The sequence below is a fragment of the Hippopotamus amphibius genome, chromosome 13, assembly GCF_030028045.1.
Source record: "Hippopotamus amphibius kiboko isolate mHipAmp2 chromosome 13, mHipAmp2.hap2, whole genome shotgun sequence".
NCBI classification, from domain to species: domain Eukaryota; kingdom Metazoa; phylum Chordata; class Mammalia; order Artiodactyla; family Hippopotamidae; genus Hippopotamus; species Hippopotamus amphibius.
Window position 1 is genome coordinate 48,394,454 of NC_080198.1, and position 144,179 is coordinate 48,538,632.

Genomic DNA, 144,179 nt, shown 5'->3' on the forward strand with positions numbered 1-144,179 from the left:
AATGAACATTTTCAAGGGGCTGGCTTAAAAGGAGTAGTAGACAAAGAAAAATACTGCCATGCATAGAAAAACGTGGGGTCAGGTGAGTAACCTGAGAACCTGAGTAAATGGGGCCAGTGGAAGAAATCTAATGACGACCCATCGTTTTTCTTGGAAATAGGTGTTGTCCTTTTCCAGGGTGTATATTCAGTAAGTACTTCAGTATATCCTGACTTCCATGAAGACACGGAAGATGTTTAATAGTTGTTTAAACTTAATGATGAGATGATTAAAAACAGATCTGCCACTTTTTCATTTTTAAAAAGGAACTATGAAATAAATTGCTATTATCTTGTTAAAATTTAAAGATACATGTAAGTTTCTATTACCCACAGGAAGACTGAGGACTATTTAAAACTCCTGATTGGAAGCTAAGGAAAAAACATATTCCAAGGGTCAAAAACACCAGGTGTTGTACAAAGCACACAACAGAATGGCAACTGAGAAAAATCTAAGAGATCATTATAGGATGTCATTAAACTAGTTTTAATTTTTTGCCCAAGTTGTTTGTAAGGGTTTTTTGTTTTGTGATAAATCTGTGGAGCGCACCTGCTCACTCAGTTTCCTGGGGATGCTATTTTGGGCCATGCCGAACTTTCTGTTATTCTCAGATTTATACCAGCCTACGCCCTGCTGGTCAGTATTTGCTAAAGTTATCAGAGCATGAGAAAGCTACTTTTCCTTACAAGTTTTTCATCCCTTGAGGACACAGATCCCACTTTCTCCTACTCCCTGCAGACTCAGATTCCAGAGTAGACTGTCTTTCAGCCTTCATTTTTAATGATGATTGCACACTTTTGTCCTTCTTAATACCTCATAGGTATCTCAGGGATATTGTAGGAAGAAAGGGGCTATTAGGGAGCATTGGGGCTAATAGGTGGACCTGATATTATATAAGAATTCTCTACCAAAGAATTTTCCAAACTATGTTCCTAGGAATGTTCTAGTTGATGCTAATAGGTGTGCCACAGTTCTAGATCACTTTATTTAAATCTAAGTTTCCATTTGAGCACATAACACTTTTTCACAGCTACCTGGGCCTGGAGGTAGGCTGGGGCTGACAGTAGGTTTCCTTCCTGGATCTCCAGAGTAGCCAGTGATCTGGACCAGCTTTTGGACTTCCGTGGTGCTTTTTTTTTTTTTTTGCTTGCCTTTTAGCTCTACTCAACACCAGGCTATTTACATGTGTTGTGATCTCCTCACCGATTTTATTTTTCTTTTTTAAATAGCAAAGAGGACAAACTCCAATAAGCTCCTACCATCTCACTAGTTGCTTTCAATATGTAATACAGATGCTGGACTCTCCATCCTGATGGGAGTGTGTGTGTGTGTGTGTGTGTGTGTGTGTGTGTGTGTGAGATGTAGAGTTGAGGGCAGGGGAAGTGGTCTGTGAAATCAATCCTACTGGTAGTCAGCTGGACATCTACATATGGGCTTTCTTTGCAGCCCTACTGCCCACGTTAGAGGTACCTCAGACGTCTGCTAGTGATGGGAGGGTGAAAGAAGTTCTACTTTCACCCCCTGGAGCCCTGGGGAAGGTTCAATCAGTTCTTCATTTCAACTTCACCATGATGGAATCCAATCCTACAGCATTGGTGGTGAAGTGTAGGGCACGGCGCCCGTGGTTTAGCTAGATGTGTGCCACTCTTCCTTAGCTGAAGGCAGGGGGAGGTGAGAGGGTGCAAGGCTGTTCCCTCACACTGTGAAGAATATCCCCAGGCCCCCTTTTTCTTCTTCATATTAGCACTTGCCCCTCCTTTCCTGTCCCCTCACCAGGGTCTGTCTCCTGAGGTCTTCATCTCATCCCTACTCCACAACTGTGGTCCTCCTTCCAGCCATTTCTTGAGTCGTTCTTGCCATTTCCGCAGACAGGCAGGAGAGACAAGTTGATGGTTCCTAAAATCTGTGTGTGTGTGTGTGTGCGTGCGTGCACGTGTCCGTGGCACTCTGTGCTCTAAGGAACATCTTGCTTTTTCTCTGATATCTGGATGACCCCAGAACTTTAAGCAACACTAGACGTCTTGCATTTGGAGGGTTAACCGCCTGCCAATACTTGATGTTTGCAAAAACTCATGGGCCACATTGTGCAGAAAGTTTTTTTCCTCCTTTCTAACGCTGGCTCAAATTACAGAGTCCCCGTTCCAGTTATCTATTTTTGTATAACAAATCACTCCCAAACTTAGTGACTTAAAAAAACATCTTTATCTTGCTCATAAATCTTCCACTTGGGCAGGGCTCAGCCGGATGACTGCTGCTCTGCGATGTCTGGGTTGTTCTCAGCTGCAGAAATGTGTGGTCTCACACTGGGTCCCTTCAGCATTGTGGCCTCCGAGTAGATAAACTTCCATGGTGGCTCAGGATTCCAAGGGGGAGGGTTCCAAGAGATCAAGGCAGAAGTTTCAGGGGCTTTTTTTTTTTTTTTTTTTTTTTTTTTTATTATTATTTTATTTTTTTGGGGGGGTACACCAGGTTCAATCAACTGTTTTTATACACATATCCCCATATTCCCTCCCTTCCTTGACGCCCCCTCCTCGATTCCCCCCCACCCTCCCTGCCCCAGTCCTCTAAGGCATCTTCCATCCTCGAGTTGGACTCCCTTTGTTATACAACAACTTCCCACTGACTATTTTACAGTTGGTAGTATATATATGTCTGTACTACTCTCCCGCTTCTTCTCAGTTTCCCCTTCACCCCCCGCCCCCTCCCATACCTCGAGTTCTCCAGTCCATTCCCTGTATCTGCTTCCCTGTTCTTGTCACTGAGTTCATCAGTACCATTTTTAGATTCCGTATATGTGAGTTAGCATACAATATTTGTCTTTCTCTTTCTGACTTACTTCACTCTGTATGACAGATTGTAGTTCTATCCACCTCATTACATATAGCTCCATCTCATCCCTTTTTATAGCTGAGTAATATTCCATTGTATATATATGCCACATCTTCTGTATCCATTCATTTGTTGATGGGCATTTAGGTTGCTTCCATGTCCTGGCTATTGTAAAGAGTGCTGCAATAAACATTATGGTACAAGTTTCTTTTGGGATTATGGTTTTCTTTGGGTATATGCCCAGGAGTGGGATTACTGGATCATATGGTAGTTCTATTTGTAGTTTTTTAAGGAACCTCCAAATTGTTTTCCATAGTGGCTGTACCAACTTACAGTCCCACCAACAGTGCAGGAGAGTTCCCTTTTCTCCACACCCTCTCCAACATTTGTTGTTTCCAGACTTTGTGATGATGGCCATTCTGATTGGTGTGAGGTGATACCTCATTGTGGCTTTGACTTGCATTTCTCTGATGATGAGTGATGTTGAGCATCTTTTCATGTGTTTGTTGGCCATCTGTATGTCTTCTTTGGAGAAATGTCTATTTAGGTCTTCTGCCCATTTGTGGATTGGGTTATTTGCTTTTTTGGTATGAAGCTGCATGAGCTGCTTGTATATTTTGGAGGTTAATCCTTTGTCCGTTGTTTCATAGGCAATTATTTTTTCCCATTCTGAGGGTTGCCTTTTAGTCTTGTTTATGGTTTCTTTTGCTGTGCAAAAGCTTTTAAGTTTCATGAGGTCCCATTCGTTTATTCTTGATTTTATTTCCATGATTCTGGGAGGTGGGTCAAAAAGGATGTTGCTTTGATGTATGTCAAAGAGTGTTCTGCCTATGTTTTCCTCTAGGAGTTTGATAGTGTCTGGCCTTATATGTAGGTCTTTAATCCATTTGGAGTTTATTTTTGTGTATGGTGTTAGGAAGTGTTCTAATTTCATTCTTTTACATGTTGCTGTCCAATTTTCCCAGCACCACTTATTGAAGAGGCTGTCTTTTTTCCATTGTATACTCGTGCCTCCTTTGTCAAAGATAAGGTGCCCATATGTGTTTGGGCTTACTTCTGAGTTCTCTATTCTGTTCCATTGATCTTCCTTTCTATTTTTGTGCCAGTACCATACTGTCTTGATCACTATGGCCTTGTAGTATAGTTTGAAGTCAGGAAGCCTGATTCCACCAACTCCATTTTTCCTTCTCAAGATTGCTTTGGCTATTCGGGGTCTTTTGCGTTTCCATACAAATCGTAAGATTTCTTGCTCTAGTTCTGTGAAAAATGCCATTGGTAATCTGATCGGGATTGCATTAAATCTGTAAATTGCTTTGGGTAGTACAGTCATTTTCACGATGTTGATTCTTCCAATCCAGGAACATGGTATATCCCTCCATCTGTTTATGTCATCTTTGATTTCTTTCATCAATGTCTTAAAGTTTTCTGTATACAGATCTTTTGCCTCCTTAGGCAGGTTTATTCCTAGGTATTTTATTCTTTTGGTTGCAATGGTGAATGGGAGAGTTTCCTTAATTTCTCTTTCTGCTCTTCCATTGTTAGTGTATAGGAATGCAAGAGATTTCTGTGCATTAATTTTGTATCCTGCTACTTTACTAAACTCATCAATGAGTGCTAGCAGTTTTCTGGTAGAGTCTTTAGGGTTTTCTATATATAGTATCATGTCATCTGCAAAGAGTGATAATTTTACTTCTTCTTTTCCAATTTGGATTCCTTTAATTTCTTTTTCTTCTCTGATTGCTGTGGCTAACACTTCCAAAACTATGTTGAATAACAGTGGTGAGAGTGGACACCCTTGTCTTGTTCCTGTTCTTAGAGGGAATTCTTCCAGTTTTTCTCCATTGAGAACAGTGTTGGCTTTTGGTTTGTCATATATGGCTTTTATGATGTTGAGGTAATTTCCTTCTATGCCCATTTTCTGGAGAGCTTTTATCATAAATGGATGTTGAACTTTGTCAAAAGCTTTTTCTGCATCTATTGAAATGATCATATGGTTTTTATCCTTCAATTTGTTGATATGATGTATCACGTTGATTGATTTGCGTATATTGAAGAATCCTTGCATCCCAGGGATAAACCCCACTTGATCGTGGTGTATGATTTTTTTAATGTGCTGTTGCAGTCTGTTAGCTAGTATTTTGTTGAGGATTTTTGCATCTATATTCATCAGTGATATTGGTCTGTAGTTTTCTTTTTTTGTGACATCTTTGCCTGGTTTTGGTATCAGGGTGATGGTAGCCTCATAGAATGAGTTTGGGAGTGCTCCGCCTTCTGCAATATTTTGGAAGAGTTTGAGAAGGATAGGTGTTAACTCTTCTCGAAATGTTTGATAGAATTCGCCTGTGAATCCATCTGGTCCTGGGCTTTTGTGTGTTGGGAGATTTTTAATCACTGCCTCAATTTCTGTACTTGTGATTGGTCTGTTCATGGTTTCTATTTCTTCCTGGTTCAGTCTTGGAAGATTGTATTTTTCTAAGAATGTATCCATTTCTTCCAGGTTATCCAATTGATTGGCATATAGTTGCTTGTAGTAGTCTCTCATGATGTTTTGTATTTCTGAGGTGTCCGTTGTGACTTCTCCTTTTTCATTTCTAATTCTGTTGATTTGCATCTTCTCCCTTTTTTTCTTGATGAGTCTGGCTAATGGTTTATCAATTTTGTTAATCTTCTCAAAGAACCAGCTTTTAGTTTTATTTATTTTTCTTATGGTTTCTTTCCTTTCTTTTTCATTTATTTCTGCTCTGATCTTTACGATTTCTTTCCTTCTGCTCACTTTGGGGTTTCTTTGTTCTTCTTTCTCTAGTTGTTTGAGGTGTAAGGTTAGGTTGTTTATTCGATCATTTTCTTGTTTCTTAAGGTAGGACTGTATTGCTATAAACTTCCCTCTTAGAACTGCTTTTGCTGCGTCCCATAGGTTTTGGGTTGTTGTGTTTTCGTTGTCATTTGTTTCTAGATACTTTTTGATTTCCTCTTTGATTTCTGTAGTGATTCCTTGGTTGTTTAAGAGTGAATTGTTTAGCCTCCATGTGTTTGTATTTTTTGCAGTTTTTTTCCTGTAATTGATATCTAGTCTCATGGCGTTGTGGTCTGAGAAGATGCTTGATATGGTTTCAATTTTCTTGAATTTGCTGAGGTTTGATTTGTGACCCAAGATGTGATCTATCCTGGAAAATGTTCCGTGTGCACTTGAGAAGAAAGTGTAGTCTGTCGTTTTTGGATGGAATGTCCTATAAATATCAATCAGGTCGAGATGGTCTAATGTGTCATTTAAAGCTTGTGTGTCTTTATTTATTTTCTGTTTGGATGATCTGTCCATTGATGTAAGTGGGGTGTTCAAGTCTCCCACTATAATTGTGTTACTGTCGATGTCCCCTTTTATAGCTGTTAGCATTTGCCTTATGTATTGAGGTGCTCCTATATTGGGGGCATAGATATTTACCATTGTGATATGTTCTTCTTGGATGGATCCCTTGATCATTATGTAGTGCCCTTCCTTGTCTCTTGTAATAGTCTTTACTTTCAAGTCTAATTTGTCTGATATGAGTATTGCTACTCCAGCTTTCTTTTGACTTCCATTTGCATGGAATATCTTTTTCCATCCCTTCACTTTCAGTCTATATGTATCCCTTGGTCTGAAGTGGGTTTCTTGTAGGCAGCATATAGAAGGGTCTTGTTTTTGGATCCATTCAGCCAGTCTGTGTCTTTTGGTTGGAGCATTTAATCCATTTACATTTAAAGTGATTATTGACATGTGTGTTCCAATGACCATTTTCTTAATTGTTTTGGGTTTGTATTTGTAGGTGTTTTCCTTTTCTTGTGTTTCCTACTTAGAGAAGTTCCTTTAGCACTTGTTGTAAGGCTGGTTTGGTGGTGCTGAATTCTCTTAACTTTTGCTTGTCTGGAAAGCTTTTGATTTCTCCCTCAAATCTGAATGAGATTCTTGCTGGGTAGAGTATTCTTGGCTGTAGGTTTCTCTCTTTCAGGACTTTCAGTATATCCTGCCATTCCCTTCTGGCCTGCAGAGTTTCTGTAGAAAGGTCAGCTGTTATCCTGATGGGTTTTCCCTTATATGTTGTTTGTTGCTTTTCTCTTGCTGCTTTTAATATTTTTTCTTTGTGTTGAATTGTCGTTAGTTTGATTAATATGTGTCTTGGTGTATTTCTCCTTGGGTTTATTCTGTATGGGACTCTCTGTGCTTCTTGGACTTGGTTCATTATTTCCTTTCCCATGTTGGGGAAGTTTTCCACTAGAACCTCTTCAAATATTTTCACAGACCCTTTCTTGTTTTCTTCTTCTTCTGGGATGCCTATAATTCGAATGTTGGTACGTTTAAGGTTATCATTGAGGTCTCTGAGGCTGTCTTCTAGTCTTTTTATTTTTTTATCTTTTTCCTGCTCTGTGGCGTTTATTTCTTCCATTCTATCTTCCAACTCACTTATTCGTTCTTCTGCCTCAGTCATTCTGCTGGTTAGAGCATCTAGAGTATTTTTAATTTCAGTTATTTTGTTATCCATTGCTGTTTGTTTTTCTGAGTTCTTATGAACTGTTTCTTGTACTTTCTCTAATTTGTTATCGAGATTTTGTATCATTTTTACTATCATTACTCTAAATTCTTTTTCAGGCATTTTTCCTATTTCCTCCTCATTTATTTGGTCTTGTGGGTTTTTTTCCTGCTCCTTTGCCTGCATGGTGTTTCTTTGTTTCCTCATGGTTGTCCAAGCTTTTGGGGTTGCTTGTCCTGGTGATAGAGGTGTTTATAGAAGACTGTCCAAGCCTCAGACTAATGTCCAAGTATTGGATTAGATGAATATTCAGTCTAGGAAACACATACATGTATAAGACACACAATTATTGAATCCGTTAGGACATAAGGCTCTAGAAAGACCTGACAGAACCCCAGTGTGCTATCAGATATTCAAAGAGAAACCCAGCAGAAATTGACAACTGAAACAGAACAAATCAGAGACAAAAGCAAAAGCAAACAAACAACAAATAACACCCTACACATACAAACATCAATCCAGGGAGATTTTGTAAGCTAGGATCAAATATAGAAATGAGCTGGAGTACCACCAGAGAGAATGGAGATTCTCAGAATGTAATTAGACAACTGTACTAAGAATTAAGATAAAGACAAAAGCCTAATATTAATACCAAGGCAGTGCATCATCTGGAGAATAGAGCAAGGAGTCTGAGCAGACCGATAGTGTTGCTTATAAGTATGTTAAGATAAAATACACTTAAAATGGCTGGAAGAAAGGGGAACAGAAGAGCGTAATGTGGTTGGAAATATGCAAAGAAAAAGAAAGGAATAGAAGTGTATAAAAGAAAGGGATGAAAGGAAAGTATGAAAGATATTTTGTCCGTACTACCAAAAACTTAGCTAGATATAGAAGTATTTTAAAAGGCAAAAAAAAAAAAAAAAAAAAAAAAAAAGAGTAAAAAATATCCTTATAAAATTATGTTGTAAAACTTGTAGATCCCTTAGGGCTAAGATCGTATTTAATAAATCAAAAAAAAAAAAAAAAAAAAAAGAGAAAGAAAAAAAAAAAAAAATCCAGAACTGATCCCCGAATGGACCAGTTCAATAGGTATTGATACTACTATTTCTGTTTCCTTAGCGTCTCAGCTGTAAGTGTCCTTTTCCTTGCCTTGGGTTTTTTTTTTTTGCGTTTTTCTGTGACCAGCAGAGGTTCCTTTATTGTTCGTCTGTAAGCCTCGGTGTGTGGGGAGGGAGAGGGTAAAATAGTGGCTCCTTCTCCTGGGAGGGAGTGAGCAGTGGCGCACTGTTGCTTCAGTCAGGCTTGGAGGTGCCTGTTGCAGAGGGCGCTGGTGGCTCAGGCGTACACAGAAAGTCTTAGAGTTGGGCCTCTCTCGGGGTTTTTTCTTTTTGATGCTGGTTTTTTTTTTTTTTTTTTCTCTCGGCAGCCTCCCTGCTGCTGGCGTTGCAAGGAGTTTTAATCTAGCCCCGCCCGAGCGCCTGAGGGTGCTTGTTATCCCTGAGCGCCTTATGTGGCCCCGCAGGGCGTCTCTCCGCTGCCTGTTGCAGAGGCGCTGAAAGAGAGAGAGAGGCTATGCGCGCGGCTCCTCCCCCCCGCCCGGGAGCCTGCAGCCTCCAGCCGCCATCATGGCCGGGCAGCTCTCAGGGATCGGCACTCCTCTCCGCGGACCTCCTCCCTCCTGTCCTCTCGGTCCGTCACCCTACCGGCAACAATGTTTCTCCCCCTGAACCAGCTCTCCGGTTCCCACGCTCCCGCTCCTGGACCCTCCGTTCAGCCGCGGATCGATGTCTCGGTCCGGGAACGCTGAGCTGCGCTACGGACCCTCCGTATGTTTCTCACTCCCTCCCGTCTGCCACAGCTCCGCCGCTTCACCCTCTTTGAGCCCTCGTAGATGCCTCCCTACCGGCTATGTCAGGTTCTCCGCAGCCCTTTCCGGTGTCCGAGGCCGTCTGCTGGTGTTCAGCTGGTTCTCTGTGGGAATGACTGTGTCCTTCCGTGTATTCCCAATGCATCTGTGGAGAGGGATGCACTCCACGTCTCTCTACTTCGCCGCCATCTTTTTCTCCCTCAGGGGCTTTTTTGACCTAGCCACGGATGTCCTGCAGAATCATTTCTGCTGTATTCTATTGGCCACATAAGACCAGCCCTGACTCAGTGTGGGAGGGGCCTACACAAAGTCAAGAATATCAGGAAGCAGGGATCATTGGAGAATCACCTTGGAGCCTGGTTTCCATAGCCTCCTTCTGTCCAACTTCGAGAGGAAAACTCATTTTTTCAAATGCAAATTAAATTTGCATAGGATATGACAAAACTGTACCCAAAATATTCAGTGAATATTCCACCAGAAAGAAGAGATCAGGACACATGTTTTCTACGCTCTTTCCAGCCATTGTGTTGTCTTTATTAAATGGGATATTGAATTAGAGGCGAAATTCACTCTGTACACTCAGTTTTGCATGTTGTATCAGAGAGGGAGGAAATTCTGGATGCTGGCTTTAAAATGGGAGTAAGGCATCCAAACTACTGTGAAACCAGCAGCCATCCTGTCTCAGCTCCCAACTTCACACTGAGCAGTAACAAAAGAAATAAATGGAGACTAATGATGCTTTGGTTTGGGAAATAATGCTCACACGCACAGGATGCATCCACTTAAGTCTTTTAAAAACCAATTGTTCTAATGATTTTATTGCTCCCTAACAAAATAAACCAAACTGACATTGATTCCAAGGTCACTGTGAATTGAAGTTTAACCACATTCATGACTGATAAGATGCAAGTTGGAATGCTAGGAGGAGGCTTGAGGAGGAAGGCATCACAGTATATTGCATTCTTGTAAACATCAGTACAAATACAGAATAACAGAGATTCCTCTAGTTGATGCCAAATAGGCCCCAATTTCCTCTGCTTTCAGAGGGATGAAACATTAAGGATTATTTTCCATTTTATATCTGCTGGACATAAGATTCTGCCCTAAAGAAGAATGGATTCAGATTTGGCTACTTGTCTCCTAAGATGCTGTTTTTAGTTCTCCTCCATGTTTCTGGTTCCCTGCAAGGTGGGCTCCACCTCCAAAAGGGAGTCTTACAGAATGGCAGGAGTGGAAAGCGCCCCCAAACAGAGGATGTCAAATGAAGACGAAGCTCTCATGGAGACTTCCTCCCACATTCACTTCCCCAGCTCCATCTCCTTGGGGAAAGGACTTCATAATTGAAGGGGCTGTATAATCATCAATAAATAAGGGCTCTTTGCCCCACTCTACCCCCCTGGGCCCGTTGTTTCCTTCCATGCCTCGTTTCCTGCCTGTCACCTTTGTCGGTAACTAGAGTAGCAGGAGGGACTACCTGGCGGCAATTTCGGGGCAGATCTGGTCTTTGCAGTTGGTGCCAATCAACTTAGCCCTCACATCTAACGCACGCCACCAGGACTTGTTCAGGGGACAGAGAGACAGCTCGATCGTGAAGTGAGGGGGGCTTGTGGAGGGTCCCGGGAGCTAGGAAGTAGGGCTTCCTGATGCTTTGTAGAGAGACGGCCGGGGTCTCAAATGTGATGACGCCGATTGGTCGGTACCGGGGACAAAGGTCTGGAACCAGAATCACACGTGGCTAGGTGGGTCTGAGCCTCACACTGGGGCCGCCCTGCAGACTGGAGCATCCTCCGGCAGGCTAACTCGCACCACACGGATGGGGAGGGAGTTGAGTCCTGGGGGACAGTGGTGGTTACCGCCTGCTGAGCACTGCGCTTGGCTCTGACGGCCGACTCTCTCAGCCTCACCCCACCGCTGGGCAGCCTGGATGTACTGTGGGATGCTGCCCTGTGGCTGTTCCCCCACAGTCTCAGGTCCTTGAGTCTCGTCTCGCTGTTTCCTAGGTGGCCGGCCAGCGCGGCAGCTCCTCTGGGTTAACACGGTGTGAGATGAGGCATCACCGCAGAGCTTGCCGACTGCGAAAGGAGGAGGAGCCAGCCATCAGATGTTTTCCAGAACATCGAAGGGGACCAGACCTCTCTTCTTTCCACTGAGGACTCTGATAAAGCCGTCTTGTTCTTCCTCAGAAGTCACACAGATCTGAAAAAAAGGACGAAAAAAAGAAACCTGTCAATGGGAAAGAAGCTAGAACTCATGGCTTGAATCACTGTTGGCTGAAGTCAGTGGAACACCAAATTGGAAAAGGGAGATTGGTTTAGGGAAATCGTGGCTCGGTGAGAAAAATATTTGATAAGATATAGGCAGCACCCTGGGTTTGGAACTAGGTCCAGGCATTGAGTATTTTCTCATGAATGAGCATCAGTAACGTGGGATTAATGATTCTGTGTCCCCCTGAAGAGTCCCTATGAGGACAGAATGAGATATCGCTTATCACAGAGCCTAGCAGGTGGCATGCAATGAGTCCTCAATACTTTATTTTAAAATCCAAAATAATAGCTACTAGTTAGCAGGCTCCTGTCGTATGCCTGGAAATTTATACATATAATATCAGGAAGTCAAAGGAAGCTATTTCATTCTTTATCCCAAGCAAATAGATGCTAACATCTTGCATATTCCAGAGTAAGACCACCTATGCTGGACTTAAAAAGGAGGTGGTTAAAATCCATTTGGGTATTTTGTCATCCACCACTAACAGGCCATTGAAAGGCATATGAGGGTGGATGTGGTCAGCTGTAAATAAGAAGCAGTTCTGAAGGGGTGTGTGTTGTGAGTTTCTCCTGCTAAACCTGCTTCCAAGGGTGGGGAGTTTTGTCTTTGGTTGGATTCCATAGAAACAGAGCCTGAGACAAGAATCCCTGTGCAAATGACTTGCTGTGGGAGTGCTCTCGGGAGGTGGGACATGAGGGAAGCAGGATGGGGCAGGAGAAGAAGCAGGGCAAGGGTGTGGTCTCAGCTGGAGAGGAACCTCAGCCTGATCCCACGACGAGCTCTGGAGCATTAACCGTATCATAGGATTGACCCACTTTGAAGCAAGGGGTCTGGCATTTCGGACCCCGTGTTAGTCCTCGGTCACTAGCTGACCTGCGGAGTGGGAGGCATAACCTCTCTGGGGAGGCAGCTCTTGTTCCACCAAAGGGGATTTGCTGGATGCCCCTTGATCCAAGGGGCAGCTGTGAGCTGTTAGTGGTTGACATGGCAACGGGAGGATGGGTGCACCCACCTCGTGATGGGGATGTAGGCTGGGCCCCAACAGAAACCAACAGAGCAGGTTCTTCTTTTACACAGAATAAGGAACTTTATGATTAAGTATTAGGATACTTAAAGAGCTTGGTGTGTGACTCCTGAGGCTTGGGGCACACAACAGATGGGTATCTGATTCGTGTTTCAGAAATCTACTACCTGCCAGTAAAGTGCTCCTCTTGGCTCAGTTCCATTTTAGTCCTATCTGGGTATAGTCCTTCAGTCTAACCCACTTCCGGGAGTACATGTGTTAATAGCACCCAAGGTTTCCCCCTGCATTGCCCCTAAGCTCATTAACATTTAAATATGCTGCCACTTACAGCAGAAGAACGGTCATTTTATTTAAAAAGATTTCTTGCCCAGCACTCTTGGACTCAGTCTTCCCCTCAAAATACCTGTGAAAAGATAGGAAGTTGGAGGTGGGGAAGAAATGTTAAGATACTGAATGCCCAAACTGACAGCCATTCCAGAAAATGAATTTCCATAAGACCTTTGGAGCTGAGCTCAACTGGTGACAGAAGCATGTTGTGCTGCTGGACCCAGGATAAATCTACCAGCCTAAAAGATGACGCAGAAACAAACAAACAAACAAACAAAAAAGATGACGCAGAGACTGTTGATATCAATCAACTGCCCTCTTCTCACGCAGCAGGGTCCGAACTTTTGCCCTGTTGTCTATCCTTACCCTGCAGGACTCAGTTAAATCCTAATTAGTCCAAGTCTGTTTCTCTCCTCCTTGCTAGTGATTCTTAGTGGTTCCCGTGGGACTCAGTTCCAGCCAATGAAACAGGATGGAATATCTGCTCAGACACTTCTGGGAAGGTTTGTGTTCCTCTTAAAAGAGATGCACTAAGAAGAAAATCTCTTTCTTCTTCTGGCAAGGATTCCTGGAGTGGCTGCAGCCATCTGTGACCACTAGGGAAGGTGGCTAACACTTCAAGGATAGTAGAACAGAGGGGTGGAGGAATCTAGATCCCTGATCATGGGATCAAGCTGCTGAGTTACACATCTAAGAACTGCCCTGTATTCAGACATCTTACTATATGAGTAAAATATATATTTTGAGGTTGACTCAATTAGAATTTTGTGACTTAAGATACGTACTCTATATGTTAGGATAGTACTACTACTATCCTAACAAATTACCAGAAACTTAGTCCTGTGTCTGGTGGGCTTGGCCAGTTTTCTCTGCACTGGGTTTCACAAGGCCAGTATCAGGGAGTCAGTAAGGCCCCATCCCTTTCTTTCTCTTCCGTTTCTCTAGGAGAGAATCCAATTCCAGGCTCATCTAGGCTATCGCCGAATTCAGTTACTTGCAGTTGTAGGACTGAGGTCCCTGTCTCCTTGCTGGCTGTCAGCCGAGGGTCATTTTCAGCTTCTAGAGGCCACCTGAATTGCCTGACTTGTGGCCCCTTCCTACATCTTCAAATCCAGCAAGGGAGGGTTGAGTCCTTCTCACACTGATCTCTCTGTGACCTACCCTTCTGCCTCATCTCTCTTCTGCCCTCTTTTGCTGCCTCTCTCTGTTTCCAGCCAGCTACATTTCACTCCTTTTAAGGGCACAAGTGATTAGATTTGGGCAATGTAGACAATGCAGGCTATCTCCCTGTCACAGGGTCCGTAACCTGAGACATAATCACATCTGCAAATTTGCTTTTGCATAGGAAACAAATCCAAACAAATCTGGGTTTGTTTCCTATGGTGGTTTTAACAAATTAGCACAAATTTTGTAGATGAAAACAACACAAATGTATTATCTTGCAGTTCTGGAAATCAGAGTCTCCAAATAAGGGTGTCATCAGCTCTGCGTTCCTTCCAGAGGCTGTAAGAGAGAATCTGTTTCCTTGCCTTCAGCTTCTAGAGGCCACCTGCATCCCTTGGCTCATGGTCCCTTCCTTCACCTTCAAAGCCAGCAGCACAGCACCTTCAAATCTCTCTCTTCCTATTTCCATCGTCACATCTCCTCTGACTCTGACCCTCCTGTTTGCCTCTTATAAGGACGCCTGTGATTACAATAGGTTTACCTGCATAACCTACATCTCAAGATCCTTCACGTAAAGAAAACCTGCTGCAGAGGAAAGCGGGCTGATTGAGAAGAAAACAGGATAAGGATATAAACACTAAATTAAGATCAATGTTAAAAGTGATGAAAGCCTGAATCAAAATTTAAGAAAATTAAAGAGAAGTGGGGGACTATCTTGAAACGTTCTCCTAGGAAGAAGTGAAGTTATAAAGTGGGAAGCAAAAAAGAAATTAAACCCATAAGGGAAATACAGTAAAACAGAGATGATTCAACTGAAGAATTATTAAGTTCCTGAAGGAAGAAGCATTAAGATCAAAAGGCAAATGACAAACTGGGGGAAACATTGGCCACATATGGTAGATCAGGTGCTTATCTTTTAAAAGATAAAAAACTTTTTCAGTAGGATAAGAAAATAAGAAAGTACATAAACAGATTATTCATAAAAGAAATACAAATGCTCAATAAATATGTGTTAAAATTTCAACCTCCCTAACCATCCAGGAAGTGCAGATTAACATGAAATATTATTCACATATCAAAATGACATATTTTTTATGATATACAAATATGTAAGAAATAGTAAAGTTCAGTTCTGGCAAGGATGTGGTAACCTGAATATTCTCATAAACAGCTGATGTGGGTGTAAATTCATACAAACTTTTGGGAGGCAATCTGGCTGTATGTATCAAGCTGTAAAAATTCTTTATCTGTTTTCCTGTAAATTCTGAAGCATATCCTAAAGAAGTAATCAGAATTATATATTAAAAAAAACCACCTTAGGTTTAGAGGTGTTAACTGCAGATATCCATAATAGTTTTTTTTTAATTAATTAATTTATTTGGCTGTGTTGGGTCTTAGTTGCAGCATGTGGGATCTTCCGTTGCCGAGCTTGGGCTTCTCTCTAGTTGTGGTGTGCGGGCTCTAGAGCCCGCGGGCTTAGTTGCCCCGCGGCATGTGGGGTCTTAGTTCCCTGACCAGGGATCGAACCCGTGTCCCCTGGATTGACAGGTGGATTCTTAACCACTAGACCACCAGGAAAGTCCCCATAATAGTTTTTTTTTTTTTTTTTAAACTCTGAATATCCAATCACAGAGGAATACTTAATACCTTCTTGTACACCTACACTAGGGGTTGGCAAACTTCTTCTGTAAAGGATTAAATAGTAAACATTTGCAGGCCATGGGGTCTCCACTGCAACGACTCAACTCAGCTGTTGCAGTGTGAAAGCAGCCACAGGCAACATGTAGATGAATGAGTGCAGCAATGCTCTAATAAACTTTTTTAAGACAGGGCCAGATTGATCAGAGGATAGTTTCCCAACCTCTGATCTATGTGATGATATGTTATACAACTGCTAAAACCTATGTTTTGGTAAACATTTAGTAACTAAGTTAAAAAAAGTTGAGAAACTAAATAGAATATGATATCAAAATAAGAATCAGAAGAAAAGTTTGGTGGGAAATAACACGGAAGTAATTGCGTTGATAGTCGCTTGATGGCTGAACTCCCTGTGATCTTCACTTTCTTCTTTGTAATTTTTGAGGGTATTTTCCAAATTTTCTCCCCAATAAATACATTTTAGTTTTATAATCTAAAAATGATTTATCCATTTTTCTTTAAAGCTTTCATAGAACACAAGAATCAATTAAAATACTTCTCTAAGGATGACAGAACTATGGATGAATTAAAAAATAGTTTTATGGTGTTTGAGTTGATTTAATAAGGATAGTTTTTAAATTTCAAAATGAAGAAAACATACTCATGTCAATGCAAACTCTAGGTGTGTTCACAACAAAAAAGATAACTGAATTCTATTTGCAGCCAAAGTTCTGTGAAAAAATAATGTAATAACTGTGAGACAAATTTACCCCAGAAATTGTGATTTAATCAGAGATGCATTACATTTGTTTTCAGAATCAAATTTCTTCTATTTCTCTGCTAATGACCATTTGTCTCTTTATATTTTTAGAGTTATAAAATATCATGCTATTTTCAGATGTTCACTAGGTCATTTTAGGTGGCACTGGCCACTGTAGATGGATTTCCCATTTAGGCGTTTCTCTGGATGGTGATGGCAGCAAGGGTAGTGGCCTGCTTGAGTGCCCATGGTGGTCGGGCACTGTGCTGGTGCTTTATACACGGGTGACACACGTAGCTCTCACCTCCATGCCAAGAGACAGACGCTACTGTGCCCATTTTACAGACGAGAACGTTGACACTCAGAGGTGACTTTGCCGAAATCACACAGGATATAGAACCGTTTCTGTATGATACTGGAATCTGTGTTTTTGTTACTACATTAGACTCCCCTCAATCAACAAGCATGTTTTGAACATTCACACCTACGATAATTTAAGACACTAAAGTGGAGACAAATTTTAAATTTTTTCTCAATAATAATTTTTTAAATGTAACTTTCTTTCAGGGGGCTGATATTTTCCAAAAATTGGTAGCCACCTTGATGACAAAGACTGAAAACAGAGAATTTGTGTATGGGTAAAGAGACCACAGTGCCTTTTGTTGACCCACATGTAACCAGAAATAAAAATGCCTTCAGTTGCCACTGAATTACTATAGGACTTAAAAGTGAGAAATGGAAATGAAGGTCATTCTCAAATTTTAGCTTTGGCCGGAACACCTGGGAAGTCTGTAAAAAGACTGATTCCCTGCCTTTGCCCTGACAGTTTCTGCTTCAGCAGGTCTGGGGTGGAGTTAGACATCTGCATTGTCAGCAAGCAACCAGGGGATTCTGATTCAGGTGGTACAAAAACCACACCTTGGATACAGCAGGCTAGACAAATACCAGGGTCACAGCACGTTCCTAAACAATTATGGGCAGATCCATGTGGCTCCAGGTTCAGGCTGAAACGCTGTGCTGTGTCTTGACTGTGTCTAATGAAAGATCCTGGGTTGTTTGTGTCACCCCCCACCCTGGCAGGGTGTCAGTTCAACCATGAGAGTGGAAAACACAGATGTGAGCTCATTCCCAGAAAAAGATTTTTTTGGGGGGAATATGGCCAAGGGATTGGTAGAAGTCACTGAGCAGCTGTTCTGCTTCTGGAAACTGATGAACTTATGCAAATTTTAACTTGCCTTCTGGTTTCACTGATTTGTATTTTAATAACGTAAAACATGTTTAATCCCACACGGGGAAGCACAAGATTATTCCGAGAAAAAAAATCAAACAAGATAGCAAAATTATGTAATAACGCTTTGCCAATAAAGATGAACATCCTTCCCGAACGTATTTCATTCAAAAGACTTTCCAAATTTTGTAACAGGAAGGCTGCAGTTGGGTAATCTTGGAGAAGTGTGAAACACCGACATGGAATCCAGCTGGGAAATGTCCCGTTTGCTTTGTGGGGTGTGTATGGCATTAGGGATGGGGTCTCAGTCTGATGAGGGTGATTCCATTGCCTGGAATTAAGCATGACTTAGCAGGGCTTCTGTATGAGCAAGAATTTGTTCCCAAGGGCCCTTCTGGCTCTAGAACACTTGCTTTCCTGGGAACCAAACTATGCAAAGGGCACTTTATATTCCGAGTTGTTCCACACTGTCCAGGGCACACAGCTCAGTGGAAGGCACTGACTTGGAGCATGCAGACCCATCTTTAAGTTCCAGCCTGACCACGTACCAAGTTTCTGTCCTTTGAGCAAGGTGCATCACCTCTATGAAGCTTTGTTTCCTCATTTATAGCGCCATGTATAGAACCTCAGATAAAACATAGATATATCAGCTCTATAAACAATACACAATCTATATGTTTGGTTCCCAGGGAAGGCAGGTGAGCTTCCCAACATTTTGGTTTTGCATGTTTAGATTCTCCTACACTAAGATCGTTGGACTAAGAATCAAAGTGAATCCTTTGCTTGTGACTCCACTCATTCGATTTATATGTTTTGCTATTTGTCAAAATGACTGTTACTCTACTGTGGTCACACTTGGCATGTGTTTGTGTGCTTTACTCACCTGATTCTCTTTCAGTGTTATCTGCCCCTGTTCCTTACACCCAATGAAGGTTCTAACACATCTAAAAATCTTCTCATTTTGCTGTACTCTCTGAACAAAGTTGGCTGGAAAGAAGCCAATCCTGTCTTGAATTTTCCCCTGAAAGGAAAAAGGAGGCATGCATCCACAATTGTAGCATTCATTGTGATTAGAGTTACCAAATGATTTTTCTTAAAGAAAAAGAAATACTTACTTTCCACCAGTCTTCATTGGAGTCCTCTAGAAGAGTAATCATGTCTCCTGGCCTAAAAATCAAGAATGAATGCGTTGGATGGGGAAGTAGAGAGGGCAAAAGAGAAAAAGATGGTACTTAAAGTCAGAAGTGATAGCTTTTCACGTACACGAACAATCCTAAAATAAACACAACTTTTACCTATTCTTCCCACCCACGGAAATAGCTTTGTTAGATACCAAAAGCAAGTGCAATTTCTGTGCTGTATTTTAAAAATAATCTTTAGGTTTATTTTTATACATGATCATCTTTGCATTGAAAAAAACTCTAAAATTTGGAAGTCTAAAATATGAAAACTGGAGTTTTCTCATAGTCTGCCCCGTAATCCTCCTCCCATTGCCCAGAGGTGACCACGGTGAGTGACTTCCTGTGCTTCCTTCCGGACCCTTTGCCATGCACTGACATTTATATAGAGATGTGTAGATGTATTCTGCTGTTTCTTTTGTTTACTAATGACATCTAGAATGAGCTACTACATCACTAGCTATGTCTTCTCAGCACCTTCTTGAAACCACTTTGACTTAATTCCACTTCCCTTGTCTGCCACCTTTTATGTTGGTATAATCTGGAATACTGTTTTAGCCTTGTGTGTGTGTCTGTTAAATCCTTCATCAAGAATTACTTGGGTTTAACTAAAGACTTACATAATGTTTTTGCTATTGGTATTGTTGTAGATTTGGTGGTTATCTGTCGCTTCTTGTTTGAGTTTCACATCCCTGTGTGTGTAAGTTGTGTGGATGTGTCTTTTAATTCCTTCTACTCCACACCTACTAGCGCTTTTACAATCTGAAGACTCATATTATTTCTCAACTTGGGAAAATCTTATCTACTTTTTTCACTGTTTGATCCCATTCATTTTTCTCTCTTCTTTCTTCCTGGAGTTTCCAGTCAACACATGTTGGATTTTCTGGATCAATCATCTACATCTTTTTGTCTTTCTTACACATTTTCTATCTCTAAAAAAACCTGTATTCTATAATTTTTCTCAGTTTAATCTCCCCAACTGCTATTTCGTGTTTGGGCTTGTGTCTTCTAATATTTATTATAATACTGAGAATTTAAAAAAAATAGAATTTCCAAGGGGTCTATATCATTTTCTGAAAGTTTCCTTTTAACATTTGTCACTTTATGTGATGGATGGAATAGTATGATGAATCTTTCTGAGGATATTATAACATATTTAAAACAGTATTTCTTCTCTTTATTGAATGATTTGTTTCCACTAGGATTAGTTAGCCTGTTCTTTATCTTATTACTTTACTTCTCCTTCATGTCAAGGGATTTTCTCGTTTCTTGGCTGTTTCTTTATATTTACAACTGAAAACAGAGGGTGTGAATCGCTGGGCAAATTTCTCTGCTATCACATACATCTGTAGCTGCATCTGCAACACGTGAGGGCCAATTTCAGGCTCTGCTTAAGAGAGCAGGGTGTGTCAACTGATGCGTCTCATCTTTGGATGCTTGAGAGTGTAGCAGACAAGCAGTCTGGAGCCTCCTACCACCACCCCAGTGGCTAAAACAAGGGCGGCTTTCTTAACCCTGGGGAGGGAGAAGGTTAGTTTTCCTTCTCTTCTGCTCTCTAGAAGCTCTGGAGGTCCAGAATTATCTCAACACAATTCTTTTTCTTTCTCAGTCTTTTGTGCCCACCTAAGAGCCCTCCTTGGGCACGGGTTCCCTTTCCTAGAGTACAGGTAATGACTTAATTCTAGAGTCAAACACCATTGCTGCCTAGCTCTCATTCTAAGTAGTAAGTGTTATGAACACTGTTGGGACTCTCTATCAGTTATATGTTGCTATGATAGTGCTGTGTAACAAACAGCCCCCAAACCTCAAAGTCTCACTAACATTCTTGGGTGTTGGCTGCTGGCTGGGATGACTGGGGTGATTTTGCCGTATTCCATGTTTCTCATACCCCAGAAGGCCAGTTTGGACATTCATGGCATTGCCAGGGCAGCAAATGAAAACATGAAAAACACACAAGGCCTCTAAGGCCTAGGCTCAGAACTGACACATTGTCATTTCTGCCTCATTTTATTGGGCAAAGCAACTCAGCAGTGAGAGGAACTGTAAAGTCTCATGGCAAAGGGCATGGATACAGGGTTGGTGAAGAATTGGGGCTGTTAATACAATTCAGCCACCAAGACATCCTCATGTTCTTTAATGAACTTATTGTGAATTCAATGTCTCTTTTGCGTTTTACATTTAAAGTTCTTTTTTTCCTGAGCATTCTTTGGTCTCTGGTCATATTCCTTGTCCTCTATTTGCTGCAGTGTCCCAGGAAATTCCTAAGATTTGGGGGTCTCTGATAGTGTTACTTCTTATTTTCTAGTATTATTTTGGATGTATTCTTTACAAAATATATTTTTTGACATTTTAAGGAATTGGATCAAGAAGGGAAGTAGATTTGTGTGCTCCTTTTGCTATTCTGGTTCAATCTCCTCTGCTGTCATTTTCAATTCTCAGTTAATATCTATCTTCGTAGGGGATTCCAAACATAACAGGCTTGTTGCACCTGAAGCATTAAACACAACTGGCATTTTGGTATTTCAACAGTCACAGTTTCATGCTGATGTCACAGAAAGCGAGAAGGCTGAAAATCACTCTTTTCCCAGGTGAGGGATTTAATTAAGCAGCAAGGATGAAAGTCAATGTAGAAAAATCCTTCTAGCTCCAGCAGATTTTATTTAACCTACTAACCTAAGAAACCATGTGTTAGTATCAACTACAGTGACTTTGCTGATGGTTTGGTAGAAATTATGAGCAGGGAATCAAGGTTAGAAGAGGCAACTTTTCCTAAGGGTGTAAAACGGTGCTGCCTGAATCCAGCTTCTATTTTTATGGTCTAGAGAGTCACTCTTTACCATGCCCAGAGGTGGACAGTTCCTGAGTCCATGACCTATGCTAACTAAACCACACATTAGAATAAGGCACTCACTGAAATACAAGCTATAGTTTTATGAGAAAGACCAGACATCCTGACATCCTGACAGCGTGATGGGGGTTCTGTCTTTTCCCATAAAAGAGCTCTATCAGCATCTGAAAATTGCTTGGTGAGTGATTCATTCTTCCCTTTATCCTTTGTTGTTTCGTTTACCCACTCATTCAACAAATATTCCAGAATACTGACTCTGAAAGAGTGATTTTACTAGGCATTGTGTATACTCTAGTGAGTAAAGCCCTCACTGGAGCTAATAATCTAATGAGAATGGTGGATAATAAATAAGCAAATGCAAAATTAAACATTTAATAAATAATAAATATAGAACGTGTATATATAACTTATAAATATATATGAAGGAAATAAACCGGATGCAGTCATAAAGAATAAGAGTGGACTCCTACTGATATGACTTAAATACTCTAATTAATCATCAGGCAAAGACAGCTAACGTCTCCTTTTCACTCTGGGGAGGGCCTTGCTCTAGGGTACACTTGAATCCAAGACAACAGCTGTCTACTATCTGGGTCAGCACACGTGTGGCTTATGGGATTTCTACTGCCCTCCTGCCTCTGCCTGGCACTCTTCTCTTCTCTTCCCAGCATTCTTCCCACTGAGCCTGCCTTAGATCCTTCCCTACCCTGGGCTCCAGGCATCAATCTCAGTAGGCACTCAAGGTAAAATCACTCTGTGTAACGTAAGATTTTATTTTTTAAAATATGTCTCAACCCAGTTTTGAAACTCTGGCTAGAGATTGGTCAGTTCCCCTTAAACATCTGATTAAAGCAATACCCACACCACTTCCTGTATGGGGCTCGGATGCTCTGCGGCACTATGTGCCAGCCCCATCCCTAAGTGCCCTCAGGCCAGGTACCAAACAGCTAGGGGCAGCCTCTATGCCCTATTGACAGGAGTAGGAGCCTGTGAAATTATTCAAGTTAGGTAACCCACAAAGAGCCTGGGAAACCTCACTAACCCCAGCTGCGGACCATGCGTGAGCTGCCCCTACAGATCCAGCTGCTGTAACCGACTCCCTGGTTGGCCTGTGTGGCCTCGTGTGGCAGCCCTTCACTCCCAACTGTGAGTTCTCTTCTAACCTGTTCTCAACTTAGTTCTCTTCTCCTACCTGTGGTGCTGGAGTGCCATGTCCTGCCATCAAAGAACTAAGTCAACACCTGCTCTACCTAGGGAGAGCCTTGCCATTGATCCTGGAGGAATGGAGGCCTAATGCTTAAAATTCTCCTTCCCTTGTCTGGTTCTAGGAGGGACACTGCCAGTGCATGGCTCTGCCTCCAGCTGTTTCATGCTTCTGTGGCTGACCAGACCCCTCTGCATGAAACAATTATTTCTTATTTCATGTTATCACACTCCAGGCATGTTAGAAGAAAGTCCTGCTCTAGTCTAACAGCTATTTTCTTTCCTTTAGGTGACTTTATGTTCCTGATTCATTATATAGAGATTTTTAAATTTAACTATATTTCCAAATCTTGGAGACCAACTCATTAGGTTGGTTACTCCAGCAAAAGGTTACTTTTGCTTAATTCAATCAGTCAGGGCATCCTAAGTTCAGGTAAAAATTCTGCTGTATTGTAACCCAGAATTATATACATTGATAAAAAGTACAATGCACTTCAGAAACCATACAAGCATGAGCTTCCTACTTGGAGCAGATAGATCAGAACACTGCAGCTGGCCTTTTCTTTTTGTTTGTTCAGTAACATTGGTCTTAAACCTAGAGGAAGACTTTTAGGTTGGTTATGTCACGATTCATGGAACATCTTGAGATGATGAGAGAACTGTGGGTTATCAACAGGAGGAGGAATAAAATAACAAAGCTAACTAGAGAATCACGGCTCAGTGGTGAGGGGGCAGAGTTTATTTGTTAAATGTGTGTGTGTGTGTGTGTGTGTGTGTGTGTGTGCACGTGCGAGCATGTGAGCTTGATGGCTGCTACCTGGTGTCACTTCCAGCAGTCCTCTGCTTCCCTCATTTCTCGATTTTCCACTTGGACACAGAAACCCATCTCACCCTCGACCAGGTAAACTGGTGTCAGGGACTCAGAGGGCCCAGTGTACACGGAGCATGTGACTGATGCAAGCAAGCTGTCCGTCTACAGGGAACTCTTCTGCAAGGTGTTATGAAGATGGTTGAGTCTTTCATGGGTGGGAGCTCCCGGAGGGTGGATTGCGAGCTGTCCCAAGGCTCCCCACTCAGCCTCTCTCCAGTCCCCACATAGAGCACAGATTCCTAGGGGTGGAGATACTGACATCCTTCCAGCGAGGTCACTGCTTCCGAGAAATACTTTCTCCACTGTCTGGATCAAGGGGAGACCTCAGCCTGGCCCTCCTATGGGGAGTGCATGGACGAGGCGGGATGCTCTGGGCCTTCTTTGCTTTCATAATGTTTTGGAGGTACTGACTATGTAGGACAACAAAGGAAATCTGTCTTTATCCCCCCATCTCTGTCTACTGAGCCAAAGGGAATTATATGACAGTCAAGTATTTCTTCAGTGCTTATGACACATGAGGTCATGGGTGTGTACCCGGGGTACGAAGATGAAAAGATTAAGCATCAGTTTTCTAATCTGTCAGGTGAAGACAATAATAGTACCTGCCTCAGTTTTTTTGAGGATTAAATGGGTTAATACTTGTGAAGCACGTTTACACAAGCCCACAAGAGATGGTTGCTATTATGGTTAAGACATAGTTACTGCCATCAAGATGCTGGTGACCTCAAAGGGGAAAGACATGTAAACTGGCAACTGACAGTTGCTAACTGAGGAGAAATATGCTTGAGCGGCACAAACCTGTGTGGAATTGACCCCAAACAAAAATCCCAAACATACATGCCTCTTTGAGACTCAGCTACCTCAATTATATTTACATAATTACATACTATGCCTTACATCTATATCTATATAGCCATCTCTCTATATAGTGAACTATATTTACTTTGCAAAATTGCTATGTGAGGGCTTCCCTGGTGGCGCAGTGGTTAAGAATCTGCCTGCCAATGCAGGGGACATGGGTTCGGTCCCTGCGCCAGGAAGATACCACATGCCGCGGAGCAACTAAGTCCATGCGCCACAACTATTGAGCCTGCGCTTTAGAGCCCGTGAGCCACAGCTATTGAGCCCATGTGCCACAACTACTGAAGCCCACACACCTAGAACCTGTGCTCCACAACAAGAGAAACCACAGAATGAGGAGCCCGCGCACCACAATGAAGAGTAGCCCCCACTCACCACAACTAAAGAAAGCCCACGCACAGCAAAAAGACCTAACACAGCCAATAAATAAATAGATAAATAAATAAATTTATTTAAAAAATTGCTATGTGTATTAAATAAGAATGCATACGTGGAAGTCTTCAGCACTGTGACTGATATACAAAAAAGGCTTAAAAATTCGAATTTCCTCCTAAAAATGTAATTTTTTCACTGGGAAATGAAGAGATTTAGTAATGACTACTTTTAAATGAGTGTCCCCTTAGGTTCCGGCAGGGACAGTTCCTTAATGTAATAGCCTTTGACCTCTTAAGTGGCTTCAGACACTGATATTTGATGTGATTCACAGTTCTGGAAAAGTGTTTCCCTCTCTCTATACCCCCACCTCCATCTCTCTTGCCCCCTGACTCCAAGTAGCGACAAAAAAGGTGTGGTAGCGCCCAGGGTGGAGTGAGGATTCTACGCCGCAGGTGGGTGATTGCAGGGGAGATGCTGGAAGCGTTGAGGGGTTGCCACAGAGCTGGAGGGGACGGCAATGTTCACTGAATGAAGGGGCATGACCAGCAGCATTTTCACGCAAGTAAGAATGTCAAGAGAGACTTTACCACTTATAGGCAGGTTTTTTTTTTTTAACCTTTTTAATGGAATATAATCACTTTACCCTGTTGTGCCAGTTTCTGCTGTACAACAAAGTGAATCAGCTGTATTTATACATGTATCTCCATATCCCCTCCTTCCTGACTCCTTCCCACTTTCCCTATCCCACCCCTCTAAGTCATCACCCATCATCGAGTTGATCTCCCTGTGTTATGCAGCAGCTTCCCAAGAGCTATCTATTTTACATTTGGTAGTGTATATATGTCAATGCTACTCTCTCGCTTTGTCCCAGCTTCCCTTTTGCCCCACCCCCCCACCCCTTGTCCTCAAGCCCATTTATAGGCAGGGTTTGATTCCAACACTAACTCCACAAGGTCATGCTGCCTCTTGGACCACCCAAACTTCCTGAAAACTCCTTAGAATTGCCCATTTTACTCTGCAACTATTTGGGGATTTTTTTTTTATTTCTTACACTTTCCCATTCATTTGGCAAAAAGAACCCCCAAATCAAGCTTGCATCAACCACCTGTCACTTGGCCCAAAGAGATCTCCTGGAGGAACCAAGCCAAGGGGAACAAAAAAGGAGCCAGCCAAACTGCTCCATTAGTTTTAGACCTACTGCTTAAGTTTTCGCTAGACCCATTTCTCAATTTCCATAACCCTGGTCCAGAGCCTTTTATAGTCTGAGCACATGGATAGGTAACAAGGAACTCCTGAACCTTGCAGTTTGATTTTGTCTTAAGCCTGGCATCCACAGGACTGCCTGTACCTTCTCAAGTCCAGAGACCAGCTCAGAGAAAAAGCATTCGGCTCGAGGGCCATTTGGATGGGATTTGGTAAATGTTCCTGAACTGTCACGGATCACGCTCTCCAGAACCTAATTGAAAAAGGCATCTGAGTGAGAGGGAGGCTACTAAACACATTAGCGACATTCAGCAAGATCTGGGTTTCTTGACATAGTGCAGCATCAGAGCATAATATGCATCAGAGACTTTGCTCAAATAGCCTTAATTGCATTTTGATGTCCTGGTGACTGTGAAGATTATTTTTAAATCAAATTGGTGCATTAGAATTACATTTAGTTTTAATTAAGTTGATGCATTTGCCAAGCAGTAATGTACTTAGAGAATGGAAATGAGACACCAAGAGAGTCTTATTTTATCTTACCCTGTCTCAGGAGCTCTCCTTTTCTTATTTTATGGAGGGTTTATAAAACCTTACAGAGTGAAGGACATTACCAACTAAAAAGCCCCAACGCAGACCAGTGTACTGAGCACTGGCTGAGGAACAGGAAACCTGCATTCTGGTTTTGGGTTGGCCACTGGCCCACTGTGCATCTTTGGAAAAGTCAGAGAAGCCACAGTTGTTCTCAAATCTGGCAGACACTCAGAATCCAGAGGAATATTTAACCACGCAGATTTCCAAGTGGGATATGACTCTAGATCTGGGTGCAGTCCAGGAGTCTCTATTTCAACAACATCCTTCAGGAGATTCTCATGGATTGTAATACGTGGCTTAACCATCCTAACCATAATTTTTTCCTTTGTAAGACACTACTTGCTTAAATAACCCCACAGATTTGTTAAAAGAATGCAAGGGGCTGTCAGGGACAATTTGGAAGACTTTGAAATGGGCAAAACCAGTGACTGATGTGCTGTCCCGTCTGGTGCACCTTTCCAGGTCACATCCCACTTTCAGCGTCTCTGAGCTACTTACTGCACATCTCTGCAATAGTGCAAAGGATCCTTAGCCATAGAAATGCAAGTGACCTGTGTCCAGCAGAATGCAGTCAATTACTACCCTGTGACTACTGACCAGTTTTGCATCTACTTGTAAATTCACATCAGCACTCCTAATTGCCTACTTCTGGGTGCTGTGTGATTTCTCCTTTGAACCAGATGTGACATCTACTGGTTCTCTCACCCATTCATGATTCAAATTAAATTTCTGCCACATGCCCATTCTACATGTGTATAACAGCTGTGATTTTATCTTCATTTTTAAAAATTACCCTTGACCAGGAGTGACTTTTCATGAACCCCTTCTATAGATCACAAGGTTCCTATTCTTTCGAAGCAGACTTAACAATCTGAATAGATTTATAAGGAGTGATGTGAGTGGCCAAAATGAGAGAAATTAATGCATTATCTGAATCTGCTGATTAATAGAAACTGTCAAGCTTATCAGAGAGGAAACCTACCACAGTCAATGCAGGATGGAAAGTCTGGGGTAGGAGAAAGACAAGCGGACCGAGAGTCTGCCTCCCTGGGTAACCGCTCCAAGCCTCCACTTTCTACCTGTGAGTTCTCGGACTTGGTTCTCCCTCCTTCCCTTCAAAAGGGTAAAGGACCATAAATTGTCTCATTGGAATATGAGCTAAACAGTTAGGTGTCCATTGGCTAAGCTTCACTGAATTTTAAGACAGTCTTTCCAGAATGAAGGCTGGATGAAGGATGAATGTAGGAATCTAAATATGCCTCTGCCATGAATTTCCACCACTTCTTTTGTAATGGCGTTTGCAATTGGCTCACATTTGGCACCTCTCAAAATAATTCTCGTTCTATAGTTTAACCTATTCTTCTGTTATGCGTTCCTCACTGGAAAGAGAGAAGAGAATGACTGCTCACTCTCCAAGCTGCACCCATGTCCCCTCTATCTGGAACAGATGCCTGCGATGCCTCCTCCTTGCCAAGCCTTCCCTGGCCTCCCAAGGCTGCTCCAATGCCCCTTTTCTTTTTGAAGATTAAATGAAATGATGTATTGTAAAGAGCCTGATACATAGTAGATGCTCCCTAAATATGTTTCCTTCCTCTCTTCCTTTTAAGTTTTAGATTACAATCCTGTTCTGCAGTAGGATGATGTGGTCAGAAGCAACGATTCTTCCTAGCGGATGCTTCAATACATTCTTGAGGTGCAGTAGCAGCATCCTGGACTACATCCCCCGCCCCGCCCCCCCACAAGACCTCACACTGGAGGTACTTTCTTGTCTAGGGCCCTTAATCTTATGGCCACTGGAGCTCTTTGAGAACAGGGCCTGTGAACTGTTTCCCCTGCAGAGTACACGCTCACTCGTCACGTGATGAGTGGTGGGTAGAGGAAACATATCCTGCAAACAGCCACACAAAGGTTAAAATCCCTTTTAACCTGATTTCAAGTGGAGCTCTCAATAAATCAGGAAGAGATGAATTCAGGTCATTCCATCTCCAGAGGTTCCTGTGAATATTGGCTAATGAGACAACTGGTTGCCTGGTTTTGTTCAGACTCACCCATGGAAAAATCTGGGACTCACTGCTTCCAAGAAAGAGTCTGGCAATACAAGACTCTAAATCAGGAATCTAATTTGCAGTTGCAAAAGAAGACATGTTTTTCTTTTAAGATCCCCAAATTTAGGTGTTTTGACACACACACAGAGTGGCAATTTGTATCTTCCTTAAAATTTAATAATATTCAAACAGCAGTCTCCTCTTTCGGCTCATAAGAATTTTTTTCCCTCTCTTTTTCTCCCCTTTATGAAACATGGCCATTATCATATAAATCTGTTTGGGGAGAAATAATAAAAATGAAAATGACTTAGATGTGGAAAACCAAAATGGATTCTTCGGAATAGGTATATATGGTCACTAAAATACGTATTTGAACATTTGAGTCTTTTATTTATCCTTGATCTTATATTTCAGAGTCGCTACCATGTTTTAGGGGTTTGTGCTTACTCAGAGTTTTTTACATCTGCTGATAATTTACATGATATGTCAACTTGGCAAAGCCACTACAGTATTCTTATTGATTTTAAAAAGATTCATTGGTGTGAATAATAAGTGATAACTCCAAGAATGTTCTGCAGACTTCTGAACCCAGAAGCAGTGAGGGTAGTGAGACTGGTTACACTGTAAATGTGGAGGGCAGGATTTATTTTCATCAAAAGGCTGAGCATGGGTTATCAAGCTTATGCTAATACGTGTGTGTAAAAACGCATGCGTATTTGAGTGTGTGCATGTATGTGTGTGAGTTTGTGTCTATCCGACTGGGAGTGTGATGTGTCACACACACATACTCAAGCACTTGGCCAGGAGAATGACTGACACATGGCCTCTGTGAATTCACAAGGGGGTGTAAGGTCATAACGATGCCAGTCCTGATTATAATGGGGTTCTCTAGTTTGTATTTCAAGTAGCATTTTAAAAAGCTTTGCTCATGAATTAAGCTGGCATTCCATAAAGTGTAATTTTCAGGACTCTTCAAGAACTTGATAATAAGGGTTATTGGTGGGAACGGTCTAAGACCCTTAATGACAGAAGGTTATCTACTGTACATGCTCACTACACGCAGAGAGAGGAACCCGCATGGCTCTTTAACGTTACCAGACCCCAAATCATCAGCAGTGGCCTGGAGAGCCCTTGCGTGATGGCACCCCATCTCGTGTATCGGTGGTGAAATTCCATACCTAGAGCGTGTCACGTCAGCAACTGCAAAACCTGCTCAGAAGGTGAGGGGCAGGATGCCACAGTGTCCTTATCGCCAGAACAGTTAGATAAAGTCTCCTTGGATGTGCTCAAAGGCTAGACAGAGCCTTAAACAGTGTTTCCTCTACTATACAATCTTCAGGGTAACTGATCGGAAGACCAGGAAATAAAACATATTGTGAAAAGATACAAGTTATGAAGGGAAGGTGTCTAAAATATATCACACACCTCACTTTGTACTGGGCATGAAATCTCACTTTTTTTTTTTTTACATTATCTCATTAAATAGTCCGCCTCCCTAGGAAGGAGAAAACGGATGCTGCAAGAGATTAAACAGTTTGCTCAAACTGATGTAGCTAGTGTGTGTCAGAGCTGGAAGGTAGACCCAGCTGTGACTCTCAGACACTGCTCCTTTCTGCTCTGGGCCCTTGTTCTCTCATACTCTCTGCCCATGACAAGGGGAAAATTATCATGGTCTGTGAGCTTCAGAGATTTGGGGAGATAACAGCAGATGAATTTATGAAGGAAGTTTGCACTGAAACTGTAGCAGAGCTGACTGTGTGAAGCCTCTGCCTTTAGACAGTGTTTGGAGACTAGGGATAGGACCACAGCAATTCTGAGAGGAATACTCACTGTGCTAAGAATAAGGAGGTAGCACTCTGGGCGCCTCCTTTCTGAGGCTCACTCCTCCATGCCCAAATCGTGTTCGGCTCAACGGGGCTTCTTCCAAATTGTCTCAAACTCTTTTCTCTTTGTGAACATGACTATGGGCTACTTCTGCTCTCTTTCCTACAATTTCTTCTTGACAAATCATATTCATCCTGGGCTCAAAGCTCATCTCCAGGAAACAGGTCCTGGTTAAACCCTCTGCACTGGGTTTGCTTCCTCCTTTATAGTTTCCATTATATTATCATGGACTCTATTTGCCCACTAATTGTATATGCCAGGCACAACATTAGTTCATTCATTTAATCCCCACCATCTTCATTCATTCATTCATTTATTCATTCATGAAATAGTAAGCATGTACTCTGTCTTGAGAATGGTACTACACTCCAGGGACATAAGGCTCAGCAAATACAGATTCATTCTCTGGGCGTTACAGGGAGACAGAAGTTAACCAAATAATTCAAGAAATATATAAATACATGATGAGATAAGGACTCTGAAGAAAAGAAATATGGTGTCACGGAAGTATGCAACAGAGGATCTCACCCAGGTTTCCGGCATCAAGAAAGGCTGCACCAAGGAAGAGCAACCTAAGCTGAGATCTAGTGGGTGCATGATGGTCAACTGGAAGAAAGGGTGTGTGTGCGTGTGTGTGTGTGTGTGTGTGTGTGTGTGTGTGATGGTGGTAGTAGGTGGGTAGGAGGGTAAGGGGAGAGGAGGAGCAGACTGCAGGAAGAAAAATTCCTTGGAAGGTGGTAGTGTGGTCCTTTTCAGGAACAAAAGATGGAGCAGAGAGGTGAGGGGAACAGTGGTATAATACAAAGCAGAGAAGTCACCAGGGATGAGACCGTGTGGCTCCCAGAGGTCCCTGTAAATATTCTGGTCTTGACCCAAGGAAGTGGGAGGACATCAGAGAGTTTTAAACAAAGATTTGAATGTCATGCGCAGATCTAAGGCAGGCACAATGATTATCTCCTTCCACAAGTGTAGAAGCAGAGGCTCAGATGGCTTGTGGAACTTTCTCAGGCTTCATGGGGGTCACACAGCTAATCGGTGGCTTGGTTAGGGCTTACGTCCAGGTCAAGAGATGCCCACACTCTTTATTCTTAAACACTCAGTGAATTTATGTTATATGTCATTCTCTCTCTCTCATTTCTTAAGTCTGAAAAGGAAGCATCTACCTCTGGGGTATGAACAGAACTAACTGGAACTAACGTTATTAAGCTCCTACTATGTTATTTAATCACAGCCATCCTACAAGGGCAGGGCTTATTATCCCTATTTTCAAGATGAGAAAACAGAGGTTCAGAAAGTTAGGTAAGATGTCCTATTGTCAGAAAATTGAGGAGCCGGGATATGAATCCATTCTATCTTAGTTTAGATGACCCCCGGTACACTGTGCTGTCACCATCGTGTCCTCTCCACACAAAATAAATGGGAAGGGAGGAGTCGGGGTAAGACTAGAAACTGAGACCAGGTGGCTCCTGCTACAACAATCCAGGGGAGAGATGAAGGTAGGGCTGGATAAAGAGAACCAGGAGGAACTGGACATTAAGTACATTTTGGGCACGAGGTAAAGGGAAGCCTCAGGTGCCTGGCTTGGAGCCTGGGCAGACAGTGACATCATTTACCCTAGGGGGCAGGTTTGTGGGAGGGAGGGTAGAGCCGCTGGGTGCCACGCACCCCTGGGGTAGGCAGGTAGGGATGTGAGTCTGGAGATCTGTAGAGAAGTCTGGACTGTTGGCTGTTGGATGAAAAAGCTTTCCTGATAATGAAGCAGATACATAACAAACACTTGCTGAAGTGATGGTCCATCTGCTCTAATCTATGACTACTGGCTTTGCCAGCTGGACCTCCTTTGCCCTCAAGCTCACACCCCTAACCTCACATCCCTTGTTCTCTTTCCTGAGGGTAATACCCAGTGTCCCCCCGCCCCGGATCAGAATGCAGGTGGATGAGAATGGTGTTTTGTTAAAAGGATTTTTTCTACCTCGTGGTTTAAGGAGAAAAAGATAATTCACAAAGCCCAAGTTCATTCACGGAATGATACTAAATCCCCAAAGCATTGCCTTACACATTCTAAATCAAGAGCTTGGTTTTTAAAATGGGAACCTACAATCTCTTTGCAAAAAAAAAAAAAAAAATGTACGTATGATTTATCACTCCAATATTGCAGTCTGTGTAACGCAGACATTTCACTTTAGGGAATGAATAGTTCTATTTGCCTCGAAGCAGACTGTAAACGTTTGCTTCGTGACCAGACAACTTGACTTTTAATGGCCTGCAACCGACTAAAATAAGCACAAACACTTACGACCACCACCAGGCAGCTACACTTTACTCCTCAGTACCCCAGTAACAGTCTAGATTTCCCTGGAGTTATTTTTTTCCATCTGATGACTTCAGAATAAGCTTCTAATATAAAACCATGGGACCTGCATAAAGGGGAGTTGTTAAATTTTAAATTCTAGCCACCCAAATGATAAACTCAAGAAGGACCTAATATACTATTTATTGCAAAGTAAACAGAGGTCATCCTTGTCCCCATCAGCCGATAGTTAACACAGACTGTCAGTTGAGGGCGAGGCGTCACCCCAGTGATGAATCCTAGGCAGGATCTGACCAGCAGGGTTTGCGGTGTTTTTGATAGAATAGGGCTTCACCTGACAAACACCATCTCATCCTGATGCACCTAAGCCAGGCTGTTTAGGTAACATTTACAACTCCAGCCAGCGAGTTCAGCATGGTGATTCTTCCTCAAGGATGGAGAAAATTCAGATGTACAAGAAACAAATTGTCTGAATGAATCTCAGGAGCCAGGAACCAGGCCTGAACTCTGCCCTGGAAAGGCCCAAGAATCAACTGGAAGCAGACCACAGACAAACGATGAAAGCTGACCCTGGGTGTGAGCGGGGGAGTTGCCAGACTCCTGCAGGACACCCACATCTGCTAGAGTCCTGCCAGGTGTTGCACCAGGAGGGGCAGCTGAACTGCTGAGCTTGACCCCAGTGGCATGTGGGACCCTGGAAACAGAGTCTAGATGGAAGCTTTTGGTGGCTCTCTCTCCTTTTAAGGGGCTTTGGGGAAAGTGGAAGAGAAGGCTGATTTCACCGAGGAGGAACCATATTCAGGCAAAAGCCAGAGGGACCATGCTGGGGAAATGGCACAGACCTGAGGTGTGGAGAAGCTCAGAGAGCTCCAGGGTGGAGAGAAGGCGTACCAGAGCCATCTGCAGGGATGACTGTGACTGAGAACTTGACCTACATGGCATTTGGACAAGTGGAGTCCACCTTAAAATGGAGGCTATTTCCCTGATGCCCTGACATTTAAATGGCTTTCTGTGCTAATTTCTCTCTCCATGCTCTTCAGAAGAGGAAAGAACCCATCTCTAAGGGCCCATTTGCCTGCAAAAGCAGCCCCTTGTATCCTGCTCTAGGACTGGAAAACACCAAAGGCTTCTGAGATTACTTGTGTTTTGGGTCATAAATGCAGGGAAGGAGTGAGGTCTTTTCTTTGGGACAAGCGAGTGAACACGACATTACAAAAACTGTACTGACTGCCAGTTCCTGAGTGTTTACCATGACTATGCTGTATGCTTTATGAACCTTATTCATTTCATCCTCACAAATGCCTTAAGGGAAAAAGGCCATTATTATTCTTTTATAAGTAAGGAAACCAGAGTAATGAGATGTTTATACTTTGCCTAACGTCACACAGTAAATAGGATGTGAACACAGGACTGATTCCAGCCACACGACCCTGAAACACGGGGAAAGTGTGGTCCAGAGAAGGGTTCAGATCTCATGAGGGCCCCGAGGCTCAGCTGTCCTCCCGTCTCAGTTACCATGAAGTGGGATGGTTCCTGAAACGGAAGTACCTCCAGGTGTGAGCCGGGGGAGCTGCCGATCTCCGGCAGGGTAAACAAAGAGTTTTAATTTGATTTGTCAATCAGTGTTAATTTGGGCAGTAAGTAGACTTTTGGATCCCTGTGAGACCCCATAGGATGCCAGGTGCATGTGATGCTCAACCTTCAGGAAAACTCCCAGCAGCAGCTCTACTGATGATGTACTAACGGCGCTTCTTAAAGTGTGGTCCCTGGACCAGCAGCATCAGCACCACCTACAGACCAGCTAGAAATGCAGATTTTCAAGCCCCACCCCAGATGTGCTGAGTCAGAAACCCCCAGGATAAGGCCCAGCAGTCCATGTGAACCAGCCCTGCACACTCACATTTGAGAATCACTGCTCTAAGGCATCTGGAGTTAGCACAAGTGGAATTACATTTTTTTCACATGGAATAATATTGACTTAAAATTTTTCTTTCATTCTTTTTTTCCTTTAAAAATATTTTTACCTCATTTCCAAATCTTCGTTCTCTTGTGGTAGAAATTTGTACAAGGCAACATAGGTGTTCATCTGTAATGGGTCTTTGGAAAGAGGTCCCTGAAAGAGAAAATAAAAGTGAGAGAAGGAAGGAGGAAGAAATGGAGAGAAGAAAGAAAATAGGAAGTGGAGAAGTTAAATGTAATTCCAGGGTATGGGTCTTAAGTGTTATAATATTGAACTGTTATTAAATACTTTGTTCCAAACACAGGCTTATTTTTAATCTCCTAGCTGAGTATGATTTCACCACAAACTATTTGCAAACTCTTTGTCAGAAATGCTGCAATCTTCTTCAAATCAATTTTTTTCTTTGGTACAGTTGCTCACGAACGTTGATACAGCCTTGGGCCCAGGCAAGAGAACGTTCTCTCTGTAGACAGGAGACTTGTGAATAGTAGAAAACAACTTCCATTTCCTAAAATGGACTTTACATCAATTAGCCTACAATTTTGCATCTAGCATATCAAAGGGATCTGGGTATATTCATCCAGAAATTCATTCATTCGTGTTGTGGAAAAATTATAGATTTTGGCATCAGACTGATTTAATTTATGTTAAGGTATCATCACCTACTGGCTATGAAACCTTGCAGTAATGATAATAAAAGCCACCATTTTTTTTTTTTTTCTAACAAAGCAAAAGGCTTTATTGAAAAGGAGCGCTTGAGCAGAGAACAGCAGGTTAAGGGAAACTAGGAGAACTGCTGTGCTTCCGGGCTCGCAGTCTCAGAGTTTATTGTGGTGGGGTTAGCTTTCTGGGTTGTCCGTGGCCAATCATCTTGCTCATGCCCATAGCTGGTCCCTTCCTATTGGTGCATGCATCTTTCAATCAAGATGGATTGCAGCGCAAGGGTGTTTGGGAGGTTGGCAGGAAGTATTATAGGCTGGCGTCTCCTCCCTCCTTCTAAAAGCCACCATTTTTGACAGCTCACTGTGTGCGAGGCATACGGTGCATGGGTTAGCATACTTAAACCTCACGACAGCCCTGTGAGGTCCACTCTACTGCGTCCCCGATTTGTACACCCTACAAGAGTCTTACGAGTATTGTATAAACATTAGCTGTTATTATTAGCTAGATAAATGTTAATGCTAGGTAAATGTTTATGCTTTAGAATATACATAATAAATTAAAAATTATATAATATGTAACAGATATTGTATATTGTATCATTATAAATGTAATATACAATTGTATAATATATTTAAATACATGATAATATAATAAATATATGCCATATATAGCATATGTTTATGCCAAACATTAACAAAAGTTGTACACGATTACATTCTTTTTCTCTGTGATTCACTCTGCTATCCAAAGCTCAAGTACTTTATACAATATTATTCTATTCTAATTGCATATGTAAATTAACATAAAATATATACTCATGCACTTCAAAATACATTCATAATATATTACATAATTATATATTTACACTAGAGCATATATCAACTTGAATGTAACATACATAACAGAAAAAAAAAGCATATAGTACAATGCTTATCCTTTGTACCTTGGATGCACTGTGATATTTTGTTTTGCTCAATGCTGTCTATGCTGTGTACCTTATGCTACATTATTCTGTAAAAATGCTGGTCTGGGCCCCCCAAATCGATTTCGTGACCCACTTGGGTGGTGACCGACAGAATGATCTAAGGACCATGTCTGGTCTGTTTTCCGAGATGTCCATAAATACCTGGTGGTTTATATTCTTTGCTTGGTCTCTGAAGTCGTCAGTACCGTTTTCTGGATACGTGAACACTGAAGGAGACAAGAAAAACAGGAGCCTTGTGTATCCAGTCACCATGTTTTGCAAGCACACTTGAAAGATGTAGCTTTATTTATTCCCTGCACCATAGCTTCGACTCGACCTCTCCCTGCCTTTTCCTCGTCCTCAGTGACCCAGCTCTCAGGTCCTCTTCCCCGTGATGCTGCCCCGCCTCCCCTGAGAATCCTGTACTGCCCTCCCTGCACGCCCGTCCCCTCGTACATGCCTCCGGGCCAGCACGCATCTTCCTGCATTGCCTGGTTTCACCTGGCAGACTTCTCAGGAGCAGACACCACATCATTCATCTTTGCTAAATGTATCAAATCATTTGTTAAGGGGACAGTAAGTGAGGTATGACCCAATTTAACTGTATTTGAATTCAATTTTCTAAATACCAGATTCTTTGATCTCTATTCAATAGAGATCTCTTGATTCTAGTTTCTTAATGATCTCTATATTCTACTAGCAGATTAAAACTTTAGTTTTAAACTTCAAAATATTTTCTCAATCTCTTATTGTCAATGTATTGGGGCTATTATTGAGAAAAAAATTAAACAGTGGTTTCTCATTTAGTTTGTTCTTAGAATACATAATTCTCTACCTTTTGCATTTAAGCAGCCACTCTGTGGCCTTCGATGAAGAAAAAGGCTTCTTAACGTGGGCAGCAGTTTTCACTGTCCCCACACACGGCTGTAGGGGAGGTCCCTGATGGGTATGGGGGGGCTCTGCCTTAGCTAGTTCAATCAGTCACATCGACCTCAGAGACCAACATCAGGTATCTTCCTTAAATGAAAATAAAAGGTAGCGAATGTTTCCAAGTCTATACAGTAGGGTTGTAGTGTTGAAATTAAACTACCTTTTAGATGACTTGACATTCAAAAATAACACATTGCTGCTGTGGTCTCCCCTTTGGTCCTCCATCAGAGGATCAAGGAAACCAGCAGAGGAAGAGAAACACAGCACGGAAAGCTCTGTGCCCTCTTTCAGTTCGTGCATTGGCAATCTCCACTGTCCATAAAAAGGACTCAATAACTGTGATGTAGAAAACACACTTCAGGACAAGAGCCCTGTAAATGCACTGATGCTCAGCAAACATCTATTGTCCATGGTTTATGGTTCCAGAGCCTGTGGACGAAACTCCATTATCCTAGGAAGCCAACATGCAGTCACTGGAGGAGCTTTGCTTTTGCAGGAAAATGGAAAATGAAGGGCCGATCCTACAGACCTTGTTTGCCTCAATATTTGGCAACTTACCAGTTTAAAAAGAGCAGAGACCAGAAATACTCTTCTCTGGTTTTAAGTGATTCCCTGGAATCTTGGCATAATTTTGATTCCATAAGTATAAAGCTGGATACATTTAAAGCATCATGAATATTTGAATGGAAACATAGGAAGAGTATCTTAGAAAATTCTTGATTGGACCTAAAAGGGGGACTACATAAGCTACACAGGCAATATTCAGTTTGACTGATTTTACAATTTTGTAATTTCATATAATTTTAGCTTTTCACTGACTATCCATTAGGCATCACAAAAAGGTATATCATTTTTGTGAACTATGCTGAAAATTATTTGAAGTGACTCCAAATGTGTTTTCAGCTATATGGGTGCAAGCAGAACCAGAACACTGCAAAAAAATGATCTTTAGAAAACCCTTTCCTTCTAGCTATTTCTAAGACTTTGATTTGAGGGGAAAGGCAGAAATACAGGTAACCATTTTACCAAATAATGTACCAGACACCTTTTATGTTTGTACTTTGAATTCATTTTATTAAAAATAATTTGGCTGTTGATTTCACCCACGGACACATTCAAAGTCTACGTCTATTATGCAGGCATATTCTCTAACGTTACAGATGCAGAATGAATCTTTAGTTTTTGCTAGTCCCCAAAGAGCCTTCCTCTTTTCCTTTTCTATATTCTGTCTTTCTTTTTTACTTTGCAGTCCTGGCAGGTCCATGGCTGCCTCGAGATGATGATTTGGTTTTTCTTCTCTCACCTGGTAGTGTACAAGTTACATTATCAGCTTATTCGACATTGACGCACATTTGCATCCCTGGAATAAGTTCAATTTGGCAATTATGCGCTGCCTTTCTAAAAGGCATTATTGGATTCAGTGTAGTAAGATGACGTTGTTTCAGATTTCTGTATCCATATTCAACAGAGGGACTAGCCAGCGATTTTCTTTCTCATGCGGTCCTCCTTTGATTTTGAAGTGGGTATTACACCAGTCCCATAGACGACGTCAGAGGTGCTGCTGCCCTTCTTCCTGGGCACTCCCTGTTTTCCTGAAAGAGTTTACGTAATCTGGAAATTTTACCTTCCTTAAATGTTTGGTAGAGTTTTTTTTTTATAAAGTTGTGTGGGCCTGGTATTTTTGTTGTGCAAAAACTTAAAATATTGATTCTGTTTCTTTCATAATTGGAAGCAAAGTCAAGTTTTCTACGTATTTCTATTTCCTTTTCAGTCAGACTTTGGTCATTGATAACTTTCTTGGCAGCTGTCCATTTAAAAACAGTTTTAAATGTATTGGTATGAAGTTGGTCTTAAGATTCTTTCCTGTCAACCTCTGTTACAGTCCTCCTTTTTAATTACTTTTTGTTTTACCTCTCTTTCTTATTCTTAAAAAATTATTAGCGGTTGTAAATTTTATTTTCTTAGCAGAAACGTTCTTAGAATTTATTGACCTGTGTCATTTAATAATTTCTTCTCTTAATTTTTTTTTTCCTTCTGCATTTTTTGAGTTTGTTCTATTTCTTTTTCTGACCTCTTGAATATGATGCTTAGATTATTACTTTTCAGCTTTTTTTTTTAATGGAATAATTTTAGAACTAAATACTCTAGGCACAATTTTAGCTGCATTCCACAAGCTGTGACAGGTAGTGTTTTCACTATTATTTAGTTTTAAATATATTTCAATTTTCATAATGAATTCTTTTTCTGGACATATGAGCTTTTTAAAACATACTTTAAAAAGTATGTTTTTAATTTCCTAAAGTATGGGTTTTCCTAGTTATGTTTTGAATATTGATTTCTAGCTTGTTTGCATTGTAGTCAGAAAGATGTGTTCTACATCACAGTAATTCTGTGAAATGTTTGAAGCTTGTGTCATGGTGCAGTAGGTGAGCAATTTTTTATGTTTTTGGCCGCATCGTGTGGCATGCAGGATCTTAGTTCCCTAACCAGGGATCGATTTGGTACCCCCTGCAGTGGAGCGCGGAGTCTTAACCACTGGACTGCCAGGGAAGTCTCGGCAATTTTTATGATAGTTCCATCTATTCTTAAAAAGAATGTGAATTTCCCATTTGTTAGATGGAGTGTCCTTTTTAATTTTAATTTTTTATTATTTTAGTTTTTAAGTGAAGTATAGTTGGTTTACAATATTGTGTTAGTTTCAGGTATACAGCCAAGTGATTCAGATATATATTCTTTTGGAGTGTCCTTTTAAAGTCAATTAGATTAAGGTTGTCAAGTGTGTCCTCAGATCCTGCACGTCTGTACTGAATCTTTTTGTCTATCTGACTTGCCAGTGACAGAGAGGTGTGTTAAAGTCTCCCATAATGAAGCGCAATGCCAATTTCCTAAGAGTTCTGCCAATTTCTCCTTGAGCTTCTGCCATTTTGAGGCTGTGTATTAGATAGGTGCTCCTCCCTCTCCTCACCACCTTGCTTCCAGTGGGGTTTCCAGCAGTTAAACCAAAGATAAAGACCAACAAACCTGCCCGCGTATATTTCTGATGCGCCCAGGAGTAGTGTTGAAAGAACCAACCAGAAACACTCAGACTTCCCCAAGAGCTTTCATAATATAAGAGAGAAAGCAGAGACTGTACTCTTAGCAGTAAAGACTTGAGTACAAATTGTACCTTCTTCTGAGGGGGCCCTGGAAATATTCCTCAAGGATTTTGACATAACACCTGGCAGGCAGAAATAATACCTGTGTGCCCTGTGTACTTTTTAGAACATACATGAAACAAGTGAAGCAGAACTGGAAGCTCTCCTTGCCAAGACGGTGAGAAGACAAGTGAGAGCTTGGACTATATAAGCAGGGTGTTTTCTCTACGTTGTTTCTCAAAATGCATGGACAGAACATTACATCCAAATCAAAGGAGCATGTTTTGAAGCAAACTGCTGCATAATTAATCCCCCTCACTTCTAAGAGTGCATGTGAAGAAAACTACTGCCGATCAAAAGAATAGTTAATAGATCTCCAAAGCTTTTTAGAGGTTTATTGCTTGCTAAGTTCTTTCAACAGATTTCTTTGAGTAAGACTGAAAATGCCCCTGAACATGAAAGAGACAACAAATAATCAACTTTGTGTCCCTGAGTGTATTACTCAGTGTCTCAATTTCCTTACCGATCCAGTATTTGCTGTGTGTGTATGTCTGTGTGTCCCTGTGTGTGTGTACTGGAGGAGAGGGGGTGAGACTAAATGACCTCGAATCCTGCTCCTCAGATGTTAACAAGGAAGTGAATCACAGATCCATGTGGAACGTCTGATTTTGCAGGGCTGGGGCAGCTTGAGATGCTGCACTTCTAACAGGCTCTCAAGCTCTGCCCAGAACTTGGGCCACACGTGGATTAGTGAGGCTCTAGGCTGCATCTCTGACACTTCGTGATCTGAGGACAACGTCATTATAGCAATGGTGCTTCCCACTGATGATCCCCAGATACAGCTGTTCACATTATAACATCCTGAGAAGACTGCTTCCTGGGTAAAGAAATCTCCAGGGCAAATAGAGACCTCAGCTACTGAGGAGTGGGACCAGCATCCACAAAGCTGGACCAGGATGGTGGAGGCAGAGAGGGAAGATGTGGGCACGGGCTGGGTGTGGCTTTGAAGAGCAGCAGGTAAGGTCTGCTGACAGACTGGGTAAGAGGAGTGAGAAGAAGGGTGTCAAGGTTGATGCCAGGAGTCTTGGCCTGATCATCTAGTAGAATGGTGTTCTTACAACTGAGCAGGGGCACCGAAGGAAGAAGAGCTGGTTCTGGTGGACGGGGGCGGTGAGTGAGGGAATCAAGAGTCCACTTGGGTGTGTTAACTTGAAGATGCCTGTTCTCCATTCAGATGGCCATTCCCAGTAGGCTCCACGCATCCAGAGGCAGCAAAGAGGCATGAAGTTTCAGAGTCATCAGTGTACAGACAGTATTTACATTCACTATCTCACGTAAAGATCACAACACGCTACGGATTTGTGTTCTTATCCTCATTTTAGAGGTGAGGCGACTGAAGCAGAGAGAGGCTAGATCTCCTGAAGGCCACATGATACCTAAGTGAAGTCCAGCATCCACCTCCACAGCAAGGAGGTGCCGAGGACCAAATATGTCCAGTGCAGTTGGTGATGAGGATGCCGCCTGCGATCTGGTGAGAGGCTTCCTCAGGGGAATAAGGCAGGTAGAACTCAGATGCAGGGGAAAGAGCAGCTGACGGACCTGAAGCACTGAAATGCAGCTCTGGCTTATATTCCAGCCTCTGGTGAGTTTGGTCCTAAGATACTGCCAGACTCCAGGGTTGCTGACCAAACTCAGTCGTTGGATCTGCAGTGCTGGAGAGACTTGGGCTGGGGGGTCCTGCAGGGTTGCTGCTCCTCCACGAGGTCCGCTGGCAGGGGGCACTCTCTGATTTGTCTCTCTAATTGCACTGCTAAGTGCTCGACAGATGTCCGCACTGATCTGAAAGTACTGTTTCCCCCATCTGATGCCAGAGACCTCTTACCCTAGCAGTGTGCTTTAGCAGCGCTTGGCAAAGGGGGCCCTGATGGATGCTGACGTTTATTTAGGAAGGATGGTTATGGGATGCTGCCTGTGGGAATCACAGAGGCACCATCCTAACTAGAGAAGAGACATGAATGAACTCCTAGAGCTAGGCAGTGAAGGGATACCTCGTATGAAAGCTGCTGACAATGCAGCTATGGGGTATCTGATGTAGAAGTTCTGCTTTCAGTCTGGAAATGGCAGGCGCATTTAGTCAAGTGGAAAATCTATGCAAGGTGTCACATCCCTGTGCTTCGCCTGTGGGGCTTAGAGCTTCGCAGGGTAACTTCTGCCAGCAGAGTGCATTCAGCCCAACATACCAAGGCAGGGCAGGGCTTGCAGCCTTGCTGGCTTATAAGTGACCTGAGGACAGCTTTGTGACCTACATCGCTCTGTTGGTAGTAGTAAATACTTCATGAACATTTTTCCGATAAATGAATGGAAATTAAGTAGCTGTTGACATCAAAGAAGCTCATCAAGGTTCAGGCATAAAGTGCTGGTTATGTTTCTTTAAGTTCTGGTTTAAGAGGAGGTTCTCTCTCAATGTTAGCAAGCGAGAGCATTTAATAAGTATTCTAGAAATTACTATAAGAAGGGCTTATGCTAGTAGAAAACAAAATGATATTAATACAGAATGTCTGGCTAGATTGTGCAGATCAGTTCTTGAGCTTCAGTTATCTCCAGTGGGGAGGAGCCAAGGTGAGGCCCCCCTCCCCGGCACCACCCCTCACCCGAGCGGGCACTTCACCTGGAGTACTTCCGGTGTAGCATGGAGTGGCTTCTCTCTGGGATGCTCTGCTCATCCAGTGTACGTCAGTGGGGAAGTGACGTGTTAACAGAAAGGTCTAGGAGGACCTCCACGTCCTTATGGCATGAGAACTCAGAAGACAGAACTCAGGGAACGTTATAGTCAAATCCCTGAAATCCATCAGTGATCATGCCCAGTTTCCTTCCAGACTATCAAACACTTGCCCAGGATGAATCCCAGAGCTGGCAGAGCAAGAGAGGGGCCTGGAAGTCAGGGGCGCCTGCCTGCTGACCTGGGTGATGGATGTGATTCCCGTTCTTGCCGGGCAGTGCCTGAGCCTCCCGCCCCTACTCACCGCTGTTGCTGCGTTTCCGTAGGTCATACCCGCCTCCTGGCCCATCAGCCTCTTCAGGAACCTCCACAAGATCTGAAGTCTTGAAAAGAGAGAACAGCATGGAATGAGCAATGTCATTTCAGGGGCCAACTGAGCAGAGGCTGTGATACCAATAGAAGAACTAAGGTGGAACTTGTAGGACACTGTCTTAAGAATCACGTCCTTGCTCTCTTGTCTATTTGGCTAACTTCAGAGAGTCTGTGTGTTCCCTTACGGGCACTGTCCCTCCGTCTCCGTGTCCAGGGCAGGCTCAGTGGCTGGCACATGACGGGTGCTCAGGGAGAGGTGAATGAATGTCTCTATGCATAGGTCGCAGTTAGGCTACTTCCCGGTAAGAGACGACAGAGAGAAATCAGAATTCCTGCCCACATCCTAGCACTTAAAATGGTCCGTAGAACTACAGCTCTTTCTAGGTGAGTGTTAAATATTAATTACAGAGAACAAGATGAACTATTGAGGGATGTGTTACTTAGGTGTGAGTTAAATGCTGTTTCCATTGCTGCAAAAAGTAATTGCTTTTGTAATATGTACTCTGCCCTTTCTCATGTGCAAGAGAAGACACAGTCATTATTTAGGTTACAGAAAGAACAACAATAACACAGAGGCACTCTGAATAGCAATCATCCATCAACTGCTGTTTTTAAGTACTTTATACGAATCATCCCATTTATGCTTCGCAATAATCCTATGAGAGACCTATTTTTCAGATAGGAATCTGAAGCCCAGAGAGAATCAAGAACTCAGCTCGAGGTCTCAGAGCTCATAAGTGGTGGAGCTGAGGTCTGAACCCCTGGTGACGTCTCTGGAGCCCACGTTCTTTTTTTTTAAGTCTAGTTGATTTACAATATTATGTTAATTTCAGGCGTACAGCATAATGATTCCGGACTTCTGCAGATTATACTCCATTAAAGTTACTTCAAGATAATGGCTATAATTCCCGGTGCTATACAGTAAATCTTTACTGCTGATCTATTTGATGTACAATAGTTTGTATCTGTTGACCCCATATGCCTAATTTGTCCCTCCCTCCCTCCCTTTCTCCTTTGGGAAACATAAATTCATTTTCTATACCTGTGAATAGGTTTCTGCTTTGCATATACGTTCATTTGTATTATTTTTTAGATTCCACATATAAGTGCTATCAGACAAATCCTGTCTTTCCCTGTCTGACTTATTTCACTGAGCAAAATAACATTCTTTAGGTTTGTCTCTTAAGCACGGTGCTTCACCCAGCAGTATGGCTGGACAAGCTCACATGGGCTGGTGAGAACCTTCAAGGTCATCACACTGGTAGCCTGAAACCGGCCGCACTGGGAGTATTTACACCATGGAAACTGGCAAATGCGACAAATCAGGGTTCAGCCCTAGTTGGTCGTTAAACATTTACAGCACAGATCGCCTCTTGCAAAGGGTTAGATGCCCAACTTCTATCCGTGCATCTCTCGCCTCTTTAAAAGAGGAATTTAGGGGGCCTCAGAGGAGAGTCGTATTTGTAAAACTATTTGTTTATATCTTACTAGAGAGGAACAAGTTTGCCTTCCTAGCTGTCCTCATCAGCTCTAGAGTACTCCAGTACCACCTTCCTGAGACTGATTTCTTGTTACAATTTAGCTGTAAGATTTACTTCAGCAGTTCTACCTTTCATGACACAACAGAAAGAAGAAAAAAAATAAATATCACAGGGTCTTTAACTCACTTGTACCCTGCGCTCCTCTGAAGTTCATTATTTCTGAACAGAAGTTGCTATTATTATGTTAATCTAATTATACAAAACTGAAGATTATTGCTAAGTTAGCTAACCAATTCCTAGCAAGTTTTTGAATTTGGTTTCTGCTGGTCTTCCCAAAGCCATCAAGCCTTTTATATTCTAGAACATTTGAAAGCACATGAGAGGAAACCTAACGATTTAGAAACAGCCAGGCAGCAACTTCCCGACAATGTAAAGCAAATGCCTCTACAGCCCTGTAAGAAAAAAAAACCTTTGCAATGTGGGAATATGTTTGCTTTAGGACATAACAGCACTGCCAGAATGGCAAGAGGCTGAAGTTCATTACCACTGACCCTGCAGGAAGGAAGCAAAACCATTTTAAAGCAGCAATCAATCGTTTCTGTTTGCTTCTACTGAGGCAAGCTGGACTCTGGGGAAAAAGTGAAGTGACAGATATTTAAGTACAATTTGATGTGTCTTTGTCTCCTTGCAGCTCTCAGAACAATGCCTTCACAGAGCAAAATTCACAGAAATATTTACTGATGGAATCAGTGCCAGGACTATGAGGAACGAACATGTGACTGTCATTGAGCAAACTATGTTTATGCCCCTAAAACCAGTCTGTAGGGTTGAGACGTTGCTAGAAACAAAGCTGTTTTAGACACAAAAGCAGACCAAACACCCCTGCATTGTGCCTGTGATGGTCTTTCTGCTCGTGGGATCAGTCACAAATGTGGAGGCAAAAATGTTCACCGCCTCCCTCAGGATGTGTCCTTGCTGTGATGAGCAGAGCTCAGGACCACAGGAGCAGACAGCGCTGCTCATGCGGGCAGGTCAGGCCCATCTTTGGGGAGCCTTCTCTTGGCTAGCGCTGTGTGGCATCTTGGGGCATTCACAGACATTCTGGTTGGGACAGCCAGAGAGAGCATATGATACCAGGTCACAGAGATGCATGGAACACTCATTTTAGATCAGGTAAAACATAGAAGAGGTGCTTGGGAGGGTGTGTGTCCCATGGAGGGAAGCACCCCCCCACCCCGGCCCCCCTTCGCTCTGGGGAGGACAGTGTGTGTGTGAAATCAAAGGGTGGGTCTTGCCTTAGAGAGAAAGGACCGAGGAAATGTGAGAAATGGCTGTATTCTTGAACTGGGATGTAGCTGGAAGGAGAACTGCACACAGCTGGGACGTCCCTGCTTCCGCCCCTCGTTTGGGTTGACTTTTTCTGTGTGTTGGTGGATGTGCTGTCTAACGGTGGTGGGAGGGGGAGGGGGAGAGAGTCAGGAAGCATGAGGCCGAGCGTGCGGTCTCTGAGGAGGGAAGGAGAGGGGTCTCTGGGAGTTGGCCACAAGAAGTTAACCTTTAGTGGCCCAAGGCTTGGAGCTCCCTTTGAAAGCTGCCTGACCCCCAACAGACTCCCCTCCGGATGCACCAGGTGGAACCCGCACGCCGTGGTGCCCGAGGGAGGAGGAGGACTCTCACGGAGGTTCTGTGAGGCGCGTCGGAGCCGCTGCCCGACTTCCTGGTCCTCTGGGCCAGGGAGGTGCCGAAGCGGAGGGTCTCGTACACAGGATCCACCTTGTTGCCGCAGGCTGCAACGGAGGAGAACGGCTCACCTGAGAGAAGGGTTTCCTCAACTCACAGCTGGGGACGCAGCCAACCACCTGTCATACCTCCTGGGTTAATGGCACGGAGAAGTAGGTCCTGCACAACAGACCCGCTAACCCCTGGGAAAACGGGGCTTTTGTGGTCACAGCTTCCTCCCCCACGCGCATCCTCCCCAGGACCTGTGCCCATTTTTCAGGCCCTCTCTGCTCCCGAACATCCCCTGATTGACTGGTTCTCCTCTCTGTTACCCGCCCCCAGGACTGCAACGCCAAGGTTCTTCCCGGAGACCGGCTTTATTTCCTCCAGTGAGAGGCTCTGCTCACCGAGGCACGAAGTCTCGCGACACAAAGTTTTCAGGAGGAGGCAAGTGTTCTGAAAGACTTTGACATCACCAGGCTTCCCGAATTTCTAATTAAAAGCATTCTAGTCTGTAAATTTCTAGTTTAAAGGTTGCTCCCCCTGCCCCCACCAAAAGGCAAACGTAAACGTAGAGGTTTTCAGAAAGAGAGAAAAAATAGAAGTAAACTGAAAGCTATTGTTGAAGAATACATTCAAGCCAGAAATGTCCAAAAAATATGACATTTTTTCCTCATTAAAGAATAAATGATATTCAGTAAGCTCCTTCCAAGCACTGGCCTATGACGTATATCTATTTTCTACAAAAAAATTACGAAAAGCAGCCATTGCTGTTCTCACTGTGTAGGGTCCAGCGGGTTGAGTAGCTTGCTCAGACACACAGCTGGCCAGTGGGGGAGCTGGGCTCTGACCCAGGGCTATGGGATGCCACATTCTAAGTCCCTTCCTCTCTGCCATGCTGCTGATGGCTGGCATGGCGTATCCGCAGCCTTTGGGACTTGGGTTCTCTCAAGCTTCATCAGGGACAGGACCCAATTTTCTGGAGAATTTGGTCCACCTTAAGTTTCCCCTCCAGCAAAACAAATAACCATAACCCAGTGAGCCACCAAATGAATGCACACATCCCCTCCCCCACTAGCAGTGCAGCGCCGGGACCTGGGAGAGGAGCGGCCGTCAGCTCTGACATCACTGCTCCAAACCCAGGTCAGCCCCTCGGGTCTCACTCACCAATGGGCATAACTTCTTTAATGCATCCAAACTGTTCGTGAATGAGCAAGGGGGAGCTGTAGTAACGCCGAAAGCCCTTTGGCTGGAGACAGAATGAGAAAGAGAAGGGCTCAGTGTCATTGGTGAGATGGAGCAAACCACGAGAGAACCCTAAAAATGAAACTAGTAGGCTTCTCTAGGGGCCCCTCCCTGTATCCCTTTAAGGTCCTGACAGGTCCTGTAATTTATCCCCGGGGTTGGGTGGGGAAGTACAGGCGTCAATAAGCAAGCTCCACTCCCGCTAGAAAGCCAGCCCCCAGCCCTGCCCTTCCCCGTCCCGCTTCTCCTCTGCGGGCCCCCACTGCAGCCTCCTTTACACTGGGCTCCTCCTTATTTCCCAGGGTACAGATGGGCCATCGTGCGTCGTTCCACCATGTGGTTTACTAAAATCATGAAAAGGCCTGGGCACAGGCAAGCAGACCTCACAGGTAGACCTGAAACCCCTGGTGTGTCTGACGAGCTTTACCCGGAGCTTTGTGTTTTACGTTCTGTTCTGTGTTTCTGACCTCTCCTCCACTGTCTCTGCCTCGGCTTGTGGGAATCACCATGGCAGGAGGGGGAGGAGGGGAGCGAGTGAGGCAGGGGCTCTGGAGACGAGGACACGGCCTATCAGAGCACGCAGGAGAACTCTCTGAGAACCCTGACTTACTGCAACCCAGTGTTAGAGGGGAACCTAAGGGTCCCGCCCCAACTAGAACTCCAGAACCCTCTCCAATGTTCCTAGCCAGTGGTAACCGCCTGTGAACACTGCTGGGGATGGGGGTAGCAGGAACTCTCACTGACCCTGGAGGCAGGTCTTTGGTGACATGATCTCTGATTGGTAAGACTTGGAACCTACTGATTCTAGGTCTCTTCCCTGGAGCCAGAGAGGACGACAGAGTTCTTATTCTGTGCGACAGATCTTCAATTTTTCTGAAGACAGCTGTCACGCCCTAGGGTAGATATTCTTGGCCCCTTCTTTAATTCTTTGGCCATCCTAAGTTTCAACTATTCTCAAAAGTGTTCTGGGTGGCTTTTTATCATTGTGTGGCACCAGTACTGACGTGCACTCCTGAGATGTAACGATCAGCCCAGAATGGGCCAGGCCGAGCCCTGGTCCCTTGGTTTGGCCGCCATGATCTGCTACAGTGGTGTAGATATTTACTGTTTTCTCCACTTCTGTGGGGAGGTTACTCTCTATCCCATTCTTTATACCCACTGAGCTGTCAGCAATTAACCTGGGGTTGAGGGGTTTCCTGGGATGCCTGACTTTTTACTTTCAAAACCTGGACAGTCCCAGGATGTAGAACTCTCAGTGCTAAAACCGAGAAGGTCCCGACCCAGGACAAGTTGTCCACCCTATTAAGGACACTGAGTCCTTTCCACATGTGGTGCATGCATCTCCTAGGTTGACAAAGGCCCTCCTTGCTCAATCATTATGACAACTAGGAAGGCAAGCTGTTAGCCAGAGATGCGGGGGGGACCTTCCTGGTGTCCAGCTCTCAGGGAGCTGCTGGGAAGGGGTTTGAATGGAGTGATCTCATTGGGCAGGCAGGCGCCCTGAGCGGGGGTTCCAGGGCACACTCCGGGCACGGGTGCTTACCAGCTTGCCCATGCACCGCTGGGGCGTCAGGCCGTCCATGCACTTGTGGTGGACGCTCATCTTACAGGCCTTGCAGCGCAGTCCATGCTTAGCATTTGTTCCTGTCGGGTACAGGGCGAGCTTTGGTTAGGACACAACCTCCTCTCTCCTGGCAACTTGTATGAAATCACTGAAAAAGTGATCATTCCCACAACCCAGGTTATTCTTCTTTCCTGTGATGTTTATATGAAGATTTAAAAATGGACAAAACATTATGGTAGATTCTTTTCCCTTCTTCCATATTTTCTACCCAAAGTATCAGCTCTGGTTGCCATCCATTCCTTTCCTGTTCATTCCTCCAAAAAACCTCAGCCTCCTCTGCTTTCATTGTTCACTCAGTTCAAGCTCGCAAATCCCACTTTCTTTTCTCTTCACTTGGGTCACATTTCTGCTCTTCTGTGTATCTTGCTGAGTAGTTCAAGTCCTGAAATTCTACCCATTTTTACCTGAATTTCCATCACAGAGTCTGAACTACTGGGCGAACTCTCTGGAAAAAAGACCAATAAAGGGGGAAGAGCGTGGTCTGTGTGAGAGAGGGGCTGACGATGCTCTAAAGTGGGGGAGAGAGGGCTCGATCAGACACCAGCGCTTCCCTGTGGCAAGAGGAAGAAGGGATGCGGGCCATGAAACCAGCCCTGCAGTGATCACTTAGTGTCCCGGGACAGCACGCCATAACGGGCGAGAAGAAAGAAGGCAGAGGAGGGGAGGAGAGGCAGAGAGGCATCCCGGCCACCGTGTCGCTGCACCAAGGCCCGAGGCAGCAGCACTGGAGAGGCACCGGGAGGGCAGACCAGAGGGCGGGGTGTGGGAGCTTCGGGAAGTTGGGAGTGGTGCTGGGCACCTCATTTGTTGTTTTAGGAAGTGGCTGGATGGAGGCGAGGAGAGGATGTTAAAATGGGATGTCTTCTGTCTCCACGGAGTCCAGGACAGAAGATACACGACAAGAGGTGACATCTGCCCTGACTTATGAAAGGGAGGTGCTACGCTTCCAAGCAGGCCTTAAAAATGAGGTGCTAAAATGGATTTCACAGCTCCTAGGTGATCAAGCAAATCAGGCCTATCAGAAAAGAGGAAGGGAGGAGACTGGAGGGAGCATTTCTTTGCAGAGTTGCCGAGGCACTATTAGTTTTATCCCTAAAACTATGCTTCTCTATGTAATGAGAAGAAAGAGGTGCTTTCTTTTCTTCTTTGACTCCTCCTACTGAGAGGGGTTTTGAGGCGATCTGGACACACAGCTGTGGCCACACCCATGGGAGAGTGTAGGTGAGAGATACAGGTGACCAGCAGTCCTGTCAGCCTACTGAGAAGTGGCCATATGGGCAAGGCCTGCACCCTAAAAGCTTGTCAGCAAGAGGATGTGTGACTACTTCCCGTGGATCACGTGAAACGCTGCCTGAGAAGACCAGCTGCAATGGCAACGGGCCTCCCTCAGTGTCCCTCAAGAGGAATTCATATGTCCATATACCGTGACACGAGGCCCCAGGTCTCCCCCTATATATCACAGCTGACTACAGACACAAAGTGACAATAGCCCAACATACATAAAATCCTTCCCCACCTGTACCTGCAAATCACCACCATCCCTTGTCTGGACCCGTTCCTGACTGAACTGCCTTTATCTGTTTCTGCCTTCCTCCCCTGTGTGTAGAATGGCCAGACAAACGTACTCACATCCCCTCCTTCTCCTGCTTAACTGTCTCTCAGCAGGTTCTCCCTGCCTTTCTGATGTTATACAAAACGCTCGCCGTGTACGATCTGATGGGAGCCCATTTCTAAGTTTATCTCAGGCCAACCCCTCTTGTCACCAGGTCGTAGCCACACAACCTTCTTCGTGTTACTTAAATGCACACGCTCTTGAATCCCTGTGTGCCTGGAATGCGCGTCTGTCTCTCCCCACTTGTCTCACAGCTCCTCATCCTTAGGGCCGCTTGTCATTTCTTCAATGAAGCCTTCTTGGGAATGTTCCCACGCCCCCCTCTAAATTATCTTTTTTTCCTATTAGTCTTTTCACAGAGCTCTGTTGTTATCTTTCACAGGATTTATCACAATTGTTATTTATTTGAGAGTTTGTTTTTGTGTTTTCCTCTGCACTATGAACTCAATGAGGCTAAGGACTGAGTCTGCCCATTTGCCACTGTACACCCAGCTCTGGGTATGATGCCCAATAAATACGTATTAAAGAAATTAATGAACAAATTCTTTTACAGCCAGTCACACACGTACTGAAATCAGTGGTGACTGATTTAGATAATTAATTGAAGTTGATTTCATTGATGGTGTAGGAATGGCATTCAAGAGCTGAAAGAGGACTTGGAGATCATATATGTGTAGGATTTCATTTCCCAGATGAGAAGCCTGAGGGTCCAAGCAGTAGAATGACTTGCCTCAGGTCCTGCCTAGTTTCACTCTTTCTGTGATTGACCCAGACATTTCCTCCTTTTACTTGGATTGTTTAACCTACATGAGGATGCAGTTGGGGAAAAAGAGATGATAAAATAGGGACTACGAGAACCTGATATTCAGCTGAGAAAATCAACAGGAAAGCTCTTGACTGGACAAAGCCCTAGAAACCCTTCAGGAGGTATTACCTGAAAACTCCTTTCATGAAGGCATCATTTAACACAAAGCGTGTCTACTGTTATAAACACAGAAAAGCGAAGTGACATGTAAGCACACCATAAATTACTGGGTAGGTGTGCTTGTTCATAGATACTAGTTGGAAAGTCTCTTTTTCATTTTGAGAATAACCACTTAGCTGAAAGAGTGCAATGCCTTTAAAAGACCGGACTTTGAAAGCAGTAACTTAATTTTGTTTTCAAATTAGAGAATGCTATTTGTGTCTTACGTGAGAATGTAAAAGCTTCAAAGAGAAAAGTTATTTCATTGTGTGCTGGACTCTGAAATAGAGCCATTATGTATTAAGATATATTTTCCTTCAGATCTGAACACCATAATTTCAGTTTTCCTTGTTTGTTCTAACACACTCCATTGTATGAGTCAGGCCACCAGCAGTTATTTGGTTTTAGGTGTTCCAATTTCTATTGCGGAATAACAAGAGTGATTGAAGAGGAAAGCTTGTATTCTGTGGCTTGGAGAATAGTTCAAAGGAATAATTTACAGCAGTGGCATTAGTCTACTGTAGCAAGATATGGAGACACTATGGTCTAACTTGTTTTTATTACCACGTATCTCTATCACAAAGGCATCACTATTTGTGACTGTTGTACCTCACTAGGGTGGGAAAAACGTGGTTTTAAATTTGAATTTGTTTCATGTGGGCTCTTTAAACATGAGAAAACTACTGACATTCTTGGAGATTCAGCTGTCTCATCGTCAAATGGGAATCGTACTAACTCTTCTCAAGGTTGCTAATAGTACTAGCATCATAATACATGCAAAGGGGATGGCATGGGTTTACACACTTGGAAAAATAAAGATATCACTGGATTTTGAGTAAATATGGTGGACTGGCAACATGAATTTCCCAGGTATTCATATCAAAACCCAACTAAAATTAGCAAGAACAAAAAGATGGTATAAACCCCCAAATAACAGGATTACTATAGGAGGAGTGGCAAGAGTAGAAGAAAGTTCGACATACATTTGGAAGATAGCAACCGGAGGTATGGTAAGCAATTGAGCAGAAGAGAGGAAGACTGGATTTCCCAATAGCAACCTGGAAACTGGAAGGTCATGGAGCTTCAAAAACTGTGGAATCTCAAAATGCTGAGAGAAGAAAATTTCCAACCTAGAGTTTTATACCCAGCCAAATTACCAACAAACATGAAGGCAGAATAAACACATATTCAGATCTCCGGGGATTAAAAATATTTAACTTTCTACATATGCTTTCTTAGAAAACTATTGAAGAATGTGCCTTAGAAAGATGAAGAAATCAATCAAGGAAGAGGAAAATATCACTCAGTGTGCAACACAAGAGCCACACAGAGGAGAGGTAAATGATATGCCCATGTGACAACACTGTAGTAGCCCTAGAGCCCTAGACAGGAGCCACAGAGGAAGTGAGGCAGTAGACTTGGGAAAAAATGGAACTTCAACATTCATTGAGCTTTTTAAGATGGGGATATCATAATAGATATGGCATTTGACAGATAGATGGGAGCATCTAAAAAAAATTATAGGCGCATGAAAAGTCAAGGAAATGAAAAGGGCAATTTCCATTATGAAGCAACATAAAACCTGTGTAAGGAAAGAAATGTAATAATGGTACAATACTTGAATCAGAAGTTAGCAATAGTCATAATAGTGTACACAGTAGTTAACACAAAATCGTGATAAAACTACTTGGGATGATGAGAGAGCAAGGAAGCAGCAAAGACTGTGATATTACTCTTGTGGGAAAGTGAGAGTAAGGCAGACGTGAACACGCAGGGGGTGCTGGAGGGGTGAGAGCTGAACCCTCATCCTCTATAGCAGGAAGCCAAGACATGTTTGATGCATCAGTAAGTAGTTGTAGAAGCACAGGATGTAGGAGTACTGAAATAAATGCCAATAATTAAAGAGGATGGAAGTGGTCGCCTTTCAGAAGCAAGTCTGGGTTATAGGATGAGACAGTTCCACTGTAGTATTTTTAGTACCATCAGTACCATCTTTAAACTAGCCTCCTGTACTACTGTGACAAAAAGCAAAGTTGAAGTTGCTGGAAACCGGGTCACGTCAGCCCCTTGGAATGATGTGGTCCTTGGGATATGGAGATATAGGGAAGACATGGGGCCAGCTCATCACAGAAACCATCAGTTCTTCCTGGGATATGAACTTCTGGGATAAATCTAAGGTACTTCTGTGAGTTACAGCTGAAAATTGTTAAGAACGTGAGTCATGATATTGAGATGGACTTTGGAATGGATCAATGCAAACCAATACAACACTGATTACCTGTTGGGCACTGAGCCGTTTTCTGAGCCTGGTATCATTTGCCACTATGGATAAGTGAGCTGTCCATAGAAAACCAAGTGCTGAAACTCCAGTGAATGAAGAAGTTTACACACAGATGTTGTGAGAAAATATTGAAGGGGTTTTCTCAGTGCAAATGGCTGAATCAACTGCATTGGATGACAGGCTTTTTAAAAGACATGATATCGATTACAGATATCTATAAAACAACTGGCCAGACTCATTTTGATAAGATTTTGCCATCGAGGCATTGCTTACCCCTTGGCTGAATTTCATATAACATCAGAGTTAAAGATAAAGCAATGGTTGCGCTTGAGATCACTTACCTAGAGAAATAATACAGAGAATGGGTAAAAATAAACAAAAGAAATGTATAAGAAATGTAATCATAGTACAGTACTTAATTCAGCAGTGAATACTAGTTATAACTGTTACTGATAAATAATTGCTTCCAGATTGTACAACCATAGAATCACTCCTACAATGTATTTGATAAAATTAATGTAAATTAGATAAGAAAGATACTTTACTGTGATTTGGAAAAAAAACTTAAAAAATCTAGAAGTATATAATACATATATGTATATTATATATATATATATATATATATATATATATATATGAATATCTAGAAATAGATCCATAAGTATTTCTTGGATTACATCATATATATATATATATATATATATAAATGATTCAGAGGTAATATAGATGAGATAGTTCAAAGATGCTCCAGGCCCGTGTTCTCATCGGTTTAGCTACTGGACTCCCCTCAGCCTCTAGCAGTACAGGCCAAGCCGGGAGAGGAGACTAAGCCATCGGAAGACTGCCTGCATCCAAGAGTCTGCAGAGCCTCAGAGGCCAGAAGCCAGGGTCACAGAAGGGCCTCAGAGCCAGAGAGAGGAAAGCAAAAGCGGTGGGTGAGTTTCTAGTGCCTGGGCACACGAGAGGCATTTAAGGGCTAGGGACTACGCAAACAGTCGTAAAGATGACAGAGTTAGTATTTTCAAACTAAAGGCTGCAACAAAACCTCTGCTGGTAATAAAAACCGGCATTATAATGCAGCTAGCATTATTCATGGGCTGTTTGCCTTTGAATAAACACTAACACAAGGAAGGAAACAGAATTCCATAGGATCCCCTTTGCAATGGGACCCCTGCTGACTCTCCCTGCTTGGTTTTCAATGTGCTCACCTTGATCTGCACCTTGGTTTTACCAGAGCACTCGTGGCTCCTGGCAAAGGTGGCCGGATCACGCCTCTGGAGAGGTGCCTACACTGCCTTCTCTGCCTTTCTTGTTTAGTTGCTAAACAGCTTCTCATTTTCTTGGAGCCCTTCTAAGGATTTTCTAAAGCCTCCCGCATGCACACTCTTCCTGCTTCCACCACCTCAGGATACACACTCTCCTCTGTTCCCTCACTGTTCCCAGGAAGCTTTCACAATAGGCCCTTGACTTGGAGCGATGGCTTATTCACCTGCAGAACCCCTGCGGCCAGGAAAGGGCCTGGCACAAAGAACATTACAGCCCATGAGGAAGGATCAGCGTACTCAGACCTGGGCCAGAGAAGCACCCAGGCTGAGAGAATGCCGGGGTTCTGCCCCACGCATGCTGTGGGAGGAGTGAGGTTCCTTCTTGCGGCCCCTGACTCCTGGAGGCATGTGTGACTACCGGGTTCCAGTCACCTGCAGATCTTTACTGCCTGGGCTCCCACCTGGCTGGTCGTGCTTTCTATGCCAGTGTTCCAATGTGACGGCATTCTGGTTTGTTGGGACCCAGAACTCTCCAAGCCCCTGGATGACCCTATAATCCAGGCCAGATCCCGTTCCATCTGATGCCCGCCTGACCTAGGAAGGGGCTGAAAGCCCATTCCGGGAATCACTCCTTCCACCTCTGCTACCGACTCATCAAACCCTTTTTGGAGCAGATGCTGATAGCTATCTGGACCTCTCCTCAGAGTGTGCTGTACTAGAAAGAGCTTGAGATTTGGAATTAGAGTAATACAGCTTAAACTGCCCGTAAGCTTTGGAAATCACTCAATAGTTAGAAAGTTTTCTGATAAAGGGGAAAAAAATGGGAACATTTTTCCCATCCCAGTTGAACTCTACTCATGAGAACTTGATTAAAAATAACCCATGCTCTCTCTCCCCCACTATGACTTCAACCGAACAGGATGGTCTGAAGACCCCTGGACCACCCTTCCCTGACTATACACTCCCTGCCACATTACATCTTTTCCAACTCCTTCCTAGCTTAAAAAAATTAATGGCATTCATTGTTTATAAATGCCTCTGTTGATCTTTCCTATTTCGGTTCTTGACTGCTAGTGGAAAAACTCTCCCTACTTCTCCCGCCCCTCACCCGCACTGAGCTTCAAAAATAGCAACGGGAGTTGGGTTGGCTCAGGGCTTTGTGTTTGGAGTCCACAGCCTTTGCCCTCTGGGTCATCAGTTCACGTCCTAACACCATGGCCAGCAAGCTTTCCTTCTGTTACATGTGTGTGGCTTGAAGCTTTGGGACACGTCTTCCTGAACGATCACTTTCTCATGACCACGTGGAACACCCCTGACCTCGGTATTAATAATCTCTGCTGCTCTGTCTTCTCCTTTTCTCTGAGGTCTGCAGTTTCAACAGTCTCACTTGCTTTCTTCAGAACTGCTCTTCTAGCTTAGAGTTTGTATTCTTCCTCAGGTCTCCCAAGAATGGACTGGCCAATTTATGCTATACCCCTTCTCTCCATCCCCGAAGTGCTTTCTGAGGAATTTGGCATGCTATAAATCTCAACCTTTCATACATACAAACAGCTTTAATCATAGTGAACAATTTTTGGGTTTTATAGTCCACAAAGAACATTCACTTGTACCAATGTATTTAATTATCAGGAAATTTCATGAAGTAGGTATCATTATTTTCTATCTCATTTGAAAGATATTGGGATTAAAAGATGCTCAACATTGCTAATTATTAGAGAAATGAAAATTAAAACTACAATGAGGAGCTTCCTAGGTGGAGCAGTGGTTGAGAATCCGCCTGCCAGTGCAGGGGACATGGGTTTGATCCCTGCTCCAGGAAGATCCCATATGCCACAGAGCAACTGAGCCTGTGTGCCACAACTACTGAGCCTGCACTTTAGAGCCCGTGAGCCACAACTATTGAGCCCATGTGCTGCAACTACTGAAGCCCACACGCCTAGAGCCCGTGCTCCGCAACAAGAGAAGCCATGGCAATGAGGAGCCCACGCACCACAATGAAGAGCAGCCCCCACTCACCGCAACTAAAAAGAAAGCCCATGCACAGCAAAAAAGACCCAACACAGCCAATAAAATAAATAAATTTATAAAAAAAACTACAATGAGGTATCACCTCACACTGGTCAAAATGGCTATCATGAAGAAGTCCACAAATAATAAATGCTGGAGAGGATGTGGAGAAAAAGGAACCCTATTGCACTGTTGGTGGGAATGTAAATTGGTAAAAACCACTGTGGAGAACAGAATGGAGGTTCCTTAGAAAACTAAAAATTGAGCTACCACATGAGAGACACATGCACACCTTTGTTCAGAGCAGCACTATTCACAACAGCCAAAATAGAGAAGCAATCTAAGTGTCCACTGACACATAAATGGACAAAGAAGATGCGGTACATATATACAATGGAATATTACTCAGCCACAAAAAAGGACGAAATAAGGCCATTTGCAGCAACATGGATGGACCTAGAGATGATCATACTAAGTGAAGGAAACCAGACAGAGAAAGACAAATATCATGTGATATCGCTTATATGTGGAATCTAAAAAAAATGCTACAAATGAACTTATTTACAAAATAGAAATAGACTCACAGACATAGAAAACAAATTTGTGGTTACAAAAGGGGAGCCAGTGGGGGGGGTAAATTAGGAGTTTGGGATTCAAATATACACACCACTGGATATAAAAGATAACCAACAAGGACCTACTGTGTAGCACAGGGAACTATATACTCAATATCTTGTAATAACCTATAATGGAAGAGAATGTAAAAAAAGAATATATATTTATGTATCTGTATAACTGAATCACTTTGCTGTATACCTGAAACTAACACAACACTGGAAACCAACAATATTTCAATAAAAAATCTTAAAAAAGAAATTAGGGTTGAGAGAAGGCAAATCAGTTGTCCAAGGTCACTCAATCCATTAAGTGCAGAGCCAGAATGCAAATACTCGCCCGACCTGTCCACCCCATTCTGCCTCCCTCCTGGCTCTCTTGCGGTTCTGTATTTGAGTTTGCTTCCAATGATCCACTTTTAGATGCTCACGAGTGCTACTGATGAGGACTGGCAGGGCGGTGAACAAAGTTTCGCGTCTATAAATCTGATGGGACGAGCCCTTACTTCTTTGCTTTGGTCAGCTATTGGAGGTTTTGGAATAAGCATCAAGCTAAGGAGCTTGAGTGTAATTCTTTGGGCCATCAGGGAGGGCAGGCATTCCTGAGAAAAGCAGTAATTCGATGTCAGTGTGCGTTCAGAAGAGGGTTGGCAGCAGTGTAAAGGGTTATGAGGCGGCAGAGATGGATAAAAGAACACCGCTTAGGAATTTCTTGAAACAGTTCACGTGAGACACGCCGAAGCCTGGCCTGAGGCAGGAGCAGCGGGAAGAAGAGAGGAGGGAACCGGCCATGCAGACGTCACAGAAGTAGAACTGACAGAGTGTGCTACTCATGGGTGGGGTTTCCAGAGAGAGGGGCGGGGAGGAGGCGTCAAGATGCCCTTGAGGTTCTGGGCAGGTAGCTGGGAGCACACAGGTGCCAAGTGCCCCAGCAGGAGAGGCCAGCAGTAAAGCAGCAGGTTTCACGGGGGAAGGAGATGCTTTGTTCCACCGTGGGAGAATGTAGGCATTTCAGCATCCACAAGGCATCTAAGCAGCAGAGTCCTGGTAGCTGAAGTGAGAGACCAGAGCTCAGGGGAGAGGCCGGCGGTCGCCAGCACATCCCCCGCCCCGCCCCCGGCCCAGGACAGCAGGACAGGAAGTCAGGGACAAGCAAAGAGCCCTGAACCTTACTGCTGACTGGGCACCACTGCTTTTGGGCACTGTCTCCTTGAATCTTTATGCCACATCTATCAAAGAGGTATTTTTTTTTTCTATTTCTAAAATGAGAAAATGGATCCTGAGAAAATGTTCCTTGAAATCTCCCTCTCAAAGAGGGCTAATCAGGCTGACCTCACACAGGGGGATACACTCCTTCTGGGTCAGAGCCAGGCTGGTCCACTGTCCCGCCTCGGTTACAATAAGTCATTCTTGTGACGTCCCCCCCTTTTTTTTTTTAATTTTAATTTTTTATTTTTTTTAATTATTTTTTTTGGGGTACACCAAGTTCAATCAACTGTTTTTATACACATATCCCCATATTCCCTCCCTTCCTTGACTCCCCCCCCTCGAGTCCCCCCCACCCTCCCCGCCCCAGTCCCCTAAGGTATCTTCCATCCTCGAGGTGACTTCTCTTTATGGCATTACAATGCTTGGATCTTAGTTTGTACGGGATCAAATGAAGCAGATATAAACTCTTGAAAGCATGTTCCTGCCGTGTCAATGGAAACACACATTTCCCTGATTGGAGGTGAAGTGTGTGTGTGGTGAGCACACGTGCACGCAGGTATCGTGTGCACTCCTGTGCTTGCTTGCTGTCATGTTGTTGATATGAGGAGTGCCAGGTACTATATAGGCTTCTGGATCTTTCCAGGTAGGCTTAGCATGTGATAGAATAGTCTATGCTTTGTTTCTCTGGTTCAGCAACCAGACAGGGTTTGATAAACTACAAAAAAAATGCTTTCGTATTTCTCTTCCCCTCATCCTCTGTCCTTAATAGCTGGGTCACAGTGTATAGGTGTCTCCCTTAGACACACACACACACACACACATACACACCTGCTGGATGCTTTGAGCCCTAGACACACGAAGGGCTGTCTTATTTTTTTTTTTTTACTATTGGCCCAGTTCTGTCATTTCTGTGATATCCCTGTGGCTGCACAAGCAAAGGGACCTTCCTAAAGTAGGTCAGTGGAGCGCTCCCTGCCCTGGCGGCTGAGTGCAGGCGTGGGGTACGCACCCTCCAACAGGCCTCTGTCTCCCGCGTTTATAACAGGAGATGGCCTCTTCCTGGAGATCCCTAGCTCCCGAACATGGGATTAATCATGGGTCCCTTCCACGTTTGTCTGTCATGGCTTGGTCTTAACCTCAAGCAGGAAGGCATAAACCAGCAACATCATGGTCAGGAAAACATTCTGCAGCTGTGAGCTTAGAAAAGGCTTAACGCGTATCCAGAATTCACTACTTTCTGTCTACCCAGCTCCATCTTGAGTGATTTCTCCTCCTTTCCTTCTGCCCTAGGCAGCTTTTTAATTTCTTGGTAGGTGGGACAAGGAGAAAATACATGAAGCACAGAGGGTCTCAGAAGAACATGGAAATATAGGTACTCAGAATCTAGCGGTTATGATATTACTAAACAGCATTTAGCTGGTGACCTAGACCTATAGGGAATGACTAAAAATGTAACAAAAGACCACCTTGAATTATCACTCTCCCCTGTGTGGCCAGTTATTTATGCAGTGAAAATACTCTCCTGTATTGTCATTTCTTTCCACTAAGGCATGATCTTAAAAGGCTCCTAAAATACAGGTCTCTTCTTTGGGGCACGAACATTATTTCTCTGAAAATCATCTCTGCTGTGATTCAAGAAATCACCAAAACACCTGCAAACATAATGTTGGAAATAATTTAAGTCTCTTTCCTTTGGGTACCCTTTCCCCCTCACATTTCCCCCCAAATTTGGCCATTTAAGACTTTGGTCAATTACTAGTAAAATAAACAGTTCACAGGAATGAAGTCCCACATTTTCTTTCTTACATTGATAGGATAGCGGCAGCGTCTGGCACCGTGGGAAATTTTCATTTTATTTTTTATGCATATAAAAATTCTCTTGTCACCACCTGGTCCCTTTCTTAATCTTAATAATCATGAGATGTTTAAAGATGGGGTGGGAAGCGGTGCCCATGTCTTCCTAATGTCAACATATGTGTACTTTATGAAAAACAATTTTAGGAACAGATGTAGAAGTATGGCTAACATCACTGAGATGAACCAGACTCTAACAGTTCCTTTGGGTGCCTGACTTTCCCAAACTGGTCCTCCAAATAGGACTCAGATATTCTCCCATCAGTGATGTGGCTTCAGGAAATCCAGTCTGATGCTCTGGATGGGCGTAGGGCATGGGATGTCCTTGAAAGGCCAGTGAGAGCATCATGAGGCCTGTGAAACCTACTCTGCCCAATGGACACTGCAGCATCTGCACAGAAGGAGGCCCAGCAGGTCTTCAGTTGAGTCAGGGGCTCCTCCCCACTTCTTCCAGTTTCTAGCTAATTCTGGTCTCTTCTCCTTTGGTACCTCTCAGTCTCCTCACTTGAATTTATGAACATGTTAGACATCAGCACCGGGCTGGTACACAGTTGGCGCTCAATGTTTGATGGATCCATGGCTACTGAGATTACCTGCAGTTCTACCTTCTTAATTGTGAATATTTTTCTGTGTGTATAATAAAAATAATCATAACCATAATTCTGATAATAATAGTTCTCAATGGTTGAGCACTCATTTACTTGTTCATTCATTCAACAGATGCACATTGAACACCTATTACAGGATGGGTGCCAGGCTTAGTGCTGAGAATGCTGTGGTGAACACGCACACCACAGCCTCTGCTCTCAGGAGCTGACACCATCACATCTGCCATTCACCTCGCTTACGTGACTGCATTAATCACTGGTCTCCTTTGCTCCTCTCACAGTGTTGTAAGGGAAGATGAGTTTTAAAGGATTATATAATACTAAACAGAAGACAATTATAGACAGCATCTGCTTTTGGTACAATAAAATACAAGAGAACCAGATACTACAATAAGGAGTCAAAAGAAGGAATAAGAATATACAATGGAGAAAAGATAGCCTCTTCAATAAGTGGAGCTGGGAAAATTGCACAGCTACATGTAAAAGAATGAAAGTAAAACACTTCCTAACACACACACACAAAATAAACTCAAAATGGATTAAAGACCTAAATGTAAGGCCAGATACTATAAAACTCCTAGAGGAAAACATAGGCAGAACATTCTATGACATACATCAAAGCAAGAGCCTTTCTGAACCACCTCCTAGAATAATGGAAATTAAAAAAAAAATGGGACTTAATGAAACTTAAACGCTTTTGCACAGCAAAAGAAACCATAAACAAGACAAGAAGACAACCCTCAGAATGGGAGAAAATATTTGTCAACGAAGCAACTGACAAAGGATTAATCTCCAAAATATACAAGCAGCTCATGCAGCTCAATATCAAAAAAGCAAATAACCCCATCTAAAAATGGACGGAGGACCTAAATAGACATTTCTCCAAAGAAGACATGCACATGGCCAACAAACACATGAAAAGATGCTCAACGTCACTAACCATTAGCGAAATGCAAGTCAAAATCACAATGAGGTATCACCTCACACTGGTGAGAATGGCCATCATCAAAAAATCTAAAAACAGTAAATGCTGGAGAAGGTGCAGAGAAAAGGGAACCCTCCTGCACTGTTGGTGGGAATGTAAATTGGTGCAGCCACTAAGGAAAACAGTATGGAGGTTCCCTAAAAACTAAAAATAGAACTACCATATGACCTAGCAATCCAACGCCTGGGCATATACCCAGAGAAAACCATCATCCCAAAAGAAACAGGTACCACAATGTTCATTGCAGCACTATTTACAATAGCCAGCACATGGAAGCAACCAAAATGCCCATCAACAGATGAATGGATAAAGACGATGTGGCACATATATACAGTGGAATAGTACTCAGCCATAAAAAGGAATGGAATTGAGTTATTTGTAGTGAGATGGATGGACCTAGAGTCTATCATACAGAGCAAAGTAAGCCAGAAAGAGAAAAAAAAATACCATATGCTAACTCATATATATGGAATCTAAAAAAATGGTACAGATGAACCCAGTGACAGGGCAAGAATAAAGACGCAGATGTAGAGAACGGACTTGAGGACACGGGGTGGAGGGTGAAGGGGAAGCTGGGACGAAGTGAGAGAGCAACATTGACATATATGCACTACCAAATGTAAAACAGATAGCTAGTGGGAAGCTGCTGCATAACACAGGGAGATCAACTCGATGATGGGTGATGACTCACAGGGCTGGGATAGGGAGGGTGGGAGGGAGTCATGGGGGTGGATATGGGGATATATGTATAAATACAGCTGATTCATGTTGTTGTACAGCAGAAACTGGCACAGTAGTGTAAAGCAATTAAATTCCAATAAAGAGCTAAAAAAAAAAGAAAAAAGAAAAAAAAGGAAGGAATAGGGATTTCCCTGGCGGTCCAGTGGTTAAGACTCCATGCTTCCAATGCAGGGGGCGCAGGTCTGGTCCCCGGTTGGGGAACTAAGATCCCACATGCCGAGCCAAAAAATAAAAGAAGGAATAAAAAAAAACCTGGAAGAATGCATGGGGGAATACAGTAGAGCAAAACCATAAAATTTTACAATCAAAATCCTCATCAAAAGAAGTGAAGGTCAGAACTGACAGTACAGATGATTTAATTACTATCATAAAGCAGCAGTTCTCAGATCTTTGTGTTTCATGGACTAATGTAAAAGGGGAGGGTGTGCAACTAGCTTCAGTGAGAGCAGAGTGGACAGGGGACAAAGCCGCAGACCAGGCTGAGGGACATTATGTGGAAACCGCATGAATTCCCGGACTGGACTTGGCTCACCATTCTGCCCTGATCTGCGAGAGACGCATTAGCCAAGCAAGGGAGCCCACGGCAATGTCCTCCCTAATGCCTTTGGTACTCACATCCTCTTGAAAAATATTACTGAAAATATACTAAAGAGCTAAGAAACAAAAATAAGAGCTGAAGAATGGAGATGTTATGTACGAACAGAGCTGGTGGTAAATATTAAAATCAGTTAAAACTAGAAATGTCTAAATCAGTGTACAAATCTTGTTATAAAAGGTATGTATATCTTAAGATTTTTTTCTTAAATGTCTAAATTGCAAAACATTGGAATAGCAATAAAAATCTGGACTGACAAGAGTGCCATACCTAATTTGCAAAAACAAGAAGTGGAAATACTATTGCTGGCAGGATGGGACCTGGCATTCAGTGTTGGGTAAGCTATTATCTGGAATAATAGGGGAATAAAAATACCGTATTTATTTTACTTTTTTAATAACTTGAAAAATATGGAATAAAGACTGCTTTTTGAAAACCTCAGAGGTAATTGTTAGGAGAAGAATATACTATGTATCTTTCAAAACATGCGAAGTTATAAAAGGAAAGAACATATAAATTACACGTCACACAAACTGGAAGGAAATAGGAAACAAAATAGAAATTGTATAGTAAAATCCAATTATGCTTATTTTCAAAAGCACTTAGATGACATGACAAAAAGGTTTAAAGTTACAGGTAGATAAAGGCATATCAGGCAAGTATTAAAAAACTAAGGTGGAAGCATTATTGTAACAGTGGGATTCATGACAGAAGTATTAAACAGGATAGGATGCTGTTTTATTTGGCTATGGATATAATTCACAATGAAGGGATCCCTGTTATGACTCTTTGTGTGCTGAGTAACTACGTGAAAAGATGTAACACAAAGGAGAGATACAGAAAAAGATGACAGATGAGGAAACTGGGCTTCTGTGTCAAGCTTCCTCTTGGGCAGGCTGGAGACCTGACACACCACGGGAATGGCTTTCAAAGGGATTAGGGAGTTTTCCATGCTTTTCTATTTTTGTTGGTTGCTATTTAAGGCAGACGATTTTTCTTCCCACTCCCTCGTTACTCTTTTAAAAATACTCACTATGTGCTGGGTGCGTGCTGTGCTGCCTGCTGTGGGAACAGGCACCTGCATCAGACCAGATCACACCTTCAAGGGGCTTCCCAAGGTCTAGGCTGTTTGAGAAACGACAGGGAAGTTCAGAGAATGTGGTCACCACAGAAACTGGAGAAAGCTTTTTAATTGCATCCTGAGAGATCTGGGGCTGGAATGGATGCAGAAATGGGGCAGGAAGGAAGGGTGTCCTAGATCTTCCAGAAGGAACAGCAGAAACGCTAGGGCACTGACAATGGGCTCAGAACACAGTAGGACCATCGCAGGAAAGCCTGGTGAGCCATCTGGTAACACGGACGGTCCTCTCCACCTCCTCTGGTCCTGTCTTCTGTTTTTGGCAGCAGGTCAAGTGATACCACGCAGTCCCATGTGAGGCCCCCGAGCATAACACGAGCCCCTGACAGGAGTTGCTTCCATCTCTGTGTGAGGCTCCAACATCCCTCCCTCCTTGGAGCCTACCAACATCCATTTCTGCTCAATCTTTGCTGGAAGGAATGTGGTTTACTTTTTCATTTAAGTCATTTTGAATGAGAGATTTCTTAAAATACATGGTACTTGGCAGCAGGCATAAAATTTCAGGAAACTAATGGAAGATGCTGGCTGAAAAGCATTTTGTGCCCCTTTAGTTCAAAGGTGCTGAGTACAATGTTTCTCTGAGCACACGGGATCTGAACTGAAGTTTTAATAACTCTTTAATGAACTTGCTTTTGCAGGCACTGGAAAGGCTTTCTGAATTGTGTCCATTAAAGAGAGACATGCCAAATAGTGTTCAATGGCAGCCGACTGGAATCAGGGAAAATCTCAGGAGCGAGAACTCCGTTGTCATCCATTTGCCCCACTGCCCCTGTTCTTCACTGATAACACTTGGTTGTCTTCAGGACAGCAGGACTTCAAAATACTAACATGTGCTGTGATTATCCAAAGGGAGTATAGTGTACAGCATTTTCCAAACACGTATTTTACCATAGAAAATCCTCCTTTCCCAAATCTATGAAGTCTACTTCTGGGATTACTTTTAGAAACTCTTCCTTTTAGCATCTTGAACTCTGCCTCACTGCATCATCCAACATGGTGCACTTGAGACCCCGAGTGAGTTTAAACCATCTTCCAGATGAGATCACTTCAGCTATTTGAAGACAACAATTGTGTTCTCCAAAGCCTTCTCCAGGCCAAGCACTGCCACCTCCAGCAAACATTCCTCATCTGGTAGGGTCACTATCTCCCTACCCTGGGTGTGCTCTAGCTTTACTGATTTTCACTTAAAATCTTGTCCCCAGAATCAACACACTTCTCTCGAGGGGGCCAGATGAACAAAGAATACAAAGAAATTACTTCTGTTGGACTAGGCATCACGTTGCATTTTTGTCCTCCACTAGAAAAGTAGCAGTTAAGTTACTGCTACTTTTAAGCAAGTAAGACACCAGAGATTAACAATTCCATAGGACAAACCACTGAGGTCTTGGTACCACATTTTATGATGGACACATACCACAGCCCAAAGGAAAGTAGCTATCTGAAACTTAAGAAAAAAGTTCGAGAGAGCACTTGTATTTTTTTTATTTACAAGTTGCACAGCTCCTAAAACAACTGTCCAGATAAATGACTGATGGCATCTCAGAGTTTTAATTCCATCCCGAGAATACAGATTTGACATTTGCTTTTTAATATTCACCTTGATTTCTGTTTGGTATTTCCCACTAAGAGACAACTTCAATAGTGAGTGGATATTTCCATTCAAGGTTTGGTTAATGTTTCAACGTTTATAGCTTTTTCAAGCAATTGGATGAAGTCAGAATAGGTCAGGAAACAACTAAATTAATGGTCAAACAGAAACATAGCAGAGGGACTTTCCTGGTGGTGCAGTGGTTAAGAATCCAATGCAGGGGGCTCGGGTTCGATCCCTGGTCCAGGAAGATCCCACATGACGTGGAGCATAAGCCCATGAGCCACAGCTACTGAGCCTGCGCTCTAGACTAGAGCCTGCGAGCCACAACTACTGAAGCCCACATGCCTCGAGCCCGTGCTCCACAACAAGAGAAGCCACCACAGTGAGAAGCCCACGCACTGCAACAAAGAGTAGCCCCCCATTCACCGCAACTAGAGAAAGCCTGTGCACAGAAATGAAGGCCCAACACAGCCAAAAAAAAAAAAAAAAAAAGGGCATAGCAGAAAGGTCCTGGACTCACTGTAATGTAATATTTCCTCATGTTATGTTATTCATTACAATGGTAACACAATGTCATAGATACAACAATACCAAGGTCCATCTGCATTTTAAACTCATTTCTTATAGTATGTCAAAAAAAAATGAATTCATTCCTAGTGGAGGATGTTTTTATATTGCATTTTGTAGCATTAAAGTGTGTTTACAGAGATACTGATGCTGTCAGTGTGTCACCTACATCTTATTTATTGGGCTGACACTGTGAGTATTGGCTGCTAATGGCTTGAAGGTACCCTTTTCCAGAGAATTGTTCTCAGCCGAATGGGATCCTCCTAGTCTGGGATGTCACATTCCCACTGCCGCCTGGGGGTAGCCATGGCCAATGACCGAGCGACAGGAGTACACAAGGGCCAGCCCCCTGTCTCGGGGGGGCTACTGGGCGATATGATAAACTCTGTGTTCCAGAGCCCCCCATGGGTGGGACCATGTGACACCAACTCCACCTGAGACAGTATCCTTGCTTAGCTCCTCCCCCTGCCCGGCCTGCTTCTCCGATTGCCCTTCCCCCCGAGGGCTCTCCCCCTAATAAACCACTTTCACTAGGATCTCTAACTCTGTCCTGTTTTAGGGATTCTTACCCAAGACAAAACTATTATTATTTTCCCCAGTGGTTGCTACTTGGACAGTTAGAAAGTAAGTGATCCTTCAACTGCAGTGACTGTATAAGGAAACCTGACATTTCAGGCAAAGAAATCCAGCCTTTTTGCTAAATATTTGTTTAGAAAGTATGTGCCTATTTAATATGCTGTGTCTTCTAAGTGGATGCCAACTAAAAACATTTAGTTAATTTAGAAATAGTTTTGGGAACAAGGTAATCAGAATGGAGTCCCTTGGAAAAACCTCCTCAATTGATGGAGTGGACTCACGCACTGAGTTAGTTATGCTAATAGTACATGTTGACTTGTTAATATCTTTGCAATTGCAGTGAGATGCAGATTGCCACAAGGAAATTCAGTGCCCTCCTGAAACGAGTCACTGCAGACAGTTCAATGCAAACACAGAGTGCCTTAGATGGAACACATGTAGCGGGTGCCCAGTGAAGACGAGTCTCCCAGCCTAACTCCCACTGCCAAGGCCTAAAGATGGAAGAGTGGATTGTTTTGGTGGAGGAAGTATTTTTCTTCTAACCAAGTACAAGAGGATCCTCCTAGTCTAAGATTGGGTCTTGAGTCCTGTTGACTCAAAGACTGTGGCTGGTAAACACACCCGACTGCCTACTTCTCTCGTGTCTCCATGAAAGGTTGGCTTGATCGTCTTTGGCTTGCACAGGTGACCACATTTCCGGAAAGGAGGTGATCATAAAGGCTAGCCATGTCCTGGAGGCAGGGGGGCGTGCCACAGTGCCTGCTTCACCCCAAGGGCCTAGGAGCCAGGTCGGCAGGGGAGGAGCAGTCTCAGCTGTCTAGCCCAAGGTCAAAGGCAATGCTGGCACTAGGGAACGAGTGAAGGAGCCAAGGAAATTAGAAAGAGATGAGCATGGAATGAGGCTGGGGTCCTACTTTCACTGCCACTTTCTGGTGGCACATGTTTAGCCTTTCCAGCTCTAAGGTCCAGGCAGCCAGGCGAGGCACCCACGTGAGACCTTGTAAAGCCAGCTCTGAGTGTCCGTCCAACTTAGAAATCCTAGACAGCGACGATGCCAGATTCCATTTAGTTTTACACAAATATCCATCAGCTAGAAACTGCACAAATGAGATTTGATTTTTCTTGGCCATCATTATGTAACCTTTGGTTCTCAGTTGAAAGGGAAAAACCTGCTTTAATACGTTGTCTGGAATGTCATTCTAAGGGAATCATAGCAGGTGGTCTTTCCCTAGAATTTAGAAAATGAAGATGACCTGTGCCTTGAAGAAAACAAATCTTCCGGTGATTATATAGAGACAGGAGGTTAGGTTTGCAGAGTAAAGAAAAAGGGCAGATCAGCTGTATTTGATCATAGATTACAAGCCATGTGCAGTGTTTTGAGAAGGATAATGTCCACCAGCCTCTGCTCCACCTCACTCTTCCTCCTCTCCTCACCTCCTCCTCTCCCTTTTCTCTCTCCCCATTCCCTCTGGCCTCACATCACCTCTCTAACCTCCTTTCTCCTTTCCTAGAAGGAGCCTACTATTTGGTTTACTTGGTTTTCATCTTTGGAAAGAGCAGTGTGCCTTGTTGACTGTTTTTTTCTCTTTCTTAAGATAAAAAGGCAGTTACAGTATACATTTAATTCCAAGAAGACAAAAGTATAGTGACATTCTCTTCAACACAAAGCATTTTTTTTTTGGTGTGATTTTCAAAACAGAATCTTTCAAAATTGTCACTGTACTTGAGGTGTACCTGGTGTCCTCTTTAGGGTAATAACTGTGACATTCCTCAGAGGTAAACTCATTTCTGTTACTTGTTTTACAAAGACACGGGCTGTTCGTCTTTTCACACTTGTCGTAATGAGATTGAAAATGGAGACTCATCACCACCTATTTAAGGGTTATGAATAGCACTGCCTTGAAAAGGACTGGTGGAAATCTGTGTGGAAATTGAAAGTGATGCATCAGATTCCAAAGCTAGGCAGGTAGACACAAAAACGAAGTTGGAGACAAGAGGGCAGACAGCAATATCAAGCCGTAGCAGCAGTATTTCGTCTTGTGGAACTGAAAACCACAGCCACAGAAAGAGAAAATGAAAAAGCAGAGGACTTTGTACCAGGTGAAGGGATAGGATAAAACCCCAGAAAAACAACTAAATGAAGAGGAGATAGGCACCCTTACAGAAAAAGATCCAGAATAATGATGGTGAAGATGATCCAGGACTTTGAAAAAAGACTGGATGCAAAGATCAAAAAGTTTACCAAAGACCTAGAAGAATTAAAGAGCAAACAAACAGAGATATGCAACACAATAACTGAAATGAAAAATACACTAGAAGGAACCAACAGCAGATTAACTGAGGCAGAAGGGCGAGTAAGTGACCTGGAAGACAGAATGGTGAAAATCACTGATGTGGAAAAGAATAAAGAAAAAAGAACGAAAAGAAATGAAGACAGCCTAAGAGACCTCTGGGACAATGTTAAACACACCAACATTTGCATCATAGGGGTCCCAGAAGGAGAAGAGAGAGAGAAAGGACCCAAGAAAATATTGGAAGAGATTCTAGTTGAAAACTTCCCTAACATGGGAAAGGAAATAGCTCCCCAAGTCCAGGAAGCACAGAGAGTCCCAGGCAGCATAAACCCACAGAGAAACACGCCAAGACATATAGCAGTCGAACTGACAAAAATTAAAGACAGAGAAAACTTATTAAAAGCAACAAGGGAAAAACGACAAATAACATACAAGGGAACTCCCATAACATTAACAGCTACTTCTCAGCAGAAACTCTGCAAGCCAGAAGGGAGTGGCATGATATATTTCAAGTGATGAAAGGGAAGAACCTACAACCAAGAATACTCTACCCAGCAAGGATCTCATTCAGATTTGACAGAGAAATCAAAAGCTTTACAGACAAGCAACAGCTAAGAGAATTCAGCACTACCAAACCAGCCCTACAACAAATGCTAAAGGAACTTCTCTAAGTGGGAAACATAAGAAAAGGACCTACAGAAACAAAAACAAAACAATTAAGAAAATGGTACTAGGAACATACATATTGATAACTACCTTGAATGTAAATGGACTAAATGCACCAACCAAAAGACACAGACTGGCTGAATGGATACAAAAACAAGACCCATATATATGTTGTCTACAAGAGACCCATTTCAGACCTAGGGACACATACAGACGGAAAGTGAGGGGATGGAAAAAGATATTCCATGCAAATGAAAATCAAAAGAAAGCTGGAGTAGCAATAGTCATATCAGATAAAATAGACTTTAAAATAAAAAATGTTACAAGAGACAAGAAAGGACATTACATAAAGATGAAGGGATCCATCCAAGAAGAGGAGATAACAATTATAAATATATATGCACCCAATATAGGAGCACCTCAATACATAAGGCAAATGCTGACAACTATGAAAGAGGAAATGCAAGGCAGAAATAGAGACACAGGTGTAGAGAACAAATATATGGACACCAAGTGGGGAAACCAGGGAGGGTTGGGGGGGGATGAATTGGGAGATTGGGATACCAAACTGTACACTCTAAATATATGCTGTTTATTGTCTGTTAACTGTATCCCAATAAAAGTACTTAAAAAAAAAAATGAAGTTGGAGGCCAAACTGCGTCAGAGTTCTGAGCACGAGACATGACGAGATCCCCTCCTGCCATGGTACACTGCTGTGTAGACGAGGGACTAATTATTTTGTGTTATCTAGACATTATTTTTTCAATTATTTAGGCCTATAAAGTGTCAAGGATTTTTTTCTGTTACACTAATTTGGTTTACCCTCCAGAGAGCTTTCTCTTCCTTATTTTCTTGTTTAATAATAATGATATCAATCCCAATGACCTTCCTTTATTGAGGTCTACTAGATGCCTGGTAATTCCCTTCTGCCCGTTCATTAATCCACACAAAACCCTAAGGGTCGTATTATCATCTCCACGTTAGATGAGGACAAGGGTTCAAAGAAGGCGTGTCACCGGCACGAGGTCACACAGCTGCACGGGGCTCAAATCCAGGCTGTTTCACCTACACTCACGGTCTTTCGACCATCCTCACTCCCTCATCCTATTTGATCTGGGAAGGGAAGGGGCCGTTTCATGGGGATAGCCAGGAGCAAAGCACGGGTCGGCACGCTCCCCATTCTGTGTACCACATGGAAAAGTACCTCTCTGCCCACTGCGACCCTGTGGCACCACAAAGCCTCCAGCTGGAATACAACAAGCCCACGACTGGCATCAGAGACAGGATGGAAAGGAAGCAACAGAGGCCAGTCTTGCGACCTTCCACTAAGGTTTTCTTCTATCGCCGTGGTGGACACGGTTGATGCCCTGTCCAGATACCCTCTACTGGGTGTGTATAAGCAGAACAACGGCCTCCCAAAGCTGTCCGTGTCCTCATCCCCAGAACGGGTGAGCAGTTACGTTACATGGCAAGGGGGACTCAAGGGTGCAAATGGAAGTAAGGTTGCTAATCAGGTGACCTTGAGGTGGGAAGGTTATCCTGGTTTATCCAGGTAGGTCCGGTGTAATCACAAGAGTCCTTATGAAAGGGGAAGAGTCGGGACCAAAGGAATGGTGGTGTGAGAAAGGCATGACCTGCCATCGCCATGCTTCATTTCACTGAAGATACAAAGGTGCCACAAGCCCAGGTGTGGGCAGCCTTGAGAAGTTGGAAAAGACAAGAACACGGACTCTGCCCTAGAGCCTCCAGAAAGAAACGCAGGGCTGTGGACACCTTGATTTTAGCCCAGTGAGACTCACGGTGGACTTCTGATCTCCAGAACTATAAGATAATGCAGTTGTGTTGTTCTAAGCTACCAAGTTTGTGGTAATTTGTTATAGTAGCAAAGTCCCACTCACACACTGGTGGTATCTGTGCGGGCTGCTCCTGGCTCACAGCTGCCCCTTTCTCCAGAAAACTGCCTTCAGCAGAACATGAGCCACTTTGCTCAGGGTTTGAAATGACCTCTAGGATGGGAGGAGGAGGGAAGCCCACAGATACCAAAGGCTGGCCTCAAGGAAGGACCAACTGGTGCAATTCATGCGCCAGATCTCCCGCTAGGTTCACCTAAGACCATTTTCTAGTTTAGTTTCTCTCCTTCTCCATCTGCTTCCCTCTCTCCCTCTGGTCCTGAGAGCACCCTCTCAATAAATTACGTGCACTTGAGTCCCAGGTCAGGCTCTGCTTCTAGGGAATCCGACCTGAGACAACTGTCATACTCAGAAGAGGCGCTGGGCTGTAGGAAATGGGTACTGAAGGGGAAACGGGGCTGGGAATGGTGGGGTCAGGGTCGAGGAGCTGGAAGGTGAGATGAACGACATACCAGGGCCGTAGTGGGCCCTGGCTCCCAGCTTGGGAATCAGGCTCTTGATCTTAAAGTGTTCCAACCTGAACCCTTCACAGCCAAGCCCAGCGCTGCAGCACCCAGGCCCTAAGTGAGCAGCAGGGATGGCGTGGGCCGGGCTCTGGGACCCCAGGCTGGGAAGGCCTGGCTCCCACACCTGTTGGCCTCTCAGTAGCTGTCCAGGCCCTCCAGGCTTTGCTTGGACCATATCTGCAGGATCACCACTGACTCAGGAAAAGAGTCCCCAGCTTGGTCAGCCTTGTGTCTTTTGATTTCAGCTTCATTTCCTCTCTTAATTCCAGCCTTGTGCCCCCTTCAACTTCTCCTAGGGTGGGTACACCCTAACTGCCCCCTGAGAGCACACACGGGCGTCTCCTTCCCCCTTCTCTCTTGTTCTGTAGTGACCTGTCAATCACCAGGACATCCTGCTGTTTTTGAGACAGCTGGTTTCAATTCACTCCGAGTCCCACTCAAAGTCCCTTTATGGTTTCCTCCATCTGTTTGGTCACTGGGTTTCTGCCACAATTCAGGTAGAAGAGTGTTAACCACAGGATTTCTGTGTGTGTGTGGCTCTCAGTGGCTCACGCTTTCCTTCTGATTGGGACATTTTATTTTATAAGTCCTTCTCTTCAACCTGGGCACAGCCCCTAAGATGCGCAGGCTACCACCACTTCTCTGAGGGACCAGGAGTGAGTCCCTTCTGGGTCCAGAGTTGTAATCACCATTACAACCGAATCCCCTCTCATGCCTGGGTCAGTGCCTCCCTGAGATCTCCTACCTTCCACACCTGCCTGTCTCAGTCATTCACCTGTAACTCACCAAGCCACAGACCCCCTGCCCAGGCGACCCCAGATAGACACAGCCACGCATCCTGGAGAGGACCCTGAGACGCCTCACTCAGAAGTCCCTGCAGAACTGAGGCGTTCAAACCTCAGCTGCCCAGCATCTTGGCTGTCTCCCACAGATTCCCTCTCTGCTAACTGCCCTTAGCTAAAAAGAACTGCTTTGTTCAAGATTTTGCCCCCTCTCAGGGGCTGCCCATATCCAGTGAGAGCTGATGCAGGGGTACAAAGTCCCAGACCTCTGGCCTCAATGTGAGATGACCGTACAGGGCCTGAGAGCTCCCTGGGGATTGGCTGAAGGCTTTCTTCCATCTATACCGCAAGCCAGCTTCTCCTCCACCCAGCCCTGCCTCCCTTACCTTTGCCATATATTGTCACCCCAAATGCTCCCAATCTTCCTGCATGTCAGACAGGCCGAGTCTGTCCACGGGGCCCTGGACTCAGGTACAGCCCTCTCACCTGGCTTTCCAGGGATGCAGGGACCTGGAGGAGGAGGCAGCAGGACGGCTTACCCACGATCATGTGGTTGCAGACATCACAGAAAGTGGGCTTCTTGAAGATGTGCTCCTGAAAGGTGTGGGCCTTGCCGCCACCGCCTGGGTACAGGCCAGCCCTGGTGGGTGTGGACGTCAGGCTTCCAGGGGCAGGGAGCGGGCTGGAGCCGGGGCTGACCTCCGCCAGCAGGTCCGCCTGCAGCTTCACGTCGCTGTTGGTTCGCTGGAAGAAGTTGTCAGCACTTTTGCTCCGTAAACTCTTGGTCTTGAAAGACAGTGATCGTTTTAGTTTCTGGAGCTGCAATGCAATGACAGAAGAGACCTACGGTCAATCGTGCAGACGCCTGCTACGGGGGTGAGGCCTGCTCCACACACGGCTCTGTTCCCACGGACGCCCTCAGCCCCTGGGGAGGCGCGCAGCTGTCCCTGCGGGGGTGGCTGATGGCAGCAGCCCTGACTCCACCGCCTGTTCCTCCTCCCTGCCTCCCTGCGCTCCCTCCCGTGTGCTGTCAAAACAGCCCGCGGTGCTTGACACCACTTGCCTTTTGCATTGGAATCATTGGAAATATTACGTGTATGACCTCCTGGGCCCAAAGGCTGGGTCCATCATGCTGGGGTCTCTGCTGGCCTTTCTCTGCTGTGGTCCTTTGACAGCCATCTGTCTGTTCACACAGCAACGCAGAGGAGGCCACCGTCTGACTCGGAATTAATCTGGCTAAAGGATCACAGAACACAAACCGGAACCTCTCAAGCCTGTGTGGGTCCGAAGCATATGGGGGTATGGGTGGGTGGGTGTGTGCGCGCGGGTGTGGAGGATGTGGTGTGAAATTAACCATTTGACGTTCTCTGCTCCGCCCCGTACCCTGCCTCTTGGTTGCCTTTGGGACCCATGAAGCGACACCACTCGGGGTTGGAGCAATCCTAACTTGGTTTGGTCTAGTCTGCACCTCCTATCTAGTCTTCACATGGGAGCCGGAAGGATCTTTTAGAAACAAGATGTGAGCCTGTGGTTTAAAATCCTTCACAAAGTTTCCTTTGTCCTTTATAAATTTAAAGAAAAGCTCCTTGCCACGGGCTCCAGGGACTGGTAGATTCTGGATCCCAACGACAGCTCACACCACCATCCACCTTGCTCTGCCCAAACCAGCCACAGTGGCCTTCTAGGTCTCTAGTATTTATTATGCTTTTTAATCACCAGCCTTTAGTGCATAGTTTCCCTTCTGCCCTGATGAAAGAAAGGAACCCCTGAGCAGCTGCAGGGCCTATAATAGGTCACTTCACCTTTAAGGCAGTTTTCCTTTTGTGATTGAATATCCATGCCTGTTGCCTGGAATTAATGTCCAAGCCCCAAAGCTGTAGACAAAAGAGAGCTCATCACACTACTCTAATAAAGGCCTCTATCAAGTGTGGTCAGACACCCCTACTGGACATACAAGATGACCAGATGATCTGGCCTTACCATGTCTAGCCACCTCTGCATCAATCCCCCACCTTCTCCTGCAGAAGATCAGGAAGATGTGGTGGCCTTAGTGCTTGGGGTGGATGCCACAATTCTCTACCCTTCCCCTTCCCATGCCCCTTTGCAAGGTAACCTCGCAGCTCCTCCTATCAAAGCTGGAGTTCCTCGAATCTTGTTGGTTTGGGGAATTTAGCCAACAGCTGGTGGCAGAGGCAACTTTAAGTCACCTCCAAGCCCAGCTCTCACGATACCCTGCAGGCTTCTGTCTTCCCTCTCGGAAACCTGCCAAACTGCCATAGGGACAAGCCCGATATAGCCTGAAGGACGATGGAAGACACACAGTCCAGAAACCTCCCATCACTCGAGTGACACTCCAGAAGCAGAGCCACCCTCTTTCCTGCAGGGCTTCAAGGCGTCTAGACGAGACCAGCAGAACTGGTCCCTAGACGAGACCAGCAGAACTGCCCAGCTGAGTCCCACTCACACCGCCAACCCACAGAACCATCAGCCAAAGAGATGGCTGGTGTGCCGAACTGCTAAGTGGGGTATCTATCGTGTGCACACAGCAATGCAGTGCTGTTCTCTCCACCTTCTAGACATGTGGGATTGTGCTCTGCTGTCCATCTGAAGTTGCCTGTGGCCGTGCGAAGCCAGGGCTCCACTTCAGGGAGCCGTGCGGCGTGGGGGGTGAGCAGACACCCTGCAGGGCGCGCTAGAGGAGCCCCACGAAGACCAGCCAGGCAGCCTCATCAACCAGCGAGGGCTGGCCCGAGAAGCAGCAGCAACCTACAGAAAAGGCCAGAAACTCTGGGCCACCAAGACGCCTGTCTCTTTCCCTCCGTCATACGGCCCAGACGCAGCAGAGGGGCTGGACCTGCCAAAGGAGAAGGAAGGAGGAGCTCCTGGGTTATCTGGGCGTTTTTGTTACTGCACTGTAACCTAGCGCATCCTCACGGATACAGGGGAAGGGCGTCACGAGCCCTTGGGAGCACAGCGCTTGTTTTGAAGAGGACCCTCCACCTCCAGCAAAGCTACCTGCGAGGGGGCTATGAAACAATCCCTCTGTGAGACTGAGCCACACAGAGGTGAGGGCCTGGAGCCGGCAAAGGAGCGGAACACACCTTTTGCACTTCGCGTCCTTCTGGCTATGAGCTGACTGGTGCTGGAGGAAGGGAGACTTAAACAGGAGGCGGGTGATTTATATATATGTGTATATATACACACACATATATGTATAAATATATACATACACACACATATATGTATAAATATATTTATTTATATGTATACAGACACATACATGTACACATCTATAGTAGGAGAGGGTCAAACTATCATGTATAAAATAAATAAGTTGCAAAGATGTAATGTACAGCACGGAGACTATAGCCAATGTTTTATAACTTTATATCGAGTATAATCTATAAAAGTGTTGACTCACTATGTTGTACACCTGAAACGAATATAATATTGTAAGTCAACCATACTTCAATTAAAAAAAAGAACTTGAACTTAAGTATCTGAGTCCACATCTGGAGACCTTTTCCATACTCTGGTTCTGCTATTTTGTATTGTGTTAACGCAAGAAAAACTTAGGTGTTGAAAAAAGTGGCTAATGGATTGTCCATTTATAGGCTGAATGCTTCGTGTATTTCATATGCTGTGTCTGATCCTTGACTTTTCATTTTCAAAGCACTGCAGAACCCCTCTAAAGCTGCACATTAGATTTATAGGAAGCTAGTAAACGGTTTTTGGTCTAACAGCTTGTAGCTTTAAAGGCAGCTTGGAGAATCTGAGCAGCAAGTATTAGGATGGCCAAAAATTTCGTTTGCGTTTTTCTGTAAGATTTTACGGGAAAACCTGAACGAACTTTTTTGGCCAACCAAGCAGAGCCCCAACTCTGTTTAAAGCCTCATTTGATGCTTTCTCTGGTTTTAATAACCTTTTTAGCTAAAGATAAGGTCAAAGGAACAACAGATTTGCTTCTTTCAGGTAATTAAGAAAAAAACCCGGAGTTAGATTACACTAAATAAGGAAAAAAAACTACTGATTCTAAACATTAGCTATTAGGTGTTAGAAAATTATTCTGAGTTCTTCAATTTAGCAGGACTCTGGATTGCTTACCTATGAAAGAGCAACCCAGTGAAAACTGCATGACCTATTTCTTTTTTTTTAACTTTTTATTTAAAAATAATTTTAGTAATACAAAGATTGCAAAATAGTAGAATCCCCATATAACTTTCACCCGCTTTTACCTAATGTTAATATCTTACATAGGTAAATACAGTAAATTGATTGTAACCAGGAAACTAACACTGAAAACTAAACTAAAACTGTTAACTAATCTACAGATCTTATTAGATTTTCCCAGTTGTCCCATAATGTCTTTTTTTCTGGTCTAGGATCTAGTCCAGGATTCCATATTGCATTTAGTTATGTTTCCTTAGTCTCTTCCATCTGTGTCAGGTCCTGTCTGTCTTGTCTTTTGTAACCTCGACCTTTCTGAAGACTACAAAGCACTATTTTGTAGAATGTCCTTCAATTTGGGTTTGTCTGATGTTTTCTCATTATTAGATTGAGGTTATATATTTTTGGTAAGAATAGGACAAAAGTGATGCATTCTTCTCAGTAAGGAGGTACCTGACGTCAGTATGTCCTGTTACTGGTGATATTAACTTTGGTCACTGGGTTGAGGTGGTATTCGCCAGGCTGCTCCACTGTAAAGTTACTGTTTTTCTCTTTGTAATGAATGAGTTTCATGCAGGGGAACTATTTTGAGACGATGTAAATATCCTGTTTCTCATCATTCATTTGTCCTCTAATTTCAATACCCAGTGATGATTCTTGCCTGCAAAACTTATTACCTGGTGTTTGCCTAATGGTGATGGTCTATTTCCATTATCCTTCTACATTAATTAATTAGTATTCTCCTCCTCTTCACCTATTTATTTATTCAATCAATTATTTATTTCTATTAGTATGGACTGATGGATCTTTGCTTTATTCTGAGTTACACTTTCCTACTACCATTATTTATTTGCTCGAATTGTCCCAGCTTTCGGTTTGGCAGCTCCTTTAGGTTTGAATCTGTGTCCTTTTCCACATGCCCCGATTATCTTTGAAGACTTCCTTACTTTGTTACACTACAGGGTTCTCCAGGCTTATCTTATATTTTTCCTGTTCCAGCCTTGCAGCCAGCATTTCTCCAAGGAGCCCTGGATAGTTTTATTGGGGAATGGTACTTATGGCTAACTAGGTACCAGACGTGCTCATTGCTAGTGGGGTGTCATTGACTTTAGCTATCTCAGTGTAGAGAACTAGGAAATATATTAATGAGTATTCAGAAGCCCATATACATATATCTGTATGCATGTATGTATGTATTTGTTTTTTCTTCAGATCGTTATTAGAGTATAATTGCTTTACAATACTGTGTTGGTTTCTGCTGTACGACAGTGAATCAGCTATATTTACACATATATCCCCATATCTCCTCCCTCTTGAGCCTCCCTCCCACCCTCCCTATCCCATCCCTCTAGGTCATCACCAAGCATCAAGTTGATCTCCCTGTGCTCTGCAGCAGCTTCCCACTAGTCATCTATTTTACATTTGGTAGTGTGTATATGTCAGTGCTACTCTCTCACTTCGTCCTAGCTTCCCCTTTCCCCTCCATATCTTCAAGTCTGTCTATGTCCGCATCTCTATTCTTGCCCTGCCACTAGGTTCATCAGTACCGTTTTTTAAGATTCTGTGTATATGTGTTGGCATATAGTACTTGTTTTTCTTTCTGACTTACTTCACTCTGTGTGACAGACTCTAGGTCCATCTACCTCACTACAAATAACTCAATTTCATTCCTTTTCATAGCTGAGTAATATTCCATTGTATATATGTGCCACATCTTCCTTACATATCAGTCTACCTATATAACTATTAAAAGCCATGAGTTCATACTGATGCACTCCTTTATTTATTAAAACATATTTGATTGTTCCCTGGTTCACATGTGCATAGTTGGACTGCAAAGATAATGTTCTTTAAACTACAGCCAGAGGAGGAGGGGACAGAAATTGATTGGGATGAAATACACAGGACGAAGCAGAGAAACGGGAAAAAAATTTGAAAACTGGAGAAGCTATTTGAGACGAAGCAGAGAAACGGGAAAAAAATTTGAAAAGTGGAGAAGCTATTTGAGAAGACTCATGCAGCCACTTAATAAAGGCTTTTTAAATTAAGTGGGTGGGAGGACCTTTTCACTTCAGCAAATATTCATTGACTACCTGCTACCTGTCACACATTTCACTAGGAACAAGGAGAGGCAATAACATGCCCCTTGTCCTCAAGTTTTCATCTCACTCGGGGACATACAAGGGCAGACCCATGATATTCTTTTCATAGCACTAAACTCAGTCTTGTGAGTGAAAAAGAAAAGCATGGGAGCTGTAACTTACTCTTTAATTGAGGTCTAATATTGCATCGAATGGAGGGACTGGATTAATTAACTGTTTCTCTATTGATGGACATTTGATTCCTTATAGCATTTTCTTGAGGCAGAGACCTGCATTTGTTCACCAAAATCCACTTTCATTTCTTCCTGGCTATACAGTTAGATTACATTTCCGCTTTTGACAGATAAATGAAGAAATGCGACTGCGTTCTTGCTCACGGAATATACTGAAATGATACGTGTCACTTCTGAAGTTAGACCTTTAGGCCGTGTGCATCCTCTCTTCCCACTTCACACAGCTGCAGCGTGGCTGTGGTGCTGATAATACTGCCCTCAAGGATGCTGGAGCAACATCCCGGAAGGAAATGGGGTCCCCGAATGACTCCAAGGAGTAGAGCTGCCCTGCTGACCTAAAGAGTTTGCCCTGAAACCTATGTGATGGAAAAATAAATGCCCATGTTTTTTGAGCCACTGAACACATGTTGGGTGTCTTGGGCCTATCCTTATTCTCACTAGTGTATTTTCCATTACAAACAATACTGGAATGAACATTCTGTACATACATCTTTGTATACACGTGCAAAGATAGTTAAGAGCTATAGTGCTGGAAGGACACTTGCTTGTCCACATCCGTGTGTTTAAATTCACAGTCCACTGGTTGGTATAGGAGAGTGTCTTTTTCTCCACACCTTGATCAATATGTGTTATAACTAATTTTCAAAATATTTGCCAATGTCATAGGTAAAAAATGGTTACAAACTTTCAATTTCCTAATTACCAGCAGGGAAAAATTTATTTTATATGTTTATAAGCTAATTTATGCAGCTTATATAGGCAGAAAATAATTGCTCAAAATTTAATCATTTTCTAGTAGGTTATAGATCCTTTTATTTTTATGTACATATTTTATAGGTTTATAAAAACTTTGTCTGCCATTTGTGTGGCAAATATTTTTCTCGGTTTGTCATTCATCTCTGACTTCATTCACTGAACATGTTTATGGAGGCTGAATTTAAAATTTTACGGACTCAAACTGATCAATGCTGCTGCTGCTATTAGTGGCCGACATTTACTGAAGATGTACTGTTTGCTTATTCTATGTGAGTCCTGAGGCTGCTGTATCAGTCAACCAATGATACGTACGTACACGGACCTCTCTTCTAGTTCAAGATATAATACAAGGACTATAACACCTATGTGACTACTAAAGTGATCAAAGGCGACTTTTCTCACTGTATTTGGACAGAAATTCCAGATCTGGAAAAACTCATTTCATTTAGAAATGAAAGAACATAAAACATAAACCAATAATACGGTGTCTGTGAAAACCTCTAAAACATAAAATAAGTAAATATTATACCACTCGGGTGGTAAAGGTAGAACACAGTTGTGAATACACATATTTTGAGAAGCTCATACAAAACATAGGACTTACTATAAAGATACAAGAAACTGAAAATCATTAGAGAAGATATAAAGAAATAATTGGATCCCAGAGAAGACTTCAGAATGACTAGAGCAGAAGCATTATTCAAAGATAAGAGAGAATTCCCGGACTAAAAGAGGGAAGAAGACGTAAACCCACACAAACCGTGTGTCAGGTCAGCCTGGTGAAAAGAGACACCCCTTTTCCTGCCAGCATGTTCAAGTGCCCTGTCAGAAAGACAAGGTGTCAAAAGAAAAGGAGGACATTCAAACACACAGGCAGGAGAGCGGGTCAGCCAAGAAGTAAGAAACCTTAGACTCGCTTCAAGTTTCTCTCCTCCAATGTGAAATGATGTAAGACCAAGTTATGACCCAAGTATTCTCAACCCAGACAAATGACCACTCAGGAACAGAGAAAACAAAAGCTTTGGAAAATATGGGAAACACGAGGCGTAAAAGAACTTGTGCTCGAAATAATTTAAACATGGTTAAGTTAAAATGACTGGTATAAACAGTTCACAAAGACAATTCACCTGTTATAAATACTTAATGAAACAGATGACACGTAATTTGGAACAGATGACACGTAATTTAGTTTTAACAGTAATAAAAATACCACGAGTTGTAGTAACAAAACACCAGTAGTGAGGGGGTGGAGGATGGGGCAGGAAGCCAGCTTGTGTTAACTTCCTCACTTTCTGTGGAGCAGTAACAAGGACAACAACCACAGTACTAGTTACAGCTGACATTTCAGTCCTCAGGAGGTGTCACGTACTATTCCTAAAACTTCACATGCATCATCTCCTTTAATCCTCCAATCCACCCTATCAGGCAGTTACAATGTGGCAGATGCTTTAGATGCACTCTCCCATTAAACCCACCCTACAGCTCTATGAAGGACTATTGTTCCAATTTGTAGATGACAATCTGGGGGTCAGAGTGGTAAAGGACATACTGTAAGTGGTAAAGCCAAGAATCAGTCCTGCTTACTCTGACCAAGCCAGGCATTTGCAGCCAAGCCCAAGCTGACCATATTCCTCCATCCTCACTTGGAATTTCAGCCACACGTGACCAAGGAGGACATATTTTTCTGTCTCTGAGCCTTTTTTCATGCTCTCCCTCTGCCTGGGAATATCCTCTGACTCTTGGGAGAAAAGCCACCTACTATATCAGGAGTGTCACAATTGGAGTTTATTTTATTTGTCGTTTGTTTCCTGTCTCTGTCCTTAAAATGTGAACTCCACGCAGGCAGGCAGGTTTGCTGTCGTGTTCACTGGGGAGACCTTAGCAATTCGTATTGAAATGCCTAGTACATAGGAAGTGCTCAAATAGATCAATGAAGATGCCTCCACCATTCCAATCAGAACTAATTGCTCCTTGGGTCTACCATAACATAATGCTTGCACCCCAAGTCCAGTTCTTATTTCGGTTTGTATCATATTCACTCTCTTTTTGTGTATCTCCCCATCGTAAATTTGTTAATTCCTTATAGATTGGATTAGGTCTCAATCAACTGTACATCTCTCCCAAAGCAGTCCTCAACCTTCTTCTCCTTTTTTTTTTTTTATTGCCCTCCCATGTCAGACTCTGTTAGCTGTGTAACCAACTTCCAGTCCCTACTTCTCTTTTTCTTACAAAACCTTCCTTTTTCTTGGAACAGCAGTGTGTCCAGCTTTCCTTACCACTGCAAATGGCTCTGACCCAGTTCTGGCCAAGGCAGCGTACATCCAATGTAGATTTCTCCGGAGCTCTGCTTTCCTCATAAAAGAGGGAAGACTTGGTTGGCACTACCTTCCTCCCTTCCCGTCTTTCCTTGAGCACAGACCTGATGTCTAGAGCTACAGCAGCCCTCCTGCTATCCCACGACAATGAACAAGAGGACGTAAGTCAACAGGCCAAGGGGACAGAGCAGAGAAAAGGAAGATCAGGATGGCTTTGCTGAGTAGCTAAGCCAAGGCCAGCAACTTGTTACCTCCAGGCTTCTTGCTATGTGAGAAAAACCAACCTACACTTGTTTAAATTACTGTAAGTTGGATTTTTGGGTCCCTTTAACCAAAATTTTCTTTAACTTGTCCAGCTGATATTTGTAACTGGTACAGCACTTACATGCTACACTCCCATGGGGATATGCAGATTTTTGACAAACCCAAACTATTATGGCAGGACAGGAAGTCACTGCAAAATTTTGAACTATGAGGAAAATAAGACTCCGAAAGGTTAAGCGTCTGCCCACAGCTGTGCTGACGGTAAGTCGCGGAGTCAGGAATCAAACCCAGGTCTCTCAAGACTGCCAAATCCATGCCTGTGCCCTGCTCGTCACCTCATCACAAGGTATATGTGTGTCACCTGCACAGCCTCAGCCCTTGGCCTAACGGAGATATGGGGCCTCTGATCACTGCCCTTCAAAGACCTCACCCTGGAGGAACACTCCCTCCTACGCTTAGCTGCCATGGTCTTGCTTCCTACAGGGAGGGTGCAAATTTGTTGGCCAGATACTGCCTGGCTGTCGCAGGTACTTCTTTAAGGGCCACTTTAGAACATCCCCTACCAGCACCCTTTCACCCTGGTCATCCTCCCAACCTGAACTGGAAATGTGTTCTGTGTGTTTGAGGAACACCAAGGAGCTGGAGCACCAGTGACTGGGACAGACCAAGAGGCAGAAGATAAAGATAAGGTTACACACGCAGAGGCTGGTCCTGTAGGACCTTGGAGGCCCTGGGGAGGACTTTGGATTCATGCTCAGTGTGATGGAAAGTCACTGCCTGACTCTGAGTGATCTGTATCTGTAAAAGATTGCACTGGTTTATGCATGGAGAAAGGACTAACATTTCATAGACCAATGATGGCTTCAGTGAGGGCCATGGCAGTGGAAATGGTAAGAAGTGGTATGTTCTGGGCATATTCTGAAGGAGAGTCGACAGGGTTTCCTAGTGAGTTGCATGTGGTGTGTGAGGAAAAGAGAGAAGCCAAAGATGAATCCAAGGATTCTGTCCTGAGCAGCTGCCATTGGAGAAATGGCCATTTACTGAGACAATGGACAGTGGGAAGAAGCATGTCTGATGGGGAGAGGGGATGAATACTGACCAATTGTCTCTGATGTGCTAACTTTGAGAAGACTACTAGAGCTCCGTGTAAAGATGTGGTTAAAAGTTCAAATCCCCTAAATTTCCAGTCCCAAACATTACAATGGTTTTTACCAGCCTGAGGCCAGACGCGAGGCACCAGAATGAAATGTATGGGCTACGTCTGCAGATGAAGAGAAACAACAATCAGGAATTCAAACAAACGCTCTGAGGTTTTAGCCTTTCAATCTCAATTTGCTGCTGCACCCATTAGTATGTCAACAAGATGATGGGGGTGTTTGTGAGAGATATAGTTACTGATTCTATTTTAATGCAGATAATAGAGAGAACTGCTCTCCTTTAGGACTGTCTCCAAAACAAACAAAAAATACACAAAGACACATGTAAACAGGGCTGTTCTGCAGCATGGCAATGTAATCAGTGGTAGAGGGCTCTGGGGAGCTGACTGCCTGAAATGGTCACGCTGCCTGGGTCTGAGTCCTGGCGTTGATTCCTAACAGCTCTATTAACCACTTCGTGAGTGGAAAACAGGCTGTAGAGATCATCCGAAGACATGATCCCCACACAGCTCTTAGCTCAGAGTCTGGGACGTAGAATCAACCCAATACACATTAGCTCTCACTACTCACATTGACAGAAACGTCACACAGACACACGTAACCTGCTGAACACACACTTTCACACCTGTGCACTGAGAAACACGCACTAGAAGATCTACATCTATAGTACATGCATGCCTATATACAGAAAATGCCTTAAATTTTCTCATTCCCTCGCTGCCTGTCTTCCTTGCCTTTGACTTGATAACATTCCTTTTTAATGACTTTCAAGAACGGAAGGATTATTTTCTTCTCCTTGCAAGAGCCGGCTATTACTACCGATGCCTGCCATGGCTCAGGGCGGGCTGTTCTCCTGAATGAATGACAAATACCCTCAAATCACTTTCCCTAAAAATAGACCACCCCAGACGATGCCTGGCCTCAATTCTCATTTCCATACACCTTGAAAAGAAAAATTCCATTCTTTTTAGAGACTAACCGCTAATCTATCCCAAGCAATGTGACTCGATAAAAATGAACAAATCTCTCAAGTTTTGCAAAATGTCCTAGTTCTGCCTCATCCATTTAATGGATTTATAGAAAATATAAAAGGAAGGCTGACAGATTTCTCCATATTCTGCCCGTTGAATGTTCATTCTGTTCAGCTTTATGGAGCCGTTTACCTAGAGTATTTTTACCTTGATAACAATGCGTGACTGGCCTTCTCTATTTCCTCCTCCAGATGCACGTGAATGGATGGAATGGCTACAAGATACCTTTGAAGTTATAGTCACTGTGTAGAAGCAGATGAACTGCTCTCAGCATTATCAGCCAACTAAACTTCTGATGGACACGATTCCCCAAGAGTTCGTTTGGCTTTCTGGGTCGAGGACCACGCAGTCTGTATCATCCATACTGCTGGGATGCATGTTTATGGCAAAACAAACAAACAAACTTAAAAAGAACGTGTAGAGTGCATTTTATATTCAGAAAATCCATACTGTTGGCCCAATGCCAACGGAGTATGACCATGAATTCCATTTCTCTCCTTACAACCTTAATATGCATGAACCAACTAAATTCTGATTTGGACCACCCTGCCCCCTTGATTTGGATTGAGAAAGGCATTCAATCAAGATCTTAACCCCAAATCACTAACATCTCCTCTGACGTCGGCCTTGGCACACTTACTCTGGGTTTTTAAACCAGGGAGCACTGAATCTGGGAGACTACAGGAAACATGTCAAATCTATACTCATATCCTCCTAGACGCCATTCAATAAAATCAGGGGTGATGGATTTTGCAAATTTCATGCTGGTGACTTTGACATCATTGCCTGGACAGAGGCAGCGTCCCTCTGAGCTCCTGCTCTTATCATTACCTTCCTCCTCAGCACTAATATTTCCAACTGCAGTCTGTAAGGTAAGGGAAACACGACACTTTCACACTGATTCACCCTGCTCTGGGGTGGGCACCACAATTTGAGATTGCTATCCCTCCGCATACAATCATTTAGGTACCAACTGCAAGTGTTAGGAAACCGAGATCCCATCTGGCTTAAGCATGACGATACTGCTTCACATAACAGGCGGTGGGAACGCAGGAGCCAGTAGGGATGGCTAATTCAGCGGCAGAATGACATCACAGGGGACTCACGTTCTCTCTATCAGCTTACTCTGCCTCCTTCATCCCAGCCTTAAAGCTGATTTCCCTCATGGTCAAAAAGTGGCTGCCTGTTTGCAAATATTCAGCAGCGGAAGAATGACGGCATCTCCTTCTATGCCTGTTCTTAGCAGCCTGCCTGGAAAACCTTTCCCTCAAGCTTGCAATCACATTTCCCTTCTCTTATTGGCCAGAATTGGAAACACGTGTCCTTCCTAAACCCATCACTGGCAGGGAGAGCGATCCACTTAGACCAATCAGGATTCACCTCCTTGTGCAGGGGCTGAGAACCCTGCTTCCTGAAGAACACTGCGATAGAGGGAAGGGTGGGCACCACAGCAATGTTAGCATTTCACTAGGAAGGAGAAAGGAGTAAATGGCTCTGGGTGTTCGGCAACTCACAGGGTGTCGGAAACATATGGGGGCCGACTGAACTAGCGGTAGGTGGAGGAGGAGGAAATGAAGGAGGAAGGTGGGGCGGGGCAGGAGAAGGAGGTAGTAAGGACTTAGGGGAGCGAGAGCACATTACTCCCTCCCCGAGAGTATGGGAAGGAGCTGTGAATGGGATGGGATAGTCAGATGACATTATATGAGAAAAGTGAGGGGATAATCGCTCCAGGGTTGCTGCCCCGTGTTGTATAAAACACCATCCTAGCAGGCTGGAGTGAGAGAGTCTGGTTGAAGTTAAGCTTGAAGAAGCAAGCTTCCATGCTGGGGTGGGGGGGTGGGGTTGCTGTGGCAAGGACCAAGGTGGCTTCTAGTTCCTGAGAGCATTCCTCGCCTGCAGCTAGCAAGAAAATGGGGGCCTTAGCCATACAGCCGCAAGGAACTGAATTCTTCCCACAACCAGTGAGCTCGGACCAGGACCCCAAGCCTCAGAGGAGACTGCAGAGCTGACTGACACCTTAATTTCATCCAAGTAAGATGCTAAGCAAAGGAGCCCACTAACCTGTACCTAGATTCCTGACCCACAGAAACTGTGAGACTAAATAAATGTGTTAAGGTGCTAAATTTGTGGTATTCTGTTAGGCATCAACAGAAACTCATACATCCACTTTGGACTGTCAGATGAGTGAGAGATAAACGTATTCTTTGTTTCAAGCCATTGAATTTTGGTGGTTCACAGCAGTGTGTTACCTTAAGTAAATACATACAACAGCATCAACAAGGTTGCTCATATTAAGACAGTAAAAGCCCCATGAAATGTGCAGGGACTGTCTCCTCTGGAAATCTTGTCATGGAGGCAGGCTCCTGGGGCTGTACCCACTCTTGAAATGGAATTCTGAACAGCTATGACCTGTTAGCTGTCACCCCCAAGTTATAGCACGTTTCACTTATGGGATCTGGCTTGCTCCAATTAATTGGAATCTGTGTCAGAAATGAAAGCATGATACCTCTGAGGACATTCAGGACTGTCTGTTACATTTATGCAGCAGGAAAGGCCTTGCCTTTCTGGCAGGTACTAAAGTGTTGCTGGTTTTTTTTTAATAAAACAAGCAATAGTCTAACCAAATAGGGAAATAGGGTTCAAGCCTTTTTTAGCCATAAAAATGTCATATAACTTTTCAGATAGACCTAATGGCTCTCATGTAAGTGAACATATAGTATTCACCAGGTACTGTGATAGAAATCTATACGTGCTTCCTCATGTAATGTTTATTTCAACCCTGAAAAAGAATATAAATCCCACTGCACTGATGAGGAACTTGAGGCTTAGAGGGGTTAAACGATGTACCTAAGATCACAGCTTTTGAATGGCAGAGCCAAGAATCAGACCCAAGTCCATGCGATTCATTCATCTGTACATGAATGGGCTGGAGGTCCCAGCTGCGAGGACCAGCTTCCTAGCAGTTGGCGGAGGGAAAAAACTATTAGATCTAGCTTTTGGTGATGGAGTAAAGAGTTTTGACCAAGGGTTTTTCTTCCTATCATTGAAAAAAGTTCTCTGAGTGTGAGTTTCTAACAACGCACATGGCATGTTTGTAATTCTAGAATGACAATGTCAGTATTGTTATGCTGAGCCCAGCCATGAAGGTCATGTGATACCTTGGCCCACACCTTCTTGTTTGTACACAGTGAATGCATTCCAATTTAGGGTACTTTAACTGTCAGAAATACTAGAGAGAGAGAAACAGAAAGATGGAGGAGAAGTAAGATGTGGAGATCACCTTCCTACCCACAAATACATCAAGAATACATCTACATGTGGAACAGCTCCTACAGAACACCTACCGAACGCTGGCAGGGGACTTCAGACTTCCAAAGAGGCAAGAAAATCCCCATGTAACTGGGCAGAGTAAAAGAAAAAAGGGAAAAAAGAGACAAAGGAATCCAGAGGAGACCTGCCCCTCTGGGAGGGAGCTGTGAAGGGGGAAGTGTTTCCACACACTAGGAAGCCCCCTCACTCACTGGTGGGGATGGGGGAAGCTTTGGAGTCCCTGGAGGAGAGGGCAGCAACAGGCGTGAGAAGGGCAGAACAGAGAGATTCTTGCCCAGAGGATCCATGCTAACCAGCACGTCCCAGCTTGAGATGCTTGTCTGCTCACCCACTGGGGCAGGTGGGGGGTGGCGGCTGGGCGCCAAGGCTTGGGCTTCAGAGGTCAGACCTCAGGTAGAGGACTGGGGTTGGCTGTGTGAGGACAGCCTGGCGGGGGGGCGGGGCTCGTGTACCACAGCTAGCTGGGAGGGACTTTGGGGAAAATCCTGGGCCCCATGGAGAGGCAGAACACCTTTGTTTTGGGGTGTTCAAGAGGTGGCCCGCCATAGAAGCTTCTTGCTCTGCGCGCTCACAGACCACAGTGCAACACCTATGGGAGTGCCACCGTGAGCCGCAGCTGCTGTATCGGAACACACCGCCTGCTGCTGTGGCTGCCAAGGGTCCTGTGTGCAAGGTAGGTCACTGTCCACACCCTCCCAGCAGCCAGTGCAGCCCACCACTGCCAAGCTCACACCAACCTCTGCTGCTGCAGGCACTCCCCGCACATTTCAACTGGACTGCCATATCCCTCCCTCCCCCTGGCCTGAGTGAGCAAGTGAGCCCTAATCAAACACTGCTTTCGCCCCCTTCTGCCTGGGCAGGAAACTGACGCCTGAGAGCTGCCCGCATGCAGAGGTGGGACCAAAACCAAAACCCTGGGGACTGTGGGCCAAAGAAGAGAAAGGGAAACCTCTCCGTACAGCTGCAGGGGAAGCAGCTTGAATACCCACAATCAGCTTCACAGACCCTGCATCTGTGGATTACCTGAATAGATGAGTGTTCCTACAATTGATGCTGTGGACTTTGGGGGCAACTGTGGACTTTGGGGGCAAGTACACACAGGAGTAAGACCAGATCAGAGTCTGAGCTGACACCACAGTGCCCACAGCAGATGTAGAGACCTACCTCCATTATTGGAGGACTTCCTGGTTTGCTTTCTGCTTTTGACTTATTTCTGGTTCTATGTATTTGCTAGTTTAGTTTTCAGAGTATATTTTCGTATGTGAGTTTGTTTATTGGTTTGGTTACTCTCTTTATTTTCTCTCTCTCTTTTTTTTTTCTCTCTTTTTCTTCTCTTTTCTTTTTGTGAGTGCCTGTGTGTATATCTCTGTATGATTTTGTCTGTTTCCTTTTGCTTTTACCATTTGTCTGGGGTTTTTGTCTCCCTCCCTCCCTCCCTTCCATCCTTTCTTTCTTCCCCCTTCCCTTCCGTTCTTCCTTGTCTTCCATGTCGTGTGGCTTGCAGGGTCATGGTGCCTCAGCCAAGGGTCGGACCTGGGTCTCTGAGATGGGAGAGCTGAGTCCAGGATGTTAGACCACCAGAGAACTCCCGACCCCACAGAATAATAAGCAAGAGCTCTCTCAGAGGTCTCCATCTCAACACTAAGATCCAGCTCCACCCAAAGGCCATCAAGCTCCAGTGCTGGATGCCTCAGGCCAAACAACTAGCGAGACAGGAACACAACCCCACCCATTAGCAGACAGACTGCCTATAGTCATACTAAGCTCACAGACACCCCAAAACACACCACGGGATGTGGCCCTGCATGTCAGAAGGACAAGATCCAGCTCTAACCACCAGAACACAGGCACCAGCACCCCCCACCCCAACCAGGAAGCCTACACAAGCTACTGGTCCAACCTCCCCACTGGGGACAGACAACAAAATTAAGAGGAACTATGACCCTGCCTGAGGAAAGCCCAAACATGGTAAGTTAAACAAAATGAGAAGACAGAGAAAGATGCAGCAGAAGAAGAACAAGACCAAAGAAATGAAGAAGAGATAGGCAGTCTACCTGAAAAAGAATTCAGAGTAATGATAGTAAAGATGATCCAAGATCTCAGAAATAGTATGCAGGCACAGATGGAGAAAATACAAGAAATGTTTAACAACGAGCTAAAAGAACTAAAAAGCAAACAGTGATGAACAACACAATAACTGAAATTAAAAATACTCTAAAAGGAATCAATAGCAGAATAACTGAGACAGAAGAACAGATAAGTGACCTGGAAGACAGAATGGTGGAAATAACTGCCACAAAGCAGAATAAAGAAAAAAGAATGAAAAGAATTGAGGACAGTCTCAGAGACCTCTGGGACAGCATGAAACGTACCAACATTCAAATTAAAGGGGTCTCAGAAGAAGAAGAGAAAAAGAAAGAGTCTGAGAAAATATTTGAAGAGATTATAGTCAAAAACTTCCCTAACATAGGAAAAGAAATGGTCAGCAAGTCCAGGAAGCACAGAGAGTCCCATATAGGATAAACCCAAGGAGAAACACGCCAAGACACATATTAATCAAACTATCAAAAATTAAATACAAAGAAAAAATATTAAAAGCAGCAAAGGAAAAGCAACAAATAACATACAAGAGAATCCCCATAAGGTTAACAGCTGATATTTCAGCAGAAACTCTGCAGGCCAGAAGGCAGTGGCAGGATCTATTCAAATTGATGAAAGAGAAAAACCTATAACCAAGATTACTCTACTGAGCAGGGATTTTATTCAGATCTGATGGAGAAATCAAAAACTTTACAGACAAGCAAAAAGTAAGAGAATTCAGCACCACCAGACCAGCTTTACAACAAATGCTAAAGGAACTTCTCTAAGCAGGAAACAGGAAAAGGAAAAGACCTACAAAAACAAACCCAAAACAATTAAGAAAATGGTAATAGGAACACATATATTGATAATTACCTTAAATGTGAATGGATTAAATACTCCAACCAAAACACACAGACTGGCTGAATGGATTAAAAAACAAGACCCATATCTATGCTGTCTACAAGAGACCCACTTCAGACCTATGGACACATACAGACTGAAAGTGAGGGGATGGAAAAAGATATTCCATGCAAATGGAAATCAGAAGAAAGCTGGGTTAGCAATAATCATATCAGACAAAATAGACTTTAAAATAAAGACTATTACAAGAGACAAGGAAGGACACTACATAATGATAAAGGGCTCAATCCAAGAAGAAGATATAACAATTGTAAATATTCATGCACCCAACATAGGAGCACCTGAATGCATAAGGCAAATGCTAACAGCCATAAAAGGGGAAATCAACAGTAACACAATAATAGCAGGGGACTTTAACACCCCACTCACACCAATGGACAGATCATCCAAACAGAAATAAAATAAAGAAACACAAGGAACACAAGGTCTAAATGACACATTAGACCAGATGGACTTAATCGATATTTATAGAATATTCCATCCAAAAACAACAGGATACACTTTCTTCTCAAGTGCACATGGAACATTCTCCAGGACGGACCACATCTTGGGTCACAAATCAAGCATCAATAAATTTAAGAAAACTGAAATTGTATCAAGCATCTTTTCTGACCACAATGCTATGAGACTAGATATCAAGCATAGGGAAAAAAATTGTAAAAATACAACACATGGAGGCCAAAGAACACACTACTAAATAACCAAGAGGTCACTGAAGAAATTAAAGAGGAAATTAAAAAAAATACCTAGAAACAAATGACAATGAACACAGGATGACCTAAAACCTATGTGATGCAGCAAAAGCAGTTCTAAGCAGGAAGTTCACAGCAATACAATCCTACCTCAAGAAACAAGAAAAATCTCAAAAAAACCTTACATCTAAAGCAATTTGAGAAAGAAGAACAAAAAAAACCCCAAGGTTAGCAGAAGGAAAGAAATCATAAAGATCATATCAGAAATAAATGAAAAAGAAATGAAGGAAACAATAGCAAAGATCAATAAAACTAAAAGCTGGTTCTTTGAGAAGATAAACAAAATTGATAAGCCATTAGCCAGACTCATCAGGAAAAAAAGGGAGAAGATGCAAATGAACAGAATTAGAAGTGAAAAAGAAGTAACAACTGACACCACAGAAATACAAAGGATCATGAAAGAATACTACAAACAACCATATGCCAATAAAATTGATAACCTGGAAGAAACAGAAAATTCTTAGAAAAGTACAACCTTCCAAGACTGAATCAGGAAAAAATAGAAAATATGAACAGACAAATCACAAGTAATGAAATTGAAACTGTGATTAAAAATCTTCCAACAAACAAAAGCCTAGGGCCAGATGACTTCACAGGTGAATTCTACCAAACATTTAGAGAAGAGCTAACACTTATCTTTCTCAAACCCTTCCAAAATATAGCAGAGGGAGGAACACTGCCAAACTCATCCAACAAGGTCACCATCACCCTGATATCAAAACCAGACAAAGATGTCACAAAAAAAGAAAATTACAGACCAACAGTACTGATGAACATAGATGGAAAAATACTCAACAAAATACTAGCATACAGAATCCAACAGCACATTAAGAGGATCATACACCATGATCAAGTGGCATTTATCCCAGGAATGCAAGGATTCTTCAATATATGCAAATCAATCAATGTGATACATCATATTAACAAACTGAAGGATAAAAACCATATGATAATCTCAACAGATGCAGAAAAAGCTTTTGACAAAATTCAACCCCTATTTATGATAAAAACTCTCCAGAAAGCGGGCATAGAAGGAACCTACCTCAACATAATAAAAGCCATATATGACAAACCCACAGCCAACATCATTCTCAATGGCAAAAAACTGAAAGCATTTCCTCTAAGATCAGGAACAAGATAAGAGTGTCCACTCTCACCACTATTATTCAACATAGTTTTGGAAGTTTTAGCCTTGACAATGAGAGAAGAAAAAGAAATAAAAGGAATCCAAATTGGAAAAGAAATAAAACTGTCACTGTTTGCAGATGTCATGATGCTATACACAGAAAATCCTAAAGATGCCACCAGAAAACTACTAGAGCTAATCAATGAACTTAATAAAGTCACATGATACAAAATTAATGCACAGAAATCTCTTGCATTCCTATAGACTAACAGCAGAAAATCAGAAAGAAAAATAAGGAAACACTTCCATTTGCCACTGCAACAAAAAGAATAAAATATCTAGGAATAAAACTACCTAAGAAGGCAAAAGAGCTGTATGCAGAAAACTATTACACTGATGAAAGAAATCAAAGATGACACAGACAGATGGAGAGATATACCATGTTCTTGGACTGGAAGAATCAACATTGTGAAAATGACTATACTACCCAAAACAATCTACAGAGTCAATGCAATCCCTATCAAATTACCAATGGCATTTTCCACAGAACTAGAACAAAAAATTATACAATTTATATGGAAATACAAAAGAGCAAGAATAGCCAAAGTAATCTTGAGAAGGAAAAACAGAACTGGAGGAATCAGGCTCCCTGACTTCAGACTATACTACAAAGCCACAATAATCAAGACAGTATGGTTCTGGCACAAAAACAGAGATATAGATCAATGCAACAGGATAGAAAGCCCAGAGATAAATCCACATACATATGGTCACCTTATCTTTGACAAAGGAGGCAGGAATATATAATGGAGAAAAGACAGCCTCTTCAATAAGTGGTGCTGGGAAAACTGGACAGCGACATGTAAAAAAGAGAATGAAATTAGAACACTCCCTAACATCATACAAAATAATAAACTCAAAATGGCTTAAAGATCTAAATGCAAGGCCAGACACTGCTAAACTCTTAGAGGAAAACACAGGCAGAACACTCTATGACAAATCATAGCAAGATCCTTTTGACTCACCTCCTAGAGTAATGGAAATAAAAACAAAAATAAACAAATGGGACCTAATGAAACTTAAAAGCTTTTGCACAGCAAAGGAAACCATAAGTGACGAAAAGACAACCTTCAGAATCAGAAAAAATATTTGTAAATGAAGAAACCAACAAAGGATTAATCTGCCAAATGTATAAGCAGCTCGTGCAGCTCAATATTAAAAAAACAAACAATCAAATCCAAAAATGGGCAGAAGACCTAAATAGACATTTATCCAAAGAAGACATACAGATACCAACAAACACATGAAGAGATGCTCAATATCACTAATCATTAGAGAAATGCAAATCAAAGCCACAATGAGATATCAGCTCACACTGATCAGAATGGCCATCATCAAAAAATCTATGAACAATAAATGCTGGAGAGGCTGTGGAGAACCCTCTTGCACTGTAGGTGGGAATGTAACTTGATACAGCCACTATGAAAAACAGTATGGAGATTCCTTAAAAAAAAAACAGAACTACCACATGACCCAGCAATCCCACTCCTGGGCATATACCCTTAGGACACCATAATTTAAAAAGATACATGTACCACAATGTTCACTGCAGCACTATTTACAATATCCAGGACATGGAAGCAATCTAAATGTCCATCAACAGATGACTGGATAAAGGAGATGTGGCACAAATATACAATGGAATATTACTCAGCCATAAAAAAAGGAACGAAATTGAGTTATTTGTAGTGAGGTGGATGGACCTAGAGTCTGTCATACAGAGTGAAGTAAGTCAGAAAGAGAAAAATAAATACTGTATGCTAATGCGTATATCTGGAATCTAAAAAAATGGTACTGATGAACCCAGTGGCAGGGCAAGAATATAGATGCAGATGTAGAGAACGGACTTGAGGACACAGGGTTGGGGAAGGGGAAGCTGGGACGAAGTGAGAGAGCAACACTGACATATATACACTACCAAATGTAAAATAGATACCTACTGGGAAGCTGCTGCATAACACAGGGAGATTGTTGATGCTTTGTGATGACCTAGAGGGGTGGGATACGGAGGGTGGAAGGGAGGCTCAAGAGGGAGGGGATATAGGGGTATATGCATAAATACAGCTGATTCACTTTGTTGTACAGTGGAAACTAGCACAACAGTGTAAAGCAATTATACTCCAATAAAGATCTAAAAAAAAAATTCCACTTCCAGGCGCCAGTGAACTTCTGTGAATTTACTCACACATAGTTTTACTTAAATATTTCCATCATCAAATAAGTATAAGACAAATATCATGATATTGCTTATATGTGGAATCTTAAAAAAAAGGGTACAAATGAACTTAGCTACAAAACAGAAGTAGAGTCACGGATGTAGAAAACAAACTCTACCAGGGGATGAGGGGGAGGGATAAATTGGGAGACTGGGATTGACATATACACACTACTATATATAAAGTAGATAACTAATAAGAACCTACTGTATAGCACAGGGAACTCTACTCAATACTCTGTAATGGCCTATATGGGAAAACAATCTAAAAAAAAAAGGCGGATATATGTACATGTATAACTGATTCACTTTGCTAGACACCTGAAACTAAGACAGCATTGTAAATCAACTATAATCCAATAAAAATTTTTAAAAAATGAGTACAAGTAACACTGGGGAAATCTGAAAAAAATAGGTGGATTTTATTAATGTCAATATCTTGGTTATGATATTATGCTATAATTTAGCAAAATGTTATCACTGGAATAAACTGGGTGTAATGTACAAGGGCCTCTCTGTATTATTTCTTATAACTGCATATGAATCTATAATTATTTTAATAAACACTTCAATTAAAAGTAAAAAATTTTCATCATCTGTTTCTTTTGATCTATATGTATCTATCATCTATCATTTTAATACTTTTTACATACATGAATTATTCTACACATTTTGTCCTGTGATATGCTTTTTCCATGTCAGATTATAGACAGAAATAACTAATTTTATTAATACTTTTCCATGCTACAGATATAGTGTAGGGTGCTGAATTACAGTAGTGATGGAAAACTTGAGGCTGCCCTAATTTTTGCTATTGCCAGCACTGCTCCATTGAACATTATCATAAATACATCTGCATGCACAGGTACATTTAATAAGAGTAATATAATAAAAACTAATACTGGTGGGTGCTAAACGGGCTGGGCATTGTGGTAAGTGATTTGCGTGTGTTACTCATTTAATTGTCACAACTACCCTTTGAAGTAGGTTTCCTTATGATCCCAATACTACAAAAGAAGAGACTGTGGCATAGAGACCTGCCACTAATTCTCCAAGAAGGATGGCGGAATGGACTTGCTGGTTTTCTTTTTTAAAAAAACATGCTGTTGTTACATGATTGGAATTCACTTGAGTTTATGTATTTGTTTAGTGTGAACGGACAACTTTACAATATTGAGTCTTCGCATCTAAAAAATGTCATGCTTTACACTAATTTAGATCTCCTTATTTGCTTTCCATAATGTTGGCATGTTTCTTCACATTGTACATACATATTTCTTGTTAAACATAATAAAGATGTCATAGTTTTTGCTGGTGTAAAGAAAATTAATGGATTCCGTATTTTGTATTTTGAGCTTGTCACATACAGAATTGTCTTATTAGTCATAAGAGTTTCAATTGATTATTTTAAACAGACTTTCATATAAACTGCTCGTCACAGCAACTTTGTCTCTTCATTTTACTGTTTATTTTCCTTGCTTATTTTTCTATCCTGGAAATTCTAGATCATTGTTGAGTAACACAGGCAAGAGTGAACTTGTCTTGTTTAAGGGGACTCATGTTCCACTGCTACATGGGGCGTTTGGTGCAGTCTCCTGGTGGATGGTCTCCAGCAAGTAAATACATCCTAGCATACCAGGACTCTTTCTGATAATAAGGAATTCCAATTGATTCTGCATCAGTGGAGTCAAAACAATTTTCTCCTGTTTTGTTTCTTGTCTGTTTGTTTTCTTTGTTTTTTAAATCAATGTAGAGAATTACATACATTTTTTAAATGTTTTGCTGCCCTTGCTTTTTTGGGGGTCCATTCTCCTTGGTTATGAGAAATTCATTTTTTAATATACTGATGTCTTTGTGAATGTTTTATGCAGGATTTAATTTGTGTCTATGCTCTTTCGAGAGATATGATGACTTTCTTTTTCAAAGTCATCCCAGCGATTTAATATTGGATTCCAAGTTGGATGCACCTTTCCCTCAGAATCTGAAACCATGGTGCCCTTGACTTTTACTTTCAGTCTGATGTGACTTTGATTCTCATTACAAGAAGGTCACCTGTTTTTTAATTTCTGGAGACATTTAGGGATTTTTCTCTATTCTTGAAGTTTAGAAAGGTCATTAAGACTCTGCTAATTGTGTATTTATAGTTCTTTTCAATTTTACATATCATTGTTATATTTTTGCTTTTACTACTTGACACTGACATATTTGACTTTTACTGGTCAGCATTTATTGAAGCCTTTCAATTAGGAACATTTCTGAAATCAATTTCTATTTTATTTTGGTTAATTTTCTTCATTTATTCTTCATACTTAAAAAATCCTTAATTTTTTTTCTATTTTTTTCTTTAATTATCTTCTGACTTCCATTTTAGCTGTTCTGTCCTAGTGGAGATGACTTGTTGGCCTCCTGTTTCCACTTTCAATATCTCCAGACCTTTCTCTTATAAATTATCTTTTCTTTTTTATCTCTTTTGGGAGATTACCCTACTTTACCTTCCATGTTACTGATGCAGTCTTCAGATCTGTTCATTCTATTTTTCTGGCCTTGAATTAATTTTTCTTTTAGATTCTGGAAATCTTATTTTTTCCAAAAATTTATTCCTAGCATTGGTTGTCCCTTTAAAAAAAATAGAAACCAATTCTTTTGATATGCTCACAATACTTCTTGAATCTCTTTGAAGATGCCAATTAGAAAGTAATTTTATAGAGTTGCCATATGATCCAGCAATCCCATGCCTGGGCATATATCTGGACAAAACTAATGCAAAAAGATACATGCACCCCTATGTTCATAACACCACTATTCACAATAGCCAAGACATGGAAACAACCTAAATGTCCATCGACAGGTGAATGGATAAAGAAGATGTGGTGCATATATACAATGGAATATTACTCAGCCATAAAAAGAATGAAATAATGCCATTTGCAGCAACATAGATGGACCTAGAGATCATACCAAGTGAAGTAAGTCAGAAAGAGAAAGATAAATACCATATGCTATCACTTATATGTGGAATCTAAAATACAACACAAATAAACCTATCTACGAGACAGAAACAGACTCACAGACATAGAGAACAGACTTGTGGTTGCCAAGGGGGACGGGGGTGGGAGAAGGATGGATTGGGAATTTGGGGTTAACATATGCAAACTATTATATAGAGAGTGGTAAACAACAAGGTCCCACTGTAGAGCACAGGGAACTATATTCAATATCCTGTGATAAACCAAAATGGAAAAGAATACATAAAAAATGTATATATATATATGTCTAACTGAAACACTTTGCTGTGCAGCAGAAATTAAAACAACATCATAAATCAACTATACTTCAATAAAAAAAGAAAGTTATTTTAGTCATAATCCTTGCGTTATCTCTCATTTCTCTGGGTTAATTTATTTAGCTCTGCACACTGGTCCTTCTCATCTATGCTTTTGTTGTCTGTTCATATTTATGAGTGAAAAACTAGCTTGATCACACAAGTAGCTGGGATGAGCTTCCTCTGCAGGTAAGGGTCTGAGTATCTCACTCCGTGGATCCATCTGTGTTGGGAAAGCTGACAGGCAGCCTCTGCTTTAGGATATCTGGGTGGGGATCGAAAAGGCAGGATGGAGGCCCCCACAAATGCCAATGTACAGAGGGTTTTACTTTGAAATTTGAATGCTTTCATATATTTTATTCCTGTAGAGCTGCCTTCTGTCTTTTATTTTCTTGGAGTTATGGTTTTTGAAGTCCGGAATTATCTCGGGCTCTGCTCCTCTGTCTGGCCCTTGAATCCATTCTGGGTGACTTCCTAGGCTAACGCTTTAGGTTGTTTAGACAGAAGTCTGGAGGTGTTAGCCTCCAGCAGAAGCTTATACTTCCAGCTCTTTGCATCCTTGGGGAATGAGGAGGAATGACAGGACCTCTGCATAGTGGGTGGATAGCTGCCGAGACCACCCTTGCTCTTCGCATCTGCTAACTCTCAGCTTGGGCAGACTATCCTGAGCTCCTCCGGGAACATCTGCTCTCACGGCTGCAACTATTAACTCCGGAACCTGCTTTGGACAAGTTTTCTCTTATTTGCTTTCTCCATTACTTCAATGCTCTCTGCCTCAAATCTTCCACAATTTCCTCACAAATTCTGGCCTGCTGATGGCATCATTTTTCATTTTACCATAGTCATTGAAATAATCTTTTAATGTATATTATCTGTTATATCAATGGGATTTTGCAAGAAAAGGCAATTAAACGCCCCTAGTCTAGATTCTGAATGATGAATCTTTAATGACCCTTAAAGTGCGGCTGACCTTTCACCTGGACAAGTTACCTCCTCAGCCCCAGCCTGCTCACCTGTTGTTTGGATCGAATATTAACCTACCGCGAAGGGACTGTTGTAAAGATGAGAAACTGGATTCAGAGTACCTGGGTGACAGGGACTCCGTACACGGCATCTGCTCTTCCTACCTGCACTACAGTGATTTCGCTGCGCCTCGCTGGAGGGGAACACTATACCTGCCAGTGGACAGACAGTGAGACTCAGCCCGACACAGGACTCAGCCTGCAGCACCCAGCCTCAGCTACCTACAGAGTGGGGAGGCTGGGGAGACTTAACCAGTGGCTGTAAGCGTCTGGCTTCTCATCTGTAAAGCGGGCATTAAAAACAAGATCTGTTTGGGAAGGCTGTCGAGCAGATTAAATAAAATAAGGCCTGGAATGTGGTATGTAGTGACCAGTCCTTCCTCTGCCCTCTTTCTCCCCTTTTCATACTCACTCTTCCCCTCCCTCCATCCTCCTCCTTTCCTTCTTCCTCTCTTCCTGTCTTTCCACTATCATTGTTGTTGTTACTGAACCTGGATCTGGAGAATGTATTAATCCTTTTATTTATTAAAAATCGTTATTGAATATTTACCCTTTCTTTAGCCTCGTGGGGAATAAAACAGATATAGCGCTTTCCCTACAAGCCGTTACTGCTTTTGGAATGTGGATGTGGAAACGGTAAACCAAAGAAGCAACAAAACAACCAGCAAACAATCGACAGGAACTTAGAGGCAGAGATGGGTACAAATTTCAGTGTAGGCTCATATCAGTCACATGCCCCTGGAGAAATTGCTTTGCTTTCCTTAGCCTTGACCTTTGTGGTCTCCTCATCTGTAAAATGAGGAAGAAATGGAATGACGTAGACAGATCACCTTGCACAGTAAGGCCTAGGGAAACGTCCATCCCTTCTCCCTTCCCTCGCTTTGCCAAACCCTGTAGTGGGGACCACCCTGCAGGGCCAGCTTCAAGGGGTCACCACCTGTGCATGGTCACGCAAAGCCCTGCACTGAGAAGAGCCCTGGATTTGGTTTAATTCTCTGCTGTTGCTGTCCAAATTCTTAATAATGTTTGAACAAGGAGCTGAGCCCTTGTCATTTTGCACTAGATCCGTAAATTATGTAGCTGGCTTTGCTTGCTATGACACAATGTATGAAAGAATCTGTATTTCTGTCTTCCCAGTAGACAGGGAAGAAGCAGATTCCCAGGTGCCTGAAGGCAGCATCTACAGAATCCTAAGGCCGGGCCATCTGTGGCTACAGCTCTCCCAGTGGCATTTCTATCCACGTTCCCAAAGCAGCCGGTGCAGGCTTCCCTGGGTTTCCTGCAACACTTCTAACTATAGCTCCGATTTGACACACTTGCTATTTTCTATCCAGGTCCTTAAGGTAGTTCTCTGCAAGGTTTTGGAAATGATGCAACTTCCTGCCTTTTTGTTAATGACTTTTAAAGGAATGAGCATGTTTGGAGGATAAGAAAACTTCTAGGAATAGGCTGGAAAAGGCAGGCTCATGCTGTGCATGGACTAGAGTGCGTCCTCGAACGTGAAACCCCTGCCAAGGAGATGCACAGCTTGGAGGTGCCACCTGTTCCTTTATTTCCAGAGGGGACAGAGATTGCTTTTCACAAGCCAATATGACTTCAAAATGGAGGGACAGCAACCTTCTTAGAGGTTTGATTTCCTGGTTGTTTCAAAATGAACCCCAAAAGTTGTTTGTAGATTTGAGCAAGTTAGTCTCAACCACACGACGACCTCCTTTGCCTTCTTTATCCAAGTCCACAGCTGGGAAAGAAGGCAGGGGCTGTGGGAGGGGGAGAGAGGTTGGGGCAACCGAGTGCAGTCCTGGCGCTTCCCTCCTTGCCAGCTGAGTTCACTCTGGCCATTTGTGGGGTTACAGAGGCTACGACCTGAGCCCTTACATACACGCAGACCATCCTGAGTCAAGAGAACATCTGTATGTAATCACAGTCAAAGCAATAAATTAAGAAGACGGGTTCCACAAGGATGCAGAGTAGGTATCTCAGTGGCAGTACCTGAAGTGCGGTCTTTGTACCAAGTGTCAATATCACCTGAACCTTCCAGCACCAAGAAGTTTGCAACAACCAATCACACCCCCCTCCCCTTTTAGTATAAAAGAAACCTGAATTCTAACTTGGGGAAGGTAGTTCTTTGGGACACTGGTCCACCACCTTCTTGGTCTGCTGGCTTTTTGAATAAAGTCTCTATTCCTTGCCCCAGCAATGTGTTTCTCAATTTACTGGCCTGTCATGGGGTGAGCAGTAGAATCTTAAGATAGATTTATTTATTTATTTATTTATTTACTTACTTACTTACTTACTTATGTTTCTGGCTGCACCACGTGGCATGTGGGACCTTAGTTCCCCAACCAGGGATCGAACCCACGACCCCTGCAGTGGAAGCATGGAGTCCTAACCACTGGGCAACCAGGGAAGTCCGCAGTAGGATCTTAGACTGGGTAACAGCAGTGCCCACCACCTCTCCCCCCAGATCCCTCGTTCACCCTCCTCATGCTGTATGATGCAGTTACGAGGCAGTGGTGCCTTAGGGTGTAAGCAGCCGGTTCCCATGGCCTACAGCTCCTACATGCTTTCCTATGGTGGGTGTCTATCAAACTTTTTTCAAATGTAGCACTCCTTTTTTGACTAAAAAAAAAAAAGAAAGCAAAATTCCTAATTGTGGAGCACGGAAAAGGGGGATGACTGCTCTGGCTGAAGCAGCGCATGTAGAAACCCGAGGTAGTGGGTGCTGTTCGTGCCCTGCCCAGAACCTCTCTGCTGGGGCCCTTGCACCCACCTTCAAGATGCCCAGGTCTGCAGATCATTCTTTCTTCCCAGAATTGCCCTCAGCTAATGGAAACTGTCTCCCCTGGGAGATTGTGCAATGCCTCCCCTCCCCTCTGCCAACCCCCGCAGCCAAAGACGGATGCAAACAGAGTAAAGCAGTCCTGCCCTATTGCTTTAAAGCCAGGACAACCCTGTGGGGCTGTCTGTGCCCTGGAGTCCCACCGTGGATCAGGCCAAGATGACCTAAGACTACATTTTTCATCAACCCCATCTCCTGTTCTTTCCTGCTTCCCTTCCTCCTTGTAGGTTTCTCCTGAGAGCACACCCTCCATAAATTACATGCTTCGGAACCTCATACTTTTCTTTTAGAGATCTCAAGGTGAAGAAGAAGGTGAAACAAAATAAACTCAGTACCTTCTGCAGCTATAGCAACTTTACATGTTGGAAGTAGGCGTCCTCAAAGTTGGACCTGTACGATTTGATGATTCTGACCACCGAGACTGAGGTCAAAGCTGTTGCTCTCCCCGTGTGCCTCTGTCTGCCCCACAGCTGCTTCCAGAGCCTGGGAACTAAGGGCATGGTCTCTAAGAATGAGAGTCAGGCTTTCTGGGCAGCTGTCTCTAATCAGGCTGTGGACGAACTTACAAGGGAGGATCCAATTAAGAACCAGAAAGCGTCCTGCCATGAAGCTAGATGGCTTGGCATATTGCTCTTGGCTCCTGATATACAAGCTTAAAATATCTCCCATCTTCAACCCCATGATTTATTACAAATTACAGTATCAGGTTTTTTACTTCCTGTTGTCTGCCAAAGTCACCCTATAGGCAGTCTATAAATGGAAACTTTGCCAAAATAATTCTAATCACAAGGACTAATACACAGATCACATATAAAACCATGTACACTGCTTTCTTGGACAAGTTCATAAAATTCATGAAATTCTCCAACACGAACACACTTGGGTTAGAACCAGACGGAAGTTATTCCTTCTGGAAAAGAGACCATTCAGTGATTAAGAATTCGCACATGTGAGAGGCTTCAGTGGGTTGAGTTGTGGTCTGACACGAAGCCTCCTGATTGTACATCATGTTCTTTCTTTTATTCATCCAAAGAACCATAAAGTGTATGCTTTAATTTTGTAAGCTGAATTTTTCCTTTTGCTCTTTTTTTTCTCATGCAACATATTCATGGAACATTTACTCTGATCATGTTATTGTACTTTCAGGCTATATACCTGAGGGGAAGAGATAGAGTCTGGTATAGCAATTAGAAAAAAAAAAATCACTCTATCGAAATTGACAATAATGAAAACTTCTATTTTGGAATTTATCTTTTCAAATGTTAACTGGAAGCTCAGATCCACTGGGGATGATCACCAGGAAACTCAGCAACATACGAAGGATCCAGTAAAAATGGATTAATGAAAAAAATGGTACCAGCAACTTGAGCTTAATTTGTCTTTCAAACAAGAATTAGATAATTAAGAAACATCAAATCTATAAGGAACTCAACAACTGACTTATAGAAAATGCAGCTAAGAACCAGAAAATGTAAGCAAAAGTCCAATCACTAGGTAAAGTCACTAAGTAAAACCAAAAATAAAACACTGAAACCCCCAAATCCTCTATTTAATTCCCTGATAGTCCATTAAGTTCAGTTTCCGTTTTCTGTTAAGGAACATGAAGTTCTAACTAGTGTGATGATTTATTTTCTAATACAAAAGCAAACTAGAAGAAGCATGTTAGAGGACTCAAAGTAGACTGCAGAGGTAGGAAGAGTTAGAAAAATGTTAGAATCAGACACAAGAACCAAGAGGGCACAGCAGTATGGAGTTATTAGTGCAAGAGAAAAACTCTACTGCCTGCAAAAAGTTCAATAACTGATATTTAAAATGGTGATCCTGAATAATTAGGACAAGGAAATTGCAAAAGCAACTGCTTTGAAATTTACAAAGCATTTGCAGCTCTACTATACATGAATGAAATTCCACATGGCATATTCTGCTTTTGAAAGTATGGAGATATGAACCAGACTATAGAAAGATTTGCAAGCAAAATTCTCAACAGGGAAATGCCTGGAACATAAAAGGATATGTTCTCTTTTATCTGGAAGTGTGGACCCTCCAGAATGACTCCTTTCCTGAGCATTCTTGCCTGAAAAGTTTTCTCTGTCTTTTTTTACAGTCGGAAAGATGGTGCAATTGTGCAGACAAAGTCTTGGGAATGGTTACAGAAGTGGGTGGCAATGTTGGAGAGAGTGGAAGACAAGATCTTAGGAGGAGAAAAGTTTAAGGACTTAATGAAGTCAGGATATTTGGAAGGGTCATCTGCAGTATACAAAAATCACCAATGTTCATGACAGGGGTAGGGTTGGAATGAGTGAGAGTGAGCCTTGAGAATGAAGAGAGCCACTTGGGTTGGTAGGTGACTGCTGATGCTAGCAGTAGGTAGAGGAGCCTGAGTGCGTGGATTTTAAAGCTGTATGTTTTCGCGGAGGAGAGATGAGTCTGGAAGCAGTAGTGCAGTGGCCTCCCCAACTCCCAAGCCTGACGAAACAGAAAAGAGACACCACTGGAGAGGCTGCAGGGGAATGACTGGGCATCAGAGTCAGAAGTGCAGGACACATCCGAGAAGTTGAGGAGAGAAAGGATTTTCTGAAGAGTAAATTCCAGAGAGTAGAGTGGAGAGTATTGACCGCTGGGGGAGGGTGGCAGATAGAGATCACAAGTAGATGTGCAGACCTGTATGGAGATAAAACTGTGAGAAAGGAAGGGGGCTCTGCAGCCCTGTGCTCTTCTGGTGACTGACATCCCAGGGAAAGGGGTGTTGATGGGAATCTCTTCCAAGGTCTCCAAGCTACCTTGTTCTGATAAAACTGAGAGTGTTGGAGAAGAAGGGAGGGAACGTGGGGGTCTTGCCAGGGCACATGGAACTCTAGGACCTCCTCTCATGTCAGTGTGGAGGGCAAGGGAGCAGGGGCATTCCTGGGGGCCCAGGGTGTTCTGGTTCCCGCCTCTTTACTCTTCCTCTTGTGCCTGACCTCAGTCCTTCAGGCTGTGGTCACAGCTGCTCCCAGACCCGAGGAAAACATGCTGACCAACACTTCAGCTTTGGGGGCCATTGGAAACAGACAGCAGGTCCGAGTTTCATTTCGTCCGAGATTCGTCCGAGATAAATGAAGCACCCTCTGGGGGCTGACAGACGTCTTGTTTCCTGTCCATCTGCTTCTCAAAACCTCTCTATTCAGGCCCCCTGGGGGTCATCGAGGATGAGTTCTGTTTTTCTGGCTTGGCTGACTCCATGGACGATGCTCATCTCTGGATGAGAACACATCCAGAAGAAGAACACACAAGGAACTTCCCTGGTGGTCCAGTGGCTAAGACTCCGCGCTCCCAGGGGGCTCGGGTTCGATCCCTGGGCAGGGAACTAGATCCTGTGTGCTGCAACTAAAGATCCTGCATGCCGCAATGAAGATCCTGCATGCAGCAACGAAGATCCTGCATGTCTCAACTAAGACCCAGCACAGGCAAACAAACAAATACAAAAGAACACACAAGAACTGAGCTGGCATCTGAGTTGAGAACGATGAGATTAGTTGAGGGTAGGTTGGATTTAGAATACATGGAGGGCATCAAGGCAGGTTGTCCAGAAGGCCGTTGGATATACTGATCTGGAGCTCAAGAGAGCGATGTCTGTGTTGGCTTTGGATTTGGGAGTTATCAGCAGTGGATAAAACAGAAAGGATAAGTAAGATGTCCCAGAAAGACCCAGAGAGATTATGAAGACTGAGAAGGGCTGAGGGCTGAGAACAGAATGCTGGGGAAGACCAACTCTTGAATGATGGGTGAAGAAGGATGTGACAGCCAACAGGACTAGAGAGGAACTGTTACAGCAATAGGAAAGGAATCAAAGGAGAAAGTGGGATTTAAGGTAGGAGCAAAGAGGGAGCACTTTTCTCTGATAAGGCGGAAACATGAGCACTGGTGTTTAATTTTCCTGATTCCAAATTCAGATCTAAGGGACCACTGTTATATAAACACAGAGAACTATTAAGAAGAGGGATTTCACAAGATAAGAACACATAGGAAGCCTGCTAGGAACAGTGAATATGAGATGAGCTTGAAGGAAGGTCCCAGGACTATCCTTCAATAACTCATCCAGAGATGTTATGAAGATTTAAATGAAAGGAATAATTTTCTGGCAAAATACAAGTTAACAAACCTGATTCATGTCAATATAGAAAAAGAAGACAATAGAATAAAAAATACAAAAATGTTTTCAAATTTTATTTTAAAGTAGATGCTAGGTTTAGATATATTGTCCTGTTTTTTTTTTCAAACATTCAAAATGGAGATCTGGGTTGTACACACTGTTTCACAGAACAAAACCCAAAAATAAACAAACAAACAAAAACATCCATGTATATCTTCCCAAATAATTTTTTTAAACTTGGGATATCTTTAAAAATAACATCTGACCAAGGACACAAAATGACAGTTACAGAGCAATCTTTCTTATGTATATGGATGTAAAAATAATGAAGTATTGGCAATGAAAACCTAGCAGTTTATTAAAAGAAAATCCCCATGGTCAAGTGGGACATTTTCCAGGAATGAAGAGTTTAATTTAGGCTATCTATTAATACAGTCTGTCACATAAAGAGGCCAAAGGACAAAAAAAAAAAAAAAAAAAAATTACATGATTACCCCGATACTTGCCAAAAAGTCACTTGAAACAATTCCACACCCGTTCTTGATGGAAATTCTTAGTAAGCTAAGAACATTACCCAAATTTAACATAAGAAACACTGTCTCAGTTTAATTGCAAACAGAGTGGGAAGTCTGGAATTCATGTAGAAGGAGGACTTAAGAAATGATTTAGTTGGAAATGGATTTGTCTTAGAGTTAAATTTGCAAACTACCACCTGATGTTTCTCAGGCTGAATGTGTAAATTTTCAGTGGCTTGCAGAGTAACTTCAGATACAAGAGATCTAAGAGCACCCCTTAGCACTAACACCGTATGATACACACCTATATGCAATGCACACTTACAGTAAAACTTTGGTGGCATTTAAAGTTAGTTAGGTACTAGCCCAATACCTCCAAAAATATTTACTGTATTTTAGGATATCTAATGCAATAATATTCTGTCCCTACCTACCCCCCTCTCCCAGTCCCCCAAAGAGATAATCATAGTTAGAGAGGCAAAGTTATTACTGTAGATATTATGATAATCTAATAATAGTAGCTAACACTGACTTACTATGTGCCAGGTACTGTGTTAGGCACTTGGGATACACTCATTAACCTAACCCTAATGACAGTGCTGCATTAGTATGCGCGTTTTACAGAAAGAACATGAGGCTCAGGAAAGGGAAGGACAGGGAAGCTCGTTAAGTGGCATCCCAAAGCCGCACCGGGAGATTTGAACACAGTTGCTTCTGACTCCAGAGCCCACACTCTGAATCAGTAAGCAGCACTGTACTTCTTTATTAATGAATAAGAAATGGCACCTAAAAAATCTTAGATTACAAAATTAACATAAAACTAGTATAAAATATCCAGGAAATAGCTAACAGAGGACTGGGCAAAAAGTATTTGAAGAAGATTACTAAGTGTTTACGAGTGGCATAAAAGATGTTTCAATAACTAAAGATAAGTACTACATTCCTGGATGAGAAATCCTACTATACGTAAAGGTTTCACTGAAACAATCTTAAAAGTTTCATGCAATTACTCTCAAAATATTATATTTATAACTTGATGAAAAATCAAAAAGGTGAGTGCAGCTAAATAAATAAATAAAATTTCCAGGAAGGTACTTGTATTATCAATTGTCAGTCTATTATAAAGCTACAGTAATTAAAACATAATTGTAATGTCAAAGTACAGTGTAGTAATAAATGCAGTCATTAGAATGTAGACAAAGCAAGAGAGTAGCACAGACATATATATACTACCAACTGTAAAATAGATAGCCAGTGGGAAGCTGTTGTATAACAAAGGGAGTCCAACTCGAGGATGGAAGGTGCCTTAGAGGACTGGGACGGGGAGGGTGGGGGGGACTTGAGGGAGGGTGGGGGGGAGTCGAGGGAGGGAGGGAATAAGGGGATATGTGTATAAAAACAGATGATTGAACTTGGTGTACCCCCCCAAAAATAATAAAAAAATAAATTAAAAAAATAATAATAAATAAATAAGAAAAAAAAAAGAATGTAACAGATGACTGTAAGAGAACCTAGTACATATTACCATTTATTACGTAATAGATGCAACATTTCAAATCAGTGAAAAAAATGAATTGTTCAACAAATGGTTTTAGAGGTCATCATTCAGAAAAAATTAAAGCTCTTTCTTACCACATAACAACATAAAGTCCAGATAAGTGAAAGTGATAAAACTAAAAAGTATATAATAAGGAGCTAGAGAAACATATAGATTAATATTATTTGCTCCCAGGGTGGGGAAGACCTTTCTAAATGTAAATGGAAAAAAGAAGCCATAGCTAAATAAATCTGAGACATTTAACAACATTAAAAATACTTTTTCATGTTGAAAATGTAATAAAATTGAAAAATTTCAGTCTGGGAAAACATTAGCAACATATGTGAAAGACTATGGTTTTAATATTTATAAAGGATTTTAAAAAATCAATAGGAAATAAATGCTCTAATAAAATAGATGACATGAATATATAATTCACAAAACAAGAAAAAAATTTTAATATAAAAATAACATTTTCTAGTGAATAAGTAATTAAAACAACAAAAAATTTCAATACATCTTTGCTCTTCAAATTTGCTGATAAAAGGCTAAGAATCTAACAATAACAAACAAAAAAGAAAACAATTCAATTAAAAAATGGGCAAAGGCCTTGAATGGACATTTCTCCAAAGAAGAGATACAAATGACCAATACGCACATGAAATGATGCTCAACAAGACTAATCATTAGGGAAATGCAAACAAAAACCACGAGATAGCATCTCTCACCCATTAGAATAAAAAAAAAAAAAACCCAGAAAATAACTAGCGTTGGTCAGGATGTAGAGAAATTGGAATCCTGTTCGTTCCTGGTGGGAATCTAAAATGGTGCAGCCACTGTGGGAAACAGTATGGTGATTTCTCAAAAAAATTAGACAGAATTATCATATAATCCAGCAATCTCACTCCTGACTATATGCCTGAAAGAAATGAAAGCAGGAGCTTGAAGAGATATTTGTACACCCAAGTTCACAGCAGCATTACTCACAATAGTCCACTGATGGATGAATGGATAATGAAAATGTGGTATATACATACAACAGAATATTATTCAGCCTTAAAAAAGAAGGAAATTTTGACTTACAACATGTATGGACTTGGAAGATTTATGTTAACTGAGATAAGCCACTTACAAAGGGACAAATATTATATGATTCATCATATATGAGTTACCTAGAGTAGTCAAATTCACAGAATCAGAAAGTAGAATAGTAGTGGTTGCCAGGAGCTGGAGGGAGTAGGATTTGGGGAATAATCGTTTAATGGATACAGAGCTTCATTTGGTAAGATGAAAAAGTTCTAAAGATGGTGATGGTTTACACAACAATATGAATATATTTAATGCCACAGAAAACTACATTTAAAATGTAGCCATTTAAAAATTGGTAAGAAGGCAAATTTTATGCTATGTGTATTTTAACTCAAAAAAAATCCGAGGGAGATGGAATTTTACTGACTACATAGAGTGGAGATCTGAAAAGAAAGAATGAACAAGAAACAAATTTCTCACCAATTCAGGCTGATGAGAAAGAAATCTTACTATAGACATAAGATGGGCAATAAACAAATATTTCCTTGGGAATTCATAATCACAGATCTGCCTTCACATAGATTTGGGGCTTAAATTTACACAGCACAACTTGTTCTAAGACTCTCGAAACTGAAAAAAGGTAACACAGAATTGGGTTCTCAGGTAACGATGCCCTCAGGCACTTGGTGGAAGCAGTGTCTGTGCAATGGACTCTATTATTGGAAGAACTGATAGTATGAAGATGCCCATTCTCTCCAGATGGATTTGTAGATTTAATGCAACCCCAATCAAAATCTGAGCAGGTGTTTTTGTGGAAATTGATTAGTGGATTCTAAAATGCACATGGAAATGTCAACTGAAACAGTTTTGAAAAAAGCAGAGCAAAGCCAGAAGGCTTACTCTGCCAGATATCAAAACTTTTTAATAAAGCGATCATATTTAAGACAGCGCTGTGCTAGTACAAGGACAGACAAACAGACCAGTGGAGCAGAGCTGCATCCTCCACCTAAATCAAAAATACAGCCATCTGATTTATGGCAAAGGTGCCAGTATGGGGCCATAACGAATCTTGACCCCTACCTCACACCTGCAGCAATTTTAAATGGATTATAGACTTACACGTGAAAGGCTTAAGCAATAGAAATAACATTTCTAAGAAACACTAGGAGATATTCTAGGAGAACACCCCCATGTCTTTGGGGTAGGCAAAGATTTCATAAGAGGAACACAGAAAGCACTAACAACCATGAGAACGTTAATAAATTGACTACATTCAATAAGAATTTCTGTTGAGAAGAGAGAAGCCACAGGATGGAAGATATCTGCAACACATTTAGCTTTAAAAGTACTTGGATCTAGAATATGTAAAAATTCCTACAAATTAAAAACAAAATTGGGCTTCCCTGGTGGCACAGTGGTTAAGAATCCACCTGCCAAAGCAGAGGAGACAGGTTCCATCCCTGGTCCGGGAAGATCCCACATGCCGCGGAGCAACTAAGCCCGTGTGCCATAACTACTGAGCCTGAGCTCTAGAGCCCACGAGCCACAACTATTGAGCCCATGTGCCACAACTATTGAAGCCCGCATGCCTAGAGCCCTGCTCCTCAGCAAGAGAAGCCACTGCACTGAGAAGCCCGCGCACCACAACGAAGAGTCACCCCCACTCTCTGCAACTAGAGAAAGCCCGTGCACAGCAATGAAGGCCCAACTCAGTCAAAAACAACAGAAAAAGACATATAACCTAATAGGAAAACAGACAAAAGAGTTGAATAACTACTTCACAAGAAGACATTCAAATGACCCAAAGCATAAAAACTGCTTAACTCATTAGTTATTGGGGACATACAAGTTAAAACCGTGGCACGAAAGCACTAACCACATATGAGAACGGCCGAACTGAGAAATACAGACAATACCAAATGTTGCTGGGGTGAGGATCTGATGGAACTCATATCCATTGTTGGTGGGATTACGAATTGGTACAGTTACTTTGGAAAGCTGACAATATCTACTAACATTGAACTTATGTATACCCTACAGCCCAGCAATGTTGCTCCTAAGTATACACCCAACAGAAGTGCCACAAGGGATGTGGATAAGAATGGTCAAGGCAGTATCACTTCTAGCAGCCCAAACCAAGAAAGAATCCAAATGTTCCACCGTCAACAGAATGGTTAAACAGTCACATAGTGGAATGCTATATAGCAGTGAAAACAAACACGGTTGCTACATGCAGTGGTATAGATGAATGCCACAACATAATGCTAAGTGAAAGAAGCCAGGCATAAAAGAGTACACACTGTATGATTCCATTTATCTGGAGTTCAAAAACAAGTAAGATTAATTCACGTTGTTAGAAGTCAAAATATTATTTACCTTTGGGAGGAAGTGACAGAAAAGGGTATGGGGGAGATTCTAGGGTGCTGATAACATACTATGTCTTGATTTTCGTGTGGGTTACATACAGATCAATAATTTATTTTTTGAAAATTCATTGATCTGTAATCTTACGTGTGCACTTTTTAGTATGATGTCATGCTTCAATAAAACATTTACAAGAAAAAAAGCTATGATAGACCTTTCTAGAGAGCACTGTGTCAATGAGAATAAAAGACCTTCGAAGTGTTTATATCCAGACCTAGCAATTCTACTTCCCATGAAACAAATCAGAAAAATATTCAAATGCTGATGTATCAGGAAGCCCATTTTAATACAGATATTTTTTAAAAACTTGAAAGCTAAGAAAAAATCTAAATGTGCCATTAGAAGAGATTGACAAAATAGGTATGGTACAACAATGGCATATACCATCTTTAATACTTATCTAAGAATACAAGAAAACTGTTTATGTACAACATGAGGTGGAAGAAAAAACACAACATGCATTTATGTATACATTATTTCAATTTTGTTTCAAGCACGCTAGCGAGTGTGTGTGTGTGCGCGAAGGAAATGAAAGAAATACAGCAGAAAAACCTGAACAATCCTTATGTCTAGATCATTGTAAGATACATGAATTTTTATATTTTCTGTGCTCTCCAGTTTTCCACATTTAGTGCTTATTACTTCTATAATCATGAAAATAATTTAATAAGGACATAGTCAACCTTGTAAATCCAGCTGTATCTGAGCAACGCTTAGATTCTTTGGCAACTCGGTGGAAGCAGCAGGTTGCCTTTGCCAGAGCTACTTCTTTGGATTGAAGTATAAATGGGACGTGAAGAAGAAGAGAAAGTAAATACAAAGATTCTTAAGTATCTTGGTTGGAAGGGAAAACATCTTGCTTTCTTTGACATTCTATAATTCTTTTAGTCTAGACCAGTGTTTCTCAAATTTGTCTGTACAATAAAATCACTAAGGAAGCTTTACAAAAATGCTGATGCCTGGAACCTTCACTCACAGATTTCAATTTAGTAGGTCTAGCCTATGGTCTGGACTCACCAGGGGATCTGAATGCAAGGCCAAGATTCCATTTCCTTTCTTCTCCCCTGAGTAGAAGTTAAATTCCTTACCAGTAATAGCTTCATATGTATGCAATGGGTGAGCTGGCCACAAAGCAGGCAGTCAATAAATAGTTGCTGATTGATGGACACAGAAACCTTTCTGGGAGATGCAGGGCGCATCCACATGGTTAGGAATCGCTTCTCAATAGCTTAGAGGGTGGTCCAGATTCAGAGAGAATCATCTAGGACTGGTTCTTGGCTTGGCTTGGCTTGGCCACCTTGGTCCATGGCTCCAGCGGTGCCCTACGTGGCTTACAGCAACCTTTCAAAATCAAAGTCACATGCTGGTGAGTCTATAGCTTATCTTCTTGGGGATGCAACACAGCTAAGATGAAATCTCACTGTAGTCAACAGTATAATTGAAAGTGCAAAGGGAGAAAAACTCAGTTACACTATTGGAATGTCAGTTTTGATTACTGAAATTCTTCCAATGATGACATTTGCGATTGGCCAGTGACAGAATCATCTAATTTGAAGCAGGAAGAGAAAGTAAACAATGCTTTTGCGTACAAATGCTTTCAATGTATTGGGTGTTTTACATATTCTCAGACCTTACAAAAAACAACGCCAACTGGGAATTAGCATCCCCATTCCAGATTTTAGCAAGCCGAGGCTCAGAGAAGTTAGGCGGCTTGCCCATGGACACAAAGATGGCAACTGAGAAGAAGAGACTGGAACTCTTGTTTATTTGACCTCAAAACCTATAATCCCCTCATATCATCAAAATGTTACTTTGTATCATATAAATGGTGGCAAAGGGCGCCCATACCAAACTTCATGTGACACCCTAGTAAGAGTTCTATGCTGTCAATAATTCAGCAGGACAAAGGACATTCATTGCAATAAGGGATGCTGAAACATGAGATTTTTCTTAGTATTCAGTGGTCTCTGTTAAACACTTAGAAAATAGATTGTGGTCTTTCTGGGATAGTTAGCGGAAAGATAGAGGGGTGTGTGGTTCATTAGCGGTGTTCAGACTCTTTCAACTCGACTAATTTCATGAAAAAACAAAACCACATAAACTACATTATGACTTGTGCTTACCAGAATTTACTCTGAAGAAATGGTGCTGGGGTATCCAAGGTTTCCAAGAAGGGGTTCTTAGACAGGGGTATTGGCAGTAACTACCTGTGTGATCTTAGGCAAGTCACTGCCTCTCTCTGGGCCTCGATTTACTCAAGAGAGAAAAAAAAAAGGGAGGGGATATTTAAATAACCTTTGAAGGCTATAAACACTTATTGATCTGGTATAAGCTATGGATCCTTTTCCTAGATGGTGCATATATACATGTACATGAGCAATTTTGAAAGTTCTGGTTGTTCACAGATATTCCAAAGACAATTTATGGACCTCCAAAGAATATACTGACCCTTGATTTAAAACACCTGGAGTATGTGATAACGGGACTGCAGTCATGTTTACAAAAAGAGTCCTTATTCTTTAGAGATGCAACTGGGAATATTTATGAATGAAATTCTTTGATGTCTGGAATTTGCTTTAAAATGATCCAGTGTGTGTAGGGAGGGGTGGGGGTAACAGATGAAACAAGATTGTCCATGCATTGATAATTGGTGAAGCCAGGTGATTAGATACATGATGGTTCTTTATAGTATTACTTCTGCTTTTGTGTGTGTTGAAATTTTCCATAATAAAATAAATTTACACAATAAAAAGTATCCATAATTGTAAAAATACCCAGAACAGATCATCTCTAGTGTTTCCAATTCTAATATTGTATGACTTAGCATTCCAAAGAATCTGCAGAGAAAATGGACTTCTGAAAACATTTTATGTGCTCAGGGCACTGAATCATTATCAGTCTTCTCTAATGGACTCTGCAGACTAAAGGGTTTGTTGTGGCCCGGTTTTCCAGATGGTTCTGTGATATTCCATTTAATCACTTCCGTAAATATACTTCTCGGGAAAGAGTAGCAAAATCAAATGCAAAGAAGATGGGTAAGAATTGATCTTTAATCATTTCACATAATAATGTGGCTCAATTTATTTTCAAAGATTTCTTAAGATGAGAAGAATAAAATACAGTTGCAAATGGCTTTTAGTGGCATATAAAATACTTGGTTAGGATGTTAGGTGAAACAGTACAGGATGTAAAACAGCATACAGACATGAGAGACAGCCGCAGGTGAGAATTTGTCCCCCAGAGCCATGCTACCCGGGTTCCTGTCCTTGCTGTGTCACTCAACTAACTAGGCAATCATGGGGAAGTCACCTAACCACTTGAGCTTCTGCTTCCCTATTCATCAAACAGAAATAATAGCACAATCTCCCTCACAGGGTTATTATGAAGGGTCAAGTTGTGCCTGACATAGACCAAGTACTCAGTAGATGCTCATCGTCCTCTCAACTGAGTAAATATAAAAACAATGAAAAAAGGCAAATATGCAATCAAGATATTATCAGTAGTTGCCTCTGGATTGTGACTAAAGGGTGATTTTTTTTCTTTTCTTTCTTTTTTTTTCAGGACTTTTCAAATTTCCGAGTATTTGGTACTCTTATCATGAGAGAAAAAAGTTATTTTAAAAATGTGTAGTGAAACCTAACCATCAAAACAAATGAACATATATAACCAAAGAGAAATGGACTCACAGATACAGAGAACAAACTAGTGATTGCCAGAGAGGAGGGAGGTTGGGAGATGAGTGAATGAAGTGAAGGGGATTAAGAGGTACACACTCCTAGTTATAAAATAAATGTCACAGGGATGCAGTGTACAGCACAGGTAACATAGTCAATAATATTGTAATAACTTTGTATGATGACTAACCTATAAAAACACTGAATCACTAGGCTGTACACCTGAAACTAATACGATACTGTAATGACTAACCTATAAAAACACTGAATCACTAGGCTGTACACCTGAAACTAATACAATACTGTATTTAACAAAATAAAAGAAAAAACTAATTTTAAAAGTCTTTCTTGAGAAAGTTTACTGTCCAGAGGGGCTGAACCACCCTGTCCCACACAGTATTTTCACAAACAGGCCACTTTAGAGGAGGGTGAGATGGGATGACTACTTGCCCACGTCCTCCCACCAGACGCTCAGCTTCAGGATGGAAGATCCTTGTCAACATCAATCATCTTTCAAATGTGGCACTCCTGGTGCAGAATGAATAGAGCCTGCTTCTGCTTCTGTTTCATGCCATCCTGCCGTTCCCTTACCACACCCTCCACATCAGCAGTTTAGCCTTTTCAAGAAGCATGGGTCCCTTGAGAGTATCACAAACACTATGCTCCCACCCCCACCTCAGATTTCACCTTCAGGCACACTATTTTGCATTCAATTTCTTGGTGTTCATGGATCCCCAACCCCCATAGCCCACCTCCACTGATTAAGAACAGCTCAGCCATGACAGCAAATTTAGGAACGTATAAACACACTTTGAAAAAAACTGACGTGTACAAATCCAAAACCATAAGCCAGATAAGTTGGTGGATAATGACGGGTAAAGTACATATGTAGTTTTTGCTTTGCCAAAGAATTTACATTAGGATGTCTATAAATAGCAAGCCCATATAGTGTGTGTGAACTGTGCTGCTGTATAACCAAATGCTAAGCACTTTCTAGAACATACCTACAGCATAGCAACAGGCTCAATTCAAAAAGTTGAATACTAGTTTCACTCTTGAGTTCAGCTGCATTCATTTACAGTATTCTAGATCACCTTCAAAGTGGCCACTACCCCATATCACTTAGGTGAATGAGGGTCAATGATGGACAATGATGAGGCAGCCAGAAACTTCTGGTCGGAGGGGCAGTGGTCCATGTGCATGGGTTGTGAGACCGATCTGGAGTGAATCATCTATGGTGAGATGGATCCTATCTCCTTAACTCAGGAGGGAAAAGGGTAAACATGGACTGAGTCCTTACACTGTACCGGGACGGACATTAGGTCATCTCACTACGTCTCGTGACAATTCTGGAAGGTGGGGCTTCTGCCCCCATTTCCACCTGAGTTACAGAGAAGTCGACACACAAGTTCCAGGTCAGACAGTTATCAAAAAAATAACATAAAGATAATGCAAAGCTTTCTGTCTTGGATTAGCATATTTGATGGTTCACTTTGAAAGGCTGGGATACGTACAGTGGGCAGCATCACTTAAACTGAGAGCCACTTAGCTATGCTTTTGATCCTGCTGATCTGTCAGTGGCTTCCAGGGATGAGTGTGAAGGGAGTCCCATAGGAATGGGACTCTTCTTTGCCCCATGTGACCTGCCCTCCAAACTGGCATCCTACATCCTTTCCTTCATTCCTGCACAGGAACTGCCCCCACATTCCCAAGACGTCCAGGGAACTCCAAAGGAGATCTGGATAAAGAGCCAGGAGTCCTGCACTTAAAAAAATCCATGTAACTACAAACTCCATCTTACGGTTTTCACTCCCGGCTGAGATGCCATTTGGCATCGCACAGCCAGCAGCCGCATTTTGCTTGATTCTCTTCCAAGATTTCCAAACATGTGCCTGGCACCCACGAGAGTTTCAGAGGAAGTGTAACAGTGACAGAAGTGCTGCGGGGTTGGTTTTGTGTATGTCAGTATAACTCTCAGAAAAGCAAGTGTAAGTCCGAGGAATAACTTCCACAAGAGAAACATCAACTTTCCCGAGAACGCGGCATTTCCCTAGTGTTTCTGAAACGAGCGGTATCGGAGGTTAGGGATGAGCCCTGTTGGAGCAAAGGGTCTCAGACCCTTGGGCTACAGGCAAACCTTTGCTGGTCGGCAAGTGCCCCAGCTTTTCTGGAGGAGTATCCCTGGGCTGTCTGTCTGTCTCTCAGCCTTCAGGAGCCGCCTAATACCTCCACGCGCTTTGGGCACACGCAGATTCAAAGCACAGAAGCAGCACGCCACCACCACCCAAGAAAGCCACCCGAACCTGGAGTCAATGTGAATTGCGGGTGCCGGCAGGGTAGAAACCCTGCTTAAAGCCCAGAGGCTGTGTGGGCAAGAAGGCTGCGTCCCCGGGCATGTGGTCCAGCATCGCCAGCAGCGAGTCCTACCGGACGTTCAAGTCTCAAGGGAGGTACAGTCCTTGAGAGGAACTAGGGATGCGTCTCAGACTCTGGCGCCAGGGCCAGTAGGGAGGAAACAAAGGTAGACAGAGAAGGAGAGAAGGCGAGTGAGTTTGTATTCTCTTGGGGCAAGCGTGCGCGGTAGCGCGGTACCTTGGATTCCTGGCTGCCGGTGGACGCAGGAGAGGGCGGTTGTTCGGCGCTCGTCGTCTCCTTGGGCAGCCCGTCCATGCCGTCCTCGCGGGCGCCGCTCGGGGGGATCATCGTGGCGGCGCGGGAACGGTGTTGGGCTCCCGGAGGAACAGCGAGGCTCGCCTCCCTCCTGCGCGCCCTCCCCGCCGCGCGCCGGCTCGCTCAGTTCCGGAGGCCGGGGACTCCCATCCTCACCGAGGTGCCGACGCGCCCTCCTCCGGCCTCGCCCCCAGCCCGGCCCTGCCCACCTCCCCCGCACCACCGCGGGCAGGGGGAGAGCGCGCCCGCCGCGCCCCGCCCCGCCGCGCCCCGCCGCGCCCGCGGCCACCTCGCCAGCGCCCGCACAGTCGTGACTGCCGCTCGGCCGCGGGCAAGCGGGCTCGAGCTGGCCCGCCCGCCGGAGGAGAGGGGCGGGAAGTGGCTCCGGGGCGGGGCTGCGCGGGCCCCCGCGGGGAGAAGCTGGGCAGGAGAGGGCAGCGCCCTCGGGAGGCCCTCCGGGGAGGCCGGGCGCGCACAGCAAGGTCTGGGGGGATGCTTTAGGAAGTAGACGGAAAATTTAAACCAAACCCCGAATGAACGATCCAGCCGGACGGACCACCTGCAGCAACTCTCTCCTGCACCCTGAGAAACAGCGACTCCCAAGGAGCCCGTGACTTAGCCAAGTTATTTATAGGGTTTAATGACGGAGGAAGCAGAGCTGGGGGTTCCCTGGCCTGAGGGCGCTCCTCTTTCCTTGGTTCGGTTGTGGACTAAAGCAGAGGGATACTGCGAAACGTGGATATGTCCTAGTTTTGCTGTGCATTTATGTGCTAAGCCGTCACACTTTTTACCGTATTTAATCCTCAGAGCCACCCTATTAGGCTAGGTATTACCAGTCGCATTTATAGATGAGAAAACTGGGAGGCTAAGTAACTTGCCCTAAGTCGCTAAACTACAAATGGTGAGGCTGGGATTTGAACCCATTTTGGCTTCAACATCCATGCTTTTTTGGACTGTGAGTCTCAAATCTAGGCCAGATCTCCAGAGCTGAGGAGCAAATGGGTGTTGCACTATAGCAAGGATGTCCGGGCTGTTTACAGAGGGACAAACCCGTATGCCTTAGTAGATCTTTCGGAAACAGATGGCCCCATGGGATAAAGGGTAGTGTCTTTTGAAGGAAAACCTCAGTGTGCAGGGAAAGGAAATACATTTGTATATTTAAAAGCCTTTTTTCCCCCTCTACAAATAAACTCCTTAATTTTCTAACAAGAAACTATAAACTTACTCTCAGATTTTATTTATTAACTATATAAATGTTTGCAAGGCCAGCTTCTTGGTGTTACTGAATGCCAAGTTCCTGTGCCCAACGCACGGTGAAGCCAAACAAACGGAAAAGTCGGGGTTTGGAGCAGGGAAAGGTTTACTGCAGGGCCATGCAAGGAAACAGGTGGCTCGTGCCCCCCAAACTCCTCAAAGGGGTTCAGCAAAGCACTTTTAAAGGCAAGGTGAGGGAGGGGCGTGGTTAGTTGTTGCAAACTTCTTCCTGTAAGAATTCTTTGTTCTTGCAGCTGTCCACATAGGTCAGGATGTTCCTGTAAACCTCCAGCAAGGCAAATGTTATTCTCTGTTCTGCAACTTTTTATCTCTATATGGATGGACTCTTAAAGGTCAGAGAAGAGGCTGTCCTGTATATTTCAGGCTATAGGCAATATTCTGTCACAAAAGGTGCAGAGCCAGCATGACTAAGTGCCAACAACACAGAACACAAAGGTTGAAGTGAAAAAGAACAGATCGAATATGGAGTCAGATTTTCCTTCCCTGTCACAATGGGTATGCAGCCTGTGCAGTCACACAGGGCCCTGCACTTGCATTAATGCTCTATCACCATCTTGAAATTCTTGATCCTTTTTGAGTAAGAGGCCCTGCACTTTCATTTTGCACTGGACCCTGTGAATTATGTATTTGGTTCTGCATGTTTGCCCCAGCTCATGTCCTTTGGAAAAAACAAACCTATTCCTCCTTCCATCCTGGGCATCAGTTGAAAGCTTCTGTTCTAAGTGACAGCCTCTTACTTGGCATTTGGCTCTGGGTACTCTAAATACCACCGTGACCCTTAGCCTCTCATATGACCGGGCCATACTGGCTAACCTGAATGACTACAGCTTTTTCCTCCTTAAAACACAGTTCTTGTTTGCTCAACAGAGACACAATTCTAACAGCCAGAGTCACAGCAGTAATAGCACACACTGGCAGGAGCCGCGGAATCAACACATCTTTATCAAGTGTGTATTTTGTACCAGACATTGTGCTAGAAACTAATGATACAGCAGAGAGAAAACAGAGATTAAGACTGTTCTCCTGGAACTTTGAACCTGATGACAGATACAGATTAATTAAATCACACACACATACGCACACTTTTCATAAACTGTGATAAGGTACAGTATAGGACTCTAATGAGTGTGTACCGATGCAGGGTCTGAACTAGTGTGGGACCAGAGAGGGGTTTCCTGAGAAAGTAAAGCCCTCAGCGTCCATGGAAAATTCCAGTCTTGGTGGGCAAGCATATTGTGGCTTACAACAAGACATTTTTCATCTTTGGATTTTTTTTTTAAGAATTGAAGAGCAGCTATAAGATATCCTTCAGTTTAGTAAACGCTTAGCTTTGATTAATGCTAGTCATTCTCCAATAGCACAAGTTTAAACATGGTCCCCTTGAGGGAAATGTTAAAGGAGTTAGTACTTCCTTCCTCCTCACTGCGCTCCCATCCTAGTAACAGAAATTCTTGGTCTGATAAATAATAGCTACTGTTCCTAGGAAATTGTGGAATTACCTGTAGCTGCCAAAATTAATTAAGGCTTTCCTTGTGTGTTGCTTTCACATAAATCCCTTTCCATCTCATGTTTTATTATTTAGCGAACTTCCTTTGTTCTTCAAAACACATCCCCAAACATCTATTGCTCTTGAAGTCTCCTTCCTGACTCCTTTAATGTGATTTAGGTTTCCAAACCAATGCTGTGTTCTCATGCCATCCCTCCCTGACTAATCAGTGATGAAGCGGCCTGTCCTCCTACTGGGCTCTGAGCTCCACTAGGGCAGGACCAAGCTGCGCTCATCTTGTTTCCTCTGCCTCTAGCTGATGGTGAAAGGAGACTGCTCTTGTAGCCCCCAGGTTCTAATATGGCCTAGGCATTAGTTACTCCAAGTGCCCTGCACACTCTGAATGGAGAAAGACCCTGGATGCTTCTAGAAAGCAGTATGATTTAAGATCAAACAATCTCCTAGATATTGAGGACTTTGTCTTTATGGGCTTAAGAGAGGATCTTAAACTGAGAGTCATGCTGTCTGCGAAAGTGGAGTTCATTGGTTTGGGGAGGTAAGGGGTCTGCACAAAGGATGTTAGGTCCACAGCTTGTCTTTGGGTGCAGGAGTGCAGGTGGACAGAACGCTGCTTTGTCTGAGTCTGTGGGGAGAGGGCTGCTGGCAGACATGGATGGCACTATATTTGTGTAGGATGCCTTGAGGCTTGGGTCACAGGCACTGCCGCCTTGGGACCTAGGTGACCCTGCCTGATTCCAAGTCCTGGAGTGATGGGAGTCCTCCCACATTTCCATGAAAGCAGGCCCTGACCTGGTATTAAGGGGACATTGATATATTGGCAGTGTTGTCCAGAGGACAGTGGAGAGGACTGATGGCCTCCACCTACTGGAGTTAGTGGATGGTGATTCCCAGAGGTCACCTGATAAAGCACAGACATCCCTGAGCAGAAGTGCATTTTTTCATGGCCCTGTGTGAGATATCCCTTCAGGACCCCCAGCTGTGCTCGGGAGAGACCTCACAGAAGACTGGAGGTCCTGCATTAGAAGCTGTGGTGACATTTCAGCCATGGCTGTCAAGATGACCTAACTTCTACCAGAGGCTTGGAAACTCAAGTTGCAAATAATTACCCTGTCTCAAGCCTGGAGAAGGACCCTGTGATTTTTGTACCTTCCCTTCATAGGAAGGTATCATTTGGACCGTGGTTACTGGTTACTGGTTAAACATCAAGCCAGCAGAAGTATGAGGTGTGCAGAAATGTATCTTCACAAACTTGAACTTGATGCTCCCTCTCCTGGTTTATTTACTCATTCATTAATTTGTAAAGAGACCAAAGCCCCCCTCCTGACTGCATGCAGCTGCCTTTTGCAGTAACACTGGTAAGCGGAAGAGTATATAAGGCTTTTAGCCTTCTCTCATTGCTCTGCTCCAAGTTTGGATGAAGAGACTGGACTTTCATTCTATGGACTTTGGTTTCTTCTAGAGCCATTTAGTAAAAAGGTACTATCAAGACTACTTAACTAAAACAGCCATACTTATGAAGGGCACAAAAAGAACAAGGAGGAAAATGGAAAAGGGAAGATCATCAGAATGCCTGGGGCGGGGGGCGAACTGGCAAAGGTCAAGGAGAGAGGGTCCCAATAAAGGAGTGGTTCTCAATGTCGGATGCCTCTGACTCATCATGGGTAATGAGATGTATGAGAAGGGCATAGGGTTTGGCAGTTAGATTGCTGATTGTAACAATGGCTAACATATCGTGGGCTTCTACTATGTCACAGACATTTTCTATATGTCATTTTATTTAATCTCTACAAAACCGTAGCAAGATAAAGCTCATTATCCTAGGTTCCACAGTGAGCATGGGATTTGAACTCAGCTATATCTTGCTTTTGGCTCTGCTCTGCTGACCCCCGAACATTGGCAGAACCTAGATCTGGTGAAGAGGCCGTAGGCCTTCAAGGGAAGGAGTGATGCAGTTTGAGAGCCAGAGGCATAATGGGAGGCATAGGGAGAATCCTCAAAGAATGAAGGGTTGCCCACTCCATTCTTTTATCTTAGGAGTAAATAATAACCACACCTACACTTTGAAAGTGACAGCCAAGAAGTCAAGACCAACTAGGCATTCAGCCTGTAAGGAGGGCCAGCAATCCCAGCATTAATCCTCATCTTCTGGCTACCTTGGCTGATGCACCTGCCTTCAAGCCCAGAGGAATCGAGGGCTTTGTCCAGTCTTACAGCGAACACAAAACAAAACAAAACCCCCTATTTTGAGCACCTGTTAATGCCAGTCTGCAGTGCTCACGGCAACTCTGGACGGGTCGCTCCTCAGTACCAAAGCGAATCATTAAATTTGGAGACTCATCTTGTCAGGGTAAATGAGATCCAGCTGAAGCATCCTCACGTTGTTTTTTCTCAGTACCAATCAATAAGAATAACAGCAACATGAATAGTAGATAATATTTGTATAGCGCTGTTTGGCTGCATTGGAATCATCTCCCACTGGAGATGCCTAGAAAAAGGCACAAGCTCCACACCTCATGTAGCTGCTTTCTGGTTAAGAGCTGCCTCTCTTCTTTAAAGAGAGCATGCGTGGGCTGCTTCTGGTTGGTTAGAATCCCTGTCAGAAGAGAGCAGCTTGAATATTTATTCTACATTTAGTGGAAAGGCCATGAACTTTAACTCCAAACACCCCAGCTCCTCTGCTCACAAAAAACGAAGTCTTAGACAATTGACTTGATCTCTCTCACTCTTGGCTTCCTCAAGTCCAAAACGGGGTGATAATCCTTATTTCAATGGATTTCTATAAGTATTAGTGGATTAAATGCCTGGTCTTGATATTATTATTAGCCCTGTGATTTTGGTCAAATATATTAGCTTTGAGTTAGGTTTTCTGTTCATTACAGTCAAATGCATGGACAATAGCAAAAGTGAATCTTTTCTACATTTCCAAAATTATTAATATCTCCTATCTGAATAGTTCACATGCAGCAAATATCTAAAGTTTCTTATGGATTTTGGCCCTTTGGCTACCCGTTAGCACTGAACCTTACATATCCTGTTCTATGAGCTCAGGGTAACGGCTTAAGAGGCACACATTCCGGCTCATCCTGGCCTCTTTGCCCCTCAAAAATGCCTAGTCTATTCCCTCTCCCAGCTTCAAGGCTTGTTGCTCTTCCCTGCAGCTGAGAATCCCCCACCATTCCTGGTAGCCAGAGGACCTCAGAACCTACCAGCTGAACACATCCTGTTTCTTTCTCTTCTTGCTTGGTGTCCTTTAGAATGTAAGCTCCATGGGGTCAGAGGCTTCATCGCTCCTCTTCATCACCTATCTCTGATGGTTAGGTGCGCATATGATAGGTGCTCAGTGAATATCTGTTAAATGAATGAAAGATAAAATGTCACTGCTGGAGAGGAACCTGTAGGTCTAATGAAAAGCTATTTTTTTAGTGGGGAAAATGGAAGCTCACATAGGTTAAATACTTATATGTACAGTCAGCTAAAATGTGGCACAGTGAACAGTGTCTGTTTACTTGCTCACCAATCCCAATGGTCGTTGCTTTATTCAGCTTTGAAATATATGAACAAATTAGCAGCTGCACACGTTTTTTTCCTCCAAGTCTTCAAATTTATCACAGTACCATACATAGTATTTCTAAAGATTCATTTCAAAAACAATGGCTTTATCATTTTTCAGGCAGTATCCAAAAAGAATAATGAAGAAAGTAAGAACCTTCCAGAATTCCACCACCTATTGGTAATAACTATCAGCATTTTGGTAAGCCTCCTTCCAGAAGCACATGCATATATGGGCATATTTTAAATTCATATATATATAGATTAAAATGATCTCAGGACACTAAGTGTTTTTGTAATTTCCCTTCCCTTCAACAGTGTGTCACATAGATAGTTCTGTGTCAATAAATATACATACATATTTTCCTTTTTTAAAGAATGTGTATTCCACTGTATAGATGCAACATGATTTATTTATGAAGGGTTGTTTATTTTATGCTTTTTTGCTAGGAACTGTGAGAAGGCAATTAAAAACTGATTCTCTGTTTTATTCTTAAACATCAACCTGGCAAGGTGAGTGCTATTAGACCCATTTTGTAGATGAGGTCATTGGAAGCCTGAGAGGCTTTGTGACTCCCCTAATGGGATATGGTAAACGGAGAGTAGGGATTCCGGCCACGTCTTCGGACTCTAAACCTCAGGCTCCTGACAACATGTTGGCAAACAGTAAAACTTAGTGTGACTGCTGCTGTAGAAGAGGCCTGCACATCATGTTCAAGAGCACAGACAGGGGAAGGATGGTGCCCACCAGGTGTAAAGGATGCTTAGGAAATTTCCAGTGGAATTTGAAAAATGACTACAATTTTTCTGAAAGGAATCTATAGCAGATGTACAGTATCAGTACAGACACGGAAGGGTGCTTGTATAGGATTGTTCTGGTTTTTTTCCCAAAACCACAGAGGGAAGGAAAAAAAAGAACGATCATAAGGATTTCTAGAAGGTTAACTGGGTCACAGAGTAAGAAAGGCCAGCATTCAGAAAGTTCTGAGAGACACGCGTGGAATCTTCATGCCAGGCAGCCAGGCACAGGGAGCTCTAGTTCTCCCTGAAGCAAGAACCCAGTCAGTGGAGGGGACCCTAAAATTCAAACATACGTGTTACTTGCACATTACAACCGCTAAAGGATTATGAATATTCAGTTTATGCTGTTAATCATGATGTATCTTAAAGGACACCCTAGAAGTGAGCAGTAAGACTGAGGTTCAAAGCACAGAGTGGGAACTCCAGCAAAAACACCTTAACAGCTCCTGCTTTTTATCCAGAAAGCTTTGCACTTATTTTTAAATATGTTCTAAAAGCTTGTAGAGTCATGCTGAGGGCAAATGAATCTCAAAAATTCTCTTCACAGTGTTTTCCAGGGAGGGGTTATATTACTGCTTTGTCCTTCTGCCTTCTGTAACCCTCTGTGTTCCTCCAGTAACTCACTTGGCAGCCCTGAGCCGTCCATCAGGCCCTTGACAGCTGGCCTGGAAAAGATGACTCAGGCCTTAAGCCTTACATGCCACTTTCTTCTCTCCATAGCCATGGCAAACTTACCCGTGGAGCCTGGACTTAGGAAACATACCTATGTTTCATCTGTCTTTATTCTTGCAGAGCTGGCCAGAAAAATGGGAATTTTGTCTCCTCAGTTCATAATGATAACTTATTCGGTGCAGGGTACAATGAGAGACTGTATTGATGGGATTGTTATTCAACAGACCTTTGGAGGTAGATGTTGTCTGCATCTTACTCCGCTGTTTCCTCCTTTAAATGCAAGCTGCTAAAATACCCAAGTCTACAAGTAATGGCTGAGGACACTGAGGAAGCCCAGGCTGGCTAGTAACTCTATTGTGTGGAATCACTGAGTTCCTCAGAATGCACGTAGAGCTGCTAATGTATACAGTGAGATAAACAACCAGATTTTAAAGAAGATCTGCCCTAATTTACCATTTGCCTTTCCTTAACCCCCTTATCTAGTGAGTCACCATGTCTTGTTACTTCTACCTCTTATGTGGTCATGGGGGTAAGGAGTTTTATTCAGCTTAAGATATTTGAGGGCTTCCTAGGTGGCACAGTGGTTAAGAATCTGCCTGCCAATGCAGGGGACACGGGTTCGATCCCTGCTCCAGGAAGATCCCACATGCCGTGGAGCAGCTAAGCCCGTGCACCACAACTATTGAGCCTGTGCTTTAGAGCCCGTGAGCCAAAACTATTGAGCCCATGTGCTGCAACTACTGAAGCCCACACGCCTAGAGCCTGTGCTCCTCAACAAGAGAAGCCACGGGAATGAGGAGCCCACGCACCATAACGAAGAGTAGCCCCCACTCACGGCAACAAAAGAAAGCCCGCACACAGCAAAAAAGACCCAACACAGCCAATAGAATAAATAAATAAATTAATTAATTTAAAAAAGATATTTGAGATCATTACAAAATAAGGTAGAGATGTCTAAATAAACGAAGTCCTTACTTTAGTCACTGATTTATTTATCCACAGTTGTTGAGACCTGCTATGTATCAGGCACTTTATTAGTTCCAGGATATTCCCTGACCCAAAGGAAAATCCAGCTTAACGAAGAAGGCAGAACTGGGGTGAAGAGTAACCCTGTGTCTGAAGAGCGGGCTGTAGGAACCGGGGGAAGAAAGAGCTAATTCCGCTGAGAAGCGAGGGGGAAGATTAGGAAAAGCAAAATTAATGTTGGACGGTAAAGTAGCAGTTTTCCAAAAGGAGCAGAAGGAGGTCATTCTTGGCATCTTAAGATTAGTGTACTTCTCTGCGTATATTTTCTGTGGCTCTTTATTATTATTCCTCTGGGGGTGGTGAAGGGACCTGGAGTTGCCACCATCAAGTTTTGCAATTCTCCTTTCTCATTGAATTTGTTTTAGTCATCACCCCAATATAACCCAGTTCTCACTCAAAATTCCCTTCCTTCAATGACACCCACTATAATGTTTTTAAAGTATATATCTTAGATACGTACGCATATTGGAAAAATATGTGCAGTTAATTTGTGTGTATGAGTGTTTTAAATTGCATAAAACATATTGTGCTGTAGCATATTTCCTCTTTCTAAGTTATTTCAGGAAACACAGTTTGATTTTTCAAAACTAGATTAAAAGTAAAATATGTAAAAATCACTTAAAATGGATGAAGACCCATGCTGTTGAATGCGTTCTCCTTCATTGTTGTGTAGAATTCGATTGTACGCGTCTGCCGTAATTGATTTAATCCATCATCTGCTGATGGTTAGGTTGTTTTCAGTTTTTGGCCTATCATGAATAGTACTGCTTTGAAGATTCTTGTCTATGACTTTGGATGCAACTGCATAAACATGAATTATGGGTTCCAGTTGTTTTCTCCAACATGGATATTGCAATATTGCATTGTTTTTACATTTTATCACTGTGCCTTTATTTGCATTTCATCATCACACTCTAATTTTCACATTTTCAATGTTCCTTCCATTGTAAGTCACTCTCACTTCCTGGTGATCAGATGTGGGGTTGAGCCTTGCAAAGGAAGCAGTTCCACACATGGATATAGACAGAAGACACTTGCCATGCTGCATTTTGCAGATGTGTTCAGGCACCTGAGTTAACACATGTCCCTGGCAATTGCACTCAAATCCAGGTGTGTGTCACCTCAGCTCCTCCTTACTTCTCCTTGATTCCGCATCACACAGCCCCAGACTATACAAAACATCATATAATAGTGTTTGGTCCCAGAGAGCTTGACATGAGATCCCTCAGTATCGTCAACCTCTGTCTTAGATGAGGGTTTGGCTACGTCGACTCTTGTAGCCTATCCATAAACAGTGATCTAAGCCACGGCATTTAAATCACAGGAAACATTCAGCAAGGGTCAAATGCACCACCCAAGAGGAACAAGCATGTACTGAGTGCTTTTATGGGCCAGCCACTGTTTTAAGTGCTTTTACACGCATTATCTCACCCATGTATGGGAGGTAATAATATTATTTACACTTTGCATATGAGGGCCCTGTGGCTCAGAGAGGTGACACATCTTGCCCAAGAGCACAAAGCTATTAAGTGAAGGCATTCTGATTACAGAGTCATGCTTTTGTATGTTATACTGCCTCCAAATTGAGCACCCTACTAGGATTCAAAATACAAGTGGGAAATTCAGATATATTCTTGTGATTTAAGCACCTTATTTTTCATTTACAGGCACATATATAATTAGGGCCTATGGTATAAATTAGTTCAAACAGATTAGAGGAACTGATTCCACGAACACAGCTCTTAATCGAAAAGCTCTCTCAATTCGGGTTTGGGAGCCCTGCTGCATGTTCTTAAAAACATTCATCTCTTAGGTTCAGATGGAACTCAGACTAAAGATACGATGATGATGCTGTCTACCAGGAAACAACCATTTGGAAAGGCGTCACTGAAGATTCGTTTGATAGTTCTGTCGTAAAGGGTGAACCTGTTACCTTGAACACGGTTTTGCATTTCAAGATTACTGCAATTGAGGGGAGCACTGAGGGTCAGGTGGAGCTCGGTTCAAAGGTGTGAAATATTAGCTTATAACTAATTCAAAAAAGGAAAAATTTCAAAATGTAAGTATTGTACAGTATAATTACAGCTAGTTTAAATTTATGTCAATGTCTGGCTTCCATTGGAATATGAATGCTCATGGCTGTTAGATATTATTTGAAGTCACTTAAAAGAAATTAAATCTACATAATTGAAAAGGGAACGTTCATGTATTTTCCTAATTGTGTTCCATTAGGACAGAATTTTAATTTTTAGGAAATTAATTCCGTTGAACTTGATGTTTAAGAGGAGTGGAAAGAATTGAACCACTTAGCACTTAATTTTTTCAGGAGGCCATTAGCAAACCCACATATCCTTCCTGTGATGTAGTTGGGTATTACATTCCCCATGCTTCCCCCGTGGGAGATGAATCAGGAAGATGTTATATGCCGCTGAAGTCACAGAAAACAGAAAATTCATCTGCGCAGAGGCAATGGTTAAAAATAAGAAGAAAAGGTTGAACTTGGAAAAAACCCCAACAAAACCATAGCACTTCAGCAAATAGCATTCAAAAACCTATTAACTGATGTAAGAAACACCCAAATAAACCCAAAAATCAAACAAAAAAATCACCATTGTTTATTTTTAAAACATCTCCCAGATTTTATGGTTTAAGTAGTTATAGAGTTTAGTAGTTATACCACCCATAGGGCCACTCTTGACTGCTGGAAAAATTAAATTCTAGGTATAAGCATATAATCATACTATTAGTTACTCTCTAGTCACTATCTATATAAGTACTGTATATGCATTGTTGTATTTAATACTCTCAGCAACCTAGGCGATAATTACTATTATGATTTCCATATTATAGACAAGGAGACCCAAGTTTCAAGAGGTGAAATAAATTGTCCAGAGCCTCTGAGTGTACCAATTAGTTTTTATTCCATAACAAACTTATTCTATAACAACCAACTATCATTCATTCAGCTCAGAAGTCTGTAGGCAAGCAATTGGGGTAGGCTGAGCTGGGCAGTTCTACTGCTAGTCTTGTTGGGCTCACACACAGGTTCGAGGGCACTGCTGCATCTCACAGTCTCTGATCCAGCAATAGGCCATTGGGCCATGCACGTGGCGGTCCCAGGAACCCCAAGAGAGGACGGCCCCAGTGCTCAAGCTTCTGCTTGTGTCACAAAGCAAAGGACATGGCAAAGCCAGACGCAAGGAGTAAAGAAACAGAATCTCTCTTTGACTGGAGAAGCTGCAAAGTCACAGTGTGAAGGGGAGTGGAAGGATTCTGGCTGCTTTGAAATCCATCAGTCAGTAAGTGACAGAGCCAGGCTTTATCTAGATTTCAAAACCCATGTCCTAATAAGGATCCTACACTGCCTCTCAGAAACGGATCCCCTTCTAGTTTTCAAGACGACTGTCCCACTTTTTGAAGGGGATTTGCCTTCTTTATTTTATAAGCCCCTGCTATCCTCCAGCCCCTGACAAGCATTAGTTCCCCGTGTACCCCGTTCTGTGCATCCACCACTGAGCATTTATCATATTATAACGAAGCATCTATCATAATACAGTTTTTACTCTCTAAACTAGGCAGGGATCATGTCTAACTATTATCTGTAGCCCTGATGCTTGACCCAGACTTTGGTACAGAATTTGCTCTCAAAAACAACTTGCTGAAGAAAGTCATGATGATTTACCTGTTTATCATTATCTGCTTCAGTGCTAGCTGACAGTGTCATTGAATAGTTAGCAACGTTTCCTGCTATCACCTTCAGTTAAACATCCTCATCCTTTGAGAAAGAGCAACGATAAACCTTTTCTTTTTGATACCAAATTTTAAAACAGTTCTCCACGTCTTTGTTATTTTAGGTTTCCCCTATAATATCAGTAACATTAATTAAAAAAAAGAAAATGAGATGCACAGAGCAAGAAAGGAATTTGGAACCAACTTCACATCCAGTTTAGTGATGTCAAGGATGGGGTGTAGGTGAGCGGCTCCAGCCTGTCTGAGCTTTTGAAGAAGACCGCTTTCTGCACTCCAAGAGGAACAGGTGCTCAGGAGCACCCTCCTTTCCTGGAAATTTAGCGGTGACATTGGGAAATACTGCCTGGAGGGCCCCTGGCTAGATTTAGAGCCACTGCTTTGCTTGCGATTTCCTTCTTTGCAGTAGCTGATGTAACTCCAGGATGCCTCCATGGCCACTGCAGTTCTTTTTGAACTCTCTTCAGAAGTTCACGCTTCTCGAGCTTCTCCACATCCCTCTGGGCCTGACCCCTCATCTGGACGTTGCTTGTTTGAATGTTCCTTGCACACCCTGTATGCACACAGAGGGAGGCGTGTGGGCAAGCACAAGGAATGGGCAGTTGGTACAATTCACGCTAGGTGCGGAAGTGAAAGAGGTGTAAGAGAAAAATACTCACAGATCGGCAGCTTATTCTTTAACTTTTTCTGTAGTGTTTCCAATATCACCAAAAAGCTGGCAGAATGCTGACTTATCTATGTTCCCCAGATTACATGGATCAATATTTACCCTTGACTGTTACATACACAGCACTTCTGTACTCGACACTTGCCAGCTGGGAGACCTTGGCAAGCTACTAAGCTGTGAGCTTCAGTGTTCTCCTGTGTATCCTGTGGCTCACGGTATTGACGGGAAGATTAGACAGATCACGCACACAGAGCACGCAGCCCTGTGCCTAACCCCGGGGAAGAGCTCAGTAAGATGGACTACGAGTGGGGACGTCCCTGGCGGTCCAGTGGTCAAGACTCCACACTTCCACTGCAGGGGGCATGGGTCAGATCCCTGGTTGGGGAATGAAGATCTCATGTGCCGCTCCGCCAAAAGAGAGAGAGAGAGAGAGAAGGCCAATTCCGTCATTGTGATTTGTACAACAACAAAGAAAATAAAGTGTTTTAAAAAAACGGACAACTAGTTATTACCATTATTAGTATTATACAGCACACTGGTGTTCCCGAGTATATCTCCATTCTCAGCTTAACTTTCTGTATTTTATCATTTTTGAGTTAAAGATATTTTAATTTAAAAAACAGATTAAAGGGAATTCCCTAGAAGTCCAGTGGTTAGGACTCCACATTTTCACTGCCAAGGGCAGTTCGATGAAAAAAAAAAAAGATTAAAATACATAAAAATAAAAAATAGATCCCAAATATCCACTACCATTACAAATCCAAATATTTTCATTTTTCATGTTCTTTTTGGTCTTTGTCCATATGTATTGGTAGCTTTTCTCCTAGCTGAGTCATTGTGAAGGAAAGTACTTTGGTGTCTTTAAAATGTTTTCCACTAGTGTTATACCCTGCAATATACTTCAGTCGCCTGAATTTTAAAGGTTCAAGTAACAATAGCTAGAGAGAATACCAGTGTTGTCATCTACAGTAAGTTACATAGTTCTTTGTTTAGATAATGCTTTGCAATTTTTCATATATGCATTTTTATTTAACACAGTAATCTTGGAAGATTATAATAATGGAATATGAATTACTGTAAATAACGCTGTTAAGTGCTTACTATATGCCAAGCTTATTCTAATCATCATTATACGTATTTGACTCTCATGGAACCCAAGTGTCTTATTCAAACTCACAAATCCAGTGAAACGTTGGAAGGAGTCTAAAAATCCAGATCCTCTAGCTCCTACTCCAGCCTTCTTTCCCATTTACCACCCCCTTCCAGAAAATCCCAGCTGTTGGGTTCTAGATCCTTTGAGGCATATGTTCCCTCTGGGCACGTGTGCTGCCATGTAGTTTTCTGTTTCATTTTTTCACTTGGATACGTTTAAAGCTTGCCTTCGCCACACATCTTGGGCACAGCCTCTTATCTTGGCAGGATCAGCTGGTGTAAACTGTAGGCACCTATGGTAGCATTTATTGTTCCAAATCTTCCAGACAAGTCTGACCCCAGTGCTTACACCAAGAGCAGGAAAACCAAGTATGTCAGCAGGAATGGTCTACCTTTCACATTAAAGATGCATTCTACTGGTGTCATTCATTTCTACAAGCACATTTCTTTTTCCCAGGGCACACTAAGTCCAAGTATCACTGGGTCAAGAGTTCTTTCCACATACAGCCTTCTCCTTTGGCGTTATTAAAACCACACTAATCAGCACCTGTCATTCTTGTTTAAAAGGTTCTAGACAGAGACTTAGAGTTGTGATAGCTATTCACATAGAGCCAAAGATGACTGCCATGGCATGGCGGAAATATATGGTCAGTCTATTCACTGACGTGCGTCCCAGTTTCCTTTTGGTCAAATCAGGACCTTTGGTGAGATGTTCTTTACTATTTTGCTTGCATCCTTCTTGCACTATGATTCTATTCTTGCCTCTTGAGGTATTCACCCACTACAACTACTTACTTTGTTAACTGACTAGTTGAAATTTAAAGAAATTCCATAAATGTCATCACAAAGACATTCCCATGGGAGCATCCCATGTGCCCATTTTCCTATTAATATAACTACCTTAAAGTGCTATTGCAGTTCTTTAGACTCTTTCTGTGTGGGTGCCTAAAATACGTTATTCATTCACTGAACACGTAAATTAAATATCAGCATTGCTAAAATTATAGACACAATGACTAATGCCCAGAGGAAGATACGTAAAATAGCATTAATTCAAAAAGGAGACATAACTTCTAAAACTGAAACTAAAATGCTGACAAGTATTTGGCCTTGTAAGTCCTACTTTATGATCCTTAGAGACTGGGAATTTTAGAATTTATCTTTTGTTTGCAAGAACCATGAGATTAAGAGAGCTTGTCATATTAAATTAATCAGACTTTTTGAGCTTATTAATTTGAAAAAGACACGTGTGGTACAACTGTGTTATAGCAGTAGAATACAATATGTTAAAATGACACATTGTTAAGAACTCTCTTAATATTGCTAATTAGCAATTATTTTATGCTTCAAACATGTTAGTTTCTATATACTCTTTGTTTCCAAACTTACCGCAAATTCGGCAATCCAGGTTCTATGAATTCCATTTTAAAATTCAGGAAATTGAGATTTAGTGAGTGACTAAAACATTGATCGCAGAATTGATATCCAAGAGTAATTCAGTTTTGGTTTTTTTTTTTAATGAACCAGTATACAGAAAACCACCTGCTTAACTAACTGGTCATATTTTATTTTCTTGGGTATATTTTTTAGGTCCTTCTTCCTTCCCTTCCTCCTTCCCCTTTCCCTTCCCTTCCTAAATGCAAACAGGATACATGACATAGATGGCAATTATAAATAAAAATATTAATTATAAACATTCATGTACAAATGATCCAGCTTAAAAGCAGAGCACTACCAAGACCTTTACTGTCTCTCCCTCGACCCACTACTGGGCTCCCTGGGGAGTTGCCTAAGACCAGTTAATGGAGAAGGAAAATGATAGTATCTTAGTCTGTTTGCACTGCTGTAACAAAATACCACAGCTGGGCAGCTGTTAAACAACAGACATTTACTCCTCAGAATTCTGGAGCCTGGTTTCAGAGACGGCGTTGACCCAAGTGACGTCACCCAATGATGATATGGCAGCTTTTGTGATCCCATATTTTCCCTATGTTAGGGTTTAAAACTTTTCTACATAAGAGAAAATCCTGGGTGGACTGAGGCAAAAGAGGTGAGTTAATGGCTGTGTCAGTCTGTCTCCCATGTACCTCTCAAAGTCCACTGTCGCCCTGTCTCTTGCACTTTCCATCCTGCTCTCTTGCTCAGGGAGGCTGACCTATATGGAATTCATCAGTGATCTAGGATTGCCAGATAAAATACAGGATGCAGAGTTAACATCTGAATTTCAGGTAAATAACAAATACAATTTTAGTATGTCCTATGAAGTATTTGGGATATGCTTACACTAAAAGTTTATCTGAAACTGGAATTTACCTGTGTGTCCTGCACTTTTAATTTGCTAAATCTGGAAACCCTACTTTCACCCACTCTGGTTTCTGGCTAAGTTCCACAACTGGGGAACTCCAGTAGGAGACCCACCAATGGGAGGTAGGGCGGGAGTCCAGAATATCTACTTTCCGGCTTCCCTTGGTGTGAGTCACCTTGGGCTGGCTTTGTTCCTTGACTGAAGCCCACTACTCCTTGTAAAGAGACTTTTTCTATGGGACTCTCGTTCCAGGCTCCAGGTACCAGTTCTTCCCCTTGATCCTGTAGGCAGAGGGACAGAGACAGCTCTACTGGTGTTCCTAGCCCTGTGTTACTGTCCTATCCCTGTGGTCACCTCAAATCTCACTATAGCTTTGCAAATAGTCTCTTTGTAAAGTAATCCTCCTTAAATTATCTTACTGAAGGAGTACCGACAAGACCAAACTCCAGGTACTTGCAAAAAACTGATTCTGTTGCAGAGTGAAAGATAAATGGAATTTAATCCTATAATTTCTTATTTAGTCAAATACCTTGCTTGCACTTTGGACCTATTGGAGTCCCTGATGTGTTTAGCCAGAGGGTGTGACTCCATCCTCATGGAACTTATAATCTAGCAAAGACATCAACGGGGAAGGAAACCAACTTTGGTTCACCACCTCTTTGGCTGTTTTATATGCATTTTCTTAAGTCACTCTCCTAACAGTTCAATGAAGAAGGTAACTTTTCAGGCGAGGGAAATGAGGCTCATAAAGGTTAATAGGAAATTTTAAGCATCTTATCCAAAGATTCACCATCAGAACATGCCAGAACCCTAGTTCTCATGAGGCTCACCTTCCAGGCACTCTTCTCGTCAAGATTTATTGAGCACATACTATAAGCCAGGCATTGTTCTCAGCGCTTTACATATATTTACTAGTTTAGTCCTCCCTGTGAGGCAGGTACAAATATTAACACCATTTTACAGCTAAAAAAATTAGGCACAGAAAGGTAATTTTCCTAAGTGGTTTCACAGGTGGGCTAAGTGGTGGGACCAGGATTCGTGCCCATTCAGATGGGCTCCAGAGCTTGCCTCAGTGTCATATCTTGCTCCAAATGAGGGCTGCTCTTCATCTTGTGGGTCCACCCCAAGAAACACGTGAGATAAGGCAACTGATGTGGGCATCTGGAGAAGTGGTCTGCATGGTGCTGGGCCAGGGTCTGTCTCCTGTGCAGTGAGACGCTGGGCAGTCCTGCCTGTGGTTATTCCTGGAGTTTGTCTGCACAGGGGATGGATGTTCTCTGGTTCAAAGGGTGCAGCAACAGCTGAGGGCTTCATTCCTCTCTGGTCTCTAAGCACCCTGCACACAGGATGGCCTACTGCCTCCAGCTCTCCCAGCAAGACCTCATCCTCTAAGCTTATTCTTCAGAATTGGGCTACAGCGAGTTTTCTGCCTCCCCTCAACTCCTGAAAGCCACTGAGTTATGGGAACTTTGGATTTTTCTCTGAACCTCAACTACTTCCGTTCCAACAGAGGGCGCGCATTTTCTTTCTAACAATATGAGACAGTCCAATTAAGGAAGGTTGTTAGGACAGAGAAAAGGAGAAGGATGTAAGAAGGAGAGATGCAGAAAAAAAACTAAGTTATTAGTATTGTTATTTTCAGATGGTACAGTTGTCTACCTGAAAAGCACAGGGAACTAACTTAAAGACCATTAAAACTCATTGCAAGATAAACAGGGAACTATATTCAATAGCCTTTAATAAACCATAATGGAAAAAACTATGAAAAAGAATATGTGTGTGTGTGTGTGTGCATGTGTGTGTGTGTATAACTGAATCACTTTGCCGTACACCAGAAACTAACACAACATTGTAAATCAACTACAAAAAAAAAAAAAGGTGTTGGGAAAATTGGACAGCTGCATGTAAATTAATGAAGTTCAAACATACCCTTTCACCATACACAAAAATAAACTCAAAATGGCTTAAAGGCTTAAACATAAAACATGACACCATAAAACTCCTAGAAGAGATCATAGGCAAAACATTCTCTGACATAAATTGTACCAATGTTCTCTTAGGTCAGTTTCCCAAGGCAATAGAAATAAAAACAAAAATAAACAAATGGGACCTAATCAAACTTACAAACTTCTGCACAGCAAAGGAAACCATAAACAAAACGAAAAGACAACCTAGAGAATATGGGAGAAAACATCTGCAAGTGATGCGACCAACAAGAGCTTAATTTCCAAAATATACAAAGAGCTCATACAACTTGACAACTAAAACAAACAACCCAATTGAAAAATGGGCAGAAGACCTAAACAGACATTCCTCCAAAGAAGAAATACAGATGGCCAATAGACACATGAAAAGATGCTCAATATAGCTAATTATTGCAAAAATGCAAATCAAAACTCCAATGAGGTATCACCTCAGATGGATAAGAATGGCCATCATTAAAAACTCTACAAATAATAAATGCTGGAGAGGGTGTGGAGAAAAAGGGAACCCCCCTACACCATTGGTCAGCACATAAGTGGGTGCAGCCACTGTGGAAACATTATGGAGTTTCCTAGAAAACTAAAAACAGAGCTACCATATGACCTAGCAATCCCACTCCTGGGCATATATCCAGAGAAATCTCTAATTTGAAAAGATACATGCACCCCTATGTTCATAGCAGCACTATTCACAATAGCCAAGACATGGAAACCACCTAAATGTTCATCAGTGGATGAATGGATAAAGAAGATGTGGTACATACATACAATGGAATACTACTTAGCCATAGAAAAGAATGAAATACTGCCATTTGCAGCAACATGGATGGACCTAGAGATTATCATACTAAGTGAAGTAACTCAGAGAGAGAAAGACAAATACCATGTGATATCACTTATATGTGGAATCTAAAATATGACACAAATGAGCCTATCTATGAAACAGAAACAGTATCATGGATGTAGAGAACAGACTGGTTGTTGCCAAGAGGGAGGGGGTTGGGGGAGGGATGCAGTGGGAGGTTGGGGTTAGCAGATTTAAGCTTTTATATATAGAATGGGTAAACAACAAGGTCCTACTGTATAGCACAGAGAACTATATTCAATATCCTATGATAAACCATAATGGAAAAGAATATAAAAAAAGGATGTGTGTGTGCGTGTGTGTATCTGAATCACGTTGCTGTACAGCAATAATTAATACAACACTAGAAATCAATTATACTTCAATAAAAATATATTGAAAATAAAACAAAATAAAAACAAATAACCAAAGGAAAAAACCCCCAAACTCATTAGAGAGTTCAATTGGGTGGTTAGTTAGAAAATTAAAATGTAAACGGTGATAAGTTTCCTCTCTACAAGTAACAAATGAGAAACACTGGGTTGGCCAAAAAGTTGATTCTTTTTTTCCGTAAGATGGCTCTAGTAGCACTTAGTTGTCTTTAATTTCATTCAAAACAATTTTGTTAGATTGTATTGTGATGGCTGTCCTATCAGCATGCATTTAAAAAAAGACTTAACAAAATTGGTGAATTTGTGTAGCCATTTTAATATTGAAGATAGAATTAAAAAAGCAACATTTTCAGCATATTATGCTTTATTATTTCAAGAAAAGTAAAAACGCAACTGAAATCCCCAAAAAGATTTGTGCAGTGTATGGAGAAGGTGCTGTGACTGATCAAACGTGTCAAAATTGGTTTGCCAAGTTTCGTGCTGGAGACGTCTCACTGGACGATGCTCTGTGGTCAGGTAGACCAGCTGGAATCGACAGCAATCAAATCTAGACATTAATTGAGAACAATCAACGTTATACCACACGGGAGAGAGCCAACATACTCAAAATACCCAAATCAAGCACTGAAATCACTTGCACCAGCTTGGTTATGTGAGTCGCTATGCTGTTTGCCTTCCACGTAAATTAAGTGGAAAAAACCTTCTTGACCATATTTCCACGTGCAATTCTCTACTTAAAAGTGATGAAACCATTCTGTTTTTAAAAGAAATTGTGATGGGCGATGAAAAGTAGATACTGTACCATAATATGGAATGGAAGAGATCGTGGGGCAAGTGAATTGAACCATCACCAAGCACACCAAAGGCCGGTCTTCATCCAAAGAAGGTGATGTTGTGTATATGGTAGGATTGGAAGGGAGTCCTCTAGTATGAGCTCCTTCTGGAAAACTAAATGATTAATTCCAACAAGTACTGCTCCCAATTAGACCAACTGAAAGAAGCACTCGATGAAAAATGTCCAGAATTAGTCAACAGAAAACACATAGTCTGCCATCAGGATAACGCAAGACTTCATGTTTCTTTGATGACCAGGCAACAGCTATTATAGCTTGGCTGGGAAGTTCTGATTCATCCACCATATTCACCAGACATTTTCCATTTATTTTGGTCTTTACAAAATTCTCTTAATGGAAAAAATTTCAATTCCCTGAAAGACTGTAAAAGGCACCTGGAACAGTTCTTTGCGCGGGAAGATAAAAAGCTTTGGGAAGATGGAATTATGAAGTTGCCTGAAAAATGGCAGGAGGTAGTGGAACAAAAGGGTGAATACATTGTTCAATAAAGTTCTTGGTGAAAATAAAAAAACGTGTCTTTTATTTTCACTTAAAAACTGAAGGCATTTTTTGGCCAACATAATATAAAGCAAATGAGGCCCCATTCAAACATCAAGGATACTTTTAAAAAATATTAAGAAACAGACTTTATAAAATTATGCAGAACTTACGTATAATAAATGAAAATAAAACACAGCAATAACAACAAAAGCTACTACATGCCTGATGCACACACTAGGCACTTAGTCTGTAACTGCTGAAACAGTAAATAGAGGACAAAACTAGAGATTTTAATAAGTGGTGAGAGGTATCTTGTTTCTGAACGGGGAGACGTATTACCAAACAGACGTTGAATGTCACCAAAATAATTATCAATTTTATTTTCCATACTCTGACGTTTGAAATGTGGGTCAGTGTGGGTCAGTCGGACAAGACAATGAACTCTCCTGAGTTTTCATGTCCTTGTCTTTACAATTTAAGTCCTCTCATGTAGTTGTCGAAATGACTAAATAATAAAATTGTCTTTGAAAGCTCTTTTTATAATGTGACTGATTACACACATACCCTTCGGTAAGAGAAGTCAGACTTGTCAGTACAGTCGTGTCACAGAAAGGGGTCACTCTGCTGGGATCCACACCAACATCCTGTTCTTTATCGCCAGGGACTCAGGCAGTCGCACACACTGCCACCTGTCCCCACAACTGCACAGGCAGCCAGGAAAACAGGTTTCAAGCTCAGGCTCCTTGACATCACTTAGAATGACCAGGGTAGGACACGTATTCAGTTTGAGGACAGCCTCAAGGATCTTTGCGCCCCGATGTGCCACTCTTTCAGCCTCTTCGACAGTGACAATGGCAGAACACTGCAGCTGACGCACCACCCCATGCACATTAAAAGAGAATTGTGACCTCCCAGAGTTACTGGGTTTAGTAGAAAACGTAGAGGAGTATGATCACATGGACAGATATTTTTAACTTTAACGTAGGAAAAAAAGTTGGCAGAAGAATCTGAGAGCCCTGTGCAGAGAATCCAACTGGAGTTTACATGACACCTAAACTGTCCTAGCCTCACCCCCTCCTCCATCCTAATTCTTGCCTCAAGATTTGAGTTCACTGGGGTGAGCACTTCCTTGGAGTCTGTTGTGAAAAAGCAGCCACCCCTGAAAAAAAGTGGAGCACATCAAATGCAGAACTGTTCCAAATTAGTCTTGAAGCTGGGAGCTGATAATGTAAATTGCCTTGGTAGGACCACCTAAAGGGAGCTTTCTTTGGAAAGTCTATTTTTAGCTCAGAGCCTGAGAGCAACAAAGACCCAGCAAGAAGACGGCTCCTGCCTGACAAATGATGGAACACACACACCCTGGAGTGGGCTTCCCATCCCCTTTCTCCAGCACCACACTTGGAAGGAGTAAGGTAGAACCTAAGGATTAAAGATGCCAGGAAAGGCTGTACAGCTTCAGTTTCTGACATGGTTGTGATCCCCATTCTTCTCCATTTCAGTGGCAGAATTCTTTATTTTAGGGGATTGGGAAGTGGTGGGGAACTTGAAGCACTGTCTAAGCACAGCACGCCATCCAGGAACATGATCGGCACGGCAGTTGCCCGTTTCTGCACCTCAGCAGCTCCCCTCACTAGCAGGTGAAGGACGATGCTGTCTTTGAATAGTTGTGCTTCTCCAGCCCCTTCACCGTTCCTGTGACCACCTCTACTCCTACCCTCTGTCCCCCTAAAAGTTAAACAAAGAAAAAGCTCTGAAGGAAAACGACATAGGACACCACCTTTTGTCTGGACCATTAAAATCAACTCCCAGATGGTTTTTCTTTTTCTTGTCCTGCTCATTCTTCTGAAAAGTGCCGAAAGGATATTTTGAAAACAAGCTGACTGTGAACCCCTTGCAAGTCTTCAAGCTCCTCCAAGAAAGTAATCATCTTTGTGTCCTTGGCTCTGGACCCAGTGCTGGGCCCACAGGAGATGCTGAACCAGTGCTTGCTTTATTGGGACAGAACGGAAGGTCTGTCCTTCACTAACACGCATGATGAAGCTTTCTCCTCAACCCAAGTGGAGGTCTGTGTGTCTCCCCACCTCCTCCAAACTTCCAAAGGCTGCATGATCTCACAGTTAGTCCACAAAACACAATGTTCTACAAGTATTTCTCTGGCAAGAAATTGGAATTACCTAACAAGGCATAAGTGGAAAGAAACAAGCTGGAAAACCTTCGAGTCCTGTGTAATAGCATCCCAGTAACCCACGGGAGATGCTGTGCTAAACAGCCCATCTGTCAAAGGTGTGCCTTAACTCCAAAGAGGACGTGCAGATGGCCAACAAACACATGAAAAGATGTTCAACATCACTAATTATCAGAGAAATGCAAATCAAAACTACAATGAGGTATCACCTCACACTGGTCAGAATGGCCATCATTAAAAAATATACAAACAATAAATCCTGGAGGGTGTGGGAAAAAAGGAACTCTCTTGCACTTTTGGTGGGAATGTAAATTGATACAGCCACTATAGAGAACAGTATGGAGGTTCCTTAAAAAACTAAAAATAGAACTATCATATGACCCAGCAATCCCACTCCTGGGCATATACCTGGAGAAAACCATAATTCAAAGAAACACATGCACCCTAATGATCACCACAGCACTATTTACAAT

At 42.7% G+C, this 144,179-nt stretch overlaps 1 protein-coding gene across 1 annotated transcript; it reads right to left on the reverse strand.

Annotated features, from left to right (window-relative positions):
- Positions 1 to 10,039: 10,039 nt before the first annotated feature.
- On the reverse strand, positions 10,040 to 120,435 carry STAC (SH3 and cysteine rich domain). Its single transcript, XM_057706867.1, has 11 exons — positions 120,191 to 120,435; positions 75,133 to 75,412; positions 49,747 to 49,847; positions 48,126 to 48,207; positions 46,917 to 47,026; positions 43,691 to 43,769; positions 36,766 to 36,830; positions 35,041 to 35,129; positions 18,759 to 18,810; positions 18,527 to 18,664; positions 10,040 to 11,433 (listed from the first exon to the last, which is right to left on the reverse strand). The coding sequence occupies exons 1-11, from the start codon at positions 120,299 to 120,301 to the stop codon at positions 11,335 to 11,337; spliced, it is 1,206 nt and encodes a 401-aa protein (XP_057562850.1). The 5' UTR covers positions 120,302 to 120,435; the 3' UTR covers positions 10,040 to 11,334.
- Positions 120,436 to 144,179: the final 23,744 nt, after the last annotated feature.

Bases quoted from the DNA above. Each gene is read 5' to 3' on its own strand.
- STAC (XM_057706867.1), bottom strand. From the start codon at position 120,301: ATGATCCCCCCGAGCGGCGCCCGCGAGGACGGCATGGACGGGCTGCCC. The intron at 36,831-43,690 runs GTGAGTAGGGGC...TGTCTCCTTCAG, and splicing joins ACGGAAACGCAGCAACAGCG to TGTTCACGTATCCAGAAAAC. The intron at 18,811-35,040 runs GTAAAAATATTT...CTTGATTTTTAG, and splicing joins AACGAAGATTTGGAAATGAG to GCCAGGAGACATGATTACTC.